Genomic DNA, 144,179 nt, shown 5'->3' on the forward strand with positions numbered 1-144,179 from the left:
TCTCCGAGTGGTGAGATTTCCAGGGGTCCCTGCGCTTGCTCTGGGTTTGGGAAGAAGGTCAGTGGAGACTGTGGTGTCTATGAAATACGGTTTGTTTATTTACACACATTCCAACCTGACCTTAGGATGGAGGGGTTCAAGGCATCAGCAGTCCAATATCCAGCTTTTACATCAGGGTTAGAGGAGGCATCCTAAAGCCATGGTGCAGAGAGCCAGTCTCTCCGCTTGCCTCCAGTTCCAGCCTTTCTCTGACACAAATCAAAACACAAGCCTCTCCTGAGCCCCAGGAGGGGGGAAAGCTCTCCTGAAGAGTTTCAATGACAAAAGGGTCTTCCTTGCCCATTCACCAGTTGCTGGGCACCTGATAAATCCATTTACAAAGCTGGCCACTCTATTAGCTTAATAAAATAAACTCATCTGACCAGCAGAGCGAGATTCTCACCCCAAGGCACAGGATCCCAAATCAGAGGCTGGAAGGGGACTCATAGAAATTATCCTTCTCAACCACCAAAGCCATAACAATATCAAGGATCAGTATTGGGACTTGTGCTTTCAACTTGTTCATAAACTTTCTAGAGTTAGGAGTGAACAGTGAGGTGGCCAAGTGGCCTGGCTCCCAACCAGAGAAGCAGACTCAAGACTTGAAGACTGGGCTTTGCACAGAGTTTTATTCCAGAGGTTAGCACAGGAACGTAGCATCAAAACATACCAGGCATGAATTAAGATTCAGAACAGCAGCAGGTGCAATTAGGCTTGTAAGTTGTCATAACAAAGCTCTCACCCTAAGATACTCCAAATAAAAGAGAGGGGGTAGGCACTCTCCCTGCACAAGTTAAATCCAGCACTTTTCAGGAGGTGACTTCTCCTGGGAAAAGTGGATGATTTCTCAAGTTGTAACTGTCTCTTTCCCATCCATGTGACTTTGGGGAAACTTTGACTCTGTGAAAGATTTCCCTTCCTTATCTCTCTGGAATTGTCCAGCAGATTCATTAAGGCTTGGCTGCTCAATGAATAAGTCTGGGCTAAGTGCCAGGGATAATAGCAGACTACATTCCTCACTCTCCATCATAGTCGAGGGGAAGCTGATGAGGCTTCCTCAGCAGAAACACTAACAAGAACACTGGGCACAGGGCTGGCAGAGGTTTCAGGAAACCTTTCCTCTGTGGTTTCACCAGACTCTTTTCCACCATCTGAAACCCCCTGCCCATTCTCCCAATCCTGCCAGATGTTCTCCATGGCGCCCAAGGTTGCTGCCACAGATACAATATTGTTCAGGGTCATTAAAACAACAAAGGTATTGTGACCAGCTCCAAAAGCACCTCTCCAGACTGAATGAATGGGTGTAAAATGACAAATGCAGTTCAATATAAACAAATGTAAATGGATGTATGTGGGGGGAAAATATTAATTTCACATATAAGCTCGTGGGGTCTGAACTAGCTGTGACTGACCAGGAATGAGACTGAGGTCATCATGGATAATTCAGTGAAGATGGCGACCCAATGTGTGGCAACTGTGAAAAAAAAAAAGGCAAATTCCATGCTAGAAATCATTAGGAAAAGAACTGAGGATAAAACTGCAGACATCTTGATGCCATTTTACAAATGGAAATAATGCCATTTTTTTGAATACTGTGCACAGTTCTTGTCACCTCACCTCAAAAAAGATATTGTAGAGTGGGAAAAGGGTTACAAAAGGGCAACCAGAAAGTTAAAAACCTGCTCTCCCCAATACTCCTACCGGAGAGTAAGCCCTCTCCATTGACGTCTATTGCAATTATTTTCTTAGACCACTATTTCCCCGGCATAACTTTTGCCCAGATTGGGACCTTCAAGGAAGCTCTGAACACAAGTTGGATATGGCCTAAGTCCCCTCACCTCGGCCATGCCCCTGATGCACCCCAACACGTCCCTTTTTCAGGCCTTATGCCACCTCCACTTATGCCTGTCTAGCCCAGCTCAGCTGGAGATCCACTGCATCCAACTCCCCTCAGCCTGGTGTAAATGCAAATAGGATTGTGCCCTAAGTTTCCAATTGCTTAGTTAGTCCTTTATATAGCAGCCAATTAAAAAGTTTTCCCTTGCAGGAAAGAAATATAAAGATCAGGAAAAAGACTAGAAGGAGGGACTCTCAAGGAGGCGTTAACAAACACACTATAGTATTTCTTTTCTCTCTGCCCTTCCCTAAACCTGACATGCCTAATGCAGCATCAAAGCCAAGCTCAAGGGCTCAGGATCATTACCAAAGTAGTTCAGTTCATGAAGAATCAGAACACGGGGACAGACCGCAGGTGAAAGGGGTCTGTAGCTACAGGCAAAGTCAAACTTTTGAGTCTGGTATTCCTGGGGATCTCTCAAAAAAGGGTAAGATAATTCAAACAATTAAACTTCATTCATGTAAGGTAACAGGCTCTCTGGATTGTAGAGGGGGGAGGTCTCTGCCTTTCCCTTCTTCTAGCCTGACCCTCACATCCGCCAGTGGGTTGGGGGGATTGGCTGGTGCTATGCGCCTCTCCTCCCAAAATGCCCCACCTAGAAATGTGGCTGCCCCACCTGACAAGGAAGGATGGCTACAGGGCTAATACGATGGTCACCAACTTGGATGGATTTAAAAGAGGATTGGAAAAACATACGGAGAATAAGGCTATTGATGGCTATTAGCCATGATGCCACAAGAATAAAAGGGGGGAAACCCACAAAATGCTGAGAGAAAATTTATTTTTTGGAAAAGCCCAGCACGTTTCAGCCTCTAAGTTGCCATTAAAGATGAAAGCATTTTTGCTATTAGAGATCTCTATAGACAATTTTGTCCCCTGACAAAGGCCTAATATATTAGAGGCCGAAACGCATTGGACTTTCCCAAGAAATAAAGTTTCTCTCAGCATTTGGGGATTCCCCCCCTCTTGTCTTGTTGTTCTGTGGATCCTGACTTTTTTTTGGTTTCCATTACTACCCATGATGGCTATGCTGTGCCTCCATGGTTGGTGGCACCACGCTTCTGCATACCAGATGATGGAAACTGCAGGAGGGGAGAGTGCTCTTGTGCTCACGTCCTGCCATTGGCAAAGCAAAGCATTCCTTTCTATCCAGTGATGGGATGACACCCATTGCATTGTGCCTGACCTACTTAGCTTGAGCATAGCAAATATACAGAATCACAGAGTTGGAAGGGACCTATAGGGCCATTGAGTCTAACCCCCTGCTCAATGCAGGAATCCAGGTTAAAGCATACGTGACAGGTGGCTGTCCAGCTGCCTCTTGAATGCCTCCAGTGTTGGAGAGCCCACCACCTCCCTAGGTAATTGGTTCCATTGTCGTACTGCTCTAACAGTACTGCTCTAACAGTTAGGATGTTTTTCCTAATGTTCAGTTAAAATCTGGCGTCCTGTAATTTGCCAACAGTACTTGCAGCCTTGCATTAGCCTTTGTTATCAGTACAAATACTGAATGCAAACTGTAGACTTTGAAATCTAAAAAAAACCCCAACCTTCAACTGACTGGATACCAGACTTTAGGTATAGATTCTGTTATTCAAATTTCTCATCATTTCTAATGTGCTGAAGCAGATGTTGTGAAGTTAGTTGACTCACTGCAGTAACATGTTCTCTCTAAAACTGCTTTTATCATCTTAATGTGTGATGGGATAAAAAAAGCAAGGGCTAATGGAAAAAGCAAGCCTGTAAATCATAGCTGGCTTGCAAAGTGTAAAGGCTACTTTGCAAAACAGGTCAAGGATGGTGACAGGGACATGATTCTAGTTTGGTGGTATTATGAGAATATATATATATATTTATTTATTTATTTTAAAAAAACTTATATCCCGCCCTTCCTCCTAGAAGGAGCCCAGCGCTGCTGTGTTTCCTATATCCTATAGCAAATTACATTATGAGAACATTGGTACAATGGAAAAAGAAGAAGCAGATCTATTTTGCCTATTCTCTACTGCTATTTAAAGAATCAGTCACTGCATATGCTGTCTTTTGTCACTCTTGCATTTCCCCTTGCAGATTTCCCCATTAATTTCCTATTGTTTGTTTGCAATGTAGGGATGAATCCATCTATACTGGAAGCTCTCCCTCTCTCCCCACCCAACCTGCTACTCAGTAATGTGGTTTGTAAGGGTGCAAGGATACAATTGAAGAAGTTTAGCATGATTTGTGGGAGAAGGAAATTAAGCAGATTATTCTTGGAGGAAGAAATGTGTATGTGTGATTCAATGGGGTTTACTCACAAGTGCACATTGATTATATATGTTTTTAGGAGCATTTTTCCTTCTGCAGAGCCTTCAAAGCTGATTGGCAGTTACAGGAAGTACCTTTGAAGGTGTGCTCCCAGGATCAGTCAGCTGATTGGTGCTGAAAGTGTGTCTTCAAAGAAGGTTGCTATAACTGCCAAGCAGTTGATTGGCAGTTACAGACACTTCCTTTGAACTTTGACAGGTTTCAATCATCTGACATCATTATAACATTAAGTGCTTGATAGGTGGGTGGTCCCACAGACCTGTCAAATTTGGCCTGTGGGGAAGATGATCTGGCCTACCAGCCAGATCTATTACCCCATCACTGATGGAGAATTTTGGCACAGACCCACTTGAAGTCAGCCAGACTTCTGAGTTAAACACAGATAAAATTGGGCTGTAAAAATTACAAGAACTCCACAGACAGCTAATTAGTTACCCAATAGTTAAATTCCTCTCCAAGTTACCAGTACCTAATACCTTTTCAAGCCAGAATGTAAACACATGGTACAGGAAAGTGCAGGGAGTGGTTATCACCTTAGTCTGCAATCCTTTTTACACTTCCCTGGCAATAAGCCCCATTGACCTCAGTGGGACTTAATTCTGAGTAAACGTGCCTAGGATTGTGCTGTATAGGAGAAGTTGGCAGCATAGATAGATGGGAATATATGCATCAGCAGTAGTTTGTCTTAATGTTTTTCACAAACGGTTAATGAAGGTTAAGATAGTTTAAGTATAGATTGGATGAGAGGAGTGCATAGTAACTTTTTAGGTATGTTATCTGTCCGGGATATATGCTGGAAGAAATGAGTAAAATATTTTTTTCATTTGCAGGCACAGTGGGGTAGAATGTTGATGGAAGAATTCTAAATATAATAAAATCAGAATTGTAGCCTGGAAAGTGACGCTGTGCTTATAGCTTTCACTGTTGGAAACACAGGATGATTTATAAGCACGATAATGCTGTTAAATGCCAATGCTAGATTGATAATTATAGAAGTTTTCATGTTGTTCTTAGAAAAGAGTCAAGACTGAATCTCATTTCTTTGAGCACGAGGTGGGGAAATGTGCTCTATAACACGTGGGTTTCACCAAACTTGCTTGCTAATATTTATTTATTTATTTGTTTGTTTGTTTGTTGCATTTATATACCGCCCCATAGCTGAAGCTCTCTGGGCGGTTTATACCCAGTTTCTGATCCAGGGGGTATCCAGAACATTGATTTTACTGGGCCCAAGAAATTTTGCTATGGCACAGTTTAATTCTCACACTGCTACAGCACAGCCTTGTAAATTGTACATGTGGCACACTTGTGCATTTTCTCTCTGTGTGCACATGATTTATTGCAGGGGTGGGGAAGCTATGGCCCTCCAGACGGTCCTCCCATCAGCCCAGCCCCCAACCAGCAAGGCCCAGTGCAGGGATGATGAGAGTTGTAGTCCAACAATATCTGGAGGGCACCAGGTCCCCCAGCTTTGTTGCATATTTATTTATTTAGACCATTTATATACTGCTTATATTTAAATAAAACCTGAAGCAGTGTACAATGTAAGTTAAAACATCTTAAAACATCAGATATAACCCCCCCACAGTTGATAAAATACAAATAATAACTGAACAAAATGTCCTTTTTAGTATCAACATGTAGTATAAACATTGCATATTAAATTACGTACAAGAAATACAAGAAAACATCATAACAAACGTAGAAGACTAAACAAAATATTCCCTAGGCTTCAAGAAAAAAACGAATAAAGATCACGTTAAAATAAACAATCTTATTTTTAAACATAGTAGATTAAACAAAATAAATCAGAGCATTTCTTAATCACAATATAATAAAACTCAAAACAACTGAAACAGCCAGCCAACTTAGCATCACATACCATGACAATTAGAAGTTTACACAGATTGGCATAAAATTCTGAGAACTGGCAATTTGACAGAGCTAATGCAGAAGAGTTGTAGCGCACACCTTTTTTTGCTCACTCTGAATACCAAATGCTGGTGACAAGACAGAATGTTGTTGTCCTCATGCATTGCTCAAATGCATTTGGGTTGGCTACTGCTCTGAAATCAGCAGTACTGGACTAGATGGAGATAAGTGGGTTGCCCAAGAGCACAAACTGAGTACAAGGCAGAACTGGGTCTGAGACTCAGATTCTAAACCATGTGTTGGTTTCTTCTTGCAAGTAAATCTGAATTCATACAGTTTGAGAGGGAAACGGGTCTAGATGCTGGAGAGACAACTATGGGGGTATGACTTGCCCTTGACCAGGGCCAGTGCCAAAGGGTGGCCAGGTTGGGCCCTGGCCGAGGGCTCCGTGGCCCACAGGGGCCCCAGAAGGACCCCTTGTTAGGGTAGGGGATCACGGAAAGGGAGCTTCCAGGCTGCCCACCCGTTCGCTTGCTTCACCTACCTCTCCTCCTGTCTTCTGCTGCTGCTGCACACGCAGGGCTACCATCAACCAAGATGGCAGCAGAGGCTTCTTTAAGGGGCTGATGCATCTACCACCATCTTGGTTGATGGCAGCCCTGCACGTGCAGTGCATGCAACAGCAGGGCACAGGAGAGAGATAGGTGGAACAGGCAGGAGCCATGTGCCTGGGGCAGGCTGGTGCCCAAGGGCCCAGTCATGCCTGGCTGTGTGCATGCATGCGGGTGCTGGGGCCCAGGGCAGGCCGGGGCCCAAGGACCCCAGCATGCCTGGCATCAGCCCTGAATCTGACATTATGTTCAAACAATTGCAGTGATTCAATACTCAGTTCATACTAGGACTGATCATGTCCTTTTTAATGTCATGATTCTGGATATTATCTGACATGCTAATGTGTTCTACCACATTGCGGAATCAGCTCTGTTCTTTCCACATCGCAGAGAGGGCCGCTTGACTGCTGTCTATCATCACAGCCAGTGAATGTCTGCCAGAGATTCCCTAAGCTGGTAATGCCATGGCGTCGCCAGCAGTTTCGTGCGAAAGCCCGTGGCAACGAGTATCAACCCTCTAACCTCAAGCAGAAACACAAACACGGCTGGATCAGACGAATCCGGTCAGCCAGTGGGATTGAGGTGATTCTCCGACGGTTGTTGAAAGGCAGGAAACCTCTGACCCATTAAAAATTCTCCGTGGTGAGACCCATCAGAAGCTGAACGTTGAGAGAATCAGCCACTTGTCTTGTTGCTTTTGCTAGAACTAGAAATGTAGATCTTGCATTTTGAACAATATTTCTTTGTGTGGGGTCTGCTTGGATTGGCTGTCAACGATTTTTCTACAATGATTTGTTGACTCTCCCCACACCCCATGCTCTCAGTGTTTTACTACTTCCTCTCTCTTGAGAATCTTCAGTTTGAAAGATTTGAGTCTCGCTCCATCTTCCCACCTCATTCGCTGGCATCAGCGAGGGATCTTGGCACTTGAAAAGCCTGGATTCTTCCTGTCTCCTGCCTCAGGGGCATCTATTTGTCTGTGTGTATGTCTGAACTTGGCTTTCATCAGATAACCCTGGCTGGCTCTAGGAAAAAGGCACTAAGTGTGTGTGTGGAAGGCCATTTTCCTGAAAGGGAGTGTGCAAATGTTAACTGGCTTGACTCCATCCACCCTGCCCTTGATTGCCTGCTGTGTAAATCATTCTTTGAGCTCAAAATCTGGAGGCCCCTCCTCAGCACAGTTGGAAAGAAGCTTTTGTTCTTAAAACTGCCTCCTTTGTCCTTTTTCTTCCTGATTTTGTACCTCTTTGATTTTTCATGAAAGATCTTGTTCTTGTCCTGACAAAAGAAATTAACCAGACATACCCATTTTGTTGTAAACTGCCCAGACAGCTTCGGCTATGGGGCGGTATACAAATGTGATAAATAAATAAATAAATAAATAATAGTGATACATTTTTTAAAAAAATCTCTTTTAAGACACTGAAATAGGGTTGTTGCAGTTAGGGCTTAGAAAGGGTCTTGGTAAGTACTCTGCAGCACAAGACTAGCTAACTGGAAAGACTTCCTGTGGGAAAGCAGGAACTCTGAATCCTGCAAGAATTGGGCGGAAAGTGGGCAGGATTGGTTGTACCCCATGCTTTCAAACCATTCCTATAAAAGAAGGTTGTTATTAAGGTAACAATGCCCACTTGAATTTCCAGCCTCTGATGACTCATGATATTATGATTGCTTGTGACATTGTCAGGAGCACCTGAAGTCAGATACAGTTGTGAATGGTGATCCTGATACCAGAATAATATGATCCCAGAATTCTGAAGTGGGGAAACTGCAGTATTTGACCTGTTTCCCCCCAATTCAGCAGCAAGTCTATTTAGCAATGACTAAGGCTGCAATCCAATACATGTCTACTCAGAAGTAAGTTCCACTGGGTTCAGTGAGACTTACTCCCAGGTAAGTGCGTATTGGATTGCAGCCTAACATAGGGTTCATCTACACAGTGATTTAGTGTGTGTTTGGTGCTACTCGCATCTCTTTTTAATTCATATGGTTCACATGAAGTTACTGGTATCACACAGTTTTCTCCCTGAAATCTGTACTAACCCAATCCACTGATAATATGAAGAGTTTAGAACAATATGGCTCCACTCTGCTCTACACATCTTTACAGATAGTTTGGTCCGATGGTTTTTAGTGGGTGGGTGAATAATCACTTTCAGCTACTTCCCTTTCTCCACCCACTAACTCTCCCATGAATTCCATTTTGTTTCCAGTGGTTTATCTAGCAACTTCTGACTGCTCTGTTCTCTCCCCTTTACCATTTGCTGCAGCCCTCTCTTCTTTCCTCTCTTTCTCCCCAAGTAAACTGCCTTCACTCCTTGCAACAAGCGATGGAAATTGCCATTTGATTTTATCATTCTTTCTCATATTCTCAATCTTTCCAGACAGAATTTTGAAGTAACATCTTTCCATGCTGTCGGAAGGCAGAGCTGGGGTCCCAATCCCGGGGAGCTGGATCCCGGAGAGTTGGGAGAAGAGTATTCGGATGGATGGCAGAGGGAAGGGGGAGGAACTTCCCCCCTTTGGAGCGAAGACGAAACAGAGGAACTGCCAGTGATAAGGTCGCTTAGCAACGGGGAGCCTGAGCCCTCCCTGGACATTCTCACGCCTCCCCCTCTTTCAGGCTCAGAGCAAGAGGGGAAAGAGGGAGGGCTGCTCACAGCCGAAAAGCGGGGAGGCAGTTTACCATCAGCCCCTCCCCTATCCCCCATCCTGGAATCGGAAACTTCAGAAGAGGAGGGGGTGATGCTTCCCCCCTCACCGCGCACACGCAGACAGCTGAAAAGACAGGAGAGAAGGGGGGGAAGGTACCTGAGTGGCAGTTAAGGAGGAGCGAAAGATTGTGCGCCCGTTTGGCCGCTTCTTAAAGAACAGGCGGGAAGAAGTCCCTTGCTCTGTCAACTTTCTCCCAATGCCGCAGGACCTGTATCCCTGTATTGCTTCATGAGAAAACGCAGTCTTTGTTTGGACATTACCCTAATAAAACATGAATTAACTACAGCCGTTGGTCTGGTTCCTGAGTCACATCCTGGGCCTGACACATGCCTAGTTTCCGATTTCTCCCCCTAAAAAATCTAAGTGGATTTTTTTAAAAAAGTCACCTCAAAAATATCTATATTAATATCAATATTTTAAAGAAAATATCAGTGAGAAAATATCAGTATTGATATTGATATTTTGAGAAAATATCAGTATTGATATTGATATTTTGAGAAAATATCAGTATTGATATTGATATTTTCTTTAAAATATCGATATATTTGTTTTTCCAGTGGGGAAAAATTTAATCAGAAAAAGCAAGGGGCAGCACAGAAAGGGGGGGAGATGACCTCACTTCTTTTCAACCACCAAACTTCAGGAAATGGTGGGGGCAGGAGAGAGTGGAAATATTGCAAGTCAAAAATATTTGCACATGCCCAGTAATTGAGCAATCTGAGGGAGTAAAAAATTAGAGGGCAGGGCCACAAGGAAACAGTGACAGTAATCATTCCCAGAGGAACACCTACTTGTGTGAATGGAAAACAACAGATTTGAAGCTACCATTGTGCAGGAAGTGTGGACCTTGCAAATCTATTATGATGGTAAAAGCAGTGTATTTGCTATGATGAAAGGCTCCCATGTGGATAAACCCTTAGCAGTAATATACACAATACTGAAATGCAGTGCAGAGTGAAATAAATGTAACACTGCATGAGGATGGTCCGTGCCAGCAGTATGGTGCACTGTTATCTTTGGAAGAATATTGGCAGTGGGTATCAAAGATGGGGAAGAGTCTACTGTGTTCATAATTTGAACAGAGTTCTTTAAATAAGAGAGAATTATTTCTGTTCAGGTTTACATTTTTATCTGCCTAAAGATACCGCGTAAAAAAAAATAGCTGTGTTGATGGAGCTATTTGCTTACAATCTAGTTATTTCAAGCTGAAGTAGATGTGTGCATAAAAAGGTGAGATTCATTGCAAATGAGTCAAATATTTACATTTACTGTTTGCAGGTTTTAATATTGTATGTGATCACATCTTGTAATAATGAGAAACAGAGAGCAAATGCAGGGAACCATTCATTGGACAACATGTTTCTTAGTACAGATTGCATGGGTATGCCGTTATTTTATCAGATGGGCTGCTTTGTAGAACAAGAAAGCCAAAGATAGAGTCAGCTCTGTGGTTTGTTAGATTATGCTTAGTTTGGCCTTGTCGAGAGGGTTCTATTAATCAAGAAACAAATCAGTGAATAAAACTTACATTATCCTAGACAATAACAACCAAAGTGAATTTATTATTGTATAAATAATAAATGATTATGATAAAGGGATTTCTGCATCTCCAGTTGCATTCTGGTATTGCAGGAGAACCACTTGAGGACAAAGCAATACAACAGAGATGTGCATTCCCCCCCCCAGTCAAATTCTGAGAGATTTGGACTGCCTCCAAAGCAAAGAATATATTTTCTGAAGTGGTCTGAAGTAAAGTGTCCTGTAACTTTGGATCTGCTTTGGACGGTGGTTTTAAGTTTCGGTTTATATGCTCAATTTGATATAATTTGAACCACCTATAGGCAATCACTTCATTAAAGTAAAGCACGAGGCAGAAGGGAGGGAGGAGGGAGAGGTGAGTGGCGTAATGTTTTGACTGAGGGTACAGACACACTTGCGGTTTTTCTGGCTTCACCTCTGAACACAGGGACAACAATGCTAGTAAAATTCCACCCCCTTTTACTCCAAAATCTTGGAAGTTGCAGTTCCAGCACGCCATCAACCCGTTTTCACTTGGTGTGTCCAATGAAAACACTTTTCTATAGGCTCACATAGACACAATGATTGGCCCAACACATTGCTGTGGGCTATCCTAATCAGCAGTGGGGAAGTGAGATGTGTCCAGCTATGGGGAAATGTGTTTTGACCTGAAACTGGAGAAAACATACTGGATGTTTTTGAAGCAGCTACTGTGTCTATAGCCTGACAGTCTGTCTTCTTTCCAGTAAGGGATGAATGACTTTACCAGTGCTCTCCTATCAGACTGCTTCTGGGAGGGATGCTGAAGCAACATCTCAGAAGCTGTTCAGCATTTTTCATTGCTCTTTGCTAGTTCTCTCTTAAGAGCAGCAACCCTTTAAAAAGTTTGTGGGGTGGTTAATAGCTTATTTGAGGCTTGCATGACCTAAAACTTTGCTTATTCCAATCCAGACCAATCCTTTCTTAAAATCCAATTCTTTGAATCCTATTTTTTTTATTTACGGTTATTATTGTTTGTACTTCTTTTTCAGTCAAATCTGTGTTGCTAGACATAGGGCTCATCTAAACGGAACGGGATAATCCATGTTTTCCATATCCGGTTCGTCATCTGACAGTCCTCACTTTGCCTGTTTGTTCGCTCTTTCCCAATAAAAAAACCCACTTTTTTTGCGCCCACACATGCAGTGAGAGGACCTGTACTTCTTCTCGCTTTTTCCCAGCTCCGCCCATAACACTCCCCCCTATCAGCCAATTGGTCCGCAAAAATATGACGTATGCTCCTCTCCCCCTTTGCAACAAAGCACAACAAGGTGCATGTGCTTGAACGTACGAGCGCGAAAGTTTAAATTTCTTGATAGTTTGGTAGTAGAGGCTGTAATGGAGTTCCTTGTTGTTCACTATTCTGGAGCAGCGCCGGCTGGGGGGATGTCTCCAGGTGCCCCTGACCATCCAGGGGGATTGTGGGCAGTGCAAGGGATCAGCGCTTGTAATCGCCGGGCGAATCCCCCCGTAACCCTTGGGCTCATTCACTGCAGGGTTCAGCCCCGGACCGTTATGTGGCTCGGCGGCAGGAATACTGCCCCTGAGGGAAGCAAACAGCCCCAGCCGCTCTTGGCTCGGGCAGGGAATGCAGGCAAACAGCCCCGCGTGCTGCTGTGTCAATCTGCGCTGAAGCAACCAGCACAGGCTTTGCGGTGTTCCCTCTGATAAAAGAAACATGCAAACCACTTATATGCCTATAATTCCTGTATTTTTGTTTGTTTGTGTTTGCAATATTTCACAAAACCGACTGTATGCTTTTCTACCTTTAACATTTCTGGAGATACACATGATTGCAATTCCACTTATTTCTCCAGAACAGCAAGTAACGATGTGTCATGTCTAGGAAGGTAGACCACCAGTCTCTATGGTTGCGGGTGGCTGAGATGCTCTAGCAAACCACTTATATGCCAATAATTCCTGTGGGTTTTTTGCTTGTATTTGCGATATTTTGCAACAGCGACTGTATGCTTTTCAGCTCAGCTGGGCTGCAGAGAACCTGCAGGCTGTGGCTGAAATTGACAAGACTCAAAGAAAGTAGCCTTGCAGGCAGGAAAGCGAAATTGACTAAGGGTGCGTGAGTGTCTGTAATCCAAGAGGAAAGCCTCTATTTCTCTTCTCCCCCCCCCCTCTCCCTCAACTCTGCATGCCTAGGATTCAAAGACCAATACGTTCAAGAAGGGCATTTGATGCAGGGGTGAGGGGTGGGAGGTGGAGGTTAGGCAAAGATAAATATTTTCTCCCTTGAAAAAGTTTACAAACAACCACAATTGCAGATCTCACCCTGAGCGGCTGCCCAGTTTGCAGGCTGGCTAAAAATTAACCGCTGTTGCTGCTTCTGCGCAAACACGCTTTTTTGCATCTGCACAGTAGAAGTTGCAGGGGGCTCCCCCAACACCACACCATTGTTCTGATAGGTTCCTTTTTCCCGGGCTTTCCCCAGACATTCGTGCACATGTGCAACAGTGGAAATGCGTGATTGGCTGAGAATGAGGGAAGGGATATGGGGAACCGCCCAAGAACCACCCATCAACCGCCCACAGCTGTAAAGTCTGTGGTATTGCATCCGAGCACCTGAAGGTACAGCGGGTGATTCCCGGTTTAAAAAAGCAAGTCGCATGATTTGCGGTATTGCAGGAGCGGATTTAACCGCGTGAAAATGCGCAAAAGCGCACGGCGTCATATGGACGACTGAAAAATAATGAAAACACAAAGCGATCATGTCACACATTTTAGTCGTCTGGATGAGCCCATAGTCAGCTTACTAGCACTCCCGTGTCTCTGTTTCAGCTTTGGCAGTAGCATTTGTTTTTATTTATTTATTGCATTTATATCCCACCTTTTCTCCAAGGAGCTCAAGGTGGCATACATGGTACCCCTCCTCCACGTTTAATCCCCACAACAACCCTGTGAGCTAGGTTAGGCTGAGAGGCAGCGACTGGCTCAAGGTCACCCAATGAGCTTTGTGGATGAGTGGGGATTCAAACCCTGGTCTCCCAGGACCTAATCCAGCACTCCAATCACTACATCGCACTAGCTCTTGCAGGAAGCTCTTGCAGATTCTTCCTTGGTGAGTGATGTGATAGACTCCCGGTTAGCATCTCGCATGCGTGCCTGGGGTGGAGAGCCAGAAGTGGCTTGTACATAAGCCCAGCTGCTGATGCTCTGCTCCTTCCTCTGAGGTGACTGAAAAAAGAAGGATAGTGCTGATAGAAATTTGCAGATAGAAAACTGCAGTGTGATTTGTAGGTATTTCTCTGTGTATGTATACATATAATATAAATGCCTGCTTTTGTATGACTGTGTGTGTTACATATACACTCACACACAGAGTGTGTTGTACATATTCTAGTATGCACGCAAGTGCTACAATGTAAAATGTGTCTCTTTATCAAGGTCTCTCCACACACACACAAATTTAAAGGCAATCACAAAAAAGTCTGCACCTATTTGTCTGAAATTTGGTAGGATTTATTCCTTCAGAAGTGGTAAATATGCCTGTAAATTTCATCCCGTTCTGCCAAAAGATGTTTTAATTATTTGTTGATTTCCCTATAAGAGGCATCTGGAGCTTTGGAAAAAAGTAACTGAAGCAAGGCTGAACCGAAGTGCAATACCTCTCTGGGACTCTGAGATGAAGCAGGCCTCTATTCAAAGTTTGGTCTGAACCAATTTGTTTTTCTGTGCACATCCCTACAATATAAACATGGCAGTTAGTATACTCAGAATGCTGGAGATAACATTTGGAAAGCATGTTAAGCAGAGAGTCAAATTGAGTCAAATTCTTTGATGCTACCAAGATGTTTGTGGAATTGGTGTTGTGCTATTTTTGAACAAATCCCAATCATTCAAAACTTGTTTGCAAACTTATATCGAATTAGCAGTAATAAAATAGTAGCTTGCAACTCCAAAAAGGTTAAAACAAATGCCCCTTTTCCAACAAAGTAGGCAATGAGACTGACATCAGTTACTGAGACCACACAAGCTCTCAGGGTCTAAAAGATGCTGAGAAAATCATTTTGAAAGCCAAGAATGGAGATTTTGCAATAGGCCTCTCCGCAGGCAACCTGAAATAGCTGCTGGCAAAGAGAATCTAATGATGACTATGACTATACGTTTAACGTATTTATATTTTAAAGAGCATTCCTTAGGGCCTTTGTTTTAAGTTTAGAAAGTCAAAAGTATTCTTTGAATTTGCTGTTAGAAAAGAAACTTCGGGGCAGGGGCCTTGACAGAATTATTGGCCTCTGGGCCAAATATTAATGGGTTTCCCCATGCGTCTACTCCACTGAATTAGGACAGCCATGTGTCCTATTTTACAGAGGAAAACCCTCTGTAATTTGGAATCTTCTGTTTGAAAGTCTTTTGAATCCAAGTCTAGATTAAAGATAAATAATCCTAAAATGGCAGAACAGGGGCCTTGACATTGCCCATCCACAGTTAGCACCAGGACAGCCGACTGAACAGGCACACTGGTCATGGTTTTCCATATTATGGTGGGATGTGTTTCTGTTTATCTTATAGGAATTATTCCTAAATTTACATCTAGACACATATACTAGTATATGCAAATTTTATGCAAATTTGTGCCCTCTGTTGCCCCTGTTTTGTTGATGCATTTCCTTGGTTCTGGTGATGTGTAAGTGGCCACCCTGGCATATATCCAGGAGATGGTAAAGTAATGTGTAACAAGGGAAAGCTAAATGGATCCAAGTGTGTTTGTGTGTTTGGGTAGGAACCTACCTTGTGCTTGCTCTGTTTTCACAGTCAGTTGAGTGTCTTGGGAAGTAATTGCAGACTGCCAGGAAGCACAGGGAAGGCTCTGCACAACCTGTGCAGTAGAGACTTTATGACCTTCTGCAGAATCTAGGCTTCCAACGGAATGGCACAGTCCTAGCTTCTAGGAAAGAACTACGCCTGGAAAAAATCAAAACAGTTTGACTAGTCTTGCCTCCCAAGGCCCAGGCCTTTGTGTTTATGATTAGCCCAGAGTGGATAATCTTAAATCTGGTATGGCATGCTGCTAGATTTCTGTCAGCAATTCTGGTAGCACTAATGAGCTCACTTTCTTTGGCTGTCTGGCTTCCTATTAGTTTGTGGCAAGAAGTCATCAAAGTTGTTGCTAACCCTCCCTTCTTACAAAGCGGAAGTTTCTCAGGCTATTAGCACAGCATGCCACCCTTTGATTCTGTATGCCCATTTTGAAGTGGTGCATCAGGAGAGCTTGTATTTTGGCTGTTCACCAACCTCAGATCAATCTTGCAATGATGCTTTTCATGTATTGCTGACAAGCAGGCCTACGAATACGGTTTTGATGAAGATGGATGTGGGGGATGGGAGGGAGAGTAAAAAAGAAATGCCCAGAGGACCACCTTTGCTTGTTAATACCAAGTGATAAAGGTCACTCGAGAACAAGTATTGCATTCTATATGTTGTTTCAGAGTGACCAGCTCATGGTGCAGCAGTGTAAGATGAATGAAAACATAGTATGTCTGAAGCCTGACTTTAGATAAATCTTAATTTGAAATGCACAATCAGGTTCCACCTTGCGCAGGGCATGTAATGCATTAAGCCCTTACAAAAAAATTGATTATTTTTCAGATGCATTATGAAGATGGTTCTCAGAGTCATCCTGTTCATCATTTATTTAGTATCTATTACCCAACTCTTTAAAAATTTAGCATAGTGATACATATCCTTGCCAGGATTCTAACAATCAAATCTTGATTTTAAGTATGATTTCACAAAGGTTTTGCAGTTTATGTTTGTATTATAAGAGACTGGGATCCTGAAAATAGCCTTCAACAAATATGTTTTCCTTAGCTAAGCAAACAGACTTGGGTGAATGGCTTGGGAAGACAACTTCATTTTTGTATGGCTGTATTAGGTATATTAGGATAAAATGCAACTGAGTCTTGACTGTGAAACCAGAGGATTCAATATATTCTGTTAACAGGCAAGTTGGCATATGAGGTCTGCATCGAAAGGTTTAGCAAACTTTATGTTTGAAAAAGTACACTTAATCTTCAACACCTTGTCTGTGGATCAGTCTGCTAAACTGGACAAAATGATGGTATCCTGGATCCTTTTCTAATTCTCCTTGTGATCTATGATCTCAGTTCACATGCTCCTTGGTTCAATCTTTCCCATTAGTACTCAAGCACTACAGTGTTCTGCTGGAAAAGAAGTTTCATTATTCAAAATATGGATGGTCACTTCTGTTCTAAGGGAAGGATTTCGTATGGTCTTACAGAATTGTTTTTTGTGCCAAAACAGTTGTGCAAAATGCTGTCTTCCTTTCATTTATTTATTATAATTACATTTCTATTCTGCCTTCTATCCCAGAAGGAGCCCAGATCATAGGATCTAATATATTTAAGTCAGTATTTTGCTTTAAGAATACTACGTTTGTCACCCAATAAATCTGAGTAGATGAAATGTACGAGTGTTACTCTGCAATCCTAGTCTCAAGCAGGGATGGGGGAGAAATTTGACTCAGTTCACATTTCAAGCTGAATCTATCAGTCACACTTTCTGAAACAAAATGAGAACCGAAACACAGCCATCCTTTGAAATTTGCACTTATCCAAATTGTGTGATGCAGTTCTCTGACCAAACAATGTTTATAAAAAACATATATTAGGGGTAGGGTTGCCAGATGTCCGGTTTTTGCCCGGAGACTCCAGTTTTTGGAGGTCCTCTCCGGGTCTCCAGGTAACTCACCTTAATCACCGGACTCTCAGCTTTCATTAAAAAAAAGTTTCTACGTGGTCTGGTTCCCAAGATATACACCAAAACGTCAGCCGCTGCCCCCTGCAACTTCAGTGAAATGATCTCTCAGCTGGCTGCTCTAACCCCGTCCTTTCAGGTTTGTAGCCAGTAAGTGAAGTCAGGGTTGTGATTGACAAGGGATTTCAGGGCCTCCAAGCAGTACCTAGACTGTATTGCAAAGGGAGAAAACTGTTGTTTTTTCCTGTTTATCTGAAAATCTCATAAATTGGTTAAGTATATATCTTTCAGCAGTACCAAAGGTCTTTTTTTCTGTTGTGTGTAGCAGTCAAACAAATTGAAATTTCCCTGGGCTATTGAAGAGGGCAATGTTTTGAAAACCTTCCCAATATGAAGCTTTAATCCAATACTTGCTTTTCTGGGAGTAAAGCTGCAATGCTAATCCCACATACCCGGAGTAAACCCCATTGACGTCAATAGGACTTATTTTTGAGTAGACATTGTTAGGATTGTGCTTTAAATTAATGGGACTTTTCAGTGAACTTAGCAAAGGATTGTGCATGTGTTGTAAATGTTCTCTCCTCCTCCAATCCTATTTTTTAAAGTAATTAGGCACGGCTTACATAGGTATCACTGCTTTTATTATGTAGGAAACTAATACTGATGTTATTTTTTTTAAAAAAATGTTCTGCAATGACCAACTGGTTTTGACAATAAACTATTATATGAGGTTGTGATGTTCATGTATTAGTGTATATATGGTAAGTGCTGTTTGTATAGGAGATACATGGTAAGTGGAATGAAAGAGGAGGGGGGAGTGAATGGGCAGTAGCATGCTGGATGATTGGCTGAGTGTTTAGAATGGCTGAGGGTATAAATGGAAGGATGACAGTTAAATCTGGGTGGATGGTGAACATGAGTGGGTTGTTTTGGTGGGTTTTTGAGAGGAGATTGGGTGGAGAGTTGGTGGATGTGAGGAGAGTGTGGAGTTCGGATTAATACTAAGACCAGTACCTCAGGAATAGATGAAACCATATGCTTAAGTGCCTTTATAAAGTAATCTTGTTATCTCTGTTATTTAATAAATATATTTGGTTTACCAAAGGCCTGATCCTTGGCTGGGGTTCCACAGACCAGAAGGGAGGGTAAGGTAAATACCAAGGCTGAAGGGTAACAAATGGTGGCAGCGGTGAAGAGAATAACACCACAAGTATTCAGAGCAAACCAGGATTATCTGCATTGATACAAAGGGATTGGGACATCTTAAGCATGCAGTCACAGAGGTAACCTGATAGAGAGACTCAGGCCGAGTCTCTGGGAATACGGGTTATAGGACGTGGCTGGTGGTGCTGCTTAGCAGGGGGATCTGGTGAGGTCTATGCTAGAGCGGGGAGAGAAACCATAAAAAGGACAGTCCGGACTGGTGGAGTCCCTGGTGGTGCCTAGTGACAGGCAGTAACCACGAGCAGGTAGGAACCTGACAGGGAGAGCCAGGGAAGGGCGTCACATGTGGTGGCAGTAGTGGTGGGATACGAACAAAGGAGACTACGTTACAGGTGTTGGCTGTAGCGGTGGTATGAATACTAGATAATCCCTAACAGTGGTGTGGCAAACAGAAATAACAAAACAAGATTACTTGTGAGAGTGACTGGCAAAGAGTGTGTGGCAAAGAGTGAGTGAACTCAAACACCATGGCTGAATATATAAAAATGAAAAGAGAAGAGCTGGTGGAGAAGTGCATAACATTCAATTTACCTCACGAGGGTAAAGGGGTAGATGAATTGAGGGTAGCACTTATAGGATTTGCAACTGCCCAGCAAAAACAACCTGTCAGGGAAGAGACCCCAGAAGGATACTTAAGCAATCCTGCTTATATAGAGTATTTGAGAGAGAAGTTAAGATGGGAGGCTGAGGAAAAAGACAAACAGCGAGAGTTAGAAACTGAGAAGTTGAGGATGGAAACTGAGAGATTGAGGATGGAAGCTGATGGGAAAGATAAACAGCGAGAGTTAGAAACTGAGAAGTTGAGGATGGAAACTGAGAGATTGGGGATGGAAACTGAGAGAATGAGAGTGGATGCTGAGATACAACGGGAAAGATTAAAATTGGATAGAGAGAAATTTCACTCTGAGGAGACAAGGAAAGACAGAGATGGAGCAAAAATAAAAATTACTCCAAAGGACTTTGCTGTGTATGAGCCTGGTCAAGATCCTCAAATTTATCTCACAACCTTTGAAAAGGCAGCTCAGTTGTGGGGGCTACCTGAAGATAAATACATGCAGTATTTATCAAACCTGATCAAAGGGGAATTGGCAGAGGTATACCAATATTTTCCCTCAGACAGGCCCGTCACCTATGCTGAGTTTAAAGAGGCAGTCTACAAAAGATTCAGACTGGGACCTGACTATTTTAGAAAGTTATTCCGAAACTGTCAGATCCAAGCAGGGAGGTCTTTTGTTGAACTGGGAGCAAAGCTGATGGATATATTTGGAAGGTGGATGAGTAGTGCCAAAGCTCAGTCAGTGGAAGAGGTGAAAAGTCTCATGATATTGGATCAATTATACCATCAGTTACCACCAGAAATAAGGCTCCTGGTCAAAGACCGTTCCCCTACATCGGTGCAGGAGGCCGCAGAGATGGCGGATCACTTTGCCTCCAATAGAACTGGCTGGGTGGGGAAAACATCATGAGATTTTAAACCCAGACCATATAGTGGCGGCAGAAAGGATGTGGTACCACAGCGAGTGAGTCCTCCAGTAAAATCTGAAGGGCACAGGACACCCCAGAGTGGATCTGTGTACCCTAAAAGTGAGGAGAAATTATGCTATAAATGTGGTAGACCGGGGCACCTACGTTTTCAATGTGAGGTTTCCAACCCCATTAGTAATCCTGCTCAGGCAAGGGCAGTAAAGACAGAACCAAAAGATCTAACAAAGAAAAGGGTTCAGTTCTGCCAGATAAACTGGACAGAAGTAAAAGACTTGGATTCAAGTCTGAGAGAGGAAGTGAGTGTATAAGGGGCAAATTATTGGGCATTGCTTGATACTGGTGCCGCTCAGTCATTACTGAGGCCAGATTTAATAAAATCTGAGGAAATATTACCTCAGGAAACAGTGACTATCCAAGGAGTGAGGGGAGAACCAGAAAGCTTACCCATAGCCCTAGTGAAAATGAAATGGAGAAATAAAGAGGGAAAATATAAAGTCGGTATTAATGCCCAACAACAAGAACCAGTGATACTGGGAAGAGATGTTATGGGGGCACAAGGGAAAATATATGTGGTGACCAGACAGCAACTTGGCAGAGAAACAGAAGCCATGTTAAAAGGGGCTGAAGGAAACAGGGTGGAATCTGTTTGCGAGCCTCAGGTCACCATAGCAACACTTGGCAGGCCTGCTGAAGGAGACAAACTGTATCAAATGGTCTCTGGGGAAGAGACAGAGCATTTCAGAGAAGAACTGGATAAGGATACCAGTTTGAAGCAAATAAAGGAGCAAGCCCTGACCCAACAGATTCCTTTCACTGACAAACTGAGGAATCAAGTTGTGTGTGAGAATGGGATTTTATATAGACTGTGGATGCCTGCTGAGAGAAAGGGTGAATGTGAACCAGTGAAACAAATGATGGAAGTTGTGAAAGAGAATTTGAGTCAAGCTCAGGAGAAGCAAAGTTACTGGTATGACAGAACAGCCAGGGAACGTGTGTATGATGTGGGAGATATGGTTATGGCGTTCATACCCAGGAAACATGACAAATTACAGGCTAGCTGGGAATGACCATATACCATAAGAGAAAGGCTTGACACAGTGACATATGTAATCACCACAGACCAATTAAACAAAAGCAAAGTGGTTCATGTAAATATGTTAAAGCCTTACCATACCAGGGATGCAAAGGTGTTGCAAGTTACCTTATTCCCTGAGGGAAGTGGGCCTGAACTTCCAGATTTGGTACAGGAAAGCAAAGACAAAGGAGGGGTAGATCAATCGGAATGGTCAGAGGAGGTGCAGGAGGAAGTAAGAGAAGAGATTCTGAGAGTGTTGAAAAACTATGGGGATCTCTTTAGCAATAAACCTGGCCGAACCAGTATAGCCAAACATTCCATTGATACTGGAGATCATGCCCCAATCAGATCTATGCCGTACCGTGTGAATGGGAAAGTTCTGAGTGAGATCAAAAAGGAGGTCGAAGATATGCTGGAACTAGGAGTGATCAGGGAATCTATCAGTCCCTGGGCCTCAAGTATTGTCCTGGTTCCGAAAAAAGATGGAACGACAAGATTTTGCATTGATTATCGGCTAATCAATAAAATTACGGTCTCAGATGCGTATCCTATGCCCAGGGTAGACACAATGTTAGAGTTATTGGGGGCAGCAACCATTATCTCTACGTTAGACCTCTGTAAAGGATTTTGGCAAATGGAACTAGACGAGCAATCCAGAGCCAAAACTGCCTTCAGTACACCAGATGGGTTATATGAGTTTGTGACCTTACCCATGGGACTAAGGAACTCACCAAGTTCATTTCAGAGGCTAATCAATACTGTGTTGCGAGGCATGTCAGATTTTGCAGTGGCCTATATCGATGACGTGGCCATTTTTAGCAAGTCGGTGCCTGAGCATGTCCAACACCTGACAACAGTATTAGAGGCATTAAGAAAGGCAGGCCTCACAATAAAAGCAAAGAAATGCCAGTTTGGGTTGAAGGAGGTGGTCTATTTAGGACATAAGGTGGGGAGTGGGAAAATCACCCCCTTATGGAGCAAGGTGGAGGCAATACAAGCGTGGCCTATCCCCTTAACCAAAAAGCAAGTTAGGGCATTTCTAGGTGTGGCTGGTTTTTATAGGAAGTTTGTGAAAAATTTTGGGGAAATCGCAACCCCCTTGCATGAATTGACAAAGAAAAAGTGTTCTGAGCGTGTGGTATGGACGGATGAATGTCAGAAGGCTTTTGATCTGCTGAAGCAAGCCTTGTGCCAAGGACCCATATTAATAGCACCAGACTATGAGCAACCATTCATCGTGGCTACAGATGCGTCAGACCTCGCGCTGGGAGTCGTCTTGCTGCAGGAGAGAGAAGGCACCAGACATCCAGTGGCATATCTGAGTCACAAGCTGACACTGAGGGAGAAAAACTATTCATCGGTCCAAAAGGAGTGCCTAGCGGTCGTGTGGGGACTGAATAAGTTGCGCCCATACGTGTGGGGATGAAGATTCATGGTAACAACGGATCATCGGGCCTTGTTATGGTTACAGACTATGAAAAACCATAATACTATACTGCAGAGGTGGTCCTGGGCCCTACAAGACTATCAAGTGGACTTCCAGTTCATAAAAGGCAAGGACAATGTATTGGCCGATGGACTGTCAAGGCAGGTGGCTGGGACTGCAGTGACGTGACCAGACGGAGGAACAAAGAAAGACGTTTTCCCCAGAGAGACTTGTTTTATTTGTGAACGCGGCGTATGAATCCTGGAACAGGAATAATACTCTGCCGTTGTTTTAAGGGGGGGGGGATGTGATGTTCATGTATTAGTGTATATATGGTAAGTGCTGTTTGTATAGGAGATACATGGTAAGTGGAATGAAAGAGGAGGGGGGAGTGAATTGGCAGTAGCATGCTGGATGATTGGCTGAGTGTTTAGAATGGCTGAGGGTATAAATGGAAGGATGACAGTTAAATCTGGGTGGACGGTGAACGTGAGTGGGTTGTTTTGGTGGGTTTTTGAGAGGAGATTGGGTGGAGAGTTGGTGGATGTGAGGAGAGTGTGGAGTTCGGATTAATACTAAGACCAGTACCTCAGGAATAGATGAAACCATATGCTTAAGTGCCTTTATAAAGTAATCTTGTTATCTCTGTTATTTAATAAATATATTTGGTTTACCAAAGGCCTGATCCTTGGCTGGGGTTCCACAGACCAGAAGGGAGGGTAAGGTAAATACCAAGGCTGAAGGGTAACAAATGGTGGCAGCGGTGAAGAGAATAACACCACAAGTATTCAGAGCAAACCAGGATTATCTGCATTGATACAAAGGGATTGGGACAGCTTAAGCACGCAGTCACAGAGGTAACCTGATAGAGAGACTCAGGCCGAGTCTCTGGGAATACGGGTTATAGGACGTGACTGGTGGTGCTGCCTAGCAGGGGGATCTGGTGAGGTCTATGCTAGAGCGGGGAGAGAAACCATAAAAAAGGACAGTCTGGACTGGTGGAGTCCCTGGTGGTGCCTAGTGACAGGCAGTAACCACGAGCAGGTAGGAACCTGACAGGGAGAGCCAGGGAAGGGCGTCACAGAGGTCTCTGTATTTTTACATCTCCTTGTGTGCGTGTGTGTGTGTGGTCTTCCCAACAACCCTGAGAGGTAGGATTGCCAATTGGAAACCAAGGCAGCTCACAACAAGAAATAAATCCCTTTAAAATCTAATAACCATAAAAAGTATAAAAAGTTGCAAAACAGCTTAAAGGTTGGCATGATTCTGAATTTTGTTTGGGTAAGTATTCCTTATCACTTGAGGCTGTAGTTCTGTGCATACTTCCCTGTTTAAGTAAGTCCCATTGAATACATTGGGACCTGCTTCTGAATAAACAATTGCAGGATTGCACTATAAATATCTTTACAGGTTGTGTAAATAATAAACATCTTTGACAGGCGTGCTTATATAAATATTTCTTCATACTATGTCCCGATAAGTATTTGATTTCCCACTATGGTTGTAAATTATTACTTCCTCTACATTTTAAGTGTGACCTTCTTCCTTGGGGTGGTCATGGTTCCCCTCTGCTGTTTTCATCCTGACGGGCAGATTAGGCTGAGAGATGGTAAGTGCCACATGGTCACCCAGTAAACTTTATAGCTCATTTCCATTTAAAAAAAAATAATTAAAACAATTTACCTGCAGGCAAAGTTTACTAAGTAGATCCATGCAATACATTTAAAGCACGTCCAACTTGCATTTAAAGGACATGACTTCCCCTAAAGAATCCTGGGAAGTGTCATTTCCCCCTCACAGTTATTGTTCCCACTTCTCTTAACAAACTACTGTTCCCATGATTCTGTAGTGTGATTCATCTGCTTCAAATGGGTGTTTAATGTGCTTTAAATGAATGGTGTGGATCTGCCCTACGTATGCTGTGCATAGATTAGTGAGTTAAAAAGAACCATTTTAAAAGATACTTTTTTAAACAGGGAAAGGGCTGTAGTTCAGTGGCAAGGCATATGCTTTGCATGCAAAGGTCCAAAATTCAATTTCTGGAAAAGACTATTGCCTGGAATCTTGGAGAGCCAATGCTTGTCCATGTCATCAGTATTGAGCAAGATGGTATCAAATGGCCTGAGTTGGTATAAGGCAGATTTCTTTGTTCCTAAAAGTGGAAAGAGACCCAAGGGCCACAATGACTCCAAAATGTATTTATGTATTTTATTTACAACATTTATATACCGTTTTACTGTAAAAAATCTCAAAGTGATTAACAGAAGGAATTAAAACAATAAAATTATTGGCAAAACCAGTTAAAGACAGGTATTTAAAAACATTCAAAATAATAAAATGAACAATGAGTTAAAAGCAGATAAAAAACACAATAGCTTCTACCTGCCTGGGTAGGCTTGCCTAAACAAAAATGGTTTTAGCAGGTGCTGAAAAGAGTACAATGAAAGTGTCTGCCTAATGTCAATAGGCAGGGAGTTCCAACTTATAGGTGCTGCCACACTAAAAGACTGATTTCTTACAAGAGCAGAACAAGTACTATGTGGCACCCGTAACATGGAAAGCACACCTTGAACCTGGCCTGGTAGCAAATCAGCAACCAGTGCAGAGGTATTATCTGCTGATAGGATATCATTCTTGTCAGCAATCGTGCCACAGCATTCTGCAGTAACTGCAGCCCCTGGGTCAGGATGTGCTGCATGGGGATTTCTGTGACCTTGGCTGACTAACTGCCAAGAGCTTTTTAGTTGTGGCTTTTGGTTAAGAATCCTGACTGGTTGTAGAATACTGAGTTTTCCTCCTTACGCATAGGAATTTTGTTGTGGTTGGTATGGTATTGCATTTAGGAAATCATCACTGTCTTTTGTTGTTCTTTTTCTGTTTGCATTTCATTTACCTTTAACTTCACTCCCTTACAGCCATAGAAACACCAACAGTGGCTCCATGTGCTCAGGTCAACCTCCAAAAACCCATTGATGATGCACCTTGTTGGTTGCATGGCAGTTTGTTTCTTGTCCAATAGTGGTAAAAGAGAATTCACATATTTGAAAGTGTGGCTGCAGTTGTTGTTCCCAAGCTGCTGCCTGTAAAGGTAGACCAAACCATGTGTGTTTTCTCTCTCTCAATTATTACTCATTGGAATTGGCTTGGCTGTCAAAGTGAGTTTATAGCAGTCCACAGGGTAGACGGAAAGGGTAGAGAATCTTCTTACTCTTACTAATTTCTCAGATCTCTTTCTGAAGTGAAGGGTCAAATCTGTAGAGAGATTTGAAGTAGCCATGTTAAAAGGTAGGGACAGGGCATTCCAGGCAGGGGGTTGCCAACATCTTTGCAGAGGATGCCTAGTCAAGCTTTACCAATAACACAATCAATACATATCTACTCAGAAGTAAGTCCTGTTGATGACTCAGGGCCAGCATTTTCAAGGGCCAGTGTTTTGAAGAAAAACGCACAGAAGAGAAACTAAATGTTACAAGGCCTAGAGAAGTTACATGCTTTGCTGAAGCTGATCAGTAAAATACGTGCTGGGAAGCTGTTGTGTGATGGCTAGCTTGGAATGCAGATATGGGTGGAGAAATTAATGTGCCGGGTGCATAAGAAATGATGGGCATGCATAAGTTAGAAGATGGACCAATGGAAAGGTGGCAGGATGGCATTAGGGGGCCAATTAGAATGTGCTATGGATTTTTGCTTGCATTGTATAAAAGTGTAGCACCCCCCATAAGGGGTGTGCTTGTTTTGCGAATTATCGCCTTGCACCTCTTCTGGCCAGAATGAAATAAAGCTTGTTGGACCCTTCAACCTGGGTGTGGTCATTTGGCTGTACTGCGCACTGGGCAACTAACCCATTTGGGAGACAACACTATTGAGTTTTTTGGGGCTTAGTAAGTGTGAATGCTGCTCAGAAGTATCTACTCAGAAGTAAGTCCTGTTGAGTTCTATGGGGGCTTAGTCCCTTAGTTCGTGTGTTTAGAATTGCAGCCTTCAGGGGCATCCATCTTTACTCCTGAATGCTCCCATCTAACATCTCCACAACATTAGGCTCCTTTCTTCCTACAGTGGTCTTCTGGAGACTGGGCTGGCCTGAGGGCACTTAAACCCTCCTTGCCGAAAGCAAGTAGGCTAGATTAAATGTTCCGTACCCAGGCTCTATCTTTTAGCTAGGATTTCTATCTTAATTTCCAATCAGAGAAATGTTTTTGTTTGAATTGTATGCTCCAAGCAACTATGGTTGATGCTTAAGGTATCATGCTTAATGACATCACTAGGGCCTGCCCCAGTGACATCACTTGGGCCCACCACATGACATCACTACAGCCAACCCTTGTGACATCAGTACAACCTGCCCTTGTGACATCACTAGGGCCTGCCCCTGAAATCTCAGGGTTTGGGATGCTTCTGACCTGGCAACCCTAAGGGGAAACTGTGCACAAAAATGAATATATTAGTGAAAATAACACAAAATGCATTATATTAGGAGAAATTGCTTGCAAAAATGTGTACATTAGTCAAAGCTGTATGCAAAAATGTGTTTATTTGGAAAAATGTGCACTAAAATGCTAAAAAACTTTCATGAGGATTTTTTTTTAAATCACAAATTGCTGTGGAGAATTGAATTTAAAAATGGAAAAATGAGACACAGAGAAAACCAAAATTGGCAGATCCCTCCATCCCCATTCTCAAGATATGCTACTGGTTGAGGTGGTGGCCCAAGAGACGGCCTTCTCTGTGGCAGCCCCTAAACTGTGGAACTCCCTCCCCACCGAGATGCATCTGGTGACTTTGTCCAACTTTTGGTGAATGAGGGGACACACCTCTTTACCTTGGCTTTTGACACCTGAGATGTATGTTATTAAGACCCATCCTATTTTCTGTGATGTTGTTTAGATTGTTTTTAACTGTTTTAGTTAAGTGTTTTAAATGGTTGTAACCCACCCTGGGACTTCTGGGTGAAGAGTGGGTAAATAATAACAACAATAGTCCCAGGCTATGGTCTGAAGGCACATAAGGTCAGCTGATCTGGTCAGTGCCTGGATGGGAGACTGCCTGGGAACCATATGTAAGCCGCCTTGGGTTTCATGAAAAGAAAGGGGGGGTATAAATGTAATAAATAATAAATAATAACAACAACTTCATTTTCCAAACTGTGAATTGTCTGAAAAATTGATATTGCTTCATTTGCAGCTCTTTCATCCTGCACAGCTCCCAACTTTGCCTCCTCTGTGCCCCACCCCATCCCTACCCAGGTGAGCTGTAGCAACACCTATGTTGAGAGAGCAGCTCCAGGGCTCTGCCCTACCACACTGGCCTCTGCTGCTCATTTGTGTGTTTTCTTTTAATACTGCCACACTGCTAAAATCACTTTATTATTAATAATAAATTAATACAATTATCATATAAAGAATGCTTCGCTCTTGCTACTGATACCTGAAATTAACTGCTAGCCCCTAACAATAATTTCAACTTCATAGAGATAATAATGCTGTGTTGTATTCACATGAATTACAGTAGCCAATAAATAACCCCATCTTAGCCAGAGTTCTCAGGAAAGCCCATAAAATGGCATCCTGCACAGTGTGTAATCTAGATCTCTAGATGAATCATAAAAATGCACACCTTTTACAAACTCATTTCTATAAAGGCCTTTCAGACTCCTGAACACTAGATTTCTTCCTTAATATATCTTAGCCCAGATCCAATATTGGCAGTGCAATAATCTATCCACTTGTAATAGATTTAGGGCAAGGGGAGGGGGGGAGAGCTTTGGTGCAAGGGGAAACCTTATTGCTTTGCTACTGCCCTGCCCACACCCCAAGCAGTGGCAGTACTGTGTGGCAGTACTTTATAGAACTTATAATGAACTAGTAAGTCAGAGCAGTTGTTGGTCATATTGCTGCTGGATAATGGGGTGAGTTTTACTGCTTGCACTTTTTGGTGTGAAGTTTTCTAGAGGGAGACAGAGCATACTCAAATATTCCAGGAAGTAAGAGTTTTACAGAACTAGCTGTAACATGTGAATTACCATAGTATGCTGTTACTTGCTTTTAAATCTGAATGCACTCATTTCCAGTTAGCCTGAGAAATAAAATACACTGCTGTGCTTTGTCACTGTAAAGCCTTGCTAAGGCCTTCAGCCCCAACGATGATGGATTCTTTTCAATTTGTACAGCCCGAGGATGTGGACAAGATCCTTGGAGAGGTGAGAGCCACCACATGTCTGCTAGACCCTTGCCCTTCCTGGCTTATAAAAAGTGCCAGAGAGGGACTGGCTGAGTGGGTGGGGGGAGTGGTTAATGCCTCCTTACACCAAGGCAGAGTTCCAGGTTGCCTAAAGGAGGCGTTGTAAGGCCTTTGTTAAAAAAGCCCTCCCTAGACCCCTCCATAATGGATAATTACCGGCCAGTGTCCAATATTCCATTTTTGGATAAGGTAATAGAGCGTGTGGTGGCCTCCCAGCTCCAGGGATTCTTGGATGAAACAGATTATCTGGATCCATTTCAATCTGGTTTCAGGCCTGGTTATGGGACGGAGACAGCTTTGGTCACCTTGGTGGACGACCTACGCAGAGAACTGGACAGGGAGAGTGTATCCCTGTTGGTTCTGCTGGACCTCTCAGCGGCTTTTGATACCATCGACCATGGTATTCTTCTGGGCCGCCTTGCTGGGATGGGACTTGGGGGCACTGTTTTGCAGTGGCTCCATTCCTTCCTGGAGGGACGAACCCAGAGAGTGGTGCTGGGTAGGGTTGCCAGGTCGGAACCATCCAAAAACCTGAGAAAATGGGGGCGGGCCCTAGTGACATCATGGGGCGGGCCCTAGTGATGTCACAGGGTGGGCCCTAGTGACATCACGAGGCGGGCCCTAGTGACATCATGAGGCGGGCCCTAGTGACATCACGAGGCGGGCCCTAGTGACATCATTAAACATGATACATTGTATCAACCACAGTTGCTTGGAGCATACCATTCAAAAAAAATTCTCTGGAGATTAAAATAGAAATTTTACCTAAAATAGGGTGTTCCTAGGTCCATCTGAAGTGACAAGGTCATTCTTTCTCACAAGCTTAGGGTGATGCAAAATGGAAATGGACTGCCTTCAAGTTGATCCCAGATAGGGTCTTCATGGTAAGCAGTATTCAGAGGTGGTTTACTATTGCCTTCCTCTGAGTCTGAGAGGCAGTGACTGGCCCAAGGTCACCCATTGAGCTTCATGGCTGTGTGGGGATTCAAACCCTGGTCTCCCAGGTCACAGTTCAACGCCTTTAGGGAACATTTAATATAGCTTACTTGCTTCTGGCAAGAAGGGTTTACGTGCCCTCAGGCCAGGCCATTATTGGAAGAAAGAAGCTCAGTGTTGCAGAGATGTTAGATGGGAGCACAGATGGATGACCCTGAAGGCAGCAACTGTAAACATGCTTATTAAGGAACTAAGCCCCATAGAACTCAATAGGAGTTACTTCTGAGTAGATACGGTTGCAGCCATGTTAAGGACAAGGGAGGGCATTCTAGGCAAAACAGACAAATAATTGGGTGTCAGAACAAATTAAACCAGAACTATCACTAGAAGCTAAAATGATGAAACTGAGGTTATCATACTTTGGACACATCATGAGAAGACATGATTCACTAGAAAAGACAATAATGCTGCGAAAAACATAAGGGAATAGAAAAAGAGGAAGGCCAAACAAGAGATGGATTGATTCCATAAAGGAAGCTACACACCTGAACTTGAAAGATCTGAACAGGGTGGTTCATGACAGATGCTCTTGGAGGTCGCTGATTCATAGGGTCGCCATAAGTTGAAATCGACTTGAACATAACATCAACTGAGTGACTCACAGAATAAAGAATAAAATGCAAAAGTTAAAAATATGGCAACACAATAGTTAAAAGTACAACAAACAATAAAATGCACCATAAATTTTCTTTCCTAATAGAGGAAAACAAAAACTACTTGCAGCTCAGATGACAGAATATTATACAAACACATAACAAACAATGAGAGTTATTTAAAAAGCCTGGGTGGGCCTTGTTGGCCTGTTGTGCTATCTGTGTGTCTCACAGAAAGAGGTTCTGAAAACCTGAAGGAAAAGGGTTAACCAGAGCAAGGGAGAATGCCAGGTCTGTCAAGGCCAGCAGCTGGTTGGCAAGGGCAACAGCTCTGATAAGAACAGGACTCACGGCAGCTCTGGTGTGGGGGAATGTTGTATGGAAGGAGGACTGCGTTTGTAAAGCTTAATGTCAGTAAAAGACTCTTACAAGGTACTTTGCCTGGCCTGGATTATTTCTGATCAAACCTGCTTCGGTACCGGCTTCCTGGACCGTACCAACACGCGCTGCAACACGGGTTATGGGCCCAGCATACGGTCCAAAGAAGGAGGTTCTGGAGCTGTTCTGATCCGTTGCTGAAGAGAAAGAAAGCAGCAAAAGAGAGGCAAGTAAAAGAGTGAGCAACATGGCGATAAACCTGTCAACCGGGATACCGATGGAAAGATTGAGTGCCGTTAATTATGCCAGTTGGAAGTGGAGAATGAAAGCAGTTCTGGTCAAAGAAGATTTATATGATGTGGTGGAAAATCCCCCTCTGGCCGCTCCATCAGCAGCGTGGATGAAGAAAGACGAGAAAGCGAAAGCATTTATTACTCTAGGGCTGTCTGATTCTCAACTGCTACACGTAAGGAATGAGCCGACAGCACATGCAATGTGGGAAACGTTGAGGGCTGCCCATGTGCAACAAACAGCAGGGAGCCGGCTTTGTTTAGTGCGGAAACTTTATCAGATGCATTTTAAAGATGAAGTGACTATGAGTGAGCATCTGGCTGAATTTCGTCGATTGTTTGCAGATCTTCAAGATAGAGGAGTGAATCACAGTGACATTCAAATGGTTTATATCATTTTATCTTCATTTGATCAAAAATGGGACAATTTGGTGATAAATATGGAACTTTAAATTTGGACTTTGTAGAGCAAAAGCTGCAACAGGAATGGAACAGAAGACAGGAGAGTAAAAGGACTGAGTCTAAAGAGGCTACAGCAGCACAACAGAATTATTCAAGAAACAGGCAAGAAAATAAAACATGTTATTTTTGTGGGTCCCGGGGACATATACAAAGACATTGTTTGAGTAAGAAAAGAAGAAACAGGGACTATGGATGGCAGAAACCAAGTGTAAACTTTATTACTGAGGAGGACAATAAAATACTTAGCTCTAAATGGCTTCTGGATAGCGGGGCGTCAAATTGCCTGATTACTGACGCAAGTTTGTTTTACACTTCAAAGCCTGTTCAAGAGAAGATTTATCTAGCCGACGGATCGACAAGAGACGCGATTGCCAGAGGCACTATCAGGTTGAGTAATCTTAGAACAATATTGACGGATGTACTCTTAGTTCCTAATTTAAAATGTAATATTCTTTCAGTGAGAAAATTAACTCAACTCGGTTGTAAAGTGTCTTTTGGAGGAAATAGATGCATTGTGCAGAAAGGCAATGAAATATGTATGCAGGGGACGTTGCAGGACTCAATGTTTATAGTACAGAGTGAGCATGCTGAACCAACATGTGCCTGGTTAAGAGTTAATAAAAACGTACACTATAATTGCATTCATGAGTGGCACAGAAGATTAGGGCATGCCAACTTCAAGAAAATTAAAAACACCCCAAAGCATAGTAAAGACTTAAAGCTAACAAGTTGTGAGCATGTAGATGAGTGTGATGCATGCTATAAAGCAAAAATGACAAAAATAAGAGCGTTGAAAGCACTACCACGGAACCTTATCAGCTCATTCATGTAGACTTAGCAGGACCTCTACAGTGTTCAAAAGGAGGGGCAAGATTCTACTTAGTGATTGTTGATGATTTTTCTAGATTTACACATGTGTATTTATTGAAAAAGAAAAGTGAAGTGGACTATAAATTACGCACATTTATACAGAGAACAGAGACACAATATGGGGTTATTATTAAAAATATTAAATCAGACCAGGGGGGCGAATTTACAAGTAATGCATTGAAAACATATCTGGAAAAGAAGGGAATAACCCAAAGTCTCACTGCTCCCTTCTCCCCATTTTCCAACGGGACAGCAGAGAGAAGGAACAGGTCTCTGCAGGATTCAATGAGAGCAATGCTAGCAGATGCAGAACTGAATAATACTTATTGGGGTGAATGTATTTTATATACTGTATACATACAAAACCGTCTTGTACACAGAATGATTGGAATGTCTCCCTACGAAAAGTTGACAGGGAGAAAGCCCAGGCTAACACATATTGAGCGTTTTGGAGCAAAGTGCTGGGTGCATGTTGCTAGACAGAAAAGACATGGAAAAATGGCCCCAAGAGCTCAGGTGGGTCGTGTTTTGGGATTTCAGAATGCGTTTTATAGAATATGGGTACCTGAAACACAACAAGTAGTACTTAGCAGAAGCATAAAAGTAGTAGATCAGCCATGGAAAAATAGTCAAACAATTGTGCTTGATGATGCAAGCAAACAGGGTGCAGCAAATATTCCTTTTGGTCCTCAAATACCATTAAGAGATGCGTTAACTGATTTGATTAAGGGTGGCAAACGTAACATTAAAAGACTAAGAAGTGAGGACAAAGTGATGCAGGATACAGAAGTGCCAGGAACAAGTGCAGGCTCAGGTACAGGAACAATAAAAGATGAGAGTGAAGAAGCAATGGAAATTGACAGTGTCAGACGTTCTGAAAGAACAACAAAAGGAAAACCGCCACATAGATTCACATTTAATGTAACACAAGTTGAAATCGACTTGAACATAACAACAACTGAGTGACTCACAGAATAAAGAATAAAATGCAAAAGTTAAAAATATGGCAACACAATAGTTAAAAGTACAACAAACAATAAAATGCACCATAAATTTTCCTTCCTAATAGAGGAAAACAAAAACTACTTGCAGCTCAGATGACAGAATATTATACAAACACATAACAAACAATGAGAGTTATTTAAAAAGCCTGGGTGGGCCTCTCTGGGAAGGCTATTCCAAAACAGGGGTGCCACCATTAAGAAGGCCACTCCCTGCCTCACGTCACTTGGCAGGGGCTCAAGGAGCAGGGACTCTGATGGAGAGGCAAACCTGTGGGAGCCCTCCAGATGTCACTGAACTACAACTGGAGCTGATGGGAGTTAATTTTGGGTAAGTATATGGTGTGGTGTACAGAGCCAGTGTGGTGTAGTGGTTAAGGTGTTGGGCTACAACCTGGGAGACCAGGGTTCAAATTCTCACACAGCCACAAAGCTCTCTGGGTGACCTTTGGCCAGTCACTGACTCTCAGCCTCAAAGGAAGGCAGTGGTAAACCCCTCTGAATGCTGCTTACCATGAACACCCAATTCATAGGGTCGCCATAAGTCAGGAGCAACTTGAAGGTAGTCCATGTCCATTTCCATATGGTGTGGCAGCTGGCCCATGAGGCCAAAGGGGGCCCTCCTCCCTCAGCCTCCCTGCCTGCCCCCTTACTTACAACCAATCAGGAGACAGCTCTGCCTGCTGGGGCTCTGGGTCCATCTACTGTTGATCTTCCTGCCTTCTCCCCTGACAAATCCAATGGGGGACAGCACTTTATTTTGATTGATATTATATCCCACCCTTCCTCCAAAAGGAGCCACCTTTAAACTGGGACACACACACATGTCTTCCTTCTGTGCTGGCATGTGCCTCTGGTGCGGGGTGAGCTATCCAGGAAGATTTTGCAATGAAATGGAAGTGAATGAAGAAAACAGGAGAACTATTATGTGTTAGCTTTACAGTTGGGGGTGCAAAGAAGCTCTTGGTCACCCCCAGAAAGGGGCACAGGGCGGCACCTCAGCATGACAAGAGTCACTCACTCTCTCTCTCACACACACGCACACTCTGCCTCCTCAGGGTTGCTCTTGCCAGGAGGTTCCACTTGCACCCCAGGACAAGACCTCACAGGCAGGCTGTGTAGTGAGGTGCAGTTCCCCTTTGTGCAGCTGACCCTTCCTCGTCCTCCCCAGCCCAGCGGCTCTGTCACCCCTTCCCAGGTTTCTCTTCCGGTGGTGCACAGGAGCCTCTGAACGGGGCACGAACGGTTGCCTGGTGAGCAGCCAGGGAAGTGGCCACATTTGGGGAGCAATTCCAGGGAGGCTCTGAGCTGCCTTCTGACTCTCTTTGGATGCCTCAAAGGGCATCTCTCTGCAAACAAAGGCAGCACAACTCCAAGTGCCACACTGGGTGAAAGTGGTCTCAGCTGTGTATTTTTTTAAAAAACTAAAGTGTCACTTAAAAATTTTTTGCACGTGTACAGAGAGTCAAACAGAAATCAATTTAATTCACACACACAGTGTTGTGCAAAAGGCTGAATGGGGTATACGGCGTGGGATTCGGGCTCCCTCCCCCGATAGCAGAAAGGCTTCATTTAGCTGCAAACAAATATGTCTAAATTGTTAGAGTAACCAAGTCACAGGCACTCTTACTCAGAGCTCCCCATACTCTCTCTCTCTTTATCTGCCCAAATTCTGGCTCTGGGTTTCAGGAGCTGTCCTGGTGCCCACTTTGTGGGCTTTGGAAGGGTGTGTGGTTTTTAGAAAGAAGAGAGCGGGTGGGTGGCAGTGAAGGATCACCTGCCCTTGCAACTTTCAAATGTGTCTTTTGGATCACATGGAAATATCCTTCGTAAAACCAGTCTTTCAAAAAACCCTAGCCAGGACAACATCCAACCTCAGGCTCATGCATTCAGCTGGGCTTGCTATCAACCCCCCTTTTACCTAAAGTGCGACCCACTCTTTCTGGGCATTTCCTTCTTCCCATACTGGGAGGCTCCAGAAGGGGGGAGGGCGCTTGGCTCTCTCCAGCCTCTCTCTTTCTCTCTCTCCAGCCTCCCTCTTTCTCTCTCTCTCTCCAGCCTCTTTCTCTCTCTCTCCAGCCTCTCTCTCTTTCTCTCTCTCTCTCCAGCCTCTCTCTTTCTCTCTCTCTCCAGCCTCTCTCTCTTTCTCTCTCTCTCTCCAGCCTCTCTCTTTCTCTCTCCCCAGCCTCTCTCTTTCTCTCTCTCTCCAGCCTCTCTCTCTTCTCTCTCTCCAGCCTCTCTCTTTCCCTCTCTCTCCAGCCTCTCTCTCTCTCTCTCTCTCTCTCTCTCCAGCCTCTCTCTTTCTCTCTCTCTCCAGCCTCTTTCTCTTTCTCTCTCTCTCTCCAGCCTCTCTCTCTTTCTCTCTCTCCAGCCTCTCTCTTTCTCTCTCTCTCCAGCCTCTCTCTTTCTCTCTCTCTCCAGCCTCTCTTTCTCTCTCTCTCCAGCCTCTCTCTTTCTCTCTCTCTCTCCAGCCTCTCTCTCTTTTTCTCTCACTCTCCAGCCTCTCTCTTTCTCTCTGTCTCTCCAGCCTCTCTCTTTCTCTCTCTCTCTCCAGCCTCTCTCTCTTTCTCTCTCTCTCTCCAGCCTGCCACCCACAGCAGCAGTGGATGCCAGACGGGGCCAGCTCCTTCTTAGCCCTGAGGACGCCCGGCCGCTTCACCCCTCCTGCTGTGGGCACCGCTGGGCAGCAGCAGCCGCGATGGCCCCCCCCAGCCAGAGACGCTGCAGCTGCCACTGCCGAGCTCCATTGCAGCCACTCCCGCCCAGCGGTGCCCACAGCAGGAGGGGTGAAGTGGCCGGCCGTCCTTTCTGGAGCAGGGGAACTGGCTCCGGGGCCGGGGCTAAGAAGGAGCCGGCCCAGCCTGGCCTCCACTGCCACCGCCTCTTCACGCCTCCTGCTCAGGCTGCCAGGCCGCGTGGGCCCCATCTCAGCAGCGGTTGCTAGGAGATGGCGTCCGAGCAGCCTGCCAGCCTCAGCAGGAGTGGAGGCCAGCCAGGGCCGGCTCCTTCTTAGGCCTGGAGCCGGTTCCTCTGCTCCTGAAAGGACGGCCGGCTGCTTCACCCCTCATGCTGTGGGCACCGCTGGGCGGCAATGGCTGCGATGGCTCCCCCCAGCCAGAGACTGCTGAGCCCAATCGCAGCCGCTCCCGCCCAGCGGCGCCCACAGCATGAGGGGTGAAGCAGCCGGCCATCCTTTCCGGAGCAGGCTCCAGGCCTAAGAAGGAGCCAGCCCAGCCTCGCTGCCACCGCCTCTTCACGGCTCCTGCTGAGGCTGCCAGGCCACTCAGATGCTGTCTTCTAGCAACCGCTCCCGCGGGGGCTGCTACTGGGGGGGTCCCTGAAGGGGCGGCGGCTGGACGAAGATGCCCACGTCTTGGCAGACACAGGCCAGGCAGCTGCGGGCTCCACGTCCAGCACCCTCACCTGGGTATAGCACAGAAACAACTATGGCGGTCCTCCTGTCTCTGCAGTGCAGTCCCTGCCTCACTGAGAAAGGGCGGGAAGGCAGCCAGCCACAGCCCAACGTATGTGTGTGTCAATCACGCATGCGTGGCTGAGGGGGCTAATTAAAAGCCGGAGATCCACCTGTTTAATGAAACTATTGCTGGAGGCCGGAGATGGCCCCCTTTTGCCGGAGACTCCGGCAGAAAACCGGAGATCTGGCAACCCTAGTGCTGGGGGATTCCTGTTCGACCCCTTGGCCATTGACCTGTGGGGTCCCTCAGGGCTCAGTTTTATCCCCTATGCTATTTAACATCTACATGAAACCGCTGGGAGAGGTTGTCCAGGGGTTTGGGGTTCGGTGCCATCAGTATGCTGATGACACCCAACTCTATGTCTCCTTTCCACCTAATTCCAAGGAAGCTGTCTCGGTTTTAAACCAGTGTCTGTCGTCAGTGGTGGACTGGATGAGGGTGAACAAATTGAAGCTTAATCCAGACAAGACAGAGGTGCTCCTGGTCAGTCGTAAGGCGAATCAGGGAATAGGGATACAGTCTGTGCTGGATGGGGTTACACTCCCCCTGAAGACACAGGTTCACAGTTTGGGTGTGCTCCTGGACTCAGCGTTAAATTTGGAGTCCCAGGTTTCTGCAGTGGCCAGGAGTGCTTTTGCACAATTAAGATTAGTGCGCCAACTGCGCCCGTTCCTTGAGCTGTCTGATCTGGCCACGGTGACACATGCCTTAGTTACATCCCATTTAGATTACTGTAACGCGCTCTACGTGGGGCTGCCTCTGAAGACTGTTTGGAAACTTCAGTTGGTACAACGTGCTGCAGCCAGAATGTTAACTGGGGCTGGTTACAGGGACCGTACTACCCCCCTGTTAAAAAAGCTCCACTGGTTGCCAGTCTGTTTCCGGACACAATTCAAAGTGCTGGTGTTGACCTATAAAGCCCTATATGGCTTAGGTCCAGGCTATTTATCAGACCGTATCTCCCTGTATGAGCCTGCCCGGGCCCTGAGATCCACAGGAGAGGCCCTTCTCTTAATACCCACATCTTCTGAAGTACGACTAGTGGGGACGCGTGAGAGGGCCTTCTCAGTGGCTGCCCCTAGGCTTTGGAATTCCCTTCCTAGGGAGGTAAGAATGACCCCCTCTTTGCAGTCCTTCCGCCAACAAGCAAAGACCTTCCTATTCCAACAAGCCTTTGGAATTGAAGGCTAAGGATAGGGCGTGAAGGGTGCTGCATTGCTAATGTCTATTATATCATTTTTAAACTAGTTTGAACTTTTTTAGCTATATGTGTGTATGGTTTTAATATTGGAAATAGTTTAATCTTATTTTAATGTAGACTTTATATGTTTTTAATTATATGCATTTTTTATCCGGAAGCTGCCATGAGTTCCAGTTTTGGAAAAATGGCGGGGTATAAATAACAACAACAACAACAACAACAACAACATAGCATAGGGATTTTCTCCAACAAAGCTTTATTCTGTTCCCTCCTAAAATTCATTCAGAGCTAGTCCTGTCTGTTTTGCCACTTGGAGGAAAATCAGTTGGGTTCCCTCAGCCACACTGGAGCCAACGTAGCTCAAAAGACGTGCTAGACTCACAGATCTATTTCTCCTGCTGCTATCAAGTGATTGTTGTGTGTGGAGTTACTTCAAGAATCCTGTGAATCCCAGAATGTATGCATTTGAAATCCCTATCTCTGGTATCCTTGTAGTAAAGGCAGGAAATGCATGTGTGCTTGTGACAAATGCAGTTATATTTTATTTTTGAAATACATGTGAATAATATTAATACTAAAACTTTGTATCTGAACTACTCTTATGAATGCGGTTTTCTATCATGCAAAGTGGAGAAATGTCCTTCTCTCTTGAGCTTGGCGGAAGACTTGACAGGGATGATGGAAATGGATGAAGTTAGCTGCAACACAAAACATTTTGTCCCAAGCCACCCAAATGGTACCTTGGAGTATCATCCATTGATATAGGGTGTGGGGCTCAAAAGATCTATTAGTTGCTAGGAGATCTTTTGAAAAATAGTTCAGATTTAGTTTTGTTCAGAGGTGGCTGAAATTTGGGCTGTGAGGTGCAAGGTGAGGAGTGAATGAACTAATACTTCTGTGGAAGTAGCACTGCAAGTATGATGTATGCATAAGCACAAATGATGGGTTTGCAAATAATTACAGTAGTAATAAAGTACATTATAAAATTAATGTGTACTGTATCCCTCATGCAAATACATATGGTTGCATTTGTTATTTGAAATGCTTCTAAATTAATAAACAACTAACAATTATAAATGTGATTCCTTTCCCCATCTCTAGTCTTATGTATTTAATCTAGCTTTGTGGTATAGCACAGTGGGAAGGAGAGCCTGGCTGGGAGTCCAGAGTCTGTGAGTTCAAATCCCTGCTTGTGTCTCCTGGGTGTCAAGGGCCAGCTAAAGATCACCCGCACAGAGTGGCTCAGGGGTTATGTGCCCTGCCACCTGTGGAGCCGTGGGAAAGCTGCATAGTCCCAAGGAGCCCAGTTGCCCCCCAGCTGGCAGTTGCGGACAAGGAAGGGGCTGGCTTGTGCAACTGTGGCAAACTGAGCAGGCCCTAGCCAGCTGGGGAGGACTAGCCTCAGAGGGAGGCAATTGTAAACCGTCTCTGAATGCCCGTTACCTTTGAAATCTTTGTAATCCACCTCTTGACCCATATACCAGGTGGGAGGTAGACAACAACAACAACAATAAGTAGTAGTAGTAATAGTAGTAGTGGTAGTATCCCAATGATTTATTGATGAGGGTTTTTTAAAAAAAATGTGTTTCTGTTTTAATGTAAGATGCCTTCAAAAGTTTACTCTCAGAGGGGCCGTAGAAACATTTAAAATAAATTAAAAATACAAATAAAAAGTTGAGCAGGAGCATACAAAATGTTATATTTTCATGCATAAATGTTATTTGGCAAAAAAAAAAAATACTGCGTCAGGAGAGATCCCATAATAATAGCATTTCCAATATAATGGGAATAAAAAGAGTTCACTAAGAGATAGATCAACTTATTTGAGTAAAACTGCTGACTAGGCAAATCAAGAAATAGGCCTGACCTTGAAAGGGGTAGCGGATTCTCAGAGGTGAATGAATACGGCATTTCTCAAATGAAAGTAGATGAACAAGCAATCAAATAAGTGAAGTGCGTCTAATTAGAATTGTATGCTGAGGCATAAGGACACAATGTAACAGTAAACCAATAGCAAAGGTTAGATTTATTTGTTCCTAATGCACTCTTCTCTTGTCTAAAATTATCTAATGTATGTGAGCTATTGCTGCAATAAGAGCAACCTTCTGCTGAAGTGCATGTTGCTCTCAGCACAAATAGCAAAGAAAAGCCAAAGCAAAATAGATTGATGAAAATACAGGGCATCATTATGATGACACAGGACATGATAAAAAGTAATGATCCTATGTCTCTGCTGGAAGACTGAGATTTGGTAATAGAGACAGCTTTATCAAAACAATAAGAGGGAAAGAGCAGTACCCAAATACTAGGATGTTAGAGAAATTTTAGCTCTGGAGATTTTAAAAAAGAAGCAAATATTTTCTTAAGGTACAAATTCTGCAGATATGCATCATATTGGAACACTAAAACTGCATTAATTATACAATGAGATGTATACTTTTATTTTATTTTGGATTTGAGCAGTTCATAATCCTGTTACTAATAATAACCAAGAAAAATGGCAATGCCGTGTTTAATGTAGAACTTGTATTTTCAAATTCATTCACTAAGACAAAATTTCCTCTAATGTTTCTCCGCTTCCCCATTTTATTCTCACAACATCCCAGTAAGACAAGTTAGGCTGAGAGATGGTAATTGTCCCAAGGTCACCCAGCAAGCTTTATGGCTGAATGGGAATTTGAACCTGCATCTCCCTGGTCCTAGTCCAACACCTTGCTGTCCCTTTTTAAATGGCTGTAAAAGGTTAATGGTTATGAATGGTTGTAGAAATTTGTAAGACGTTTCACATCAGTTAAGTTTCATTTACTTCAAACCTTTCTCTGATACCAATATAGTAAACTACACTTTTGAAAAACACAAACTCAAGCATTTCCTTTACAACAAAAGTTGCTGCAAATGAAAAATGACGTAAGATTAGAATCTTTTCCCCTTGCCTTCCAGCCAAAGCAAAGGAACTTGACAGTAGAATGATGCTAAACACTTTCTATGAAGTGGTAGAAAGATTTAAAACATTAATTTAATATCCTGTCTGACCGAGGAGAACAAATGGCTATCATGGAGTTGAAAATATGTAAAAAAGAACAGAAGGAGCTGCAGAAATCCAGAATGACTTAGACAAGGAGGAAGAACAATGGAATGTATAATACGGGCTAAATGCCTATGTTATCTTCCTAGTCTTGTTCTTGCACCTTGATCTTAAGCATGTTCAGTGAGCCCAGCTGAGTCTGACTTTAAAGTATGTTGATAAGGATTGGGGTGCAAAATTTTTATTTATTTAATGTAAATATTTATAGCCCACTCTTCATTGCATGTTTTGAATCCGAGAGTGGGGTGCTTACAAGCAAAGGATAGCTGAGGATTTTGAAAAACGGTGAATAGGTAAAGTGAACTGATGGTGGCACAGAGAATCTAGACACTTTACCCATAGTATAGGCATAGCATTGCCACAGTGGTTCATGCCTGACTAACCACACATTTGGACTACTGTAATGTACTTCATGTAGGACTAGCCTTGATGATGGTGCAGTAACTGCAGTTAGTGCAGAACACAGCTAGCAAAATGCTGATTGATTTGCCTGTACAGAGTCATGTAATACCTATTTTGTGGGGTCTGCACTGACTGCCTGTACATTATCAGGCCCAATTCAATCTATTTTTTATGGCTTCCTTTTACACATTTTTCTTAGGGTATGAATGTGTTTTAGGCCTAAAGGTTGACCACAGCAAGGAAGGGTGATGATACAAATCCATGACCTTGTTACAACATGATGAACAGTTCATCTGTGTTATATTGTTAATATGCTGCATGTGCATATGCATCACAGAATTTGCAATGCCACCCTCCTCATCTTTTTAAAAACATAGGGATCATTCCAACATGAGATTCCTCAGCAGTAATTAATAGGGGCATAGTCCCAGGAAAGTTGATTACAGTAATACCTCAGTTAACGAAGTACATGCGTTCCTGGACATTACTTCTAACAGAAACTTTGGTACCAGATGTAGGAATAACATGGAAAGAATAAGGATAGGTTCCTACACCTCCAAAAAAAGAGCAGTTCAACGTATTTCAGCAAACCTTTTATTCAAAACTAACAACATGCATGTCTAAAATGAAACAACCAGGTCAGATAAGATTTGCACACAGACCACTTGAAGGCTTCTTCCAAAATGCATCCAGGGATGTCTGCCTTGCCTTTTTTCTTTTATCATATAGCATCTTGCTATAGAAATCTAAAGTTTTGAGCAAAGTTTGCCCCTCCGTACACTCAACCAGGCAGGCAAGGGCAGCCACCACCACCACTACCCTGTGCTTGGTCTCTCTATCTCTCTGTCTCTGCCATCCTCCTCTACATTCAAGCTGACATGTCTGCAGTAAATAGTGCTTTCAGGGCATCTGGCAAGGAGTGCCATTCCAGCCATGTATGAGAGAGCTGCCTGCAGCAGCTGCAGTCCAGTAGACAAGGAGCCACATTCTGACTATGTCAGAGTGGGTGCCCCTCCCCACGTTCTCTGCACTCAAAAAAGAGGTTGTTAAAAGGAGTTTCTTTCCTGGAGGATTTGTTAACTGAGGTATTATTGTACATTGCACACGTAAATCAAACATTGCTTCCAACTTTAGGATAAGCGTGGCAAGCTGAATGATAAGGTTGGATGTTTTGAAGCTGGGATCTTGTGATCTTGGAAAACTGCTGCCAGTCAGAGTAGAAGAATCAATGACAGTGGGAACTCATCCTGAAGAGTAGATGGGGTCAGCCAAAGCTCTCCCTACAAGCCCAATTGTGTGTATATAGTAGCTTCATTGGCAGTAAACTATTAATTAATTAATTTTTATTTATTAGAAATAGTTATAAACTGCCAGACATTTCAGAATATCATAGTTGTGTACAAAAAACAAAACATCTCAATAACAGTAAAACAGATACAATTCATTTTCATAAAAAATTGCCAAGAAGTTCCTATCAAGGTTCATCTTTCTGGGAAGGTTTACAGAGCTTTTTAAAAAAGCATATGATGAAAAGTACAGATTGTCAGTGCCTGTCTGATTTCAAGGGGAAACATGTTCCACTGTGCACTAAAGGCTCTAGTCCAAACAGTTACAGAGTGAACCTCCACCACCTGTGGCAATACAATGACTGTAATGATCGGGTAAAGATATAGGGAATACGGTGATCCCTTATTATTAATACTGGTGCACTTGGAAGACACTTGAACACATACAGAAGAACACTATAGACAACCGGTTTGCCATGAGACCATGTGGGGAACTGTGGTCATATTGCTCTCGCAGTGCAAAGCAAAGCAGGTATGCAGCTGCCTTACCATAAAAATTCAAGTCACCAGCAAAGTTGTGAGTTGGGTCAAGCGCCCACAACCTGCCATGACAGTTGTATAAATTATCCCTCAATGTCATTGAAGAGTGGTTTGGAAGTAAGCCATCATATTAAGAAATACCAGATTTCTACCATATGCCTGTTGTGTGATTTTGAACTAGCCCGTGAATATAATAACATTTCCTCCACAGGGCTGTTGTAGACCTTAGAATTAAAATGTATAAAGCCCATTGATTTCCTTGAATGGAAGCTATGGTTCAGAAGCAATAGTGCAGAGATGATGTAATTACATAAGATGATATAAGACTATGCTTCAAACATCTGTCCTGTAGGTGTGTTTGGAGCCCTTTAGATTTAATTCAAATTTCCCATATGACCTTATATATCATTGACTGGGAATGGTTTTATGAGACTCATTAATAGGGTTGCATGCATATTATAACCCAAAATCTCTCGGTTATCATAGATGCTTTGCAGTTGCCATGGTAACATGTTTCTTATGCCTCTTGTCAAAGAGCCAGTATGTGTGTGTTTTTAAAAAGGCTTCTTGAAAGAGTGGGATATTTAGCAACCAGCAGGCATAAACAGGTTTAGGAATAAAAATGTTCTTCCAACAAATTATAGGCAATGTTTTTCTTTACTTTTCCCAGCAGCTAATATCTTCCAGGCTTGCATTTGTTTTGCTATATTTGGGAATCTGTCAGAATTTCCATTAAGTACCCTTGCTTTTTTCTAAGTGTTTCTAACTGGTCTGAGTTTAGTTGTATGATTTCCCTCCCTCCTGACATTAATGGGAGTTGACCAGATCAATCTTCTTAAAGCCTTTTGCACCTAGATGTCACCAAGTTATTGGTCAAGTACAAAAAATATTTTCAACAGCTAAATAAAAACACAAATAGGATTTGGCACTTTCAAATCCAAGCAAAGTGTCTAGAAGCATTTATGTTGGCTGCCTGCTTTGTTTTTTCAGTAGCTGGTATATTCCATTTTGAAAAGTGCTCACTGTGTGTTTTTCCAGCAGTCACCTCCAAAGCTTTTCCTAAATTCTTGTAAAACAATTATACTTCATGGAGTTGTTTACAGATTTTAAACTGTAATGGTTTCTGTGAATTAAAATTTGAACCTCTCACCCCCACAAAATCTTTGGCAAACTTTTACAAAGTTTTTGCAATTCTAGTTTTACAGATGAGGAGCCAAATATATGCAGAAATTAAGGGCCAGTTCACATGGTCTTTTTAACCAGAGCTTGGAAGTAACTAGTTACAAGTAACAAATCACTTGTAATTCATTACGTTTTTGAGTAACGAGTGGGTAATTCCTTTACATTTTGATTGTAATAGAACTAGGAGTAATTTTACTACTTTTGTGGAGTAATTGTAACGTTTCCAGCATTACTTTTGGGCATTACTTTTTTTGGGGGGAGCAGGGGAAGTCTTCTGCTCCTCTGATTTGTGGATGAAAATGATGTGCCTCAAACTGGGCTTCTGTGCAGCATCACTCTTTCCTCATGCTCTGTGGATGGGCAGGAGGCGACGAGGGAGGAGGCGGAGAGTGAGACGGGGTGGAGTGGAGAAAACAATTATTTTAAAAAATGGATAGTGGCGGTGAAGAATGGAGTTGAGGGGAAAAGGATCCAGAGGTCAAGAACATGGATATAGGAGAAGGAGGCAGCAGCAGAATGGAGATAAAGAACTGTGGAGGTGAAACGTGACACTGTGTGTGTGTTTTGTGTGTGTGTGTGTGTGTGTGTGTGTGAGAGAGAGAGAGAGAGAGAGAGAGAGAGAGTACTGTGTTTGCACTTGGCACACAAAGTCGCCTCCACCACCCTCTCTGGCTACTGTGCTGCATTTGCAGTATTTTAACTTTTTTGCACCTCAGGGGAAAATGTTTGCTTGAGTGAGTGTCCCTTAGTTGGTGGCAGGGCAGGGTCTGGGAGGTGGTTAAGTGAGAGAGATTATGCTGGCTGGCTGAGGGGGGGGTTGCACTTGGTTTGACATACAAATATCTGAGTAGTGGCCTCAGCCTCCCTCCCCACTACCCTTACCAGCGGAGAGACCACCATTGCTATCTTATGAATAAAAATAATTATTCTACTACCTCTGTATGTGTTTGTTTATTTTTAATGTTGTTTTAGGCTACTTAGATGTGCAGCAGCCAAGGCCAGCACCTTGTAGGCGTTTTTTTTAAAGTAACTGAAATGTAATTGTAGTGATTACTTTGGAGGAAAAGTAAAGCAATCAGTTCCTTTTAGAGCAATTGTAATTGTAACGGTAATTATTACTTTTTTGGGCCATGTAACTGTAACTGTAATTTATTACTTTTAAAAAGTAATCTTCCAAGCTCTGTTTTTAACATGCTGGGATGTTGAAAACAGGTCTTATATTGTGCTGTGAGCCCAGGTTGAAGTGAATGACTGAATCTGAAAACCTCACAGCAGGCTTCGATTGTAGGTCATAATTTTTTAGCAGAAGGCTGGTGTCTCCCAAAGGATCTGTTGTGCCCTCTGTATGTTACAACGCAAATGCCCATGCTACCAATCAAGTTTGTAACTGTCTGTTGCCTTGCAGCCAGGGAGAATAATGAAAAATCATTTGGCAGTTACACTGCAAATTTTGTGCTCATCATGGATTCAGTCATCAGTAAGCTAAAGCAGTCATGAGAATTGGCCTAAAGTCAGGGATGGGGAACCTGTATCCCTCCAGATATACTTGGACTACAACTCCCATCATCCTTGATTATTGACCATGCTGGTTGGGACTGATGTGAGTTGGAGTCCAACAACATTTGGAGGGTCACAGGTTACCCATCTCTGGCATAAGTAAATTGATAGTTCACAATGTACTGAAACCAAGATTGGGTAAAACAACTAGACAAGATCCTCCAAGCCATGTGTATGGGACACTGTGTGAGCTGCGTGTTTCCCATGCAAAGCTGCACATGTCAGCGTTCAGTTTGCACAATTGTTCCACCTCACTAGCATGCAAATTAAGCCTACATGTGCCTGGTCTCTTTGTAGATTATTTTCTGGCTCACAGAATGCAAGGCCACAGTTCAGTGGAAGAGCACATGTTTTGAATGCAGAAAGTCCCAAGTTCAATTTCTGGAATCTTGAGTTAAAAAGCATTAAGTAGTAGGTATCCTCCACTTGACTCTGGAGAGCCATTGTCCATAAGAGTAGACAATGCTATGTTAGATGAACCAATCGTTTGACCTGGTATAGGGCAGTTTCCTCCATTTTCAAGTCACCATGATTGCAAAGGAAACAACTGTTTCAGAACAAAAGACACACAGTGTTTGCAGGCACCACAAGCATTCTCTGTGACTTGTTTCTAAGAAAAACGTATTTCAGAACATACCACCATTCATTAAATTTTCCATTTAAGTTACTTTTTGGCTGTTGCCAACAAACAGGTACTAAGATGGACAGAATCTTTTACTGACTTTGTATGATCCTAATGTTTCCAACTTGCTTATTCGGGTTAACTCCATTTTACAGATGGGGTAGGTATGCTCTGTAATAATAAGATGAACAGTTGGCAGAGAAACCTACAAGCGAAGTGCTACCACAATTGCAGTGGACAAATTACTCAGTGGATGTCATGCCACGTGAACCTGAACCTGATTGTGAGGTGAGGGCCTCCTGCAGATACCATCTTATCAGGAGGTCCGTTTCACACAACATAGGAGAAGGACCTTTAGTGTGGTGACACCTACCCTGTGGAACTCCCTACCCTTAAATATTAGACAGGCACCATCTCTGTTATCTTTTTGGTGCCTATTGAAGACCTTCCTCTTTCAACAAGCCTTTTCAGTTGAGACTTATCCCAGTCTGCGTCTTTGTTGGAATTGCTTTTTAATATGTTTTTAATTTTTTTTTAAAACAATATATTTTTAAACTTTTTAAAAAATATGTCTTCAAAGTTTTAATGTATTTTAAAGTCTGTTTTTATGATGTTTTAAAGTGTTTTTAGTGCTTTTGTTTGCCGCCCTGGGCTCCTACTGGGAGGAAGGGCAGGATATAAATAAAATAATAAATAATAATAAATAAATAAATTGTGGAATGATCTGCTCGTCAACACTTGCAAATTACCCATGAAGGATAATAACTAACTCAAGTCTAATTATGAATGAAGAATGCTTAAATTTTATTTTGGGGTGGTGTTTTGTGTGACCCCTGCTATAAAGGGCTGCTATAAAGGGCTGGGAGGGATAGCTAACACAATGGAAGACAGGAATAAAATCCAAAGGGACCTGGATAGACTAGAAAATTGGGCTGAAATTAATAAAATGAAATTCAATAAAGACAAATGCAAGATTCTGCATTTAGGCCACAAAAACAAAATGCATGGGTACAGGATGGGAAATACCTGGCTTAGCGGTAGTGCGTGTGAGAAGGACCTTGGAATTGTAGTGGATCGCAAGTTGAACATGACCCAGCAGTGTGATGCTGCGGCAAAAAAGGCAAATGCGGTTTTGGGCTGCATAAACAGAGCTATAGTTTCCAGGTCGAGGGAAGTAATAGTCCCACTATATTCTGCATTAGTCAGGCCTCATCTGGAATACTGCGTTCAGTTCTGGGTGCCTCATTTTAAGAAAGATGTAGACAAGTTAGAGCGGGTTCAGAGGAGGGCGATGAGGATGATAGCCGGTATGGAGAACAAGTCTTATGAGGAAAGGTTGAAGGAACTTGGCATGCTCAGTCTGGTGAGGAGAAGGCTGAGGGGTGACATGATTGCACTCTTTAAGTACCTGAAGGGCTGTCACATAGAGGAGGGTACAGATTTGTTCTCTGCTGCCCCAGAGGGTAGGACTAGGTCTAATGGTTTTAAGTTGCAGGAGCGTAGATTCAGATTGGACATTAGAAGGAACTTCTTGACAGTAAGGGCAGTTCGGCAATGGAACCGACTGCCTAGGGAGGTGGTGGGATCCCCTTCGCTGGATGTCTTCAAGCAGAGGCTGGACAGCTATCTGCGGGAGATGCTCTAGCTGTGGATTTCCTGATGTGAGCAGGGAGTTGGACTCGATGGCCTGCAAGGCCCCTTCCAACTCTATGATTCTATGATTCTTACTAAAGAATGACATTCCATGTACACTTTAAAATAAACATCTCCTGTCTTATGACTATCATTCTGGGAGGTAAACATGCTCCACCCACCCCGAGCTCTGAAATTGTTTTTGTTAGACTGTATTAAAGGAGAGGTCTGGGTATTTCTGTAATGAAAGGTTTGACTACAGCAGTTGAAGAGCTGTCTATTATTCCGAAGCATCAACAGATTTTAAATGCTAATAAAAACAGGGGCTTCATTTTGTTGAATGCCTTACACAAGAGTGGTTATAATTTCAGTTAAGGGCAATCAAATAGGTGGAAATTAAGAACTGTAATTTAGTAATTCTGAAGAGGTGCATGGTTAAGCTTTGTTTAAAGGAGCTTGGCATTTGGAATTCCAAAGCAGCTTCATTTGATCTTTGTTTTCTTCCCTCCAATGAATTTGAAAAGGCAGGTTTATGTTAGACAGCTGCAGACAGACAGCTCAGTGTTTTGATTCTCTCTAAAAAATTTCCCCAATCCCTGCCTCTAAAAGTACTTTGCCCTTCAATTAGTTTATAATCTGTAATAAATTGTTGGGATACAACAGCACTGGGATGTTATTTAGGTGTACGAAGAGTGCAAGCCAGTGAATTATTCCAGTTGGGTTACTCTGCCCATCAGGAGATTTCTCTTACATAGTGCCACTACACTGCAGAATGATAAGCTAACATTTTCCATGTATGAAATATGGGAACAAGAAGGCATGGTGTGTGGCATCTGAATTGCAGAGTGCAGGTGTGAATCGCTGCAGGTGGATAAACACCAAATGAGGCTATAGGATAAAAAAGTGGTTTATACATATACATAGTGTGTATACACACTCATGTGCGTGCACACACACACACACGTGAGACTGTCTTTGTCCATTCTCTCCTTTTTCTCCCAACTTGTGCTGCCTTTTCTTCAACCCTTTCTCTCCAGCTTCTTAGCGGCTGTGGCAACATCAAGAAAGGTGAGGATAGGAGTTATCCTGAGCCAAGAAGAACTACTGGTGATAATCTTGGAGGTAGGGGGATTAGATGAATGCGCTACCAATGCAGCATCCCACATATAAATATATTTATACACCGCTATTTCATTAAAAACATCAAACTGGTTTACAATAAGTGTGGGTTTGGAAGTCCCAGAGGGGTTGGAAGCCCATGTGTGTGTGTGTGTGAGCCCCTGGCTCTGTGTGTGTGCATGTGTGTCCCAGGGGGATTGGGATCGTGTGTGTGTGTGTGAGAGAGAGAGAGAGAGAAGGGGTTGGCACCTGAAGCACACGGGCAAAGCCCCTAATATGTGTGTGTGTGTGTGTGTGTGTGTGTGTATCACATACATACATATACAGTTACATGTGAATGTTCTGTGCTCTCATGCCAAAACAAAATATATTCAAAAATTTAAAGTGTTTCTCTATAGATCCCCATTCTTGGTAATGGGAATCTCCATAGTACTACAATGGAACACTGTGGAACTCTCCACAGCAGATCTATACTTTCTCTGATAAATTTAATATTTGCATATAAACATCCACATAGCAATCAATCCAGCTATCTCTTAGTTGTAAGGAGCTGCTTGGTCTTAATTGGCCAGCTTACCCTCTCACTCCTGTTCCTTATTGTCTCTCTCACTTAACTTATAACCCCCTTTCCTCCTAATCACTTTGGCTTTTCCTCATCCTGGGAACAGGGCCAATTAATGGTCCCCCTTCATGAACTAGGTCCTTCATGAACTTATTATTTACATTTTTTCACAGTCATATCTAAAACACAGTCAAGGGTCTCAGAATATGCTGGATTTGCCTAGTTGCCAGAAAGTTTCAGAGCCGATATGGATGTAGCTAGACTAATTATCTATCTTAATAATTGTCTGGATGCACAATGCCTAGTTGGTAGCTGCCAAGATGAGTGCTGCTACCATTGCCATGAAATAAGTTCTGGTCAACAAAAGTGACTAGTTGTAGTAAAAGAGGTAGGCCAATTCTCCCTCCCCTTAACTCCAAAATGCTTATAAAATTCAGTCAAAAGTTTTTACTGGAGAACCTTCAGCCCACTTGCAATCTGAAGCCAAGAACTGTAGTACCTTAGCTTGAAGCCAGAGCAGTATGCATATCTAAAGACACATGTGGGGTTTGGACTTTGCTAGATGAACATTTTGCTGTTCCTTGAAGCTTTTCCAGGCCATAATATGATCAGTTTGGGTTATCTCCTTTCTTCTGCTGGAGACGCTGCACCCTGTTGCCAGCCACTGGTTGTCTTCAAGGCCCAATTTGTACTATATACTTGCATCTATATTATACCACTTTAGATAGTCATAGCTTCACCCAAAGAATCCTGGTAATTGCAGTTTGTTAAGGGTGCTGAGATTTGTTATGAGACCCCTATTTTCCTCACAGAGTATCACAACGCCTGTATCCAGCAATGATCTGGACACAAGAGTTGGAGGTTGCAAGGGCACCAGATGAGGAACTGACCCAGGGTCAGGGCTCAGAGCTGACTATTGCACCTGAAGCTGTTGGCAGGAACTCCCAGAAGAACCTCCCTGACCACCAGGGCCCTAGAGGACCAGAGCCTGGACACCCATAGGCACCGTCCCCTGAGCTGCTCCCACTGCACATCACCAGTCTGGCAGCGCAGGGAGCGCACCAGGAGAGAGGCTATGGAACAGAGGAGGGGTGCCTGGCTTCACGCCAAAGGGTTGGCCCTTTAAGGCTCTAGAGTTCTCTCAAGGGCTTGAAGTCTGGAAGAGGTAGTCTGGAGACAGGCGTAAAAGGCTGCAATCTGCTTCCACCCTTTGTTGGAGAAAGTTGTTCACTTGGAGCTGTCCATGGTCCACATGCCTTGCTGCTTTCTCCATGGGATCTGCTATTGGACCAGAACTCGACACAGAGCTACAATTGCTGGAAGGGAATAGGGATCTCTCCTAGCAACTCTCAGCACCCTTAACAAACTACAGTTCCTAGGATTCTTTGGGAGAAGCCACGACTGTTTAAAGTTTTGTCATAGTGCTTTAAATGCACAGTGCAGATGGAGCCTTTCTGGAGAATGCTTTCCCGCATGCAAGCAGTTGCTTGTAAGTAGACTTTTTCTTTGCAGATGACTTCAATAACACATGGATGTCTAGAAGGAGAGCCAGACACCATGCTTGATGCTGAGGGCAAGGTTAGCAGCACAGCTCCATTCCCCAATACTTGGATGATGATCCCTTCACAGAGTAACACATAAGTGAATAGCCTTTTTCCTTCTGCAGCCTTCCATATTATGTTGTACAAGTATCAAGCTATTAAAGCTGCTCCTGGATGAGGGCTAGTGTCATGGCAGCATGAAGGGTGAAATTGCTGCCTTTTCTCTACAGAAATCATGATCCGTGCCCAGCCTTAGGATGTTTTCAGTCAACTTCAAAGGACTGTCTGTGGGTCACCCAATTAATTTCAGTGTTGCTTCCTAACGAGCCTCATAATTTTTTCAGACATAACCTTCCCAACACTTAACATACTTGCAAGCTGTTATCATTATATCTATCATAGTCTCAGTAATTGGAAAGAGGAAGCCCCTCTTGAGTTAATTAGATATGTGCTGAAGCAATAGACACACTTTCACTATAATTATCTATCCCAGAAAATGATCTGAATCATTTTACTTCCAAACGGATGCTCACTTGCCCCTCATGGTCTATATGAGATAGCCAGTAGGGAGTGGTGAATGTCTCATTGTGGGAGGGGCAGTTCTAGCTACCTTGAAAGAGGAAGTGGTGTGCACTCTTCTTAATAGGCCTTCCCTAGACTCTGAGGTTTTAAATAACTACTGCACAATTGCTATTATGGAGCAAGGTGTTTAAGAGGGTTTTGGTTGTTCAATTTTAGGGGTACTAGGATGAAACTGATTATCTGGATCCACGAGACAGCTATGAGTACTCTGGTTGATGATTTCCTTCAGGATAGGGACAGGAGGAGTGCAACCCTGATGGTTCTCCTTGCTCTATCAGAGGCTTTTGATATCATTGACTATGATCTCCTCCTGGAGTGGCTCAGTGGGCTGGGGCCACAGAGATGTGGTGGTTCTGCTTTTACCTGCAGGGCCATTCCCAAGATGCATAGGGTGCACTGGCAGATGTGCTGTGGGACTCTGCAGGGTTCTATTCTGTCCCCAATGCTATTTAACATCTGTATGAAGCCATTGAGTATGATCATCAGGGTAGTTGGGTCTCCATATATGCTGATGATACCTAGTTCTATGTCTCCATACCATATGAGCCAGATGTAGCTGGGTCAGTGCTGAACCAGTGGCCTGGATGAGGGCCAATAAATGGAAGAGGAATCCTGGCAAGACAGGGGTGCTATTGGTGGGCAGTTCTCGTATCAACATAAGAACACAAGAAGAGTCTGCTGGATCAAGCCAGTAGCCCATTGAGTCCAGCATCCTCTTTTCACAGTGGCCAACCAGGTACCTATAGGAAGTCCACAAGCAGGACCTGAGTGCAAGGGCATTCTCCCCTCCTGCAGTTTCCAGCAACTGGTATTTGGAAGCATAGCATAGCCATCATGATTAGTAGCCATTGATGGCCTTTCCTTCATGAATTTGTCTAATCCTCTTTTAAATCCATCCAGTTGGTGGCTAACACTGCCTTCTGTGTGAGCAAATTCCTTAGTTTAACTATGCTGAGTGAAGGAGTACTTTGTCTGTCTTGAATCTTCCAACATTCCACTTCATTGGATGTCCACAAATTCTAGTGTTATGAGAGAGGGAGAAAAACTTTTCTCTATCCACATTCTCCATGCAATGCATAATTTTATACACTTCTATCATATCACCTCTTACTCGCCTTTTCTCTAAACTAAAAAGTCACAAATACTGCAACCTTTCCTCCTAGGGAGTTGCTCTATCCCTTTGATCATTTTGGTTGCCCTTTCCTGAACCTCTTCCAACTCTACAATATCCTTTCTGAGGTGAGGTGAGCACAACTGTACACAGTATTCCAAATGAGGTCACACCACAGATTTGTATAATGGCATTATCAGCAGTTTTATTTTCAATTCAATTTTTACTGGATTAATATCACCATTGAGTTATTCACGTTGATCCCAAGGTCTCTTTCCTGGTCAGTCACAGCCATTTCAGGCCCCACAAGTGTATATGTGAAATTAAGTTCTTTTGTCCCAACACACATTGCTTTACATTTGTTTACATTAAATTGCATTTGCCATTTTACTGCCCATTCACTCAGTGCTTTTGGAACTCGTTGCAATCCCTTTTTGTTTAACAATCTTGAACAATTTAGTACCATCAGCAAACCTGGCCACCTCTCTGCTTACCCATAACTCTAGATCGTTTTTGAACAGGTTAAAAAACAAGGTCTTAGTACCAACCCTTGGGGGACTCCACTTTCCACATCCCTCCATTAGGACAACTGTCCATTTATTTCTACTTTCTACTTCCTGTTTTGTAGCCAATTCCTGATTCACAAGAGGACCTCTTCTCTTATTCCATGACTGCTAAGCTCACTCAGGAGTCTTTGATGAGGTACCTTACTGAAAGCTTTTTGAAAGTTCAAGTACACTATGTCAACTCTCTATTTTATGCTGGCCGACACTCTCAAAGAACTCTAATAGGTTAGTGAGACAGGATTTACCCTTTCAGAAGCCATGCTGGTTCTGCTTCAGCAAGGCTAGTTCTTCTATATGCTTAGCTATTTTACCCTTAACAATCCTTTCCATCTGTTTTCCCCAAGACAAACATTAAGCTAACTGTCCTGTAATTTCCAGTATTCAACCCCGCCCCCACCCCCCGATCCCTTTTTAAAACTTGGTGTTACATTAGCCACTTTCAGGTTTGGAGACAGATCTCAAAGACAAGTTACATATTTTCACATTTGAGTTCTTGGAGAACTCTTAGGTTGATGCCATCTTGACCAGGTGGTTTGTCAGTTTTTATTTTGTCTATTAGGCCTAGACCTTCATTTCTCATCACTACTATATGGCTCAGTTCCTCAGACTCCCTTCCTGCAAAAATTAGTTCAGGGACAGGGTTATGACTTCCACTGTGAAAGCAGATGCAAAGAATTCATCAGCTTCTTTGCAATCTCCTTATTCTGCTTTAACACACCTTTGACTCCCTTGTTATCCAAGGGTCCAACCTCCTCCCTAGATGGTCTCCTGCTTCCAATGTATTTAAATTGTTGTTGGTGGTGGTCTTTGTTTTTAGCAAGATGCTTTTAAAATAATTTTTAGCATCCGTTACGGTGTGCTTGCACTTCTTTTGCCAAATGTTGTGCTTCTTTTTGCTCTCCTCATTTGGGCAAGCCTTCCTTTTTTTTGAAGGCAGTTTTCTTGCGACCAAGAAAGTCTTCGACTCTGCTTGTTAACCACACCAGCATCCTCTTGGCCCTGCTGGTATTTTTCCTGATCTGTGGTATACACTCCAGTTGAGCTTTTAATATTGTGTTTTTAAACAACTCCCAAGCATTTTGGAGTGATTTGACCTTTTTGACTTTGCCTTTCAACTTCCTTTTTACCAATCCTCTCATTTTGCGGAAGTTTCCTCTTTTGAAGTCAACTGTGAATATCAGTAGTGTAGTGGCAAATTCAGAAGTGAGGGATCCCTTGATGATACTCATGCTGCACTCCAATACAGTCATACCCACCCCAGCCATGCACCCTTATAAGATTATATAAACTTCTAATATTATACAATAAAATGAGGTTTCAGTTTTTTACTTTGTTTGGAGTACTTGCACTTCACCTACAGTGAAGTATGCTGTGGGGATGCTTCTCATCAGCAGGGACTGGGCATCTTGTTAAAATTGAAGGAAGAATGGATGGAGCAAAACACAGGGAAATACTGCAAGAGAACCTGCTTCAGTCCACTAAAAAATTGAAGCTTGGGAGGAAATTCATTTTTCAGCAGAACAATGATCCCAAGCACAAGGCCAAAGCAACACTGGAGTGGCTCAAGAACAAAAAGGTGAATGTCCTACAGTCAGAGCTTGGAAAAGTTACTTTTTTTGAACTACAACTCCCATCAGCCCCAGCCAGCATGGCCACTGGATTGGGCTGATGGGAGTTGTAGTTCAAAAAAGTAACTTTTCCAAGCTCTGCCTACAGTGGCCCTGATCTCAACCCCATTGAGAATCTGTGGTGCTCTTTGAAAATTGTGGTCTACAAGCAATGTCCAACCAACCTGAACGATCTGGAGCAAATCTGCAAAGAAGAATGGGCAAAATCCATCCAGCACTGTGTGCAAAGCTGGTACATACCTACCCCAGAAGACTTAAAGCTGTTATTGCAGCGAAAGGTGGCCACCAGTCTCTGGGAATACTAGTATTGGGACGTTACTGGTGGTTGCCTAGCAGGGGGATCTGTTGAGATCTGTGCTAGAGCGGGGAGAGAAACCATAAGAGAGAGCAGTCCGGACTGGTGGAGTCCCTGGTGGTGCCTAGTGACAGGCAGTAGCCACGCGCAGGTAGGAACCTGACAGGGAGAGCCAGGGAAGGACGCCTCACACATGGTGGCAGCGGTGGGAGAATAACAATACCAGTATTCAGAGTCTCTGGGAATACTAGTATTGGGACATTACTGGTGGTTGCCTAGCAGGGGGATCTGTTGAGATCTGTGCTAGAGCGGGGAGAGAAACCATAAGAGAGAGCGGTCCGGACTGGTGGAGTCCCTGGTGGTACCAAGAGACAGGCAGTAACCACGAGCAGGTAGGAACCTGACAGGGAGAGCCAGGGAAGGACGCCTCACATGGCTCTACCAAATATTAATGTGTGGTGGTTGAATACTTATGCAAGCAACGTGTTTCAGTTTTTTGTTTCTTACCAACATTTCACAACATAAAACCAATGTCTCCTTACAATAATTGATTTTGAGTTGCAGTGTTTCAAAATGATATCATACAGAATGAAATTACAATGTACCATTTGTAATTTAGTAATATGAGAGCATTGGTCAGGAGTCTGTTTACTTTTGCAAGGCACTAGTGCATCTTTCACCAGGTCCTGTTCACCACTTAAGATTAAGTCCAGGGTCATTGCCCCTCTGGTTGGTTCCATATCAACTGTGCTAGGGCACAGACATTTAAGATACCTAGATTTTTTAAACCACTTTTTCATGACTGAAACACATATGTAGCCAGTTTATATCTGGCTAGCTGTCACCCATAGCTACAACATTTTCTCTTTTGGATGTTTCCTTGATTTCATTCTTCATCTCAAGATCTCCCAGAGCATTTTGATCAGGGGGCAAAAGCATATCCCCAGTACTAAATTACTCTTGGGGCCCATTATCACCACCCACAATGGTTCTGTGGAGGAGTCTGTTCCTTTTGGGATTTCTAGCTTACTGGACTCAGTACTGTCTCTGACATACAGAGTGACACAACTTCCAATAAATCCTTCCCTGTCACTCTCACAGAGTTTAAATCCAGATACAACTGTCCCATTCCATCAGGTTTCTGTTATGACCACTCTATTTATACTGTCCTCCAAGACCAAGCACTCCAGTTCTCCCATCTTGGCTTGGATACTTCTGGGAACTGGGTGTTTGGTCTGTTCTGGGTACAGTCACTCCCCCCACTCAAGAAGCAGGTACATAGTCTGCAGGATGCTCTTGGAGCTATTGTTGGCTTTAGTGACAAGCAGTGTGTACTGGCTGGTCCACCAACTATGACTGTTTCTGGACTGAGATAGCCACAGTTTTGAATGCTCTAGTAGTGTCTTACCTAGCCAAAATGCTTCAGAGATGAGGCTAATTCTTCTTGTTCACTTGGAAACATCTTTCTACCTAGGGGGCTGAAGATATCCCTAAGTCTTCAAACTTCTTCACACACTGTTGGAGCCCTCAAAAAAACACTTTCAATTGTTACTCAATATAAAGACTGCATCCTCAGTCCCTCTGGATAAAACCTTATACCAGCCTTTCCCAACCAGTGTGCCTCCAGATGTTGTTGGACCACAACTCCCATCAGCCTCAGCCAGCATTGCCAATGGTCAGGAAAGATGGGAATTGTGGTCCAACAACATCTGGAGGCACACTGGTTGGGAAAGGCTGCCTTATACAAATGAACCAGCTGACTTGAACAAGGATGAAGCAAGTTGAAAGTGATCCCTTCAGTCACAAGATGCAGCCTTTGGTTGGACTAATAGGGCTACTTAAGTCAAACTGGAGGTGAGCATTTTTTTTATTTTTGCAAACTGCTTTGGAAGTATAGCACACTGGATTGTAGATTACTTTTTTCTGGATGGACAGCACATGGGGAAAATAATCCATTCACCAATCACATAGCTCACCTGGATGACATTCTCCTTGAAGAACCAACACTGACTCCCTTTGCTATTGAAGCTGCTCTCAGAACAGAGAATTAAAGGCAGATCCCTCCAGGTGAGACATTGGCACAATAGGGGCAGTGCATGTCCATCACTAGATTTACTTAATACTTGATGAATGGCAGCCTAAACTGCCTTTGCTGGAAAGGACTGACTGCTTGAGGTGCTATAATTTGATATCAAATTACTTTCATTATGGCATGCAATATGAGCTGGTGGAAAATCAATTGTGTCTGTACCTGCTACAGCTAGCTAGAAAGGAGGGCAATGGCTGAATCCTCTGTTGGTTCTCTGCAGAATCTAATAATCAGAGTATACTGTTCTGAGTGTAGATGTTGCTTTCTGGGTCTCATGGCAAGCAGCTACTAATAGACAGTGGTACCCACCCCCTACTTTTGAAAATGATTAAATTGTTTTGTAAAGTCACTGATGCAAATGAAACAAACTGTTTTATCTTACTGGGATGGACTATGTGCTCAGCAATGTTCTGTTGGATTTTTATTTGTTTGTATAAATGAGATGATTGTTTTAAACTGCTGGTTTTTAATTGTTAGCTGCTCTGGAAGTACTCTTTGACTTGAAGAGTGGTGAAGGGAACATAGCTCAGTGATAGAACAGATGTCTTGTATGTAGAAGGCCGCAGGCTAAGTCCCGAGCGCTTTCAGGCAGGAAGGGGAAAGATCCCTTGCTAAAATCCTGGAGAGCCACTGCTGGGTCATTGTTGAGACAATGCTGAGCCAGATGAACTATGGGTCTGACTGGGTATAAGGCAGTTTCTGATATTTGTAAATATGGCAATAAACGTCACTTCTATGGAGAAGTATGTCCTTAATTTGGCCTTAAATCCTGTTGCCTTGACTTCAGTTAGGTTACCCCAAATTCCTGTATTTTGAAACATTGCATTTTGCATAATTGTTTTATCTCCACCCTTCCACATGACTCATGAACACCACTCACAAATTCCATATTGTTATCTGGATTCTAGACTCATGAGTTTCATATTGTCATCTGGAAACCTTGCAGAAATGAGCCTTTCAAGTTGTAGCGCCAACCTTCTGGAATAGTCTTCCAAAAGAAATTTGGGAAGCTCCAGTGGTTAGATGTTTTCAAGTCTGCCAGAAATATATTTGTTTACTCCTGCTTAGGAAGGTTATCCTGTTCAGCTTAGGGCTGAGCGAGAATTTAGCTAATTTCGAGTTTGGCACCAGATTTTCCCTATAGTCCGCACATTTCTTATCATGCAGACCGATCTTGTGTGCTGACACCAGATTTTTCCTTGATGAATATAATGATAATGATATAGATACTGACAATGTTGGGGGAGGAAATGTTTTAAGTGTTTGGTGAGTGAATACTACAGTTTTTATTTGGCATACTTGGTGGTGGCAGCAACAACAGCACATCCACAAACACACACGCAAAGCTCACCCTGAAGACCACAGATGGTGGGAAACAAATAATAGGCAGGGAGGTAGGCAAGTGGTTCTCCTTGGCTGGTAGTTCAGGCTCTCTCGGCATCACAGATCTCTTGGTGACGCAGCAGCAACCCATTCCAAACTACAGGAACTAGGATTGGCAGGCAGGCAGGTGGGCAGTACCTAAGGAGCTAGAATAGCAGAGGTGAAACTGACCAGCCTGCTTTTTGCTTTGCTAATATGACATCAACCAGGCAATCTCTCTTTTACTGACCCCAGATTTTTCCTGGTTGAGTATAATGATATTTATATTGATGCTGACAATGTTGGAGGAGGAAAGTTTAAAGTGTTTGCTGAGCCAATACTGCAGTTTTTATTTGGCACACTCAGTGGTGGCAGCCACAACAGCATGCACACACAGACACACACACAGCCTACTCTGAAGCCCACAGCCAGTGGGAAACAAACAATAGACAGGGAGGCAAGCAGCACGTGGTCCTACTTGACTTGCAGTCCCAGCTCTCTTGGCACCACAGATGTCTTGGCAAATCAGTGGCAGCCTTTTCCAAACTCCCAGGATGGCAGCTAAGATCAGCAGGCAGGCAGGCAGGTGGGCAGGGCCTAAGCATAGCATAGATGAAACTGACCAACCTACTCTTTGCTTTTCTAATGTAAAATTGACCAGGCGTCTCTACATTTCTTTCACTTTCTCCAACGGCTGGAGGTGGGAAAGGTTCCAAACAATTCAGGGTGAGGAAGAGGAACAGGTGAAGGGGGAGTTGTGTAGGTGGGCACTGGGCAGGCAGAGAGAAAATTGCTTTCTCTTCTTTCCAGAAAGGAAAACATTATGAGAAAAATGATATAAGTATTGTTATTTTTCAGTAGGAAAAAGATTGTAATGGTAAAATGAGAAAATAGTGGAAAACAAATACCAGATGGAACTGCTTTCCAGTCCAATGAAATGTGATCAAACTGGAAACAACAAGGAGATTCCAACCCTAGTTCAGCTGCAGATTGTGGTGTGATTTTTTTTTTACTGCATTTGTTGTTTTTTATTTTTATTGGTAATATTTTATTACACTTGCAAATCACTTAGATATTTTTTCTAAAAATGTTAATGCATATAAATTAACTAACTAAATGATAAATTCATAAACTATTCCTTCTACAACTTTTTTTAGCCAAAAACCTCTGTCTATTTGTCTCTTCATAAGCAAACCTTCCTTGATCTTCTATGGATCTTCACCTACCATGTTACATCCCGTCTTAAAAGTTTGAACTGGTCAGAGTAGTCATGATTGTGCTACAGGTAGGCAGGTTTAAGCCTTATTTTAACGGGAAAGATTTAAGCCCATGTTAAAGTCTCCCATTAACAGGATTTAAACCTTCTTAATTTGGGCTGAGTTGTGCCCAGCATTTTACATATGACTTCAGCATACATTTATATCACAGCACATTGTAGCACTTGCTATCTTATTTTTGGACTCTTAATAATTTCTAACATATGGCTTGCCTTTTTCATGGAAATAATACAGAGATGATCCCTACTCTGTAAGTTTATGACTGCAAGATATCTTTCCTGAGGGCTTACAAATAATTCAGATCCTATCACTGTATCTGTGTAGTTGTGATTATTAGTCCAAATTGAATCCCTTTGTATTTTTTAGTGTTCTCATAATGTCTTAACATTTTTTCACTTATGAGAGGATTCTTAGATGAATTCCATTGCCCATGAATATGAGGCTTAAAACCAAACAACTTGGGAAAGAAACAACTCTTTTTTAAAAGCCCTGACTTATCAAACTGGTATTGAATGGAAGTTTTACTTTAATCAGAATTGAGCATGCTATAGCTAATATCCCACCTGCATCTTAGGTCCCATGGATTTCAATAGGAAGCACTTGTGCCACAGTGTTTACTGTGATGAGGCAGCAAACACTACAATATGGAGGGAATGGGGGGCTGAGCTCCTATTGAGAGGAAGGGCGGGATATAAATCTAGAAAATGAATAAAATAAATAAAATAAATAAAATGATGGAAAACAAATGCTTTTCACCTCCATGAAAGCCTGAGGGTCAAGCTAGCCTTCGAGCTGACATTAGGTATTTTGAGTTTTATCATCAAATAACAATGTTTTGCTTTAAACAACACATTGTATAAAATGATCTACTGGCAATTCAATTCCTGGAATTTTTCTTTTGGTTTCATTGCCAGTACTGCATGGACAATTTCCATTGTGACATTTTGTAATAGATAGAGTAGGGTGGCCACCTGTGATACTTTACAGAGGATAGTGCTCTGTTTGAAGAGCTGTCCAGTCCAAGTATGGTTTAAAGATAAGTAGACAAGGGTTTGGAAGCTGCCCATCAACAGTTAGCATAGAGTCTTCCTCATCATACTAAGATGCACTGCATTTTTATTTGAATTATCATCATTATTTCTAAATTTGCATATATATTAGCATAAATAATTTTATGCAAATCTCTCTCCCATATTTGTCTTCTTTTTCCCTTGTCTCTGGCCATCCATAAATGGCCAACCTACTTGGGATTGATTTTTGTGGGTTCATTTGTGCAAGTCAACCATTATGCAACTTGCTCTGAGCTCATCCTATGGCTAGCTTTGAAATAATTTGCAGTTCACTGGACTATTTGTAATCAATATGTACGTAGCGTCTATTGGCATGGAACATTTTCAGATAACTGAAGATGATCTCAACAGTACTAATTCCTGAGCTCCAAAATGTTACAAGGTGATTGGTCCCAATACTGAACAGGAAAATAAGAATAGATACTGAATCTGTATCCAGATGGCATCTTATGTAATTTTTAGTCAACTTCTCCAGAAGTTCTTTTTGAGTACTTTTTTAAATGGGAAAAGCAAGCAAAAAGTTTAAAGGGAGATACGTACATATAAAAAGGAACACAAAAATGGCAAATATGTTAAAGTTTTCAAGCAATGAAAATATTGTGGGTTTTGCTTGTGTAAATGTAGTTTTTTTTAGCAACTGTAATTCACCTAAAAAAAGAGAGATGAAAGGAACAATAAGAAAGCTGAATTTTAATATGCTGCAGAGTGGATATTAAGGAAGCTCTTAGAGGAAAGCATCAGACCTGTTTGCAGATTAAAGTATAATCAAAGATAAAAGGGAGAACAAAAGACTGCTGTTGCTCTCACACCCATGAAACTAATCGTCTGTGAAATACACAAGAGGAGTTTCTCTGTCAATTCTATTTTTCCAGTCTCAATTATAAGATTTCTAAAGTAAATCCACGGATTGGATTGAAACTTGGCAGCAATGGGTTGGATGTGGGTCAATAAATTGAAACTGAACCCAGAAAAGACTGAGGTTCTCAGGTTTGGGAATTAATAGGCCAACCTGCTCTAGATGGGGTTGCACTCCCTTTAAAGGTACAGGTGTGTAGTTGTGGGGTGTTCTTGAGTCACCTTTGTCTCTTGAGGCCCAGGTGGCCTTAGTGGCAAGGAGTGCCTATGTCCAGCTTCAGCTGGTGCACCAATTACAGCCATTCCAGGACAGAAATAGCTAGGCCACAGGTATCCATGCTCTCATAACTTCCAAGCTGGACTTTTGCAATGTGCTCTACATGCCCTTGATCAGTACAAAATACAGTGTCCAGGGTCCTAGAAGGTAGCCAGTGATACTCACATACAAAACCAATTTTGAAACAACTATACTGGTTGCCTCTTGTGTTCTGAATAAGATTTAAGGTGCTTATGGTGACAGCCAAAGCCCAAAATAACCTAGATCTAAAATATCAGAAAGAACATCTCCTCCCACACTGACCAGCCAATTCCCCATCTGCAGGTGAAGTCCCAATAGTGGTCCCCACACCCAATGAAATCCATGGGGTGGGGACCATGGACAGGATTTGTCGGAGGTGGCCCCATGCCTTGGGAATGATGTCCCATCTGATGTCCATCTCATCATGACATTCCTGTTGTTTCAGGTGACCCCTTTGCCCAAGCCTTTGGGGAAGGGTGAAGCACATTGAATTGGATTTTTATTGCTACTCCTGTTTTAATTTATATGGAATTCATGTTGGTTATGTATGTTTTAATATTATTATTTTAACTTTTGGTTTTATTTTTATGCATTTCTGCCCTGGGACTTTTGGGTGAAGGGCAGACTATAAATATGGTAAATAAATTAAATCATTCTGTTTCTATAGAACTAGCATTGGTTTTAATGGCTGCAGGATGTGGGATTACAGCAAAATTGTCACTCACCTAGATTCAGGTGCTACCAATGGAGTAACACAGTTATATTGACCTTTTATAAGTATAGCATCTGGTAACTATGTAATATTGCTGCCTGTTAAAATTCCCCATCCTTTGTTACTTATAATTACTGTTCTAGAAAGGAGCAAATTGGATGAAAGCATTGCTTCAGTGTGAAGGTCCAGCTTGGCAGGCCCTCCTGAGGATTCAGTCTGATGCCCTCTGAAAACCATTTCTCAAAAGAGAGGTTGAGAACCCATACATTAATAGCTGAATTTATGGGGGGGGATGTTTCAGCAGCATCCGTAAAAATCAATGTTCTAGAGAACATATGGCAAAATATTCATAAGACATTCATGTGACTTAAGACTGCAATATATCTCAGTGGAAATGGTGATACATTTCTTACTGCTTCCGTGACCAGATACTCATTTTCTTAAACTTCAATTATCTTCCTAGTATGTAAATTCTGATTTGCAAGTTTAAGTTTGCTGTTTGGGAATGTAAGATTTTAACAGGAAAAAAATGAAGAGGGGGAAATTCTTCAGCATTATTTAATGCCAACAAGGAGGAGGAGAGGTGTGCAGAGGCCAGAGAAAGTACTGTTTGCCTTCCTTGGGACCCCCTGGGAAGCCCACTGTCACCTGGAACTGGATGGATGCAGGGCAACTGAATTGGATCCAGTTGTGGGCAGCTTGAGGAAGGTCCATCCACCTTAGTGCCTGCCCATAAAAGCAAGTCTAGAGTAAGAGATATAGGGTGATGTCAGTAGTTTCCAGAACCCTCTCACTTGTGAGATTTTGGGGGATGAGCTGTGAGTTTATCTGGGCCCTGGGTAAGAGCCAGGGTGGAATCCTGGGTAAGCCAGGAAGCTGAGAAGGGAGATGTGTGTCAGTAGAAGGAATTGATATTGATTTATCTCTATCAGTAATTTATATTAATTTAACACTTGTATATGTAACATCTGTTTAAGCTTTCTGTAAACCACTTAGAGATATTTTATATATTAAGCAGTATAGAAATGGTATTAGTAGTTGCTCTCATGCAATTTCTTTTCTTGTATGGCAGAGATGGGAAGCCTGTGGCTCTCCAGATATTGTGGGACCCCATCTCCCATTATCCTTGGCGATGTTGGCTGGGGCTTATTGAATGTGGTTCTCAGCTGATTGTGGCCATATGGGGAGCTGCCCCATTCTTCAGGATACTTTTCATAATACATGCCTTGCACAGGGCCATATTGATTGGGAAGCCAGAAAGGGCAACTGCAGCTTTATAAGGGCTGTGCCTCTTGTACAAAACTACTCTGTGCACTGGAATTTATGAAGGATATTGACAAAGTGAAACGTGTGCAGAGGAGGGTGACAAAGATGATGAGGGGCTTTGTGATGTTACTGATGTTTATGGCCAGTGTGGCACAGTGGTTACAGTGTTGGACTATGACCTGGGAGACCAGGGTTCAAATCCTCACACAGACATGAAGCTCACTGGGTGGGTGACCTTGGGCCAGTCGCTGCCTCTCAGCCTCAGAGGAAGGCAATGATAAACCACCTCTCAATACCGCTTATAATGAAAACTCTATTCATAGGCTTGCCCTAAGTCGGCATTGACTTGAAGGCAGTCCATTTCCATTTCCAAGTAGCATTTGTTTGAGTGAGTCAGGGAGTATTTGCATATGAATGGTAATTGGTTGAGAGAAGGGGAGTGCTGGGAGGAAGAGTGGGATATAAATCAGATAATAAATAAATAAATAAATAAATAAATAAATAAATAAATAGAGAGAGTGTGCTTGAGGATTCAGATAGGGATAGGGCTTGGAATGTGATAGGGTTTGGGTTAGGACAGTTAGGAAATAGGGACTGATAGGGCTGAGTGACAATCAGAGCTTGGAAAAGTTACTTTTTTGAACTACAACTCCCATCAGCCCAGTCTAGTGGCCATGCTGGCTGGGGCTGATGGGAGTTGTAGTTCAAAAAAGTAACTTTTCCAAGCTCTGGTGACAATTAGACAATTAGTTAGGGTGTGGTTTAGAGATAGATAGAGGTAGTGTAGGGTTAGGCTCAATTAGAGTTGTGGCATTGTGTTGTATTTATCAAATGTATTTATAAAGATCTTCACTCCATGCCTAATGCTTGGTTACTCAGGAGAGTAATCCAGTATTATTACTCTAATTACAGTAATACGGTACAATAAAGTTCCCACAGGTCCTCGCACCCTAAACTGTATGAGAATCTGGACCTAAAGTAAAGGTCCTGGTGGCAGCAAAATACAGTTTGGGTTAAAAGGCTTTGCCTGTTGTGGTAAAGGCCTGGAAGGACAGGATATTCCCTTTTAAAGAGAGCAGGAATGCCACAGGCTTGGAGACCAAGAAAAGATTGAATGAGGTGGATATGTTTAGTCTGAAGAAAGGACAATTAGGTGATATGGTAGGCTTCTTCAAATATTTGAATAGCTGTCACATTGATAATGGAGCAAATTTGTTTTCTGTTACTCTAGAAGGCAGGGTCCAAACCAATGGGTTCAAATTACAAGAAAATTACAAATTATAAGAAAAAAGATTTAGACAAAACATTAGGAAGAACATCCTGATGGCACAAGCTACTCAGGAATGGAACAATGAGGAAGGGCCATAGCTCAGCGGTAGAGCATATGCTTTGCATGTGGAAGGTCCCAGGTTCAACCCCTGGCATCTCCAGCTGGGCACGTCCCCTGGCATTTTAGATGATACTGAGCAAAATGGACCAATGGTGTAACTTGGTTAAAAACGCTCTAAAAAAGAACATAGGAAGCTGTTTTATAACAGAAACTGGATAACCACCTGTCAGGGATGCCGTAGAAGTGGCTTTTCTATGTCAAAAGGAGTTGGACTAGATCACCTTTGAAGTCCCTTCCAACTCTATGGTTCTACTCTGTGTTTAAAATGTCTTGTAATTCATATCTTATAATGTTCAGATCCCCCCCCTTTTAATGGATTTTACAAAGGGATGGGATCCATGGGCTGGTGCAGGTTTGAAAACATTCCGTTGACCTAACAGGCTGGTATAAATTCAAATTTATTCTTTCTCCTCTGGCCACTGCTTTTACCAGTTTGATTTTTCCCCCTTATAAAAAATAATGAATATTAATAAATGAAAGGAAATATCAATAAAATTATAATTCTTAATATCAATATTTCAGAGGCAGATTTTTTTGTAAAAAAATCTGTTTTTGAAAATAGCCACAGAAAATTGCTACATAAAAATCCAATCTGTAATGATAGCGAATAAGTGAATGCATGGAAAATTCAATACCAAATCTGAATTGGACGGAATTGTAGAACATCCCTAATAAGAGCTATGCCCTAAAATGTGGCCTACACATGTGTATAAATAAAGAGTTGGAATATGACTGTTTCCAGCCAATCCACATGGTTCATAGCTAGTTTTTGCTGTTGGTTTCTTAAGAGCTTGACAATGAAGAGGGAAGTGCGGAGGAGAGGGCAATGCACATAAACCACAGTTACATTGGTGCAGGAGGCCTGGTATACACCTTGGCCCTCCCTTCTAGCCACTTCTGGGGAGAAGTACTTCTGAATTAAACACAGTGGGAGCACTTCCCAGATGAGCACATGCAACTCTATGTGAGCTGTATATATTCACCCTAAATTGTGCAGCATAGGCAGACTGGATCAAGGGTAGAAGGCAAGGAATGGTACATTTTTGAAAGAAACTTTGGGTGACATCTAGTTGTGTCTTTCTGGAAGCAGAATGGACTTACACTCATGCAACAGGACTTCCCCTTCCTCTCCTTCCCCACAGAGCCCCCTGTGTGCTCTGAGACATCAGTGGGAAGATATGGAAGGGAAAGTCCCATTGCGCAAGCATTGTGCAATATCATTGCATGACATTGGCTATCATACTGATTTATTTATTTTTGCAGTTTTGCATGGGTTTTGAAAAAGGAGGATTATGTAGAAGAGATGCTGTTATGTCTTGAATTGTACGACTGTGGCAGTTAATTGAGCCTCCTGTTCTCTAGTGTTCAAAGAATCAATAGTTGTGGGAGACAAAGAAAACTGACTTAAAAGCCGTATATATCATGGACATTTTCTTGAGGAAATAAAATCTGGACTGAGACTATAAGATGAGCATCTGCATCAGGTTACTGATGGATGGCTCCTCTGCATATGCCAATTCAATCTTCATGCTAACAGAAGAATGCCAAGGAAAAGTAGCATTCATTTAATAAAGAATGAAAAAAAGCTTACGAGGCCAATATAAAAAAATGCTCAGAGCCCTGGAACCTCACACAAAAATGAACTCTATTTGAAACGTAATGGTTATAATTGGGGTGCTAACTAAAATTACTTGTGAGGAAACTGCAAATGTCGATAACCTTTTGCAGGAGTGTAGGTATCCTATTCAGATGCTGAACCATCTTGCTGAACCACCTCTGCTGTAAGTATTAATTGTATTTTGTATTGTATTTTAACTCTGTATTGCTGGAACTGTCTTATTGGCAAAGCACTATAGGGGGCATTTTAGGGCAAAAAATGGGATATAAATGTTATAAAATAATAAAAATACACATAAAATGCAAATTCCTACACAGTGTCCAGTAACTGTGGAGATTTTTAATATAAACATTTAAGACTTCAAAATAACCAAATAATGTTTTTTGCTTTTTTAATCGTGGACATAGGTTTGTGTGTGTGTTTTTTTAAAAAAATAGACACACCAATCATATTCAACAGTCACCTTTACAGTTTGCTCACACCACTGGATAAGATACTGGATTGCATGTAAGCACAAGTTCTGTTTTGCACACTTTTACTGAAGCATATTTCAACAACTTGTAGCATGCATCTTATATTTCTGGAATTTTTGATAGTTTGGGGACCATCAATGACCATCAGATACTATCCTCATTCATTAGAAGAGACTGCATTTATCTTCTTGTCATCAAATATGGCCATCTTTATAGGCACCTCACAGTGTATATTGCTTTAATTCTGGACTTGGTGGTGGTAGACTTTGGGATAAGCATTTTTTTTAAATAGTACTTCCTGTCTTGTCTTGCTTCATCAATCTTGCCAAGGTCATTTGTAAGCCTCTATGCTCAAGAATGGCTTACTTGGCATGATGCCTCTATCTCAGGTGAGTTTCACAGGGAAGCCATAGGAAGCTGCCTATCATCCATCTACCTAGCTCATTATTGTCTACACTGGCTGACAGCAGCTCTTTCCCATCCCTACTTGGAAAGGCTAAGGATTGAACCAGGAACCTCCTGCATGCAAAGGATGTGTTTCACCACTGAGCTACAGCCCTTCCCCTAAAAGTCAATTAGCTGAGGAGACATTTCAGTAATGTGTTTACCGATGTAAGGCTGGCAAATGTCAGAGTAATGGCCTTTGGATATCACTGAGGAGTCTCAAAATATTAGCAAGGCCTGCTTCATCATACACAGTGGCATCACAGGAACCTGAGATGTTCTGCTGATTCTGGTCACATGCCACCTCTAACAGTGGTATTAACTCTGATTTGTTGCCCATACATACATCACTATTGCTGAAGAGAGGAGGAAAGGTCAGATTTTCATGTTTGAACATTTTTTCAATTTTCACCTCACGATTCACTCTCCATGGAAAACATCCAGAACAGTTTCACATCTGTCTTCAGGTACTTCAGGGTAGCATTTGATTGCTATTCATCTTGGCTGGCATACTGAACAGACAGACCCACTCCCAGCTTGAAAAAAGGAACAGCCCTTGATAACCAGTTATTCTATAAAGGAGCTGAACAGATTTTTTTTTATCAATTCTCTCCAAAGAAGTTGTTTGGTATAAATGAAATAGGAACAGTTTGTAGTCCTATTTCTTAGCAAAGTATATACGCAACAGCGGAATAGAGAATAACCAGTCCCACCTTCCTCTCTCATGCACAATAGTTAGATTGAAATAAACAACAGACAGTCTTCTTAGGTAAAAAGTATAAAGAATGTTTACTCATGACCTTTCATATGTTCAGGAAACATAGGCTCTAGCTTAGATAGAAAGAGCAGAAGTCTTAGTCCATGATAATGGTTATCTTGGAAGAAAAGCATGTGTGTGCTTCTCACTCCCTCAAGCTTAATGGAGAATATGCAAAAAAGATCAATATCCCTTTAACAAAGAAGGAGGAAGAAAAGGTAAATAACCCCATCCTTTAGGAAGTTACATCATGGTAAACAAGCATAGAGATGTCCTCCAATTCTAGCTAGAGGGGACATCTCCCTATCAAAGGGGGTGGCATGCAAGCTTGCTTAAACCCAACAGAAGTAACATCTTTAATGGCAGTGACTCTGCTGTCAGTAATTAGAAGAATTTTTTTCACTTTCCATGACTCTCTATCCCACTTCACTTGGGATGGCTAGTGTTGTTTTCAGGAACTTATTAGTAATTTAATTCTACTATCAGCCCTCTCAATTAGCTGTCTCTGTACCTCCACAGCATCAGAGTTGAAGAATTCTCTGTCAGCTCTGTTGCTTCACCATCATTTTTTATTTGCTCCAACATAATCTAATTTCACATATACACTCATAGGGTCTGAACTAGTGGTGACTGACCAGGAACGAGACTTGGGGACATTGTGAATAGTTTGATAAAGATGTCATCCCTGTATTGAAAAAGCCAAATTCCATGTTAGGGATCATTAGGAAAATGACTGAAAAAATGAAACTGCCAATGTTGTAATGCTGTTATACAAATCTATGGTGCAACCATGCTTGGAATACTGCACAGTTCTAACAGCGTTAGGAGAGCCCTGCTGGATCAGGCCAAAGGCCCATCTAGTCTAGCATCCTGTTCACATAGTGGCCAACTAGACGCTGTTACACTCAGGTCGTGCTTGTGGCATCTGTTTGGTCACTGTGAGAACAGGATGCTGGAATAAATGGGCGTTTGGTCTTAACCTACAGGCTCTTGAGTTCTTATTCCTATGAGAAGTCTGCATGCAAGACCTAAGTGCAACAGTGCTCTCCCCACCTGCCATCCCTAGCAATTGGTATTCAGAGAGAGATTCCACCTGACAGCAGAAATAAAACTACTAACCTCTATGAATCCTCCATGAATTTGTCCAGTCCTCTTTTTTAAAACATATGCTGCCACTTCATGTAACTTTGCTGGGTAAACCACTTTTTCCACTACAAAAGTTTGCAAATTGGAATATAAAAATGACCTTTCCAACATGTATGAGATTGACAGGCCAGATTATGTCTTCACAATTTCCCTTTTCTTTTTTCTCTTTTTACATATGTTGAGTGTTCCACTGGCAAAGACAGTTCTCTGTTGGCCTGGTGTCCCATTGTGCATTCCCTTGGCTTAAAACTTAGTCGGGGAGGGGGGAGCTCAAGAAGTGGTGATATTGTGAGAGCTGGTTGAGAGATGATGTCATCATTTCCTAAACAAGATCCATAAAGAATCTCATTCTTTATAAAAGCAAACTGCTAGGAGTACATATTTCATCTGACAACTGTTCTCAAATTCCCTGTAAAAACTGCTATGTTCAGTCATTTCCTGCCTAATCATTTTTGCAACTTGAATCTGAGCTAGCACTTCCTTATCATACCCTTTTCTGCAAACTTTCCTTACCGTGTCAACAACAGTTTTGTCAAAGATCAATAGATGACAAGGTATCTTTTCAGGCAGCCTTGACATATGCATATCATTTGGGTTTTTCCTGTTTCTCTCCACCAGTTGTGTGGTCTACATTTTTTGTATATTTTAGTCATATCCCTTGATCTGAATCATGGGTATATTTCATCCATTCTTCTTATGTTTCATATAATTAATTAACTCAGTAAAAAAGCTAACTCCTTGCATAGATGGCTTTTCCTTGTGTGCTGTGTGATCTGAACTCGTAAAGCTCAGCCAAGAATGTTGCATGCTCTTTTGTTTCTAGTGCTATCATGTCTTCAGAGTTTAGCTCAGACATAAATTTGTAGTCACAAGTTTCATCATATCATTCATTTCATTCATATCATAGATAGGAAGGTCCAACAGTATAACATTAAGTGACAAACACAAAGTAAAGCTGATCATTCACAAAAAACAACCTTTAGTTCATTTGGATCCCCCTCGTATTACCAGTAAACACCTGTGCAGGAAATCTATCTTGATGTAATTGTAGAAATGATTACACTGAGTAGTGCTGATCCAAAGCATTTGGCCCAGATTTTTTTTTTTTGGCATTTCAGTGGTGGCATGGGCAAAGATTTGTGTGTGTGTGATCTTTGGGTCAACTTGGACCATTCTCTGAAGAATTGCCCTCACATAGTGTGGGTAAATGTGTGTTCTTGTACAATTTCTAGATACTGTATTTCTAGATACTGTTCTAGAACTGTTGGCTATGGAACTGACCAGAGTGGAGGCAACCCTAGACTTAATATTTAGTGATGCACAGGGCCTGGTGAGATATGTATTACCGAATCAAGTCAAAACACTGAACACAGTGCTATCAGTTTCAAAAGATGTGTATGAGGACAATTGCCAAGGAAGCCCAACATGAACATATTTGAGTTCAAAAAGGGAAATTTCTAAAAAATGACAAAAAGGGAGTTGAAAGGCAAAGTCAAGAGGATCAAATCTCTCAGAATGCCCTGGGGTTACTCAAAACCACAATAACAGTGGGCCAGCTAGAATTCATAATGCAAATCAAGAAAGATATGAACAAGTGCAAGAGGCTACCAGCGTGACTAAAGAGCAGAGTCAAGGAAAGCAAGAAAGCTTCCTTCAGTGTAAGGATTGCCCAGATGTGGAGAACAAAAGGGAACACACACTTTAGCAAAATACATTCAGGCAGACAGTTAGGAATGCAAAAGGAAAAAAATGAGGAGCATGTTGCTAAAAACCATTAAGACCATTGGATGATATAGGAGTCAATGTTGTGCTAAGGAGAAAAAGGATATTTCAGAGAAGCTGAATGAAGTAGTTGCATCTGTCTTCACTATGGAAGATGTAGATCCCTGTGCCTGAACTAACTTTTGCAGGAAGGGAGTTTGAGGAACAGAGGAAATAGAGGCGGACAAGAGATGAGCTGCTAAACCCAAATGACAAAATAGTTAAAAAAATGAACTGTGGGAAACAAGATGTTGGATGAGACAGATTTAGCAGGGCTGTTCTTATGTTCTTAGAAATACTATCAGGCTGCCAATGCTTATTGCAGCTCTACCATATAGATTATTTATTTATTTATTTATTTATTTTGTTGCATTTATATACCGCCCATAGCAAGTAGCTCTCAGGGCGGTAAACAGAATAGGATAAAATACATACATCATCATAATAAAATCACAAAACATAAGACACAATGAAAACAAAATACAATTAAACAAAATATAAGATGATAAAAGGATTAGTATTACAAGATTAAAAAGATAAAAAGATTAAAATGATTAAAATGCCTGGGAGCATAAGAAGGTCTTTACCTGGCGCTGGAAAGATAATAATGTAAGCGCCAGGCGTACCTCTTCAGGGAGGCTATTCCACAACTCGGGGGCCACCACAGAAAAGGCCCTAGATCTAGTAACCACCCTCTGGGCTTCACGATGGGATAAGTAGCAATAAAGCTTTTTTGAAACAAAGACTGACTGCAACCCTCTGCTGCTTCATATCTACACAGTAAGCCCCCCACTGAATTTTTAAAAAGCTATTTCTCCCCCATCTCAGAAAATCCCCCAACCCACTGAATTTTTAAAAATATATTTCTCCCCCACTCCAATCTCTGTAAATTCCCCATCCAACTTTCAGGGGTGACTAATGGCCCCACCTTATGGAGATTATTTTTATCTCTCCCTTTTTTTAAAATTGATGTGCACAATCACATTAGTAAAATAGTGCTTTAAGAATCTTGCTGATGTCAAATGGGTGTTCATATTGTTTTGTTTTGGCATTGATTTATCAATGTATACACATGCAATGACGTGGGTAAAAGTAATGACAGAACTGCAAGCAATGATAAACTGCACATGCACAAAATTCAGGAATAAACAGGAACACATGCAGAACAATGAAGAATTCGCTGTGCATCAGTTCCAGTTGGAAACAAGACTCAGTCATCTGGGATTCCATAATTTAGGGAGAAATCTGGATGAGGAGAATTTCAACAATGTCCCTCTCTGCAGTATCCTGTTCTTGTCCAACACCGTTTTAAAAGTCGAGAGAGATATTAGGAAACCATAATTGTTCCATTATATGCTTTCAGTCCTTCAAAAGCAACCTCACCAGCTGAAGCATTTAACATACTGCTTTTAATGTTCATCATGCACACAAATTTATCTGCATATCTATCAGAGATCTATCTCTTCCCTGCAAAGATGTAAAGATTCCTGGTGGACTGGGGAGAGGGGCTAAAACCTGAAGAACTGTAGCTCAAGCAACTTCACTTCAAAATCTCTATAAAAAGCAAAATGGTGATGAAATAAAGACAATCATTTAGCAGGGAAAGGTACCAGATAAATCAGGAGTGTCCATAGTAGAGAGGTAACCAACATGCTGCCCTCCAGATATTGTTGGTTTATATGATGTTTAGGCAGGCCTTCACAATATGAATTTCTCTTTTTAACCATCTAGTATCTGTATTTTATTGAAAAGTTTAATTCTGTTTTTGTGGATACTTTTTTTGATTTTATTATATTTTTTACATTGTATTCTACATTAATATGCTTTATGAAAGTGTGCATTATAATTATTTCAGTCAGTCCATAATTTCCATCCTCCCTAACCATTGGCAATGCTGGCTGGGGTGATGGGGGCTGTAGTGCAGCAATATCTGGAGGGCATCACACTGGCTACTCCTGCTGCTCTAGCACATACAACAGGCACAAATTTGAGTCTGTGGAACCATGCAGGCCAAGCCCATGGTGTTTTTGCACCTTCGGTACATAGCCTACTATTCCACAATAACCAAGATCTACTGTACTTACTCATTCAGACCATGGTATTTCCGATCTCTATGTATGGATGTGAAAGTTGGACAATGAAAAAAGCGGATAAGAGAAAAATCAATTCATTTGAAATGAGGTGTTAGAGAAGAGCTTTGCGGATACCATGGACTGTGAAAAAGGCAAATAATTGGGTGTTAGAACAAATTAAACCAGAACTGTCACTAGAAGCTAAAATGATGAAACTGAGGTTATCATACTTTGGACACATAATGAGAAGACATGATTCATTAGAAAAGATAATAATGCTTGGAAAAACAGAAGGAAGTAGAAAAAGGGGAAAGCCAAACAAGAGATGGATTGATTCCATAAAGGAAGCCACAGACCTGAACTTACAAGATCTGAACAGGGTGGTTCATGACAGATGCTCTTTGAGGTCACTGATTCATAGGGTCGCCATAAGTCGTAGTCGACTTGGAGGCACATAACAACAACTGTACTTATTAGTTTAAAAATATATGCGCGCGCGCACACACACACACAAAGCAGAAAAAGGGTTCTCTAGCACTTCCTTGTGGAACTAACGCTGACAAATTATTAAGCAGAGGGGGAGGGAAGATGAGGCTGGGCCTGTGAATTGGCAGACTCATTGCCTTCATTGGCATTCATCACTTGGACTCTCAGTCAGCAAATGGGGTGGGGGAAGGGGGGATAGTTAGGCAAGAGAAGATTGTGTTTGAATATAGTTAAACACAGTGATTTGCTCTTCCTTAAAGGAGGCTGTTCTTTCTGAAAATAAACCCACTGAGGTTGTTTTTATGCGGATTTGGGTTTCTATGTAACTGGATTCTAGCCCATATTTTCTGTAATAGTAACAGGTCAGGGCTGTTCAAACATTTATACAAGTGGCTGTGTGTTTTCTTTTTCCTTTTGAACACAGGCTGAAAAATAGAGAATGCAGGAAGAAGAGTCCTGGACCATCAGTTAGACTCCACAATCGCTAATAACTTGATAAGTAATAGGCCTTTTAATCTTGCTTATTCTGTGCCTTGCAATTATTTGCTCATCAGGGGTTTCAGAAGTCTTTTTAAACATTTTAATTGTGTTTAAATTAAGTTCCTGAGTCAGTAACACACTTGGAGAATACAGCCTTATAGCCACTTAGGGATAGGGTTACCAGATCTCCGGATTTTGGCCGGAGTCTCCGGTTTTTTGGGGGGCCCTCTGGTTCTCCGGCTATTACCCCTTAATCTCTGGACTCTCCGCTTCAATTTTTTAAAAAGTTAAGTTTCTAGGTGGTCTGGTTCCCGAAATATACACCAAAATGTCAACTGCCCCCCCGCACAACTGTTAAATCTGTTTTACAGATCTTTAGAACAACTCCTAGCTCTAACTACAACTCCCATCAGCCTAATCCAGTGGCCATGCTGGCTGGGGCTGATGGGAGTTGTAGTTTAAAAAAGTAATTTTTTCAAGCTCTGGCTCTTACCCCACCCTTTCAGGATTGTAGCCAATAAATGAAGCCAGGTTGTGACTTGTTGATCCAGGCATGCCTAGGCTTAATTTCAACGTCAGAAAATGGTGGCTTTGAGATTTTGCAGTTTGAGTAAGTAATATGGCTTAAAGTTTTTTTTCTCTTGTGTGCAAGAATCAGACCCTGGGCTATGAAATATGAAAGTATTTAATCCAATACTTGCTTTCCATGTACCTGGAATAAACCCAATTGAACTCCATTAGGACTTACTTTTGAGTAGACATGGTTAGGATTGTGCTGTAAATTAATGGGACTTTTGAGTAAACAGCACAGACTTGTGTTTGGGTTGTAAATCTTTCTCTCCCTCTCCAATCCTATTTTAAAGCAATTAGGCAGGGTTTACCTAGGTATCACAGTTTTTATTATGTAGGAAACTAATACTGGTTTTTTAAAAAAAATGTTCCTCAATGACCAACTGGTTTGACAGTAAACTATTGTATGAGGTGTATTTTTACACCTGCAAGTGTGTGTGTGTTTGTGTATGGAGCCTTTCCAACAACCCTGTGAGGTAGGGTTGGTGATTGGAAACCAAGGCAGCTCACAATAAGAAATAAATCCCTTTAAAAACCAATAACCATTAAAAAAAAGTATAAACAGTTGCAAAACAGCTTAAAGTGGCATGATTCTGAATTCTGGGTTGGGTGAATAAAGTTTATTTATTTATTTATATTTATTTTTTAATTTATATCCTGCCCTTCCTTTCAGTAGGAGCCCAGGGCGACAAACAAAAGCACTAAAAACTCTTTAAAAATCATAAAAACAGACTTTAAAATATATTAAAACAAAACATTTTTAAAAACATTTTTAAAAGCTGTGACTCCAAAATTTATTTATGTATTTTATTTACAACAGTTATAGACTGCTTTATTGTAAAAAAATCTCAAAGCGGTTTACAGAAAGAATTAAAACAATAACATTATTGGCAAAGACATGGATTGAAAAACATTCAAATTATTAAAACCAATAATGAGTTAAAAACAGATTTAAAAACACAATAGATTCTACATGCGTGGATAGGCTTGCCTAAAAAAAATGATTTTAGTAGGTGCTGAAAAAAGGCGTCTGCCTAATGTCAATAGGCAAGGAGTTCCAAAGCGTAGGTGTTGCCACTTCGTTGTTGTTATTATGTGCCTTCAAGTCAATTTTGACTTATGGTGACCCTATGAATCAGTGACCTCCAATAGCATCTGTCATGAACCACCCTGCTCAGATCTTGTAAGTTCAGGTCTGTGGCTTCCTTTATGGAATCAATCCATCTCTTGTTTCATCTTCCTCTTTTTCTACTCCCTTCTGTTTTTCTGTATTGTCTTTTCTAGTGAATCAGTCTTCTCATTATGTGTCCAAAGTATGATATGTGTCCAAAGTCAGAGGAAGGCAATGGTAAACCACCTCTGAATACCTCTTACCACGAAAACCCTATGAACAGAGTATCCAAAATGCTGCCACTTTACAGGACTGATTTCTTGCAAGAGCAGAACAAGTACTATGTGGCACCCATAACATGGAAAGCACAGCTTGAACTTGGCCTGGTAGCAAATCAGCAACCAATGCAGATTTCAGAACAGAGGTATTATGTGCTGATAGGATTTTACTCATGTCAGCAATCATGCCCCAGCATTCTGCATTAACTGAGTGGCTGCCACGCCAGGATTTTTTTAGTTTTGGTTTTCGGTTATGAATCCTGACTGGTTGTGGGATGCTAAGCTGTTTGCCTTACTCATAGGAATCTTGTTGTGTTTGGTATGGTATTGCATTTAGGAAAGCATCACAGTATTATTACTCACTGGAAACAGGTTGGCTGTCAAAGTGAGTTTATAGCAGCCCACAGGGTAGACAGAAAGGGTAGAGAATCTTCTTACTCTTACTCATTTCTCAGACCTCTTTCTGAAGTGAAGGGTCAAATCTGTAAAGAAGTTTGGAGCAGCCACATTAAAAGATAAGGGCAGGGCATTCCAGGCAGGGGGTTGCCAACCCTGCTTGGATATGGATGTCTTTGCAGAGGATCCCTAGTCAAGCTTTACCAACAGCACAATCCAAGCTATATCTACTCAGACGTAAGTCCTGTTGAGTTCTATGGGGGCGTAGTCCCTTAATACGTGTGTTTAGAATTGCAGCCTTCAGCGGCATCCATCTTTACTCCCGAGTGCTCCGATTTAACATCTCCACAACACTAGGCTCCTTTCTTCCTACAGTGGCCTTCTGGTGACTGGCCTGGCCTGAAGGCACTTAAACCCTTCTTGCCGAAAGCAAGTAGGCTCGATTAAATGTTCCCTACCCAGGCTCCATCTTTTAGCTAAGATGTCTAGCTTAATTTCCAGTCAGATTTTTTTAATTGTACGCTCCAAGCAACTGTGATTGATGCTTAATGTATCATGCTTAATGACATCACTTGGGCCCACCCATCATCACTCAGGCCCATCCTGTGACATCACTCGGGCCTGCCCCTAAAATCTCAGGTTTTGGGATGCTTCTGACCTGGCAACCCTATTTAGGGATGGGACTACTGATATATACAGCAGGCCATTATAAGACAGTATGAAACAGCAAATATCTAAATATGCAGAGTGGTTTAAGTTAAGCTCCTCTAGTATACTCTGAAGATAGGGATGTTGTCCATTCCACCCTGTTTTCACTGCAAGCAGCACTGTTTCTTTTCTGCTGCAGTTTATCTGCCAAAATCTACGTTATTAGACTTGCTGTCTGCTGTGGTGAAATTACGTATGTAATTTATGTAATTCATTGTGTAAACTATGTCATCATTTCATTATACCACCACATTTATTTCAATGCCAAGGAAATGCAATGCAAATGATGAAAAAATGTAATCAATTATGTGTCACTTGTGGACTGCAAGCAACAACAGTGAATACCGATTATATTTGCTGAACTGATTTCCATTCTGGGCATGGGTCAAATAAGCAAACATTGCCAATTTCTGCTTTCGTTCCTGTTTTTGTTGAAATTTTCTGACATCCCTTCCTGAAGGTAATGAGAATGGTGTAGCATTCTTACTGTAGCTAAGCAGGTCTAGGTCTGATCAGTGCCTGGATAGGAATCCACTTGGGAACCCTTTATATACCACCTTGAGCTACATTTAGGAAAGATGAGGCTGCTGGTACTTGAAGGATTGACACTTCCCATGTATACCACCTACCTGAGCCCTGAGATCGTACTGAGGCCGTTCTTCAAGGACCCTTGCAATCTGAGACACTGGGGGAGGGTACAAAAGAAAGGGCCTTTTGAGGATGGCCTCCTGGCTATGGAATGTCCTCCCCAAAGAGGCTCATCTGGTGCTTTAATGTCTTTCTGGCATCAAAAACCTTTATATTCTCACAGGACTTTCGAAATAATTTTTTTCATATCTTTATCTCCAAATTACGCTATTGTTTTAGCATGATGGTTTTAACTCTGAGAAAATTATTTTGTGGCTCTTAGGATTATGTGATCATAATCACTTGTTTGCAAAAGTTTTTTGCATTGTTCTGTTTTATTATTATTACAACTATGATTTTAATTTGTTTTAACTTTCTTGCTGCCCAGAGTACCTCTGTTAGTGTGCGACTAATATATGGAGTGAATGAATAAAGGGGAAAAAGAAATGAATACAAGATTATTACATTAAAGAGCAATACCAAATCATGCATCCCAATACAACTTATTGTCCAGAACTCTGAAGGCTGGGAGTGAGGTTTATTTCTTATCTAGATCAATAGACAAACCTGTGTGCATTTTTTTATATTGCTGAAAGTAAAAGGGCTAGGGTTAAACAAAGACAAATCCAAGGCAAGAGCCTCTAATATTCTGACAGGAATATCCTTTCTGCCTCCACAGTAGCTTTGGCCCTGGGGAAATAGTTTGCCGGATTGCACTGATTATTGTATGTGCCTAAATTGTGTTTTTACACATGGTGCTTATTTTATTTTCTCTTCACTTGTGGATTTATGGGTGGAGTACACACTCAGGCTTCCATGCCCCAATTTCAGCACTCAGCAGAGACAACGAGGTTCAGAACATTTCCTTTTTAATTAGGAAGAATATATAGAATCACAATTACCTCACGGTCCCGATTTAAAAATATTTCCCAACTGTTGTGCAGCTCAGAGTTATGGGATAAAAATAAAATGTGTATTAAACAGAACAGAATAAATTCTCATGGAGACTACTGGGTTGCCTTCCCCCTACCCCCTGGGAACTTGACTTTGTACTCTGGGCAAAGGTGACTTGGGCCTCAATTGACAGGTGGCACTACTGAAATTTCATGGACCTCTGTACATGAAGTTGGAAGAACAGCTGGTACAACACGCACAAGTAATAAGGGAAATCAAAGTGGCATTATCCAGAATTTATTACAGAAGTATAATCTGCCAGCAACAATTTGGGTCGGCTTGGACAAAAAAGGACAGGTTGTATGAAGATCAAGCTGGAGGAGACATGAGACATTTTCCTAATGATATCATTCTTTTCAAAAAGGACCATCAAAGATCTATGGGTTGTTGTTAACTAACTTTTACTCAGAGTAGACCCATTGAAATGAATGGACCTAAGTTAGTCATGGCCATTTATTTCAATGGGTCTATTCTGAGTAAAAGTTAGTTAAATACAACCCTAGAAGAAACAACAGTGTTTTTCCTGTGCAGGGCCTTCTTAGAGCTGCACCCATACATTTTGCTTTCTGCCATGTTGGATGGTAGATATAGACAGTTACGAGTTTCCCAATGGATTTGCATCTATAATTTAAAACAGTTGTAGAGTGTAAAAAAACCAAAAACAGGTGGAGGGTGTAAGTCATTATGTATTGAAATGTTCTTTATATGGTGGTCCAAGGGACTTTTTTTTTTAGAAATATTTTGTCTACTTTAACAATCCAATCTGACCAAGAAATTATATTTTCTCCTAGAAGATGCATTTGTAATAATTTGTAACATATACCTTGCATGCTTTAGCTACAAGGAAACTACAAACAGAAAGAATTGGTGTACTCTAGCAGGTTGTGTCTGACAGTTTTAAGCGTGCACGCAGTCTAATTTTAGTTTAATTGGGTTTTACTCTATTGCATCAAAAGTGTTTATATAATCATATTGTATTTTAGCTTTCTAATTGAATTATTTATTTTCATTTGATTGTTTATGCTGGAAATCTTTGGATTTTATTTTTAAAGTTGTCAGTGACTAGCACAATGAATGTGTTGAACTATTTTGCAGCAAGGCAGAGCAACTCACACTCCCATCCAACATCACACACACAAACACACACACCAAATGAGAGCTACACCCAGTGGGATAGGCCAGTATCAGAGAAGAAAGTGGATTGTTCCATGGTAGGCTCCTGAAAGGGGTGCATTCAGTATACCTTCAGGCTATAAATAGCAACAATGTACAAATCTTGGTCGGATAACCTTACATAAGTCTGGAGAGAAACTTTGTTCTTGTCAGAAGATGACATGTGTGTACATTTAGGAGACATTTGATGAACAATTTCTGTAAATACTGAGGAAAGGAAAAAATGCTGTGTACCCCCTTTCCTCCCTATCATGCCACACGGAATCAGACAATTTTGTACTACACTAGAGATTTGTGTTCTCCTACACAAGCTTCCTCTGCTTAGTTGCTGCCGCCAGATACTGGAGAAGCGGTTGAAGCTAGAATCTGAAGTTCAGCTGGCAGAAGATACTGCTGCATTGTCCAGGCAAGTGCCAAAGGTCAGGTTCCCCCAATATGTATAAAAGGCCAAGCTAATCTAGAAAATGTATTCTGCCTGCCAACTGCAGGGACTGATGCTGTATAGTCTTATGACCAGGACTGGCTCCAGAGAGTGAGAATCACAGAATTATAAAGTAGGAAGGGGACCTTAAGGCCATCAAGTCCAACCCCAGGCTATGGTCTGAAGGCACATAAGGCCAGCTCCCTGCTGAAGCTAAGCAGGATCAGGTCTGGTCAGTGCTTGGATGGGAGACCACCTGGGAACCATATGTAAGCCGCCTTGGGTTTCATGAAAAAAGAAAGGTGGGGTATAAATGAAATAAATAAATAAACCCCCTGCTCAATGCAGGAATCCAAATTAAAGCATACCTGACAGGTGGCTATCCAGCTGCCTCTTGAATGCCTCCACTGTTAGAGAACCCATCACCTCCCTAGGTAATTGGTTCAATTGCTGTACTGCTATAACAGGAAGTTTTTCCTGATGTTCAGTCAAAATCTGGCTTCCTGCAACTTGAGCTCATTATTCCATGTCCTGTTCTCTGGGAGATCGAGAAGCAATCCCTCCTCTGTGTGGCAACCTTTTAAGTACTTGAAGAGTGCTATCATATCTCCTCCCAGTCTTCTCTTTTCAAGGCTAAACATGCCCAGTTCTTTTAGCCGTTCCTCATAGGGCTTTGTTTCTAGTCCCCTTACCATCCTTGCTGCCCTCCTTTGTTACAGTTTGTCTTAAAGCGTGGTGTCCAGAACTGGATGCAGTACTCAAGACGAGGCCTAACCAGTGCTGAACAGAGAGGAACCAAAACTTCAGGCAATTTGGAAACTATACTTCTGTTAAAGCAGCCTAAAATAGCATTTGCTTCTTCTGCAGCCACATTACACTGTTGGCTCATATGAGCTTGTGATCAACAACAATCCCAAGATACTTCTCTCATATGGTATTGCTGAGCCAAGTATCCCCTATCTCATAACCATGCATTTGGTTTCTTTTCCCTAGGTATAGACCTTTGCACTTATCCCTGTTAAATTTCATTCAGTTGTTTTCAGCCCAATGCTCCAGCTTATCAAGATCACTTTGAATTTTGTTTCTGTCTTCCAAGGTATAAGCTATCCCTCCTGATTTTGTATCAACTGCAAATTTGAATAGCATTCCCTGCACTTCCTCATCCAAGTCATTAATAAAAATGTTGAAGAGCACTGGGCCCAGGACTGAGCCCTGCGGTACCCCACTCGTTACCTCCCCCCAGTTTGAGAAAGAATCGCTCTTTGAGTAAAATTCTGTAGCCAACTGTGGATCCATCTGATAGTTGTTCCACATTTAGCTAGCTTGCTAATCAGAATATCATGGTCACTTTGTCAAAAGCTTTTCTGAAGTCGAGATATATTATGTCCTCAGCATTCCCACAGTCTACAAGAGAGGTTACCTGAACAAAAACCAAAATAAGTTTAGGCTGGCAGGATTTGTTCTTCATAAATCCATGTTGGCTTCTAGTAATCACTGCGTTATTTTCAAGGTGCTTGCAGAGTGACTGCTTTATAATCTGCTCCAGACTTTTCCCAGGGACTGATGTCAGGCTGATTGGTCTGTAGTTCCCTGGTTCCTCTTTTTTGCCTTTTTTAAAGATAGGGACGACATTAGCCCTCTTCCAGTCATCCAGCACTTCACCCATCTTCCACGATTTTGCAGAGATAATAAACAGTGGTCCCAAGAGTTGTTCAGCCAGTTCCTTCGCTGCTCTGGGATGCAGTTTGTTTTTGATGGGCACTGCAGATTTGAACTCATGCAAAGTGATTTAAGTATTCCTTGAATCAATTTCAATATCAATTTCAAGCTGCAATCCTGCCCCTTCAACTTCATGTTTCCCAGGAGGGTCATAGACCCTCTTTTGAGAGAAGCAGTGATGTCATTGTCCAGGGTCTCAGGGGGTCGTAGACCCCTGACCTTTTTTGGCAGCAGGGTCCCAGCAGGGACCCTATGTCTTCAGCATCCTATTACCCAATCAGCATGAAAGGAGAGTGTGTTAGCTACTGAGAAGAGTCTTTTAACATGCTTCATTGTCCTTTCCTGCTGATTGAAGCGAATCGGAGTGAAAGGAGGTGAGGCAGTCACTGAGAAGACTCTTTTCAGTAGCTAACACTCTCCTCTTTCATGCTTATTGGTTCCTAGGGATGTCTGTTGTTGTGGGAGAAGGCATTAATAAGGATCTCATTCTCAACCTAGCAGCAAAAAAAGAGGAAGGGGTGTGGCTGTGATTATCATGAATGGACCCTGCACTTCTGAATTTGCCACTACACTACTGGGGAGAAGACTGAGCCAAAGTAGGAACTGAACACTTCTGCCTTTTTATGGTCATCTGTTATCATTTTGGCATCCTCATTGAGTAGCTGTACCACCATTTCTTTTCTCTGTCTTTTACTATGGATGTACCTGAAGAAAGCTTTTTTGTTGCTTTTGGCATCTCTTTAGGCTTCCTGATGCCATTCCTACAATTCCGTGCTACATGTCTGTACTCTTCCTTTCTGGCCTGGCCTTCCTTCCATTTTCTTTTGTGTCCTTTTTTGTTTTCAGGTCAGCTCTAAGCTTTCTGTGAAGCCACATTGGCTTCTTGTGCTGTCTTTTCCCTTTTTTCTTGATGGAATTGTTTGCAGTTGTGCCTTTAGAATTTCCTTTTTTATAAACTCCCACTCATCTTGGACTCCTTTTCTCATTAGGGTTGCTTACCATGGAATCTTACCTACCATTGTTCTGAGTTAATTAAAATCAGCTTTCCTGAAGTCCAGGATACACGTGTGGCTACTCTCAGCTTTTGCTTCCTTTAAAATCAAGAACTCAAGTATAGTGTGGTCACTTTCCCCCACAGTTCCCGTAACTGCCACTTCATTCTGGGCCCAATTCAAGGTGTTGGTTCTGACCTTTAAAACCCTATATGGTTTCGGCCCAGTCTATCTGAAGGAGCGCCTCCAACATCATCAGGGATGCCACTCAACAAGATCAGCCTCAAAAGGCCTTCTCTCTATCCCACCAGTTAAAACAGCTAGACTGGTGAGAACTAGGGAGAGGGCTTTTTCAATTGTGGCCCCCACTTTGTGGAATTCCCTCCAAAATGATCTCTGCCATGCCCCCTTTATGATGAGCTTCCGCCAGGCCTTGAAGACCTAGCTCTTCAGGCAGGCTTTTGGGTTGCGTTAGGTTTTATTATTGTTGTTGAGATTTTTAATGTTTTAATGTATTTGTATGTTTTTATTTTGTAAGTCGCCCAGAGTGGCTGGACAGCCAGCCAGATGGGCGACTAATAAATTTAATAAATAAATAAATAAATAAATAAATAAATAAATTCACCAAGTCATTTCTATTGGTTAGACTCAAGTCAAGGATAGCTGATCCTCTAGTTGCTTCCTCTGCTCTCTGCCCAAATAATAGAGAGAAGACATGTGCTGTGCTGATCTTGTTTTAGCAGGGAGGAAGCAACATTATTAAGACAATTGATATAGTTCAGATGGTCACTTTAAATATGTTTGATTTACTTTGCAATTTTAATGACGTTTCCTATAGGAAATCATATTCTTTTGTTTCTGTTTCTGTGAATATGTGAAGTACAGCAACACTTCGCAAAATTTGCACTAAAAAAACTCCAAAAATAATTGTGGAATAATGGCACTGACTATTCTGCAGAATAGTCTCCAGTGGACATCAGGAGTGTCTCAGTTTGCAGAAGATAAAACAGTGGGAGGCGAAATATATTCTAGCAAAATTCTAGGTGTGCTTTATGTTTTTAATTGACCTTGCCCACCTTCCCTTAAATGAAGTGGTTTAAACATAGCAGGCTGAAAACATGCATCCTCTTTTTTCCAACAGCTATTATCATTGCTGAAGTAGCAACATATTGTAATCTGTCTGATTTTACATCAAACTGCAGTTTCGGATTCCTGTTATTGCACCCAAAATAGAAATAGAACATAACCTCCAATTTGAAACACAAAAGGCTGTCTTCACCATCATATGACATTGACCAATAAAAAGGCTTTGAAATTAATAAAAATAAATTTGACACAGATTTCTAGGATGAATAATTAGATAATTTTTTTTCTAGATTAGATTCTCTGTAGAAACATTAGTAACAGGAAAGAAGCAAAGTACAAAGAACACCAACAAACGTACAAAAATGTAATTCTCCATCTTTGATGACAGGTGTTGCCACCACTCACCATATGCTCAGAGGCACGTTACCAAATTCTTCCAAGCTACACAGGAAGTGGATTGGACTCTGAAAGACCAACCCAAATTGTGTTTGCATTTTGACAAATTTGTAGGGCAGTCCAATATATCAAAGAGAAGGTCAGGTCTCCTGCCCTTCTGGTGCATTCACTATAGCTGCCCAATTTCCCTGCTTTTTAAAGTTTGGGCAGCTATAGTGAATATCTGTGGGCTATAGGTACATTCTTCAACCGTAAGGTTTTTTGCCTATCAGTGAATATTTAGATCTATATTCTTATCAAACAATCCAATATGTATGTGCATATAGTTGTAGCAAGGGTTTTTTGTGTGTGGTATCTCTGTCATGCTAGGCGTTGCATCAACAACTGTAAAATAAATTTCCTTAGCTGTGCTTTCATAATTCATCTAACATTATCTCCTGAAACATTCAACCACAGTAATGAACCTTTGTCTGGCACTTTGAGTTAAAACAATTTGCTTTTACTATCTTTCTGATTACAGGCCCATCTTGGAGCACCAAGGTAATCCAGCATGTGCTTTTCTGATGTAGGGAGTGAAATTAGCCTGTCGCACCTTGGAGAGCAGAGGATATATTAACCCAGATCAGTTTTCCTTCTGTGCTCAACTGCCAAGAGCAATTCAAGCAACAGAAGAAATATAGGATACAATACCAAAAGCAACGTAGGCCAGGAAGAAGTAGAACATCGTGAAATGTCATAAAAGTTTTAGTGCTCTTCTGTATCTTCTGTATTCTCTTATTAGGAACACTCAATTTGTGGAGCATCCCCAGCAGGCTGGGGATTGCAGTAAGTCCTGTCAAGTCATCTGATATAAACTTTATGTTGTAAAGGGAAGTATCAGGAAGATGTTGGCCTTGTGACAGTGATTCTGCTAAGGTGCTTGCTTGCTCAGAAATGCAGAACTTTACTGTCATCACAACTCTAAAAGGGCACCATATCATACTTGAACGTTTATGGAATACTGAGAGCTGTGAGGGCCAGTAGAATCAAAAGATCCCCCTTGGCCAAAAGAAGGGGAAGGGCAAAGCACTCTCCACACCAGAGAGGCCAGCAATCAGGGTGTTATGCCACACTCAAGAAGAACACCTGGGTTATAGGGTTGTTGTTGCTGTTCTTGTTTTGCTCTTCAAGCAGTATTTGAATAGCCATCTGATTCTGGATTGTTCTCCAGTTGCCAGAAGGGGCTGCTATTCAATGACCAGAGAAAAGCGACCAATATATTTCTATGAGCTATCAAGCAAAAAGTGCTGTGTATACACCATCCCCTTTCTTGGGACCCTCCTTGACCTGCATTGGTAACATCAGACAATCTGCTGGTCAGCATCAATAAGCAAAGCAAATCCTAAAATCACAAAATCTTGTCACCTGCAAGCTGCCCTGCTCTACTATCTTGAAATATGGGGTCTCTTTGCTAGGGACAGTGAAGTAGAACTCACAGATATTATTTATTATTAATTATCATCATCATCGTAATCGTCATCATCATCATCATCACTTAATGCCCAAACAAACTTGTAAGCAGTTCACAAAATATAAAAACCAATTACACAAACATTAAAATATAAACACCCATCATTAAAATGCACAATAAAATACACAATACACAATTCCATTAAAACATAAGTATTCATATTTAAAATATGCAATAAAACAATCCAATTGAAACACACAGCAATTAAAAGAGGAGACTCAAATCCAGAGAATGCCTTTGTAAAGAGGTATGACTTTAAAAGTCAGTGGAATGCCAATACGGATGGGGCCTCTTATATTTCAGCAGGGAGTGCATTCCATAACACTGGTGCCCCCAGTGAAAAAGCTGGCTTCTACATCACCACAAGTTGATAATCATCAGTCTGTGGCAAGACTAACTAGGTTCCATTTGTTGATCTTAAAGCACTAACAATGTAAGAGACAATGGGCAAGATATGGGCACTGCCCCTGTCTATTGCAAAGTATGCATGCTGAGATTTCATCCACATTTACCTACAGTGGTGTGTGTGTGTGTGTTATCATCTATCACGTTACTGAGCTAAGGAAGTTTGCAGATCGCTGTGTAGCTACAACTACAGTGTTGCACTGCTGCACTGTGCAATCCGGTTCTTGTATGCCTTACTTGATGTTTGCTATGTAGAGAATGCAGTAAGTGCCCATTCCATAGGCTGAGACTTATACATGGGCTGTGGCTTATCCTGAAAACAGGACTCAGGAAGAGAGAACCATAGGAGAGCCAAACTATGGTAGCTGTGCATTTCAAGTATGGGCAGATTTCCTTTACAGTCTCCTGTACTGGCAGTCTGTACCCAGAAATGAATGAGAGATCCATCAATGAAATCTGCTTATACCTTGCAGATAGTTGTCACTTTATGTTTGTTCATGAAGGAATAGGGGGGGTATCTTGGGACCTGCCCTTTCTCTAATGTCTCTGGAACAAGGCTTAGCTCTAACTTGACCCACCAGGGCTGGCCCTACCGTTAGGTAGAATGATGTAGCTGCCTCAGGCAGCTGATTTGGGGAAGGGAAGCAGCAAACTTTAACATTGATTTAATGTATTATTGTAGGATGGGGGGGCTGGTCTGGATGATGTCTGTGGGTACCCTCAAAGCCTGTAATTCTGTAGCTGGAAGAAACCTGCTGAGCTGGTCAAGCTAGTTTTATTGTTAAGGTAATGGGTTCTGGCCAGGTCTGACAAGTACCAGACCTACTTGTCTATTTGGTCAAGAGCAGATGTGTTGCCATAGGAACAATTGGGGTGGTGCTCCTTCAGGAAGGCAGCACTCCCCCATCACATGGCTAGGGCCAGGAAAGCCTGTCTGTTTAGTTAGCCTGATGTGGAACTGGGAGCTGGGAAGAGACAGAGAAGCCTGACTGCTCTGTCTGTCTGAATCCAAAACCATGGTTTTGGGGCACCTCCCTGGAAGCCTAATGGGGAAGCAAGATCTGTGGGAGTGTTAATGCCGTGAGCTCCTTCTATCTTATGTTCAGGTTGTATATATCTGTAAATAAAACCATATAACGTAAAGACCCCACAGACTCCAGTCACCTTCATCCCAAGGAAACTGAACCCTGAGTAAGTGCTGGAACCAGAAAGTCCTGCATTCCTCAGAGATTGGGGTGCACACAACAGTATTATTATTGTAGTTTTATTGCCAGGGAGAGGACAATTATTTGCAGGATTCTCTGCTGCAGGGGCCAACATAACTTCACCAGCCTTGGGTACTATGCACCTTGACTAGGGGAGTGGGGGCATTTCTTGCTCCACTTTAGGCAGCATAATGTCTCTGGCCAGGGGTGCAGTCGTGTAGGGCAGGGGGGTCTTACACCCTTCACTTTTTTTGGAGTAGGGTCCCAGCAGGGTCCCTATTTCTCCAGCATCCAGGCAATCAACTTGAAAGAGGAGTGTATTAGTCACTGAGAAGAGTCTTCTAACATGCTTCCTTGCCCTTACCTGCTGATTGAAGCCAATCAGAGTGAAGGGGGTGAGTCAGCCACTGAGAAGACTCTTCTCAGTGCTAACATTCTCCTCTTTCATGCTTATTGGTTCCTGGGCATTAACAAGGATCTCATTCTCAACCCTGAGGAGGGGGGAATGGCTGTGATTATCATGAAGGGACCCTGCACTTCTGAATTTGCCAGTTCACTACTGTCTGTCAGTCCCTTACCATGCCTTTTTTGTAAGCTTAAATCTCAGCCATATACACTTAAACATAATGGCATTGGAGCTACTTTACTGTGGTGATATCCCATGTGGACCCAGGACAGAGATGAAGGAACTGGGAGACCAAAGTTAGGATAAGAAGGGACTACATAATTGGCGCCACACTGTTGGTTCCTTGATACATGCTTTCCCGGAGGGGCAGGCGATCCTCAGGGATTCATTCATTTCATACAACAGTAAAGTAGGAAGGGCCCCCTAAGGCCATCAAGTCTTGAGCCCTGCTCAGTGCAGGAATCCAAATGAAAGCGTACCGACAGGTGGCTATCCAGCTGCCTCTTGAATGCCTCCAGTGTTAGAGAGTCCACCACCTCCCCAGGTTGTTGGTTTCATTGTCATACTGCTCTAACAGTGAGGAGGGTTTTCCTGATGTTCAGCTGAAATCTGGCCAAACATTTATAAGTGCCTAACATTTCTAGGTGTCATACAAAACAATACTGTCTTACAACCTAATAGATACAACATGAAATGGAAAATGGATGGGAAGGGAAGATGCAGTACCAACTCTCTAGGTAAATCCACTGAACATATGTTGAGATTAGGGTTGAGCCAAATATGCTCTCATTTGATTGGCAAGTAGCACATGATTCAACACAATGGAATCAATCACTGGGAAAATGTGTTTGAAAAGGGACTCGCTAATTAACATCAGGTGTGCCATATTTTTTCCTGGTTGGCTCCTAATTCCTTCCATTACATATAAAGGGGGGGGGGGCTGACAAAGTCTTTAAGGTTTGTGACAGTTTTAATCTCCCTCTAAGGATTGCAAGTAAAGTAGCAGAAAGAGGTTGTATCCGGTCGTGTGAGCCTGTTCTGGGAAGAGTGAAGGATGGGGGCAGATGGGTGTGAAATGGGAAGTCTTCCAAGGAAATCAAAGGCTCACAATTTCAATTATCACTTTCAAGTCACAGCTGCAGTCCCTTGATTGGATGTATCTCTGTGTAAGATTAATATTTTTAAAAAATCAAACTGGGAACATGTCCATTGCTTTGATCTCCAAGAGGTTTATGCAGCACTTCCTGCTGCAAATACAAGGGGCTTGGCAAACGGATAAATGAAGTTAAATTCAGCGCAAGGGTAATGAAGATGGGTGGTCATAATCACTCTATCACAGAGGGGGGAAAGACATACACAAAGGGACTTCCATCTGATGCACAGTCTCTAAAGACAGCAAAATGAGCAGAGCTGCTTTTTTACTTTTTAGGGCAAATCTGTGATATTGTTCCTCTGTTGCACTTCCTTATTTGATCAATTGATTTTGTTGCTGACTGTCCCTCTGCTGCTCTTTGTATAATTTCTGGCCATGTGCTCTGTGGATTGACCTTTTCTTTACAAAAGTAATAATACTGGACATTCATTTAGGCATGCCAAACACTGTAGTTCACTGGCTGATGGAGGGCAGAGGAAAAAAAAGATTGCCTGAGAAAATGCATAATCTCTTACTATATAACATTGCAGTTACTGCAGCCATCAGGGAAGGCACTTGCTCTGGGACGACATGCCCCTGAGGTCTGTTCCATGCCATGATGACGTGTAGCTGGGAACAACATAGTAACGTGGAAGCAAACCAAGTCAGATCATTGGTCTATGTTCCTCATTATTGTCCAAATTGACTGGCAGGGTGTCAGCAGCCTTTCAGTCAGGGAACATTTCCCAGCATTATTTAGAAATGCCAGGCACTGAACCTAGGAACAGTTTGCATGCAAAGCATTATTATTATTATTATTATTATTATTATTATTAGTTACCCAAAGCCCTCCAAAAGACTAAAATCATAAACAAATACATTATTGCATTAACAAAACATACAAAACAACTACCATTCATTAATACACACACACTCACAAACAAAAGAACCCCCCTATAACAACTCCCATTTTAGAGTGATAATGGGGAACCCATAGTTCTACCACTGAATCATGACTTTTAATAGAGCAGCCTTTGTTATGGAACTCCCTTTTGGAGGATATCATACTGGTGCCATGCCAACCCATTTAGAATTTCAACACCTATTGAAGACATTTATATTCCACCAGGCTTTCCTCGAAGGATAGTTCTGGAGGGGTCACTGTTGATTTTGGAACAGTATGATGTATTTTTAATTAGTTTGTATCTGATTATTAATATACTCTATCAATTTGTTTTGTACATCACTTTGAGATTCTTTCAAATATAAAATGATTAAGACATTTTCTAAATAAATAAGGAAGGAAGGAAGGAAGGAAGGAAGGAAGGAAGGAAGGAAGGAAGGAAGGAGGGGATTGGCAGGCAAGTGGGAAAGAGGAAGCCTTCCCTTCTATTGCAGCTCCAGTATTGTATATATTTGCTTTCTCCTGAATAAAGTTACTCACAAGGACATGCAGGAGTGAATCTGAAAGGAATGGGAACCTTTTAAAATGTGATCTGTTCCCCTAATGCACTTTTTGTGCTTATAGGAGCAGCACTGTTGGAAGGATTCAGAAAAGTGTATGTTTAAGAATGGGCTGTGATGGAACTACAGCAGGGCCCCACTTTTTGGTGGCCCGCTTTTCGGCATTCCGCTAATATGATGGCTAAAATTAGAGTAAGACCCCACTCATACGGCACTTGTTCCATTTTTATGGCGTTTTTCAGGCATCTGGCATCATTTTATTGACGGAGCTCTGCTTTTTGGCAGGTTTCGCTTTTAGGCGGGGGTCTGGAACGTAACCTGTCGTATGTGTGGGGCCCTACTGTACTATAATGATATACACAACTTTAAACTTAACAATGAATGTGAGGGGGGATCATGCTGCAGGGAGTACCCTCAGAGGCAAAGATTTCAACAAGCCAAGCTCAAACACAGAAAAGCAGTCTAGGTCCAAGATGTAATCCAGAAGTAAGGTCAAGAAACAGCACATGGGCAATATCCCAAAGAATTCCACAAGGAGGACCTAGAAGGAGCCAGAGACTTGTATTGTTTCCAACAACTAAAACTATCAAAACTGAGACCTTATATACTGTGTCCTCCTTAGCTCACACCTTCACCCCAGCTGATGGTAGGGAAAGAGATCAAGGAATTGCTTACTTATGAGTAGAGCCCTAACTCATGAGCCTCATGATGACTTTAGATCCATAGACACATCCTCTGTAACCACTCTTGGACCTGGGTCCAAGCCTTTTGGCCCCAGTGTACTCAAAGACTTAGAGATGGCTCCACCTCCCTTTCTGACAGCTCCAAGGGTTCTTCAGCAGGTATCCCAACAGAGGGCCCTTCAAAGGGATTCTAAGCACTGGTTCCAGGTGACCCTGTCTGCAGAGCTTGGAAAAGTTACTTTTTTTGAACTACAACTCCCATCAGCCCAATCCAGTGACCATGCTGGCTAGGGCTGATGGGAGTTGTAGTTTTTTTAAAAAAAAAATTCCAAGCTCTGCCTGTCTGTTCCTGAAGGTTCTTAGCCTGTGGAGTGTATGGTTGTCCTCTGAGGACTTACAGTGTGTCACCAGGTCAGGGTTAGGCATGATGAGGGGTCTATTTTGCTAGAACTTCCCAATGTTTTGCTGGGACTCAGTACCTGTTAATTTTACTAGAAAATACATTTTATTAGGTGACTATGGACCATCATTTGTAAAGGAGAACCTTCCTGTCGTGTGTGTATATAGCCATGTTGAACACTGGTCATCTATATCATCTGCCTTCTTGGTGAGATATTTACCATGCCACAAGGGTGATTGTAAATTTCTCCTTACCTTAGATTGGTGGCCAGGTGCAAAAGAGGGCAGAGCTCTTCTTCACCTTTAACAGTAGTGTAGAATACAAAATTTCAGCAAATGTAATATGGCATGCATGTAGAAGAGGGAATTTCAGCAGGTGTAATATGTCATACAAGCTGCGCCTGCTGAAATTCCTACTTTTACACCACTATTAAAGGTGTAGGAGCCCTGTCCTCTTTTGCATCTGGGCACCCTAACTACACACATGATTGGTGTCCTTCTGTTATTGTATGCTCACTGTGGCAACTTAATACATTGGCATCTATAGCTCTCTAATGTCTCTCAACTGTGAGAGCTTTCTTAAAAATCATGATTAAGGCTACATGGGAGGAAATACCATTGAACACAATGGGAATTCCTTCTAAGTAAGCATTCATCGTTTGCACTGTAAGGATACTTCTTGTCAAGTTAACTGTTGATGACAAGAACAAAGCCCAAAAAATCAGCAGCCAGGCTATTGCTGTGAAGCTGTGAGACCCAACTAGTTATTGCAACTGTGCAACCAGCTGGAAAGGGAAATATGATGTCTGTCCAGAATTTACTCCAGAATCTTTCAACGGCGAGAAACAAGGGCTTAACAATTAATACGTTGGCTTCTGAAAAGAGAAAATTGCATAGTATCATAGATCTCTGTTTTGAAGACATCATCAAAAGGGGGCACGGTTACACAAAACATTAACTTGCAAATGAACCTGGTTACTTGCAGAAATGTTCAGACAAAATTGCTACCAGCCTAACCAGATCAGACTGATGAAAACTTCCAAAGTCCTGGCCTTTTTGGTTCTGTTTTGATTCCTGCCTATTCTATTTTTTTAAAGAAGCAAATAAGTCATTTTGTGTGTGATGGTGCACTAGAAAATTATTAGTTCTCACTAATTATCCAGGGCTGTGATCACTGACATGTTCTATATCTTAAGTTCCCAATGTCAAAATCTTCGCTACAATAGCAGCAAAACAAAACTCAACAGATTTGGCGACAGGCACTTGTAACAAGCACGAAAGTGAATAAAACAGAAGTAGTTAGATAAATTAGGAGTCTAGGGATGTGAAAATATCAAATGCTGCAGGAAGGTTTTCTATTCAAGTAGTTTGCCTTTCTGCAGTTTAGATTTCTCTTTTGTCTCTCCCACACCATTTACTATCTGTTAAGCTGCTATTAGCCTTTTTTGTGTTTGGATTACTAAGCAGCCTGCGCCAAGGCAGTTTCTGTTCTAAAAGTCTGTTCTTACAATGAATTGGTTATCCCTTTTATAAGAGAAGCTAGCAACCAGACTCTGGAGATGAAAGCATGAAAACATGTCTTCACTATAGCTTCATATATATTTCAATGTAGACTAGAATTCCAGGAGACAATTGTGAGTTGCATTTCATATTTTCATTTGTAATTTACTATTGCAGCTTCTGGAGAACTGCTAATATCTTCAGATATTTTGGCTTCAAAAACCAGTGCTTGAATTATTGGGGGAGGGGACATGGTCCTGTGGAGGCTGGTCTTTTAGGGTGAATGGGACTCTGCCTTACCAACCTCAGTCTGCCTTCAACCAGCCCCCATCTGCCTGCCAGTCCAGGGCCAGTGCTGCATGTTAGCTTTCTCCTTCTTAGTTTCAGTGTCACCCTTGTAAAACTCAGCAAGAGAGAAGGTGAGAACAAAACTAGTATTAGTAAGCTTTGCTTGTCATTGGCTCTGGCTCCCCCTACTGTTGGTCTCCTTGCCTTCTACCCTATCAGTCCCAGTGGGTGTCAGCTGCCACTAACATGGCCTCTTTACCTTTTGCAGTAGTTTTTTGAGCTATTGTTTTAGAAGGCTAGAGAGTGGCATAATTTGGCCAAAACTGGAATGATTAAAGGGGTGAGAGTTGAGATTTTCATTACGGGTCCTGTTACTTTCCCCCCTTATATTATTATTTATTAAATTTATATCCTGCCCTTCCTTCTGAAGTATTCTAGGGTGGTAAACTTATCAACAAAATGATTAACAAGAAAAAGAGAAGCATTCCAAAATCAGTAAAAAACATTCTAAAACACAGTTACAGTTAAAACATTCTTTCATCAGTGATCTTTGGGATGCCAGGAACCATCCCTTTCAGCCATTACATGCCTGGATAAAAAGGAACGTTTTCAAATTCCTCCTGAAAGTCAAGTGATGGAGACAGACATACCTCACTAGGGAGGGCATTCCACAAATGGGGAGCCACCACTGAAAAGACCCTGTCACGAGTCAGCCCCAACCGGGCAGCCCTTGGTGGCAGCACCACTGACATGGCCTCACCTGCTGATTGTAGGGATTGAGATGATTGATAGTTTGACCACTGTAAAACACAAACACAAAAACCCTTTACATCTTGCCACCTTGGGCTCCTTCGAGGAGGAAGGGTAGGATATAAATTTAATACATAAATAAATAATACATCTTCATTCCCATTTTTTTGTGGGTAAACTTTGGCACATTTGAAGAAAAATCTAGAAAAGTGATCAGGCCTAAATTCCCTTTGTCTTGTTGTGTTGCTGGGGTCATCACGCATTGTCAAAAAAACATAAAATGTTCATATGTATAGATCCAAGTTTAAAAATAATAATTATAATTTAAATAGAAATACAATCCATCTCACCCTAATGTAGAAGACAGACCAGATTACCTGTGTGCCTGCTCAGCGTGCTATCCTGGTAACAACGTCAGGGCCCTACTCTTTCTCCTTATGGCACTTTATATTTAAGCTGGATGCTCTTCACACAGAAGACTCTGTAAAGTAGTACGCATACCCACTTTATAAGTTGCACCCCCCCCCAAAAAAGGGTGCATATAGGCTTCAGGGTTTTTGTTGTGTTTTGTTTTGAATTTGGAAGAAATAGTTTTCTGGATCTAATTGGCAGTCTGTGGCTGTAATCCTATCGAGCAAGCCCCATTGAACTGCATGGGAATTATTTCTGGGTAAACATGCATATGTGCTGTAGGCATTTTTTCCTTGTTCTCCTTTTGTAATGAGTGTGTTGTCTGTTTATTTTTTTTTGGATTCTAATAGCATAGCAGTGTATCTGTGGGGTGAGGTGGGGAAAGCAGACCTGATGGAGAAAACTCTTTCACAGTATTCCGTCGAATGTAGATTCTGAAAGTCCTAGCAATATTGGGCATTGCATGAGGCAGGGGTGCCTTTATTGGTCTCAAACTGCATTCTTGTACTGCGTTCTCTGAATCTGTGCATAAACACCAATTAGGATCAGTTTAAGGCACTACTAGGAATCTGTGAGTGCAAATCCCCGCTTGTGTCTCCTGGGTGTGAAGGGTCAGCTAAAGATCACCCCCACAGTGAGTGGCTCAGGGGTTACGTGCCCTGCCACCTGTGCAGCCGTGGGCAAGCTGCATAGTCCCAAGAAGCCCAGTTGCCCCCCAGCTGGCAGTTGTGGACAAGGAGTGCAGCTGTGGCAAGCTGAGCAGGCCCTAGCCAGCTGGGGAGGACTAGTTTCAGAGGGAGGCAATGGTAAACCCTCTCTGAATACCGCTTACCATGAAAATCCATAAGTCAGGATTGACTTGAAGGCAGTTCATTTTTTCAGGAATGCATCAAAAGCTTGTTTTTACTTCCTTTTGAGTAAACATAGATTGGACTATTAGTTATGTCATATGTAATGAGGGTGATGAGATACAAAAGAAAACAGGGCTCTTGCATCTTCAATAGTTTGTCATGTCAAGCTACATCTGTTGAAATTTCCTCTTCTACATGCAGTATTGGCTGGTGGGGTGAAGTTGCTCTCCCAGCATCAAGATCACTGCAGTTTACCTGGGTGGGGTGGTTAGGGCAGGGCAGGGCTTCATGGGAGCACTGGACTGGCTCTGCTGGTATATCCATAAGCCCTGATCTCTCCCCATCTAGGTAAACTTCAGTGATGCTGGTTCTATCTACTTAATGATTAAAGATGCAGGAACCCTATCATCTTTTGTATATGATCACCCTATCTGAAACTTTTTAAACATTGTATGTGGCACCTTCACAAGGCACTATATATTAGGAACAAATACCTGTTATTGCCACCCTGGCTTCCCACTGGAATGAAGGGTGGGATATACATCAAATAAATAAAATAAATAAATAATAAGTAAATAATAAATGTATTGGCATTTAAAAATAGCTGTGATTTTAATCATTATTTTATTATGTTTTAAACTTGACACAGACTATGTTATATGAATATTAAGAAAGACAGAGAGCAAAGACAAAATTAAATAAATAATCATTGCCCTTTTATTGTGTTAAAACATGGATTTATAATTTCCCCTAAGGAATCCAAATTAATTTGTAGGCTTGTTTTTAACACTGCATGAATAGAGTATAATAAATAATCTGTTCTAAAACCTTTGGAGATAATTGGCTAGAATACTATGGAGTGATAATTGTTAACCGACTCCAGGCCACTTTGGTAGAGTACTAGCAACATAAAGGTATCCCTCTAACTAACAAGAACATGCCCCTTGGACAAAGTTTAATTAACTATAGAAGTAAAAAATGAAAGAGTCGACTTTCCACCACAACATACCTTCCAGATTAGGAGAAGAAGAGATACCATATGACTGTTGGGCAGAAATATTTTTCAAATCTTTCAAGATTCAAACAGAATGGCTCTCTTCTGCATATATTTTAACAGGATGGGGGACATTATTTTATGTACCTTCTTATATTTATATCCCATCTTTTTTTCAACAAGGAAGTCAAGGCAGCATGTGGTTCCCAGGTGGTCTCCAATCCAGGCACTGCCCTTTTAGACCCACCCTTGACACTGTATCATTTCCTCCCAACAACCATGTATTGTGCATGGTTGTCTAAAAAGAAAGCCCAATGTGCAAGCTCCTGCCCATCAGTAGTGACTCCATGAACTCAGGACAGCCACACAATAGGGGATTCCAATTGCACAGAGTCCCTTCCTTGTGAGCAGGAACTCACACACTCAGCATTCATAATCACATACAACACACAATTGTTGAAAGGAAAAGATGCAATATCAGGGGCTCACATATGCTTTACACATGAGCAACACATGAATAGGGTTTAGAAAAACATGGAATCAACTTCTAAATGTTATAGACAGCAGCAGACCTCTTTAAATGCAAGCATGTCACAACCATGAATAAACAAAGGTAAGTTTAAAGAATGAAAGGATACACGAGGGAAAGTAGCAGTAAACTCTTTCCCTGAAATGGCAGTAGAGAAGACAGAGGGTTCATTTACATGGGAGCATTTCTTCATAGCAAATACACTTCTTTTACCTTTGCTATTGATTTAATAGCTGCCAAGTCTTAATGTTAGCTGCCAATCGATTTCTCCCATTCACACAAGTAGGCATTCCTCTGGGAAGGATTAGTCTCGCTGTCTCCTTGTGGCCCCGCCTTCTATACATTTCCACTCACTTTGGTTGCTAGGTGACCAGGGATGCTCAGTCTGTTCTACCAGCTACAGTATGTATGTACTGCTTTCAAGTCGATTCCGACTTATGCCGATCCTATGAATAGGGTTTTCATGAGGCTGAGAGGCAGTGACTGGCCCAAGGTCACCCAGTGAGCTTCATGGCTATATGGGGATTTGAACCCTGGTCTCCCAGGTCGTAGTCCAACACCTTAACCTACACCACACTGGCTCTTACCAGCTACAGTAGGTGCAAATATCTGTGTTTTCTCTGCCTATGATTGGTAGAATACAGCTGAAACACAAATATTTGTTTAAGCAGTGTTACACTTTTGTACACAATTTATGAAAAAAAAGAAAATAAAGACACAGTTTGCAGCAACATAATAAAGGCCAGCAGAACAAAAGAGAGTAACTGGAAGTTGCTTGTCAACCCACAGGAAACAAAATGAAAGAAGGGAGGAGGAGATAGTGGGTGTGAAGAAGGGAACGATTGACACACACACACACCCAACAGCATTGGAGCAAAGCATCTGCAAGCACTAGAGAAACAGAGTGGAGACTTTTTTCTCCCCTTTTTGTATTATCAGCAGATTGGGTTAGTACAGATTTACAGGGGGAAAACTGCATGGCAGCTTCTGTTTGCAATAACGTTATGTGAACCATGCAAATGTAAAGGAGATGTGACTAGCACCAAACACAGTAAACCACCATGTAGATGAGCCCAGATTCTCTGCCCAAATTGTCTCAATATTTCACCACATCTTCACCATATCTTTGAAAGCCTACTCATGTGTCTTTCCAAAAATTGTTTTATTTTCTCTCGCTAAGTAAAATCTCATTTGTCTTGCACAAATTCTGCCTTTTTGTTTTTATAGCATCCACACTTGGACTATGGACTTTATTATTGGCCAATGCAAATATATTTCTAGTAGGAAACAGCAACTGAGATGAGCAAAAAATAAAACAGAAAGAAACCGACACTGCTTTTGAAATGAATGTGAGCGTCATAGTTGAAGCATGTGAAAAAATGAGCAGATTCTGCCACCCACGCTTTAAAAACCTCAGTATATCCTAATATTTTCCAGATGTGGATCTGATCTGGGCTCAAACTGAGGATGGTTCCTGAGCCTCCATTTAAGGACTTTTTTTAACAATCTAAAATGTGCTTGTGTCAGGACTATGGGGAAAGAAAGGGATGAAATAATTTTCCCAGTTGATGTTTTAAATCAGGATCAGCCAACGTGGAGCCCTCTAGATGCTGTTAGGCTATAAATCCCATTAGCCCCTGCCGGTGTGGCCAATGGTCAAGGTTGATGCGGAGATGTAGTCCAACAACATCTGAAGAACACCACGTTGGCTACCTCTATCTTAAATTGTACTTCTGCTAAGTATGAATCATACTAATATTTGTAAAAGCCCAAACTTCAGTCCTGCACCATTACCATAAAATATTAACAGCTGTAATGATTATAAACATCTTGTCTGAGTCAAAATTCCTGGTCTCTTCCTTGGCTACCTTATACTGGTCCAGTTTGTACATAATGCTGAAAATTAATTTACCTATGTTTAGCAAGAACAGTCAATGTGTTGGTGCCTGTTGTTCAGAAGTTAATGAGTTACTCCTCCCCTACTCCTCTCTTTCCTGTGTAGAGGGGGAGACAAACCAGAGACTGGCTTGCTGTTACTTGGCTTACCATCATGGTTTGTTGCATGAGAAAAGCCATGATAGCTGGTTCACATGTAACAGCAAGTCAGCCTTTGGTTTCTTTCTTCCACAGAGTACTGAAGGAAGGAGTGGAAAAGGAGACATTTGAACAGTGAGCACCAGCATGTTGCTTGTTCACCTTAAACATAGTTTAATTTGAACTCTGGTTTAAAGTGATTTGTGGACCAGGACACTGAGTCAGACCATTGGTCCATCCAGGTCACTGTTGTCTACTATACACTGACAAACCGTGGGTGGTTCTCCAGGGTTTCAGATTGAAATCTTTTCCAGCTCTATCTGGCCATGTCAGGGATTAAAGATGGAACCTTTTCCAAGAAAAGCACGTATTCTACCACTGGGTTTCCCCTTCCCCTAGATTTGCTTCCTATCAGAGGTGTTCAGGAAAATCTAAAGAGGAAGTTGGTTTTTGATTAGTTTATAATTTGCATCTGTATATACAAATTATCATTTCTACAAATCAGTGTCTTCTTTTTTTGGCAATGTGTAAGTCACTCCCACTGAATCCAGCGGTACCTATATAATAACACAGTACAAACCTAAGTGAGGTTATGTTGTGACCCAGGTTGGGAGGGGAGGCATCGACGAGGGTGATACTGACTTTGAGGACTGGGGCAACAAGCTGAGGGAGGGGTCAAGTATGATGTCCCTGTATATACAATACTGTAAATATGGTAAGTGCGGGTTTATTAGAGTAAATGAGGTAAGCGGACTGAGTGAGAGGGGGGAGTACATGGGTTGGAATGTTGATCAGTGGATGACAGTTGAAAGGGAGTTTGTTTTGGTGGGTCAGTTGGTTCTGAGGGTTTTGGAGGGTTGGTTGGTTTTGGAGAGGGTTGTAGGGTGGATTGGATTAGGCGGGTAGTGAGGCAGGATATTGATGACTAAGAAACATAAAGAGTAATGCATCTTATGAAACCACACGCTAGTTGACTAAACCTTTAAGTAATTTTGTTATTCCTGGTGCATATAAATAAATATTCCTTGGTTTACCAAAACGCCTGATCCTTGGCTGGGCTTTCACAGACCAGAAGGGTGGGCAGGGCATATACCAAGGTTGGGAAACAGTATCAATGGTGGCAGTGGTGAAGAGGTAGTGTAACATCATTAGGTATACAGAGCAACCCAGGGCTGTAATCTTTATAGGCACAAAGATACAGGGGGGGTGGGGGGTTGAGGCCTGTAAGTGCACCCAGACACAACGTAGCAATAAGCCAGGAGGAGACAAAGGCACAGTCTCAAGGCAATATTGTTTATACAGAGTGTCTGATGGGGCTGCCTAGCAGTGGGATCTTGAGAGATCTTTGCTAGAGCCGGTGAGAGAACCGTTAAGAGACCAGGATCCTAAGGTGGGACAGTGACAAGGTGGTGACCACAGGTGGGATCCTGACATCAAGCAGCAAGGAGAGTTCACAGCATGCCCAGTCCCCTGGCCTCTCTGTTGGAGCACAACCTGAACTGTCAGAGACTGCTCCATTAGACACGCACCCTCGCCCGCACCCAACCTGACATTCCCCAGCCAAGTGCCCTGCAGCTTCCCATGCTCGAGAAGACAGTTAGCCTCCACCAGTTGGAGGGGGAAGCTGAGATCCAGCCCCCATCGCCTCACGCTCAGAGGCTTCAGAGGTGTGAAGTTCAATGGACAGAGTTAAGGAGGAGCTGTTGTTTATGCACGAAAGCCAAACCTACTTAAGTGGACTCAGGGGAGGGGTTCATTGCTGAGTCAACATCTGAGGGCTGCACAGATATGCTTAGTCAGAGTCAGCCAGGGCAAAAGTTCCTAGAAAGAGTAGTTAGGTTGATGAGTCGTAAAGCTTTTGATATATCTATTACTTTAATAAAAAGAGAAAAACTAACAGAACCATGTGAGACTGTGTTCCTTGGCTTTGGGCTGGACAGGTTAGTGGTAGATCTTCTGTCACATTTAAATTCCTGCCAGCCGGGGAAGGAGAGCTGTTTGTGTGGGCTACTTATCTCCTCCTTCCCTGCACAGATCTCTCCCCCTTTATTTCCCTAACTTGAATCTATTTTATTGGGGGGGGGGGGAGAGAGAGTTGTTCCACTAGCTCCAGGTCCAATTCTGGAGGCTTCTCAGACAAATGCCCTGCTTAGGGATGAATGAATCTGTCAATTCTGATTTCTCTCAGTTTCTGTATTTTTCAGTTTGCTTAAAAAAGCTCTTTATGAGAATTGGTCAGGATTTTAGTGTGCATTTCTCATAATACACACCCTTTTTGTATGCAATTTCCCCTAATATGATTTTTGTGTAATTGTCTCTAATATATGAATTTTATGCATGCTTTCCCCTAATAGGCATATTTTTGTACATATTTTTGGTTGCAAAACTGCACTGCAAAATTTGGAATAGTGAGAATTTCAAAGGATAGCAGAATTTCAGTTCGTATATTGTTTTGGGAAGTGTTACTTAGGTCAGTTTGCAATAAAAATGCAACACCCCACCCCAAATTTCTCCCCCATCCCTAGTCCTGCCTTTGCCCAAAATGCCACATTTTGGGGCCTAATGCCAACTACTCACCCCTGATGAAAGAACCACCAGCTGTAGGACAATCCCTATGGAGTTCTGGTGGGTGTAATGGGGGCCAGTACAATGGGCATGCCCCTCTGCTAAAAAAGCTCTTCTCCACTGGGAGAGCGGCACCTCCGCTCCTTCCTAATGCCTTCCAGCCATCAGATTTGGATTGTTCTGCCATACTTTAAGAAAAATTGTGGCCTTTGTTTATTATTTATAACATTTAAATATCATATTCTCTACCCAAAGGTCCTGGGCCCAAATGTACAAACGTTACAAATTATAATATCCAGATCTAATAAAATCATTTTCTCTCCCCCCCCCCTTTCTCTATAGCATTCAGGGACACAGAAAGCTGTTTCTGAACATTTAAGGGAAACTTGAGAAAAATTACAGAATACGTTCAGAATATGTCTTAATGGGATACCAAATACCTCTGTTCTAAACAAATGCCCACATCAGCATTAGTTCTACCCATATTTAGAATACAAATGAAGCCCTCTCCGGCAAGATTAAATTGCTAACTGGTTTTTCAGGCTGCACAAAACATTCCTGAGGCAGCAGATCTTTACCAGAACAGCATTTATTTGTCACAGTAAAAGATCCTGATGGCATGAAGGAAAGTAAACGGAAAGAGGCATGTGAGCTTTAAAAACAACCATTTTACTAGGGACCAGTTTTCTTTTTTTAAATGAAGTCATAGGTCTTGAAAATACTAGTTTTGTACATCATATTAAAGCCTCTACTAAAAAAAAAATCAATGTCTTTAGTTAGATCTAACTTTAGTGTCTTCTGAAGAGCAAGCATTTCTACATATGCCAGGGGTCCCCAACCATTTTGGGCTCAGGGGCATATTTGGAAATCTAAGAAACTGTCAGAAGCACCACAAAATGCTCATTTCACAGAAGAAAAGTTGGTGATGCTCAGAACTCCCCCCCCGCTTGCAAAATAACAGGTCAAACACCTGAAGCCCCCTGTACACCTTTGGGAGGAAGGGTGGGATATAAATATAATCCATAAAAAAGAAACAAAGCACAGACAAAAAAAGCTGGCAACTCTTACCACAGCCCCGAAACAAAAGAGAAAAGTTAGGCAAAACATTCCCCCAACAAACAGCCAACAGAGAGAGAGAGAGAGAGGCGGCCACCCTCAAAAAGCAAAGCAGACAAAGCACCCCCAAATATGCACCTCCGCCCCCAAGCAGGCAAAGCACACGCCAAATAAAAAAGCATGCAAAGCTACCTGCATATGGGGGCCTAGAGACATCCTGAAGAAAGGGAGGACAAAGGGCAAGGTGTCTGGATGATACCTGCACTTTATTTATTAAATTTATATCCCAACCTTCCTCCCAAAAGGAGCCCAGAGCAGCAAACAAAAACACTAAAACCCACTCTAAAACATCTTTGAAACAAAATACTTTAAAATATATTAAAACAAAACAATGCCACTCATTGTGTGTGTGTGTGTGTGTGTGTGTGTGTGCAGGGCAGGCACTAGCCTGCCCCGGGCACGCACTAGCCTGCCCCGGGCATGCAGCTCCTGTGCATTTCACCTACCTCTCTCCTGTCTTCTCTGCTGCGCACACAGGGCTACCATCAACCAAGATGGTGGCGGAGGTTTCTCTAAGGGGCTGATGCCGCCCCCCCCACCATCTTGGCTGATGGCATGCATGCACAGAATGCTACATGCACGCACATGCCTGCCATCAACCAAGATGGCAGTAGGGCCATCAGCCCCTTAAAGAAACCTTTGCTGCCATCTTGGCTGATGGTAGCTCTGCACATGCAGCATGTGCAGCACCAAAGAAGGAGAGAGGTAGGTGGAGCAAGCGAATGGGCAGGCGGCCTGGAAGCTCCCTCCCTACAATCTGTGGCAAGGAGCCAGCTGCAGACTGGAGAAGAGGAGAGCTACTCTCCCACGCTAATGAGGGGCCCTTTAGGGGCTGCTCTGGGCCACCCCCTCAGCCAGGGCCCAACCTGGCCGCCCCTTGGCTCCGGCTCTGTCTGTCTGTCTGTCTATCTATATTGTTTTAATATATTTTAAAATCTGTGTGTGTGTTTGTGTGTGTGTGTGTGTGTGTGTGTGTGTGTGTGTGAGAGAGAGAGAGAGAGAGAGAGGTTGCAGTGGTGTCCCTTGGTGCCATATCTCTCATGTTTTGCTTTTGGACCTGCAGCTTTTTCCAGTGCCCTGGAAGCTGCTATCCCCATACCCAATGATCAAACCAAGCCAACTGAACATTAAATTTTAAAAATTGCACAGTTGTAGCTGTAGGGGGTTCTACTTCTGTGTAAAATTATTTCTTGAAAAGTATAACATACAGCACTTTTAATGGATCATGCATGAATATTACGGGGTGTGTGGCAATAACAGATTACTAAATTTTCAGTACTCAAACTGCAATTCAATGTTTCTGAATTAAAGGCCTGTTTGCATGGGACCCCAGATCCACATTAAAAATGCTGCTTTTTCCATTGCGATTGATTTTGACAGTTCACATACTTCCACCCTCACTACTAATAAATTACCTGTTTTTCTTTGTAGCATTCACACGCGTGTGCGTTTACTGCTATCGGCGTTTCCTTGTTGCCATGCCCGCACATTAGCATGTTAACTGCGGAGGTGGGAAAGGGGCGGTGTTTCCCTAAATGAAGGAATAGGTGCTTGAAAGAAAGGGAATCGCTTCCACCCGTGGCTGTTAGGCTGTCCCTGCACGAGATTGGTGTGCCTTTGGCACCCCGGGACAAGCCTCAGCATGCATTCTGGGAAACATAAACCCCCCCAAACAATTATCTTTAGAGAGACTTCAAAAGCAGCTACTAAAGGAAGAATTGACCGTTTAATATTATCGCTCTCCATGAGTGGAGCAGATGCTAGGATGAGACATCAGGGCAGCTCCCCTTACCCCAGCAGCACCTTCGCCAGCCTCCTCTCGCCGTGGCTGAGAATAGGGTGCATGCATCAGCCCAAGGGGGGGAGAGATCCAGCTTTGGGGGGGAGTGGAGGGATGCTACGAGGCAGAAGAGGTCCTCCACACACATACTTTCTCTCTCTCTCTCTCGCACACACACATGCTAGACATAAACAACAGTGCCAAAACCACAGCTCCAAGGAAGGAATGTTATGAGCTCCAACCCTGCTACCCTTGATGAAGGGGTGGGGAATGTGATTTTGTTTAAAGGAGCGGGGGAGATGTATTGGGAGGAAGTGGGAGTAATAGGAGAAAGGAAGACGAGAGCAAACGGAAGTTGCTTTGTCAACCGCAGGAAACAAAATGACGCCCCGAGACAGTGAAAGGGGCAGAGAAAAGGGAGGATCTAATGGCGAAGAAACTGCGCAGCCAGAAAAGGCGCTTAAAAGGTAATACACGGTAGAAGCAGGTGCGGATTTTAAAAGCAAATGCTGGTTTTTATCGCATCCATTTAATCCGGAGTTAAAGGCAAAAGCAGTAGTATGCATGCTCGTTGGGTTAAACTTCAAGTAAACGGTCCAAATTAAAAGGATCTGCAAAAAGCAGCGGATAATAATAATAATAATAATAATAATAAAATTTAATTTCTTCGTCGCCTATCTGGCCAATGGCCACTCTAGGCGACTTACAAAATTATTAAAATACAATTAATAAAATACAGTAATACAATATAAAAATAATAGATCTGCAACAACAATATTAAAACTGGGCAGGAGGCATTACAATTATATCAATTAACCCTCCCCGGATACCCCGAAGGCCTGCTGAAAAAGCCAGGTCTTTAAGGCTTTCCGAAATACATTTAGGGAAGAGGCATGCCGGAGATCTTGTGGGAGGGAGTTCCGAAGAGTGGGGGCCACCACTGAGAATGCCCTCTCTCTTGTACCCGCCAATCTGGCTGTTTTTGTTGGCGGGATTGAGAGAAGGCCCTGTGTGGCCGATCTTGTCGGGCGGCATAATTGGTGGCGTTGAAGGCGCTCCATCAGATAAACTGGGCTGAAACCATATAGGGATTTAAAGGTCAATACCAACACCTTGAATTGGGCTTGGAAAACAACTGGAAGCCAGTGTAGGTCGAACAACACTGGGGTGATGTGATCTCGGCGGCGACTATTCGTAAGTAGTCGAGCCACCGCATTTTGTATCAGTTGTAATTTCCGGACCGTTTTCAAGGGTAACCCCACGTAGAGCGCATTACAGTAGTCCAAACGAGAGGTGATCAGGGCGTGTACCACCAGTGGGAGCTGATGAACAGGAAGGTAGGGTTGCAGCCTTCGTATGAGGTGTAGTTGGTACCAGGCTGCCCGGCTCACTGCCAAAATCTGAGCCTCCATGGACAGCCTGGAATCAAGCACAACCCCAAGGCTGCGGACCTGGTCCTTTAGGGGTAAACTCACCCCATTGAACTTCAGGTCAATGTCACCAAACCTTCTCTTGTCCCCCACAAGTAGTAGCTTGGTCTTATCAGGGTTCAACTTCAGCTTGTTCCTTCCCATCCATCCACTCACGGATTCCAGGCAGTTGGACAAGGTCTCCACAGCCAACTCTGGTGAAGATTTAAACGAGAGATAGAGCTGAGTGTCATCCACATATTGATGACACTGCAGCCCAAATCTCCTGATGATTGCTCCCAGCGGCTTCATATAGATGTTAAATAGCATGGGAGAGAGGATAGAGCCCTGTGGCACACCCCAATTGAGAGGCCAAGGGTCTGATACCTCCTCCCCCAACGCTACCTGTTGGTACCTGTCGGAGAGAAAGGAATGGAACCACTGTAATACAATGCCTCCAATTCCCAATCCCTCCAGGCGAAGCAGAAGGATACTGTGGTCGACAGTATCAAAAGCCGCTGAGAGATCGAGGAGGGCAAGAAAGGTGGATTCTCCCCTATCTAATGCCCTCCTCAAATCATCAACCAGAGCGACCAAGGCTGTTTCAGTTCCGTGACCAGTCCTGAAACCCGATTGGTATGGATCCAAATAATCCATTTCATCCAAGTGTGCTGACAACTGGTTGGCCACCACTCGCTCAATGACCTTGCCCAGAAATGGTAGATTCGAAATTGGGCGGAAGTTATCGAACACTTGGGGATCCAAGGAGGGCTTCTTTAAGATGGGCTTTACAATTGCCTCCTTGAAGGCTGATGGCATCACACCCTCTTTCAAGGATGCGTTTACCACCGCTTTGATCCCCTCGCCCAATTTCTCTCTGCAGCTCACAAGGAGCCACGAAGGGCAAGGATCAGTAAGACAAGTGGTTGGCTTCACAGATGAAAGCACCTTGTCCACTTCCTCAGAAGGGAGAAGCTGAAACCGATCCCAATTTACCGGCTTGCAACTGGCCAACTCTGGTTCATCGACTGTGTCCACGGCACGCGGGATCGAGCTCCGTAAGTGTTCGATTTTATCAGCGAAGTGTTTTGCTAATAGGTCACAGGAGGCCTTTGACTGTTCCAAGGGTTCCTGAGCAACTGGACCGACCAGGCTTCGGACCACCTGGAACAGCCTCCTGGGACAACACTGCACAGACGCAATAGAGGCAGCAAAGAAAGCCTTCTTTCCTACCTTTATTGCCACTTGGTAGGCAGCTACTGCTGCTCTAACCTGTGTCCGGACATCTTCGAGCGGGATTTCCGCCACCGGCGCTCTAGTCGTCTCACCTCCTGTCTCAAGCTACGCAACCGCGGTGTATACCATGGAGCTAGCTGAGTTCTATTCAGGGGGAGAGGACGTTTCGGAGCCACCTGGTCTAATGCCCTGGTGATACCCACATTCCACTCCTTCACCAGGGTTTCGACCGGGCGACCTTCAGCAGGTTCCAATTCCCCAAGCGCAGTCAGGAATCCATCCGGATCCATCAGGCGTCTGGGGTAGACCATTTTAACAGGTCCTTCACCCCTGCGGAGGGGGCATGGCAACGAGAAGTCCATATTTACCAGGTAGTGGTCTGACCATGACACAGGAGTGGCATGAATCACTTCCAACTTCAGACCACTTCTCTCCTCTCCCAGGACAAATATAAGGTTGAGAGCATGACTGGCTACATGGGTGGGCCCAGTATTACTTAGGTACAGTTTCCAGGAAGCCATGGTTTCCAGGAAATCCCGAGGGGCTCCTATGAGAGCGGCCTCGGCATGCACGTTAAAGTCACCCAGCACTACCAGCTCTGGGGACAATGCCCGTACAGCCGAGACCACCTCTAGCACCTCGGCCAGGGAATCTGCCGTGCAGCGGGGTGGGCGGTACACCAGCAAGATCCCTAAACTGCCCTTCGGGCCCAACCTCCAGTACATGCAATCAACAATTTGAGTCCTATGGAGGGGAGGTCTGGCAAAAACATTTTTTGGGCATGTAAACAGGCCCTAACTTTCTTCCCATTGCTAGCATCTCCATTGCTACTTAAATCCTGTGTGTGAAATGATTGTGTGACTGTCACAGACGACAGCTAGTTTAATGATGTGGTATACAATTTCCACCCTTGCCCAGTCATGCCTGTGCAAATTGGTATTGTTTTAAAAAGTTTCCTTTCTTCCACTTTTTGTTTTGTTTTGTTCTTTCCAGACCAAGTACTTCCACACTCTTCCACATGAGCGCTGCCCGTATAGCCTTCTAAAATAAAAGAAAAAAGTGATGAACAGGAACAAAGCTATTTATAGAACAATGCTTCAGAAGGTCCTCTACCAGACTGGTGCATTAGAGATGCTCAGCATTACAAAATACCTCAATGCATAGCTAATAGGGCTGATGGGAGTTGTAATCCAAAAAACATCAGGAGAGCAGCAGGTTGGGAAAGGATGATATAGACTAATCCTGTACTCAAACACTTCTCTGGCTAATAGGCCATAGGATTTGGTGGAAGCCCTGCAAAATGCCAGCTACAATGCTATCATAACAGATACAGTGTTGGAATTGTTTTTAAGATGTTTGTAAATACTTTCTTAAAGATTTTTGAAAAGATGTTTTGTTTTTATGTCTTTTTGTATGTGTTTGCTATGGCTGGGAAGAAGGGAGGGATAACAACAACAACAATAATATGTGTTGAGTGTGGCTGCGATATTTACACCATTTGGACATTTTCTATATTGCATGTTTTCCCTTTCCTCTCAAACAGAGTAGATATAGAATAATGCAGCTGTTCCACCAGTGTAGTGTAGTGGCAGTAAATCTCTACCTCCTCCACATAATTGGTGTATGGAATTGCTCTGCCCATTAATTAAAGCAAAGTAATTTAATTACAATCATTTAATTATTGGTAGACATTTATTTAAAGAATTTAAATAATTAAATTAAATTTTACTTACCCCGTTAACTACACTCACAACTCTGGATTTGACTGCAAAGTAAGTTAGATTTTTGAATGCCTGCCAAGCAAACAATAACTCTGGCCTGCCAAAAGTGTGTGTGTGTGTGTGTGTGCAGAACACTTCAGTTAAGTAAGGGAAAATTACTAGCAACAAATTGATGAAGATAAAAATAAAAATTTAACAAGGCAACAAAAAGATCCCAAACCTCTCCAGAGAAGTTTTCACAAAGCCCTCATATTTTGCCTCCCGTGATATGTGCATGTGAAAAACCAAGTTTTGAAATCATAAGGAAACAGAGAAAGATACATGTCCCAAAGAGATAAACAATAAAGATACCTCCAAAATGGCTCCCTCTTCAAGAAGGATGGCATAAGACCCTCACATTTGCCCACCCCATCATGTGAAATAAAAAGAAAGTCAGACCAAAAAAATCCAATGAGAAATTAAATTCAGTTGGAATTCACTATGCTACTGGAGTTCACTATTTCCCCTAATTAATTAATTAGCTAACTAAAATGAATACCCCACCCTTCTGGTCCCCAGCCAGCTCACAACAAACTGAAATCACAATAAAATAAAATTACTTTAAATGTAATATCCCCATATGAAGAGTGAGACAAGACAAGTGACATTTCTGTTTCATACCAGAGCATCCAAAAAGTTTAGAAGCTACACCCAACAGAAGTTAAGGAGCGAGCAAGAAAAAATCCAGCTTTTTTTACACCTTTAGATTTAGGATATTCCCATATAGAACATTCGTGAGAACATGAAATCCTGAAGAACTTGAACAGCTATGGGAAATATTATTTCCTAAACCCAAACATGTAATGCCAGATCACACTGCCAAATGCGTAAAAAGATAACAATTTTACTATCACAAGAAAATATTTTCCCTGGATGCATTTTGGGGGGCCACCTCTGGTTTTTGCTGGAGGCATCTTAAACTGCTCATCTTTGCACTGAAAACAACTCATAAAATGGTTTCTTATTTCAGTTTGGCTTGCGGTAGATGGTAGATCTAGTAGAAACCATCTCTCTAGTTCTGTGTCCCCCCCCATTTCTCCCTATATAGCTAAGACATTCCAATGTAAGCAAACATACAGAATGGTGTTAAGGTATATGATCAGTGCAGCTGATTTTTGCGTTTTGGACCCAGAAACTCCACTAATGGCTTCCATGTACATCCAGGGATCCCCAGCTATATAATGTGTGAATCTGCTCATAGCAGTGCTTCCTGTATATTACAGAGTTGGATTCCATATATGAGAACACCAGATTGTAATTCAATTTGGCTGCCATTCAGATGCCAGTGAAGAAAATGAAATCTACACATAAAATGTGCATTTATATTTTATAAACTCAATAGCAATATTCTTTTCAGTGTTCCTTATCTGGCAAATGAGGTCCTTCTTATTCAAATTTGTAGTGGGGTTTATATTCATGTAGGATCATTATAACTATTTATATCGAAGTCTTTTCAGATCCCTCCCCCCAATAGTCTATTTCCAGTGTGGCTTATAAGTGACAAACAAAAGAGTTGCTATAGAAACAGTGTTGGCAATTTGTAGAATGGAAATGTAGGAAAAATACTGTTAGGTACTTATCAGTTGCTGTTGGGAAGATAAAATCCATATGAATGGTGTCTGCTTTTTAAAAAACAAAACAAAACTTTTTTCCAGTATTTGCTTTGAGTCCCAACGTTTAGGAGAATTTAGTCATCAGATAACATTTGTGCATGTTATCATCTCCTACTGTTTGACATTGTAGGCTCAGGATACATGTTCCCACATAGCTGCCTGTTATGCACATTGTTCCATACTTTTTTCCTGTTCTGAAGATGTGAGTTCCAACATTTGCAGAGGTATAAAAATATTTGGGGGGGGGAGGAGGAGGAAACTAAATGGGGTGGGAGCCCTCAATCAGCCCATGAAGGAGTCATCATTCTCAACAGGCATGGAATGCTAACCTAGTGTTGTGTGTAGGGATGGAGCAGAAATTCTACGCAGTTCACATTTAAAGCTGAATGTATCAAATTTACACTTTCTGAAACAATATGAGAAGTAAAACAGAGCCATCCCTTGAAATTTGTACCTATCCAAATTTTGTGATGCAGTTCTCTAACCAAGTAATATTTTTAAAAGTGCATATATTATGGGAAAGTGTGCACAAAAATACTGGTGAAAATAACATTAAAATGCATTATATTCAGAGCTTGGGAGATTACTTTTAAAAATAAATTAAAGTTACAATCTCATGGCCCAAAAAAGTAATAATTACCACTATAATTACAATTGCTCTAAAAGTAACTGATTACTTTTTCTCAAAAGTAATCACTACAATTACATTTCAGTTGCTTTTTTAAAAAAAAGCCTACAAGGTGCTGGCCTTGGCTGCTGCACATCTAAGTAGCCTAAACATTAAAAATCAACACACACATACAGAGGTAGTAGAATAATTCTTTTTATCCATAAGATAGCAATGGTGGTCTGTCCGCTGGTAAGGGAGATGGGAAAGGAGGCAGAGGCCACTACTCAATCTTTGCATGTCAAACCAAGTGCAACCCCTCCCACTCAGCCAGCAAGCATAATCTCTCTCACTTAACCACCTCCCAGACCCTGCCCTGCCACCAACTAAGGGACACTCACCCAAGCAAACATTTTCCCCTGAGATGCAAAAAAGTTAAAATACTGCAAATGTAGCACAGTAGCCAGAGAGGGTGGTGGAGGCCACTTTGTGTGCCAAGTGCAAACACAGTATTCACACACAGAGAGAGAAAGGGGGGGAGAGAGTCATCTTTCACCTCCACAGTTCTTTATCGCCATTCTGCTGCTGCCTCCTCCTCCTTTATTTATTTTATTTTTATTTATTTATTTTATTACATTTTTAGACCGCCCTATAGCAACAAGCTCTCAGGGCGGTGTACAACAGGGTAAAAACAGATTAAAATACATGTGGGTATGAGTACAATACAATAGAAAACATTTTTAAAAACAAAATTAAGACAAAAGATTAAAATTAAAATAAATGAAAATTAAATTTAAAATTTAAAATGCCTGGGCAAAGAGGTAGGTCTTTACCTGGCGCCGAAAAGATAACAAAGAAGGCGCCAGGCGTATCTTGTCAGGGAGGGCGTTCCATAATTTGGGGGCCACCACTGAGAAGGCCCTAGCTCTAGTTATTGCTCTCCGGGCCTCCCTATGCGTTGGAACCCGGAGAAGGGCCTTCGACATCGAGCGCAGTGACCGGGTAGGTACATAGCGGGAGAGGCGTTCCGCCAGGTATTGCAGTCCGATGCCGTTTTCTCCACTCCACCCCGTCTCACCCTCCACCTCCTTCCTTATCGCTTCCTACCCACCCACAGAGCATGAGGGAAGAGCGACACTGCACAGAAGCCCAGTTTGAGGCACATGATTTTCTTCCACAAATCAGAGGAGCAGAAGACTTCCCCTGCTTCCCCCACCAAGTAATACCCAAAAGTAATGCTGGAAACATTAAAATTACTCCACAAAAGTAATAAAATTACTCCTAGTTCTATTACAATCAAAATGTAAAGGAATTACCCACTCGTTCCTCAAAAACATAATGAATTACAAGTAATTTGTTACTTGTAACTAAGTACTTCCAAGCTCTTATTAGGATAAATAGCTTGCAAAAATGTGTGCATTAGTCAATATTGAGTACCAAGAAGTAACTAAAAATAACTAATAGGCAAAAAAAAAACCCTTGCGATTTAAGAACTTACCTATAGCCAACAGATATTTCTATCAAACTTTAAAAAGCAGGGAAATTGGGCAGCTATAGTGAATGCAGGAGACCTGACCTCTCTGAGATATTGTACTGCCCTACAAATTTGTCAAAATGCAAACACCATTTGGGTTGGTCTTTCATAGTCCAATGCACTTCCTGTATAGCTTGGAAGAATTTGGTAACATGTGCCTCTGAACATGCTTATTGAGTTCAATGGGGTTACTCTTCTACAGTCATGGATACGTGAAAGTGACCTGGGGGAGGGGGAGGGAGAGTGGGAGGAGGAGGGGGGAAAGTAGGGGTATGGAGGAAGGGAGAAGGGAGATGGAGAGGGGGAGGAGTATGAAAAAGGGAGGGGGAGTGGAGAGGGGTAGAGTGGGGAGGGGAGGGGAGGAGAGGAGGGGAGGAGGGGAAGGGGATAGGGGATAGGAAAGGGAGGGCAGGAGAGAGGAGCACAAGGGGAGGGCAGTTTTGATCATTTGCATGCTTATTGAGTTCAGTGGGATTTACTCCTGTGCAATCATGCTTGGGATAGGTGAAACTGATCTTGGGGAGGGGCGGGGAGGGGGAGGAGGCTGAGAAGGAGAGGAGGAAGGGTAGGGAGGAAGGTGGAGGGGGGACAGGGAGGGAGGGAGGGAGGGTAGGAGATTGGGTGTGTGGTAACTCAGCAAAGGGAAAGCCTCTTTACTTTCCAAAAGGTTTTCCCACCTTTTTATTCTACAGCAGTCACATGTATTCTCCCACCCAAATTTAAACCAAAGCTGTCCCTGGTCACATCCATCCAGACATTTATTCCACTTTAAACAGGCATAGCTTTCCCCAAAGAATCCTAGGAAGTGTAGTTTGTGAAGGGTGCTGAGAGTTGTTAGGAGACACCTTATTCCCCTCACAGAGCTACAGTCATGAGAATTCTGTGGAAAGAGGGGCTGACTATTAAACCACTCTGGCCACTGGAGTTCTGTCAGGGGAACAGGAGTCTCCTAACAACTTTTAGTACCCTTCACAAACCACACTTCCCAGGATACTTTGGGGAAATCCATGTCTGTTTAAAGTGGAATAAATGTCTGGCATGGGTGTGGCCACCTGACTAGCCAAGTCAAGCAGCTGTGAGTCTGGCTTTTAGAATATTGATGGTTCTTACTGAACATGCATGCGCTATCTTAGATTTCAATGTTAATTTTCTTAAATTAATTAAAAATCAGGCATGCATTTTTTTAACTTTTAAAATACAGAAAATGCAGAAGATGAAAGTCAGAGTACTGGCTGGAACTCTGCACAGGAGCAATCCACATTGCATATTTTCTTGCAGGTCTGCCTTGTAGAACACTATGGAATGTTCCATATGGAACATGGCCTACCATATGTGCGGAGAGGGATTTCTGGATTAAAGTGACTGTCTACACAATATTATGCTAGCTTTCATAAGTTTAGCTGATCTCAACCCATAAATGCCAAGCAGTGTTGACACTGCTTAGACTAAACAAAACTTTCTGGTGTTTATTCTTTTAAAACAGATTGAAATTTGTGAATGTGTAGCAGATGTTGGTCTTATTAATCAGAGACTTATCAGTAGTAAGCCAAACATGGCAAAACATGCAATTACTATTTAAACTCAGGCCCTTTAATCCAATAGTCCCTGGGAGGATGCCCCAGGGGCAATAGGAAGCATCAAATCAACCTCTCTGAGGGTGGAGCAGGGGTGTGGTCATCCAGAGTTTCAGAGGGTCTTAGTCTCCCTACTTTTTTGGGAGCAGGGTCCCTATATCTCCAGCATCCTACAAACCAATCTGTATGAAAAGGGAGTGTATTAGTTACTCAGAAGAGTCTTCCAACATGCTTCCTTGTCCTTTGCTGCTGATTGGAGCCAATCAGAGAGAAAGGAGGTGTCAGCCATTAAGAAGACTCTCTTCAGTAGCTAACTCCCCCTTTTCATGCTGATTTGCTCTTAGAGATGTCTGTTGTTGTGGGAGAAGGCACTAGCAAGGATCTCATTCTCATTCCAGGAGCAAAAAAGGATGTGTATGGTGGTGACTACCATGAAGGGACCCTGCACTTCTGAATTTGCTACTACACAATTGGAGTGGAGACAGAGCTACAATCTCGGAGAGGGAGATCTGGTGTTGGATTCCCCTTCCCCACTGCTGCAGAAACTGTATGGCCATTCTACTGATGCTGAGCTCTGATGTTGGCAGGATCAAAAATGGGGAGTCCTGGGAAAGTGTGGGGGCATATTGGGGGAGAATGACAGGAAGGTTTGGATCCAAATCATCCAGTGTTTTCACAGGCCCCTGGTAAACACTGAAACTAGAGACCAAATTACCCCAGCCCTGAAGAAAGCATAATATTTCTCTCTCTGAGAGGGAAGATTATTTTTTTAAAGAAAAGAAAAGAGGACCCCAAGAGCCCAGCAGAGCACATGAGGCAAATTAACCTCCTTTGGTTACCCCCCTTCCTCCAACCAGAGGATTGCAGCCTTAGAAATCTTACTGAAAGCATAGGATAAAGCAACAAAGGCTGTTTTTGGCAGGCCAAGAAACAACTGGTGACAACGATCTCTTTCTCTTCCCACTGAATAGAACCTTGGCCCAGTCAGGGCCCCTCTTTTGTGGACGAGTGCTATGTTCATAAAGCCTCTTCACACCATGGGCAGCAGGGGTGCATGGCTGCTGCGTGTGGTGGGGGAAAAGCTTACCCTTGAGGCCTCTTGCCCCCTCATACGTTCTTTCAACATGTGGGGGTTGTCCGACACCCCCATCCCCCCAACCATAGGGTTGCCAGGTCAGAAGCATCCCAAAACCTGAGATTTTAGGGGTGGGCACAAGTGATGTCGTTAAGCATGATACATTAAGCATCAATCACAGTTGCTTGGAGCGTACAATTAAAAAAAATCTGACTGGAAATTAAGCTAGACATCTTAGCTAAAAGATGGAGCCTGGGTAGGGAACATTTAATCGAGCCTACTTGCTTTTGGCAAGAAGGGTTCAAGTGCCTTCAGGCCAGGCCAGTCACCAGAAGAAAGGAGCCTAGTGTTGTGGAGATGTCAGATGGGAGCATTCGGGAGTAAAGATGGATGCCCCTGAAGGCTGCAATTCTAAACACACGTACTAAGGGACTAAGCCCTCATAGAACTCAACAGGACTTACTTCTGAGTAGATATAGTTTGGATTGTGCTGTTGGTAAAGCTTGACTAGGGATTCTCTGCAAAGACATCCATATCCAAGCAGGGTTGGCAACCCCCTGTCTGGAATGCCCTGCCCTTATCTTTTAATGTGGCTGCTCCAAACCTCTTTACAGATTTCACCCTTCACTTCAGAAAGAGGTCTGAGAAATGAGTAAAAGTAAGAAGATTCTCTACCCTTTCTGTCTCCATAGATGCCCTCATCCTTCCCCTGCGCCCAGCAGAAGCTCTGGGCCAGGTGGGACGTGGTGGCATCTCATAGAGGACACCCTCCCCTTTCATGGGGTGTATGATTTGTCCTGGCCCAGAGCAGATTTTGGGGTGGGTACCCCCAATTACTTATTTTTCCTGTATGTCTTTTTCTGCTTTGATTTTGTATAGATGCCGTCTTCTGTGCCTTGCGCCCAGCAGAAGCTCTGGGCCAGGTGGAATGCAGTGGCATCTCGTGGAGAACACACTCTCCTTTCCTGGGGTATATGATTTGTGCTGTCCCAGAGCAGATTTCAGGGTGGGTACCCCCAGTTACTTATTTTTTTCTACGTGTTTTTGTCTATTTTGATTTTGCATAGATGACCTTCTCTGTGCCCTGCGCCCAGCAGAAGCTCTGGGCCAGGCGGGACACATAGGCATCTCGTAGATGACACCCTCCCCTTTCCTGGGGTATATGATTTGTCCTGTCCCAGAGCAGATTTTGGGGTGGGCACCCCCAGTTACTTATTTTTTATGATTTTATGACATCATTATGTATTTATGATACTATCAGAAGCCTTATGACTTTGATTGCATAAATGTATTGTTATTCTTGATGGGGAGAGTCCCCCAATCACAGTGATATATCATACAGGTTACCCCAACATATATTTTGGGGTTCAGAGACATGTTAAGTTTGGTTTGAAGTTGCTGTAGTTGTCAACTCTTCTTTTTTAGTGTTTTGAACTTTCAAGCAAATAAGGAACTGGGAACTAGGAACCAACTTCAGCGTCGTGTCAGTGAAATAGATTAAACAGTCGTGGGGCAGCAGCTGATGTTTTGGTGTATATCTTGGGAACCAGACCACCTAGAAACTTAATTTTTTTAAAATTGAAGCTGAGAGTCCAGAGATTAAGGGGTGCTAGCCAGAGAGCCAGAGGGCCCCCCAAAAACCAGAGACTCTGGCCAAAAACCGTAGACCTGGTAACTCTACAACCACAGCAGTGAATGTGAAAACATTTTTGTTCTTTAAGTATTTAGAAAACGCGGCTATCCCCTGAAGAGAAGAGCTGCCTAGAGGAAATCATGAACAGCATATGCTGCAAATGAAAAGCAAATGTATGCAGAATGCTGTTTTTGTGGTCAGGCTCTAAAGTCAGCCAAGAATGAGAGAGCACCAGTCTGAATTCTTATATAATTGGTTGCTTGCAGCCAATCTAAATAATATTTGTGCTGAATGCAATGTTATTAACTTCCTTAGTTTCTGTTGCCTCAAAGGCTGAAATATGCATGTCCATCTGACTGTCTGTCTCTCTGTCCAGATCCCTCCACATTCTCAGGATCCATCCTTCCATTTCCCTAGGAGATGCATGTCAGTCTGCATCAATCTCAAGCTGCCAATTTGTAGCTGATGAGAATATGGCTTGTTCTCCTTTACAACTTTTCAGAAAAAATTGTACTGACTCCCTTCAATCCCTCTCTCTCACGCCTCTGAAGTGCACAGTTAGTTGCAAGGGTCTTGCTTATGCAGCAAAACCTGTAGAGAAATGGCAGAAAATATAACAAAAGTACCCAACAAGCTGACAGTTGCTGGATATGCCTGCCAAGGCCTGGCAGCTTTAACAGTGCATGCAATTATAAAGGAGGAGGCTAATTGAGTTTGGGCTAGAAGTACATACAAATTGTGAATGGGTTTGAAAGCAGTAGGTAGGAAACAGCTGTTTACGCTTTCACACAATAAAAGGAACCAGAGTCCAGCTGATGGAATGGCAACATTCCCCATTTAAATAAACTATTTAATTTAAAAATTAGATAGATGGAAATAATTAATTCCCATCTGATGGGTGTGGATAAAGTGATGGGAGTTTGAAAAAGTTCAGAATAGGACTTAAAAAAACCATAAAAGACAGTGGGATGAGTGAATGTGGTCAGAGTCTACCAAAGTAAAAATTTGTCAAAAGCTTACAGAAAGCACAAGAAGGAGTGAGACCACTACATATTCTTCAACATTTATTCCTTAGCAACTGGCTGAATTAGGCTTCTGTTGGAGACAAGATATTGATTGAGAAGGATCACTGGTCTACTGAAAGGCTGATCTAATGTCCATATTAATTAGATGCTATGATATGATAGGCGGTCCACTTTCTAGACTATTGCTCTGTGTCCCCTTGGCAAACAGGATCATTAACAGGAACTATTTCCAAACTGGTTGCCAGTTGTACCTCTAGTGTTTTACTACAGGCTGTCTACAGCCTTTAACAGAACAGAGATAGGTTGGAGCAGTGGGTAAGAGACTGAGTTGTGAACCAGGGTTCAAATCTCTCCTCTTTCATGAATTCACCAGGAACCTTCAGCCATTTTTGCAACCTCAGCTCTCCTGTCCTGCAATATGCATAGTTTAAAAAATACTGATATTACAAAGTTATTATAATAATGATTGAGTTATTGGTCTATAAATGCATATTATTATTATTATTATTTAAAGCAATTAAACATTATGCCAAAATTGATCCAAACCACTAATTTGGCACTAAAGCCATAAACTGCTCAGAGACTCTAGCCTGGAACCTGAGCTCGCTAACTTCTGGCTGTGCTTCTATTACATGATAAGCACATGCTTAGAAGAGCACTTTGCTGTGCTGTGCTGAATTTCCTTAGAAGAGCACTGTACCATCTTTCCAATGCTGAGTTGCCTTTTTCCCTTTCTTTTTTAATTAGGAAATACTTATCAATCATTACATTTTTACAAAATAACCTGACATCACCAACTTTGATCAAATTAAAAATGTATTATATATAAAACATCAAATTACACCAAATACTCAAGTTTCTAAAGCTGAATGCTGATTCCAATCAAATTCTGATCCATCTCACTTCTCTTCTGCAAATTCCTTTAAAAAAAAATCCTGTGCCTCAGGAGCTAGCCTCTGCCGTACAGCAAGAGGGAGTGACCTATTTCCGATGAGGGGAACTAGATGATGGCAGAAACTGATGTCTGAATTGTGTATCAAGAAGACCTTTTAAAGTATTGGAAGGAGGGTTCCATTTGGACTCCCCAGAAAAGGAAAAATCTTGGACAGTATATACCCACTCGCCATTACATGATTTCAGTATTATTCTTTTTCTTATTGTGCCAAGAGGTTCTCTTTAATTTCAGAGCTCATTAGATATATAGAGAAGTTGCCACTGTTGTTCTGCATCCTGTGGGATGAAATGGCCTTATGCCTAGATGTGAAACCTCCACAAGCCAATCAGATTAACATCTCTCTTGATTGATTCTCATGCTTGCAATATTAATTGGCTACATGATTCATCAGGGTCAAATTCAAAAGTAGACCTGAATTTGCATAGCTGTACTTGCAGCTACAGAGAGCTAACACCTCCTCCCTCTTTGACCTGTTTCTGTAGAGTACTAAGCAATTTTGTGCTCTAGTTATAACACCATTTTTTTGGAGTAGTTTTCCTTATTTGTGCACTCGAATGAGAGATTATGGCACCTATCACCACATTCTGAACTATCCCCAGGATAAAAACAGGTTGCCTGAATGACACGTTTGTCTCTTCGAAGTGTTTCCATTGATCCAACATGTGAGCTTTAAATGACAGGATGCTATAAAGAACAGGGTAAAGACACCAGCTTGTTCCTATTACAGAGAAGGATGGAGTGCAAAAGTAATAGAACAACAACAAAAAGAGCTGGTTTTCTTGATTGCCCGTTTGTTCACCTAATGCCTTTTCAAGCAAGTAAAGCCTGGTGTGAGAGGACAGAGATGCACAAGCAGAATTCTATACTGGTAGGTTTACAAGAAATAGAGGAGAAGCTAAGCTAATGTTCCATAGAAGAATGGATTTGCACATGTGCTCCAAATTACAGTTCATCCCATTTTGCCCCTCAGGGACTGTTAGGACTAGGTGCTTGGATTCCTGCAATGAAAAATAGCAATGGGGAAATGGGATATTAGTTGGGGCCAAGGATTATGCTTCTCTCCTCCACTGTGGGAGGCACTATGCTCCTGAATACCAGTTGCTGGAAACCGCAGAAGGGAATTGCACTCAGGTCCTGCTTGTGGCCTTCCTATAGGTGTCTAGCTGGCCACTGTGAGAACAGGATGCTGGACTAGATGGGCCACTTATGTTCTTTAGTGAGCTATTAATTTTCATGGGGGGGGGAAGCATATGGAATATTTACCAGGGACCAATTCTACCTTCACATTATGTCTGGTCTAATAATTATAATGATGATTGTCATGGTCTGGAAAATACCAGGAGGTGCAATTAGATGTTCTTCTGGACATGGAGCTGCTGTGGAAAATGGTGGTCCTGTCTTGCATTTTCTCCCTCTCCCCCTATGAATTCTAGGCACATTGATCCATGTCTTTTCCTTGTGACATCGCTCCACTTCCCTCTCTGGCCAGCCCAGCAACCAACATTGTTGAGCTGAGAGTGGGAAATGCAGACCATCATGATCAATCAATTTCCTTTATTTGCATATAGCCATAGGCCGTTGCATCATAAAAATAACAGAATAAAAACAATCAGACATGATTTGGCACAAAGGATTACAAGAAAACGTTTTAAAATCAGAAGACTTAAAACTTGAGTACGTCACCAAGTTGGTTTCATAGGGAGTTTACGTACGCTGCTCTAAGCTTTTTAGCAGCGAAAGCAAAATTAGCCACTGCAATTGTGACCTGCTTGTTATTGTCCATTAATAACTCTATTACTAATTTTGCTTTGGGAGACCCCCTGGTGGAACTCAAACAAGAAGCTAAAATTTTTTCTCTGGGGTGCTGATATAAGGGACATAAAAGCATATAATGGGCTAAATCTTCAGGGACTTTACAACCAAAAATACAGAGGCGTTCAGCGATCGGGGTGCCCTTATATCTGCCCTCTAGAATAGCTGAGGGCATGGTTTGAAACCGCAATTCTGTAAAGGCTCTGCGCAACTGAGCACAGGTCAAACTGGTAAGATAAGTGGCCGGGGCGTGGTTAAGTTTAATTTGAGGGAACCAGAGGGAAAAAGAGGCTGCCACAATTGATGCTCTATCTTGATAGGCATCATGATTAAAGATCCAATTGCGTAACTCAGATGGATTAAAGTTTGAGAATTTGTCTAGGGTGAGGTCATAGGTTGTTAGTAATTCAGTAAATTTTGAGGCCCACCCTCCCACACTCTGTGAATCATGCCAACAAAGTTTTGTGAGGGGAGAGTCACCCGTGGAAGATGTTCTTTTCCAATATCGTAGGAAAGCTAAATCAATCCGAGCTGACAGAGAGGGTAGACCAAGTTCCGCTCTTATGTGGGCTGATGGGGTACTTCTGGGGAGGCCCATTATTTGTTTCAAGAATGTATTTTGGAGGACTTCAAGGCTAGCTTTTTCTGAGTGACCCCAGAGCTCTGAACCATATAGGATTTTAGGGAGGAGTTTGGCTACATAGATTTTTAGCATTGGGTTAATAAGTTGACCACCACGAGAATAGAAAAATTTCCTTAATTGGCCACTGGACCTTGCGGCCAGTAACTTAGTCGCCTCCAATTGAGGGCTCCAACAGAGTTTGTTATTGAAACATATGCCTAGATATTTAAATGTGTTGACCTGTTCAAGTGGTTGGCCATTTAGAGACCAGCTGGATTTAGACCTACTATATTGCCCACATAACATTATTTTAGTTTTAGAATAATTGACATATAGATGATGGCCCTCACAATACTCCTCTAATCTTAGCAACATTCTTTTTAGCCCGATTTTATTTTGAGACAGCAGGACCAGGTCGTCAGCATAAAGCAAAGATGCTATCTTCCTGTTCCCTACTGAAGGGGGAAAGAAGTCAGGGGAGGCCATTGTGGGAATAAGATCGTTAATAAAAAAGTTGAACAAAAAAGGGGCCAACAAACAGCCTTGCTTAACACCTCTTCTAACCGGGATTTCAGTAGAGAGGGCTCCGTTCAAACCAAGGCGGACCCTTAACCGGGTATCTCGATGGAGAGACTGGATTAACCACAACAATCTCTTATCAATGCCTGCCTGATGTAATTTACACCACAGTAAATCCCTATCAATTAGATCAAACGCTGAGGAAAAGTCTATAAACGCTAAATAAAGGGACTTACACAACCCGGATTTGGTTTTATTTATTAGATGGTGTAGAACAAAGGCATGATCAAGGGTACTTCTGCCTTTTCTAAAACCAGCCTGTTCCACATGAATAAGGGAATGTTTTATATCCCAATCTAGCAGTTTGCTTAGAAGAAAGCGACCATATAGTTTAGATACTACATCTAGCAGGCTGATGGGTCTATAGTTAGATGGATCAGAAGGGTCGCCTTTCTTAAATATGGGCACCACAATACTTGTGCGCCAGCTCAGCGGAATGTTACCAGTGGCATTTATATTTGAAAAAAGTGTGGCTAAAATTGGACACCACCAGGTGGGGTCGGTGAGTAGTAGTTCGGGAGGTATCATATCTTCCCCAGGTGCCTTGCCCGGGCGAAGAGTAGATATTAATTCCCTTATAACTGCACCAGTAACTGGAGGCCAGGGGGGAAGGGAGGAGGGAACATCACTAACGAAAGGAGGAGTAGGGTCTTTATTCTCAAAAATTTGACGAAAATGTAAAACCCAGGATTCCGGGAGGACAGGAGGAATTGGGACAAAGATATTCTGCATGAGTCCACCCTGTACCAATCTCCAGAACTCTGCGTCATTTCCTTGGAGAACGGCCAACCCCAAGGAACGCCAACTATTAACAAAAAAAGCATGTTTTTTCTCGTTTAGGAGCTTTTTGTACGACTTTTTTAATGAGTGCAAACGAAGCATAACTGCTTCCGAGTGGTCGCGTCTAGAAGCTCTAATCTGGCGCATAGACCTTTTTTCCTGGTTTCACAGTCCTTATCAAACCAAAGTTTATGACCTTTATAGGATCTATTTTTAACTGTTGATATCAACAAAGGTTTAAGGGCTTTGATGGTATCCTCGTAAGTCCTATGTATGTTCAGCCAGTACTGTTGAGATCAGTAGTTGCCTTATATGAGATGCCATGGTTTCTGACCATCTGAGACGTCTATGTCCTTGGAGATTGCTAATCAGTGGTGCTGTTATATATGGGTTAACCTGGTGGATAAGGCCATGTAGGGATAGTCTCAGCGGAAGATCAGACCATCATGATACCACACACAAGTGTGTGTGACTAAATGCTTTGGGAATGGGGGCAACTTGACAGAAGTCTGCCATTTTATATAGCAGCCCCAACCTGAGCATAACATCTAGCTCTGCCACCACCACCACCCCACACACAAAGAGAAGGTGCTCAAATTCTAGGAGCAAATCCTCATATTTGTTTTTATTTGATATAGAAAGATTTATAGATGTTTAATCACAAAACTCTAGTGGTATAGAATGCAGCTCAGTCCACAAAACTGTTAAAAACAAATATGCATACAGTAATTCTAGTATGACTGTGCATGCTTCTAAAGCCTGTAAAGTTGTCTTTAGGTGGTTAAAATCCCATGTGACAGGCAGCTCACACAATTGTATTTTGGGTTTGTCTGAGCACTCCAACATGCACTCATTTCCCATTTCTTGTTCAGTGAATTGAGTTGTCTACAATTGGGCTCAGATATTCTCTTCACCACAGCCCCATTCAGGCACTGGCCTGATTACAGGAGGGCTAAGTGTGTACCCCACCAACGTCCTCTGATGAGAAGCCTCATTGATATTGGGAACCCTGATAATGCATTTAGCTGAACATGGTTAAAAGACCTCTTCAGACCTTATCGCTGAACATGTTAAAGTTGGGGGAGAAAGGGGTCTGCCTGGTGAGCAAAGAACATTGGGAGTGGGGCTGGCTCATGTACCCTAATTCTCTACATACATTTAGACCTCTCCTGATAATGTTGAATGTCTGAATACTCCTAATGTGCCTTTCCAATCTACACCAAGAAAACAAATGTTCGTTTGAGCTGAATATAAACCGTAGGAATAGTTTATGAACTGATCCATGATGACTTGGACATGATGATGGTCATTATGAGTCTCTTTTTTTAGTGTGAGAAATGGTCTTGTGGAAGCTCCAATACAGGTTGTAACAAAATCCAGATACAATATATTTCCATTATTCCATTTTTTTAAATTTAAAAAAGAAATATCGTCTAACAAGATTTTTGAACACATTGAAAGATTCTGGGGGGGGTACCCTACAGATTCCTTCTCAGACATTCATGGGGGGTGGAAATGTGAGGAATAAAGAAACATCATCTGAAACAAAAACAAAACTGAAAACAGCATCCTGGACCTATTCATGATGTTGATCTTTGCAACCATTTCAGCTTTCTGAGTGGGAAACACACAGTACACAACATCTGAGATTCAATTACCACCCCCAATACTTGAAAATATCTGCAACATGATCTACAAATTGTTTTGCGCCATGTTTAACAAAATCATAATATAATACCTAATACACCGTGCTGGAACATAACGCATGAAAGCCAATTGTTTTCCACCCTGATGAAAGAGCAACTGACCACATCTTTATCTCTCAAGAAACTGATTTACTAAACTGAAAGAAAAATGCCTGCTTCATTGACTTGGAAAAAAAAGTTTTGACTTTGGTTTGGTGCCTCGAGCTGAATCTTCAATTGCTGCAGAGGAAAAGCGCAGGATTTCCTCCAAGACACCTATACATGTAGGACAGAAGTAAATAACTCAAACGAAGAAAGATAAATGGATTAAGCCTGTAGCCTTTCTTCAGCTATATTTGTACCTCCCTGGGCTCTCTTGGGAGGAAGGGCAGGATATACATTTAATAAATAATATCAAAAAATAATAACTCATTTGTTCTGATAAACTTAATAGAATTTACAGCTGAAAGCCAGCTTGCATGCAATTCAGGAGTAATTTGCATGGGTGGTATTTAATGCTAGTCCTCCCCAAAGTAGACCCGATAATGTTATTAGACACAACTAACTTAGATCCATTAGTTTCAATGGGTCTTGTCTGAGAAGGACCTAGTTGAATACAATCCCATGTTTATATGCATAGCTAAATATCTGCATATGCTGTAAAATGTGAACTAGCACTGGAAACCCATTGGCAACACCCTGGAAACATGTCATAGGTTAGTGGTGGATCATTTGCTTTGCATAAGAAAGATCAGTCACTGGTGTATCTGGTCAAAAACAGCACTGGGAAAGACATCTATTTAGTCTGCCCCCATAGCACCTTATCCTCCATGAATTAAAGGTCCCTGCAGGTACACCAGGGATGTCCACAGGGTTCACTTACCAGAGCCGAGCAATGCTCCAGCTGGGAGCAGACTGAGATATTGTGGAGTGCTGGGCTCCAGGCCAGGGGATTACCTCTCCACTTCACTCTTCAGGATGCTGATAGAGCCTGGGAGGGGTAGCCTGGCCTGAGAGGGATGAAAGGTCTCTGCTGAGCTGCAGATATTATTGGAGTAAATTATAAATTATATCCTGAGAGCTATCCGAGGTCCTACAATCCAGCCAGACACTTCATGATAGTTGCCAGACTAAGCCACTCTCAGGCATCCATCATAACTCATGGTTTCTTCCTCATGATTAAGGAAAGGGAGGCCTGTTGAGGTACTCAAGGAGTACTCATATCACCTACCTAGTCCATTAAATGTGCTGAGCACTAGCAGCGTAACTTATGAAAAAGGCTGCACTTACCTAGTAGCAATTCCTTTTTACCCTGCCTATCCAGCATGTTCAGCTGCCCTGAAGTGCAGAAAAAGAGGTTTAATCCCTAATTTGCTGGATCAACATTTGCTCTGGAAAATGGCCACAGCATTCTCCTCCATTATTTTGGTTGTGACCTTACTGACCGCCAAATCTGCACACAGCAATGTTGTATAAAGAGCTTGGGGGGCACAACTGACCCACTTTGCATGCATAGAAAAGTCTTCTCCTTGTGCAGCAGGCTGTTTAATCGTTCCCTTTCTCTCTTTCTCACTCACACACTCTTTTGCATGGTAAAATATCTGATACTGGTGCAGAGTAGCTTTTCATATTTCAGATGCATTTAGGGCAAAATATGCATGGCTGGAAAATGATTTTTATTCCCTTGTAAGAGATAAGGTGGCATAGCTCTGATTTCCTCACTCACAATGAGAGAGCGAATCCACTGAAGCAGTGCAGTGTTCATCTCAGATCAGAAAAGTGTGTAATGAGCACAGACTTTAATTACCTTGTAACCTGACTACCATCACCCACTTCGCTCTGATTATAATTCATGCTTGCTTGTCCATTCAAAATGTTGTGAAGATTGTTGTCACTCATTCTGCTATAACCTATGTACATTGTGCTGCAGCATTTGATTCTGGCTTTAGTCTAAAATGTGAAAGAAGTTTAGGGAAAATGTATATCTAATTTATGCATCTATTTGTGCATACATTTATACATCTACTGAAAGATGGAGGTCACAAAGGGAAAGGACCATGCTGCCAATATGTTCTGAAATAAGAGTCTGGTGGCTTATTACATTGTTTTTCCTATGATGTGTTGGAAGGTAGGGCCAGTAAGACACCGAGGGAACAATCCAAACCCAAGATCTACCAAGATGAGCAGAGTTTGTAATAGAAGGATCTCCGGCTCATAAGAACATAAGAAGAGCCTGCTGGATCAGGCCAGTGGCCCATCTAGTCCAGCATCCTGTTCTCACAGTGGCCAACCAGGTGCCTGGGGGAAGCCCGCAAGCAGGACCCGAGTGCAAGAAAACTCTCCCCTCCTGAGGCTTCCGGCAACTGGTTTTCAGAAGCATGCTGCCTCTGACTAGGGTGGCAGAGCACAGCCATCATGGCTAGTAGCCATTGATAGCCCTGTCCTCCATGAATTTGTCTAATCTTCTTTTAAAGCCGTCCAAGCTGGTGGCCATTACTGCATCTTGTGGGAGCAAATTCCATAGTTTAACTATGCGCTGAGTAAAGAAGTACTTCCTTTTGTCTGTCCTGAATCTTCCAACATTCAGCTTCTTTGAATGTCCACGAGTTCTAGTATTATGAGAGAGGGAGAAGAACTTTTCTCTATCCACTTTCTCAATGCCATGCATAATTTCATACACTTCTATCATGTCTCCTCTGACCCGCCTTTTCTCTAAACTAAAAAGCCCCAAATGCTGCAACCTTTCCTCGTAAGGGAGTCGCTCCATCCCCTTGATCATTCTGGTTGCCCTCTTCTGAACCTTTTCCAACTCTATCATATCCTTTTTGAGATGAGGCGACCAGAACTGTACACAGTATTCCAAATGTGGCCGCACCATAGATTTATACAACGGCATTATGATATCGGCTGTTTTATTTTCAATACCTTTCCTAATTATCGCTAGCATGGAATTTGCCTTTTTCACAGCTGCCGCACACTGGGTCGACATTTTCATCGTGCTGTCCACTACAACCCCGAGGTCTCTCTCCTGGTCGGTCACCGCCAGTTCAGACCCCATGAGCGTATATGTGAAATTAAGATTTTTTGCTCCAATATGCATAATTTTACACTTGTTTATATTGAATTGCATTTGCCATTTTTCTGCCCATTCACTCAGTTTGGAGAGGTCTTTTTGGAGCTCTTCGCAATCCCTTTTTGTTTTAACAACCCTGAACAATTTAGTGTCATCAGCAAACTTGGCCACTTCACTGCTCACTCCTAATTCTAGGTCATTAATGAACAAGTTGAAAAGTACAGGTCAGGGCTATACTGGCTCAACTCCCTTATCCTGGCTCAGGTGGAGATACACCAGCATAAAGTCCTCTATCCTGGCTCAGCTGGGGTCTAGCTGACTGAGGTAGGTTCCAAAAAGGAGCATTCCAGGGAAGTGGTGGGGGCATGGTAGGGGCCTGACAGGGCAGGGGAGACTTACCCCTTTTCCAAAGTCCATTCAGCTCAGTAACGTAACCTAGCAACCCAGCCAGAGTTACACTGGCAGAAAGGGTGGTAGGAGTCTAACTCTATTTTAAATGCTTGTTTTCCCTCTGGCTGGCTCTGGCTGGCTCAGCTGGCCCTGCTCCTGAATGGAGTTTGGAATTGGGGTAAATTGCACCAGCATAATTTATCCTGGCATAAATTACTCTGGCTTCCTGTAGTTTGGATTGCTTTGTGAAAGTGCAATCCTATACACATCTGCTTAGAAATAAGCCCTGCTGAGTTCAATGGGATGTATGTCCATTTAAATGTGTATAGGATGCAGTCTAATAAAATGCTCCTTGTTGTGCTTCAACTGCATATTAATATTGGGGGATAGGACATGGCGTGAAATTTATTCAAATGTAATGCCTGGTAAGAGTTGTCTGCAGAAGCATGATCTTGCCAAGGAAGGGAAGATTGTGTTTGGCTTGCCTGGCCGGACCATTGCATTGGCTTATGATAACAATGTGCTAGTTTAGGGTAGAAATATTAATGCAATCTTCCTGATGTAACAAAGCAGAAGAACAACGCAGGTAAACTATGTTGTTAAGAGAACATGTAAACCTGTCTGTTGCTGATCTTTCTCAAAAGCAGAACACCCAAGAGGGGAGGCATTATTATAAATTGTGGTCTAAGGATGGCTTCAGATATGTTTTCCACAACACAGTCTACTTGTTTTAATGTATGAATGCTAGTGAACACCACATGTATACACAGATGGGAATTTTAGATATTAATTGAAATCTCTCTTTCATTATCTATTGAAAAAACAATACAGCAATGAATATACAGCCATGAGAGTGGCTGTATATTATAACCATCATGGATTTTCCACATCCATCCATTGTACCCATGAAGTTAAAATTAATGGGGCCTACATGAATGGTATCTGGCACAGCACCTTTACAAGCCTCCCTTTTGAGGGATACTATCTGCAATGGATTTTCTTTTAAAGTATTTCCTTTAAAATATCAATATTAATATCATAATTGTTTGTGAGGGGAAAATGAATTGGGCTCCTACTGGGAGGAAAGGTGGGATATAAATCTAATAAATAAATAAAAGCAGCAGCTAGCAAATGAAGAATGAACTTGAATAGATACCAGCCTGTTAGCTTGATGGAATGCTTTTGAACCGGCACCGGCTAACTGATCACATCTCTAGTGGATACTGTACACTAAAAACTGGAATTTATTTATTCATTCATTTATTTATTGTACTTATATACCGCCCCATAGCTGAAGCTCTCTGGGAGGTTTACAGTAACTAAAAACATTAAAACAAATATACAAATTTAAAAACACATCTTTAAAAAAATTTAAAACAATTTAAAACACATGCTAAAATGCCTGGAAGAAGAGGAATGACAATAGAAAAGCAACTAAAACAGAACTGATAAAAAATATGGGTTGGAGATAACTAAGAACAATGATGAAATTGCAGGAGGAATAAAAGGCAATGATCTCTAAAATTATATATTTTGCTTTGCAATGAAAAACTCTTAATTTGTTTAACTACTATATCGTTATTTTTGTTTAATTTTTGATGTTTCCCTCCTGTTTTTCCTGTTCTTCTCTTTATATGCTTTTTCTAATCAATGTATAACTTTTGTAATCTTTTAAACTTTGTGCTTATTTGTATTTTTTGTGACAAAATATTTTTTAAAATGTAGCAAAACAACACTGCCAGTGTCTGCAAACCTTTTAAAACATAACTAGAAAAGGGTTTCGCTGTCTTTCTCTATTCTTTCCAACTTGGCCCCAATCCTTACATTTTAATTAATGGGAAGCATCTATTCTAACTGTGATGATAAAATAAGGCCAGATAACAGAGAAAGTTGTATCCAATTAAGCAATACTAAGAGTAGACCCACTAGAATTAATGAACGTAAGTTAGTCATGACCATTAATTTCAATGGATCTCCTTTGAGTAGGACTACCATTGGATATACCTGAGTTGGCTTATATCTGTTGATATTTTACATATACACAAAACTTTAATTTCTGCAGTGATTCATCTTGCAAATCAATTTGGCAAACTATCCAGCTTTAAATCAATTACACTAAATCAAGAGCCATGTTTACAGATGATACACCATGGGGCACACTTACATAGCAATGACCTTTGAAGCTGGCACAAGCTACTTGTCATTACATGATGTGGCGTCCCCCTACAATGCTAAATCAACTACGCTAAACCTATTTCTGTCTGCTGTCGAGTGTCTGAAGAGAGAGTACTGCTGGAGGCTTTTGTCAGTCTTTTGAAAAGGAGATATATAATCAAAATGACATCTTTTTTTTCTGCGTTTCCCTTTCCTACATGACATCATTTTCTAGAGAGAGATTAACAATAAAAACTCTACCTGATATGCAAGAAAAGTTTAGACCTGAATAAGTTAATGTAAGTTAACGTCAATCATCTCCATATCATCCTTGTTGAATGAGGACTTAGATTTGAAAAAAAGACCACAATGTATTAAGTGCCAGAAATGGCTATATTGATCAGTTTTATTAACGAAGTTAAAACATTTAAACAGATCTACTCTTCTCTTCCCAGATGTATATAATACATCTATATCTGCATTGTATAGCTATAGAGATTTCATGCTTTAAAAGTGCATGAACCATGGAGAAAATCACATGACTACTGAGCAGTCCATGTCCTGACACTGTTCCATATGGCATCTGGAGAGAATTTTATGCAATGCCATCAGTATATGGATGGCAGTCAGTTGTCTTTCCTTTCCATCAGAAACAAGGAGGCTGTTGAAGTCCTGAACTCGTGTCTGGCAGTGGTAATGGAATGGATGCAGGCAAACAAATTGAAGCTTATTCCAAACCAGACAGATGTGCTCCTGATCACTAAAACTGCCAAGCTGGAGACAGAGATTCAACTTGTGCAGGTGTTGTAATGCTCCTGTTGAAAATGCAAGTTAATTGTCTGGAGGTATTACTGAACCTGGCCTTAACACTGTTTGTTCAGATGGCCAGATGTGCCTTCTTCACTCAGCTGAGGCTACTGCATCAGCTGCACCTCTTTCTGGATATTGCCGTTCTGGCCAAGGTAACACATGCCCCAGTTACATCACTGCAATGTGTTCGAGATAGTGCTGCCTCTGAAACTGGAACCAGAACAAAATGAAGTTTTGCATGCCACAGCCACAAAATGTTCCGTATGCCACAACCAGGTTGTTAAGTGGGGTCACCTGTTGGAAATGTGCAATTCTGTTATTGAAACATCTGCACTGGCTTCTTTCTGGGACCAAAAGTGCAGGTAACAGACTTTATAGTCTGGCACGTATGCAAATGAAACCAAGATCAGAATTAGACCATTACTATGCACTTTCTTCACCAAGAAGACTAAATATCTCATTCATATTTTGTTCAACACATAGCAACATTTTCCAGTTTTTTATTTTTATTTTTTTTCATTTCATAGGCATACAAACACTCAAGTATATGATTCCAGAACAGTTCATCAGAGTGAAGTTACATCCTTTTCTTTCTACTTATAACAAAGAGGCCATATAGTGGCGCTTAATTCTCGGGGAGGGTAGAAGACCAGGCCAGGAGAGGCTCTATCTATCATTTCCCAGTAGATCATGGGGCTTGTAGTCTGTACCACTCCACTCAGAGAGGTGAGCAGAATGTGTAATTTCTTCATAGAGCAGGGATGGGGAAGCCCGGGCCCCATCCTCTGGATCATGGCCCTTCAGGGATCCCATTTGGCCTCCAATGCCATTTTCCCCAAACCACTCAAACAGGAGTGTGTGGGCAGTTCTCCCCCTCCCCCTTTAAGTCCCCAATCATGGAAAATTAGAAGGTAAATGTGGGGAGACTCAAAAAATGGTTTTGCAAGTCTTCCCTATTGTCCCTGATCATGGAGACTTAGTGACTTACATCAGACTATCCACAAGTTTAATTAGGGTCTTTGAGTGATGCTGTATGTTCCCTGCAGGATTTCCTGGATTTTTAATTTTGGTATGCTTTTCTTTGTCCACTCTTTCTTGTCCTCCCATATCTCAGGTACTAAATCAGGATATGCCACTGTGACTTCAGCGGTCCAAAGTCCAAACACTTTAAAAAATGCTGTCTCAATAATCTCTTTTGCTCTGTACTTTATTTACTATAAAAACTTTCATTCCCTATCAATTATTTCCAGGCTTCACCAGTAACATTTGGGAGATAGAGGACACAGTTCAGAGAACAGTTCAGAGAACTTAGACATAAACAAGGGGCCTGTATGCACCTAGTGTGATTTACGACTTTTCTTTGAACCATGGCTCCTCTCCCACATTGCTGTGTCTATAACTCCCCAGAGACTCCTGACTTTGTTCAGCGCAGATGCTACAGCTGATAAGCCAATAAAATATATATTAGATATTCATGCATAGTTAACATGCATGGTAGGCACAGTATTAGCTCCCTATTTAATTCACTTGCACTTAGAGCAATCCTGCACACTTATATTTAATAAAACTGATAACCCACATTTTCCTTTCCAAATGGAGGCAGCTAACAAAGGCATTCAAAAACAAAACCAGTAGTTAAAAACACAATAAATACAACGAAGCCACAATATAATCATTAGCCTTACTGAAATAAAATGGGGCTTATGCAAGATCAGGATTACATCACAAAGCTTGAATTTTCTTCACCAAGAAGACCGAATGTCTCATTGGTGTTTTGTTTGACACATTGCAACATTTCCCAGGATTTTTAAAAACTATGATGTTTCATTTCACAGGCATGCAAATGCTCAAGGCTATATGATTCTAGAACAGTTCCAGGTAAAGTTACCAGGTCTCCGGTTTTTGGGGGGCCCTCCGGCTCTCCGGCTAGCACCCCTTAATCTCCGGACTCTCAGCTTCAATTTAAAAAAAATTAAGTTTCTAGGTGGTCTGGTTCCCGAGATATACACCAAAACATCAGCCGCTGCCCCCGCAACTGTTTAATCTATTTAAATGATACGATGCTGAAGTTAGTTCCTAGTTCCCAGTTCCTTATTTGCTTGAAAGTTCAAAACACTAAAAAAGAAGAGTTGACAACTACAGCAACGTCAAACCAAACTTAACATGTCTCTGAACCCCAAAATATATGTTGGGGTACCCTGTATGATATATCACTGTGATCGGGGGACTCTCCCCGTCAAGAATAACAATACATTTATGCAATCAAAATCTTCAGGCTTCTGATGTTATCATAAATACATAATGTCATAAAATCATAAAAAATAAGTAACTGGAGGTGCCCACCCCAAACACTGCTCTGGGACAGGACAAATCATATACCCCAGGAAAGGGGAGGGTGTCCTCTACGAGATGCCACTGCGTCCCATCTGGTCCAGAGCTTCTGCTGGGCGCAGGGCACAGAGGAGGGCATCTATGCAAAATCAAAATGGACGAAAACACGTAGAAAAAAATAAGTAACTGGGGGTGCCCACCCCAAAATCTGCTCTGGGCCAGAACAAATCATACAACTCAGAAAGGGGAGGGTGTCCTCTACGAGGTGCCACTGCGTCTCGCCTGGCCCACAGCTTCTGCTGGGCACAGGGCATGGAGGAGGGCATTTATGCAAAATCAAAATGGACAAAAACACATAGAAAAAAATAAGTAACTGGGGGTGCCCATCCCAAAATCTGCTCTGGGCCAGGACAAATCATATACCCCAGGAAAGGGGTGGGTCTCCTCTATGAGATGCCACTGTGTCCTGCCTGGCCCAGAGCTTCTGCTGGGCGCAGGGCATGGAGGGGGGCATCTATGCAAAATCAAAGCAGACCACAGCGTACAGGAAAAAATAAGTAACTGGGGGTGCCCACCCCAAACACTGCTCTGGGACAGGACAAATCATATACCCCAGGAAAGGGGAGGGTGTCCTCTACGAGATGCCACTGCTTCCTGCCTGGCTCAGAGCTTCTGCTGGGCCCAGGGCACAGAGGAGGGCATCTATGCAAAATCAAAGCAGACCACAATGTACAGGAAAAAATAAGTAACTGGGGGTGCCCACCCCAAACACTGCTCTGGGACAGGACAAATCATATACCCCAGGAAAGGGGAGGGTGTCCTCAACGAGATGCCAGTGCATCCCATCCAGCCCAGAGCTTCTGCTGGGCACTGGGCACGCACGGGTGCATCAATGCAAAATCAAAAGGGACAAAAACAAGTAGAAAAAAATAAGTAACTGGGGGTACCCACCCCGAAATCTGCTCTGGAGCAGCACAAATGATATACCCCAGGAAAGGGGAGGGTGTCCTCTATGAGATGCCACTGTGTCCCACCTGGCTCAGAGCTTCTGCTGGGCGCAGGGCACAGAAAAGGGCATCTATACACAATCAAAGCAGAAAAAGACATACAGGAAAAATAAGTAATTGGGTGTGCCCACCCCAAAATCTGCTCTGGGCCAGGACAAATCATACACCCCATGAAAGGGGAAGGTGTCCTCTACGACATGCCACTGCGTCCCGCCTGGCCCAGAGCTTCTGCTGGGCGCAGGGGAAGGATGAGGGCATCTATGGAGACAGAAAGGATAGAGAATCTTCTTACTCTTACTCATTTCTCAGACCTCTTTCTGAAGTGAAGGGTGAAATCTGTAAAGAGGTTTGGAGCAGCCACATTAAAAGATAAGGGCAGGGCATTCCAGACAGGGGGTTGCCAACCCTGCTTGGATATGGATGTCTTTGCAGAGAATCCCTAGTCAAGCTTTACCAACAGCACAATCCAAACTATATCTACTCAGAAGTAAGTCCTGTTGAGTTCTATGAGGGCTTAGTCCCTTAGTACGTGTGTTTAGAATTGCAGCCTTCAGGGGCATCCATCTTTACTCCCGAATGCTCCCATCTAACATCTCCACAACACTAGGCTCCTTTCTTCTGGTGACTGGCCTGGCCTGAAGGCACTTGAACCCTTCTTGCCAAAAGCAAGTAGGCTAGATTAAATGTTCCCTACCCAGGCTCCATCTTTTAGCTAAGATGTCTAGCTCAATTTCCAGTCAGATTTTTTTTAATTGTACGCTTCAAGCAACTGTGATTGATGCTTAATGTATCATGCTTAATTACATCACTTGGGCCAGCCCCGTGACATCACTCTGGCCTGCCTCGTGACATCACTTGGGCCCGCCCCTAAAATCTCAGGTTTTGGGATGCTTCTGACCTGGCATCCCTAGTTCCAGGTGAAGTTACATCTTTTCGTTCTCCTTATAACAAAGAGATCACCTGCTGGTGCGTAATTCTAGGTTCATACACTCCGAAGCAAATGGCTACTGATTTCTGAGGAAGCCTTGCTGCACTGCATTCATCAGATCAAAGCAGTTGTGATTATAGTGCTGAAGGTCTACATCGAGCAGACTGTGCAGAGCCTTATTCCTCTCACTGTTTGCAGTTGCTGGAAAGACACAGAAATTCTCCCTGCAAAGTCACTTGCACGTATGACTGATTTTCCAACTTCACCTTCATGGAGCATTTGATAACTCACATCTAACTTCTATGTCCCCACTGAAAGTTTCTGACTTGTGAGAGGGACAAAAAAACCTGGTAGATCTTTAACAAAATTACAAGAGAAGAGGAAAAAGGTGGGAATACTGATAGCATGCTGGGGTGAGTACTAGGGTTGCCAAGTCAGAAACATCCCAAACCCTGAGATTTTGGGGGCGGGGCCCAGTGATGTTATGGGGCGGGTCTAATTAATGTCATGGGGCAGGTCCAAGTGACATCATGGGGCAGGTCCAACTGATGTCATTAAGCATGATACATACATTGTATGCGCCAAGCAACTGTGGTTGATGCTTATCAACCACAGTTGCTTGGCCCATACAATTCATACAAAAACATTTATCTGATTGGAAATTAAGATAGAAATCTTAGCTAAAAGATGGAGCCTGGGTGGGGAACATTTAATCTAGCCAATTAGCTTCTGGCAAAAAGGGTTTAAGTGCCCTCAGGCCAGGCCAGGCCAGTCACCAGAAGGCTATTGTAGGAAGAAAGGAGCCTTGTGTTGTGGAGATTAGATGGGAGGACTCAGGAATAAAGATGGATGCCCCCGAAGAGCTGCAATTCTAAACACACTTACTAAGGGACTAAGCCCCATAGAACTCAATAGGACTTACTTCTGAGTAGATATGGTTTAGATTGTGTTGCTGGTAAAGCTTGACTAGGGATCCTCTGCAAAGATATTCATATCCAAGTAGGGTTGGCAACCCTCTGCCTGCAATGCCCTGCCCCTAACTTTTAACATCCAAATTTCTTTACAGATTTGACCCTTCACTTCACAAAGAGGTCTGAGTAATAAGTAAGAATATTCTCTACCCTTTTCTGTCTCCTCTGTGGCCTGCTATAAACTCACTTTATCAGCCAACCCAATTCCAGTGAATATAATTGACAGAGAGAAAGCACACATGATTTGGTCTACCTTCATAGGCAGTAGCTTAGGAACAACAACAATTGCAGCCACGCTGCCCAGTATGTGAATTCTCTTTTACCACTATTGGACAAGAAACAAGCGACAAGGTGAATCATCAGTGGGTTTAAGAAGGTTGAGCGGAGCGCATGGAACCACTGTTGTTGCTTCTATGGATGAAAGGGAGTGAGAATAAAGGTAAATGAAATGCAAATAGAAAAAGAAGAACAAAAGACAGTGATGATTTCTTAAATGCAATACCATACCAACCACAACAAGATTCCTACGAGTAAGGCAGAAAACTAAGCATCTCACAACCAGTCAGAATTCCTAACCAAAACCCAAAAATATGATAAATGAAGAAATATTTGTATAAGCATGACTATCAAATATATTTATTTACACAACCTGTAAAGATATTTATAGTGCAATCCTACGTTTATTTATTCAGAAGCAAGTCCCAGTATATTCAGTGGGGCTTACTCAAACAGGGACAGAACTGCAACCTCAAGTGATAAGCAACTTCATTCACACAACCCAACATTCAGAATCATGCCACTTTAAGCTGTTTTGCAACTGTTTATACTTGTTTTTATGGTTATAGGATTTTAAAGGGATTTATTTCTTATTGTGAGCTGCCTTGGTTTCCAGACTGCAACCCTACCTCACAGGGTTGTTGGAACGATTCCCACACACACACACACACTGGAGATGTAAAAGTACATACACCCCATATAATAGTTTATTGTCGAAACCAGTTGATCATTGCAGAACATTAAAAAAATAAAATCAGTATTAGTTTCCAACATAATAAAAACAGTGATACCTAACTAAGCCCTGCTTAATTGCTTTAAAATAGTATTGGAGGGGGAGAGAAAGATATACAACACAAACACAATTCTTTCCTATGTTCACTCAAAAGTCCCATCAATTTACAGCACAATTCTAACCATGTCTACTCAAAAGGAAGTCCTATTGAATTCAATGGGGTTTACTCTGGGTATGTTTACTCTAGAAAATCAAGTTCTTGATGATGATGATGATGATGATTGCATTTATATACCGCCCCATAGCTGAAGCTCTCTGGGCGGTTTACAACAATTAAAAACATTAAAAACAAGTATACAAATTTAAACCATTAAAACCCATAAAAACAGATAAGCAAGTTAAAAACACATGTTATTCAAATGCTGTTAAAATGCCTGGGAGAAGAGAAAAGCTTCAATTTTGGAAGTTTGCAAAACACTGCCCTCTTCAAAATTTAAATCTGACTCCTACACACAGGAGAGAAAAAGACTGAAAGCTTACTTAATCAATCTGTGAGATGTTCAGAAAAGCAGGAAAAAGCACGTTTCTGAGTCTTGGGCCAGTCACTGCCTCTCAGCCTCAGAGGGAGGTAATGGTAAACCCCCTCTGAATACCTCTTACCATGAAAACGCTGTTCATAGGGTCACCATAAGTCAGAATCTACTTGAAGGCAGACAATTCAATTTGACTCTACATTTTTTTCTTTATCATTCCTTGTCAATCACAACCCTGATTTCTTATTGGCTAAAACCCCCAAAGGGCAGGAATCAGAGCAGAATTTAGAGCAACCAAGAAGTTGAGTGGGGTGGCGGCTGACGTTTTGGTGTGTATCTCTGGAACTAGACCACCTAGAAACTTTTTTTTTTTTTTTTAATGAAAGCTGAAAGTCCGGAGATTAAGGTGAGGCAGCTGGAGGAGGCCCCCAGAAACCAGAGTCTCAGGCTGAAAAAAGGAGATCTGGCAACCCTAGACAGTTTTATGTTCTGTAGGTAAATACGCAGGAGGTGCAAATATTGGACCATCTGAATAGCTGCATGAATGGATATACATTATCACAATGCCTGGCTGCCAGTAAATCTTTGAATTACATCACATACCAAAATAATTAAGTGTGCCTTAATTATTATCCTGCCCAAGATAAAAAAAAAACCATCTGTGTTTCTTTTTTCATTGTCTGTAAGTGTAGTGTAGTGTTGTTCTGCACATATAGTAACTGAATGCATATGAATAGTTAATAAATGCACTGAAAGCCATCTTGTTATGATACCTGCTCAATAAAGATGACGAATGTGCAAAATAATTTCTATCTATAAATCCTAAAGGGATTAAAATGGGCAGTGCAGACTCTGTGCCACACACAAATCTAGAGCCAGGGTAACCCAAGATTTTGTCCTAATAAAAATTAAATTTTGCAAGCTTTATATATGATGCAAATGAAGCCAACCTGTTTGTTAGTTTATTTTGCATAATATATTTTGCTTCTGTTAGTCAAGGGGGCAGGCAAGGAACTATGCAGGACACTAAAGTGCCACTTTCTGATGACTCAACATTCTCCTCAGCGCACACTATACTTGCATCAGGCATTGCCCACAAAATTGCAAGCTTATCTTTGCAACGCTGAGAGCTGGACTCTTGCCATGTATATGTATGATCATTGATTGGCACAGTAAAGGGGTTTTTGGTAGCTCTGTCCCATATGCCCAGTGTGGTTAAACTGTTGTGGCGGTGCACACCTTTTTTTCAAGACTGTAATTAAATCAATCCTTTAGGACTGGGCTGCTGTAGCTGCAGTCCGAAACACGTTTTCTCTGAAGTTCCACTGAAATAAAAAAAGAGTGCAATTCTTTCTTTCATGTTGTTCCATATACAAGAAGAGTGAAAGTCAGCGCCTTTTTTTAAAATAAAGAGATGGAGACTTACAGCATCAGTGCAATAATCTGTTTATTATACTTGTTCAGATGAATAGGTATTACAGGGGTAGTAAGACCAGCACTCAGACAGTATCAGATTCTCAACAACTTCAGGCAAATTGACAAGATACACTTGCAGTTTTCTAAGTTTTCTAAATTGAAATTGTGTTACTTTTCTACCTTTGCCATATTTAGTTGTGTAACAGGATTGTTATAATATGTAATGTTATATTTATAGTGTTGATATGGTTTTTGTGCTCCTGTTATATCTGCCATTTGTTATTTTCTTTATTATTGTTGTATTATTTTGCTTGAAATTGTTTTTGCGTCTGTTTGACTTATTGCAAGCTATTTCATATGCAATGTGTTTTTGTTTTCCTTTTTGTACGTCGCTTGGAGTCTTATCTTTGGAAAAAAGTGACTAATAAATGCTATTAATAAATAAATAAATGTGTGTACAAATGAAGGAAAGCTGAGGTTCTCAAACTGCAAATACTATGCTAAGTAGTACAACGCTTCACACTTTTGCTCTAGCTCTCTTCTGGTCTTCAATATGATTACGTGAAAGGGCTGTCAAGCACACACAGGCTAGCCAGATCCCCTAGGCACTGATATGAACATCAGCAACAGTCACCTGGCTACTGCATGATCAGTGTCAGTCTGAAGGTGTCCCAGTGCATGCTTGGATGGACGCATGGAAGTCTCCTTCCCCAGGGTCACAGCCCACATTGACCAGGTTTTGTGTTACCACAGAAGGAGCTCTAAGTGTGGACACCTGTACATGTGTAGGCTCCCATCAGACTAATATTGACCACATGTTGCCTGGGGACATGGTTGGTGCATGCACTGGTGTCTAGAGGGCAGGGCTAGCTGGCCACATTCTAAAGAGCACTTCCACGTGCACTGCAGGTACTGTAGAGACTTCTTATTTTATATTTCTGAGGTAAAGTTTTGTTTTAAAGGAACAGATGATCACAGGAACAGAACTATTACATGTATTCAACAGATCATTCACATTTAAAAGTCATATTCCTAGACACCTATTCCAACTAAAAACAACACTTTTCAACATCTTAAGCAACATCAGTTATATTAAACAGGATTGAAATGGTAGTGGAAATAAAAACACATTCTTAGCATTCCTTGTGAAAGCAGCTGTTACTGAGTAGCTTGGTTGAGCTGGAACTCCACAAATGCCTCAGGACTCTGTGTGTGAGCAATGAGAGGATCATTGTGGTCATCAGGGAAATTCCCTATGGTGTTAGGTAACATTAGTGGCAGCATGTGCCAACCACAAGCAGGACATTGTTAATTCTCTCTCTGTGTGCCTATGAACCATATTTGAGTCCACGAAGATACCTGAATGTTTCAAGATTCAGGACAGACAAAAGAAAGTACTTCCTCACATAGTGCATAGTTGAACTATGGAATTCACTCCCACAAGTAGCAGTGATGGCCATCAACTTGGATGGCTTTAAAAGAGGATTCGTGCAATCAACAAGGCAATCAACGGCTACTAGCCATGATGGCTGCTCCACCTCCATAATCAGAGGCAGTATGCTTCTGAATACCAGTTGCTGGAAACTGCAGGAGGTGAGGGTGCTCTTGCACTCAGGTCCTACTTGCAGGCTTCCCTTGGACTTCTGGTTGGCCACTGTATGAGCAGGATGCTGGACTAGATGGGCCATTGGCCTCATCCAGCAGGCTCTTCTTATGTTCTTATACCTGACAGTGTCTCTCTAAGGGAAAAATCTTTATACTTTTAAACCAGATTCTGATGGGCACATGAGGTTCCCAAGGAGTGTCAGTTACAGACAAGGGGAGTTGTTTTGAGGCCAAATAACTGACCACCCCAGCTAGAAATCACATACCATGTTCTAGAAAACCTCTTCTCACTGATAGGACCACCTGCGTTTTCATGAAGGACTTCAGCTTCTCCATGTTCTCTTCACTTTGAGACAAGTAGCTACTGCACTCCACCTCATGCATCTTTTCCCTTCTTTCTGTGATATTGCTCACCGTTGCCTCTTGCAAGATGAGAAGAGGTTCTACTTAGCATGTTACCTTTCCCCTTCCTGGTTCTTTCATTGTCTCCATAGTAAATTTCATATTAAGCAACTTGCCTCCTCTTGTCTATCTCTTTATCTCTCTATATCTCTGCAATGGTAGCTAAGCATAGGATCCAAAGTGGGTTAGCCTGTGTACTGCATGGTTAACCCTGTTTATTCTGTTTGTTTCTGCAGTGGTGGTCCAAGCTGTAAAGCCATTTGTTGCTCTTAAATCATTTTTATTGGCATATTATTAACCTTTCAACCTTTTATTTTTTTATAAATACCTATTACTATTCCAACAAAGATGTGGTTATTGCCAATACTTTGGAGTAAGTGCATTAATATTGGTTCCTTATTGTTGTTGTTATGCGCTTTCAAGCCGATTATGACATATGGCAACCCTATGAATCAGTGACCTCCAAGAGCATCTTTCCTGAACCACCCTGTTCAGATTTTGTAAGTTCAGGTCTGTGGCTTCCTTGATGGAAGGCTCCTTATTGGCCAGTGCTAAATCCCCCAACGTAAATAAGATAGAATTCTATCTGTGTCTCCACTAAAAATCCCAAGAAGAGTATTGCTAATTCCTCATATGTTTTATTTATTTATTAAATTTATATCCTGCCCTTCCTGCCAAAGGGAGCTCAGGGCAACAAACAATAAGTGATAAAACACTAAAACATCTTTAAAACAAAACATATTTTTTAAAAAATATTTAAAAGCATCTGAAAACAATCCAATATAGATGCAGACTGGGATACAGTCTAAGAACATAAGAACATAAGAAGAGCCTGCTGGATCAGGCCAGTGGCCCATCTAGTCCACCATCCTGTTCTCACAGTGGCCAACCAGCTGCCTGGGGGAAGCCCGCAAGCAGAACCCGAGTGCAAGAGCACTCTCCCCTCCTGAGGCTTCCGGCAACTGGTTTTCAGAAGCATGCTGCCTCTGACTAGAGTGGCAGAGCACAGCCATCATGGCTAGTAGCCATTGATAGCCCTGTCCTCCATGAATTTGTCTAATCTTCTTTTAAAGCCGCCCAAGCTGGTGGCCATTACTGCATCTTGTGGGAGCAAATTCCATAGTTTGACTGTGCGCTGAGTAAAGAAGTACTTCCTTTTGTCTGTCCTGAATCTTCCAACATTCAGCTTCTTTGAATGTCCACGAGTTCTAGTATTATGAGAGAGGGAGAAGAACTTTTCTCTATCCACTTTCTCAATGCCATGCATAATTTTATACACTTCTATCATGTCTCCTCTGACCCGCCTTTTCTCTAAACTGAAAAGCCCCAAATGCTGCAACCTTTCCTCGTAAGGGAGTCGCTCCATCCCCTTGATCATTCTGGTTGCCCTCTTCTGAACCTTTTCCAACTCTATAATATCTTTTTTGAGATGAGGCGACTAGAACTGTACACAGTATTCCAAATGCGGCCGCACCATAGATTTATACAACAGCA

This window comes from Rhineura floridana, chromosome 5, assembly GCF_030035675.1.
Source record: "Rhineura floridana isolate rRhiFlo1 chromosome 5, rRhiFlo1.hap2, whole genome shotgun sequence".
NCBI classification, from domain to species: Eukaryota; Metazoa; Chordata; class Lepidosauria; order Squamata; family Rhineuridae; genus Rhineura; species Rhineura floridana.